Source organism: Podarcis erhardii, assembly GCF_964252035.2.
Source record: "Podarcis erhardii genome assembly, chromosome: 3".
Classification (NCBI taxonomy): domain Eukaryota; kingdom Metazoa; phylum Chordata; class Lepidosauria; order Squamata; family Lacertidae; genus Podarcis; species Podarcis erhardii.
In genome coordinates, this window is record NC_138507.1 from 8,129,603 (window position 1) to 8,243,148 (window position 113,546).

At 45.0% G+C, this 113,546-nt stretch overlaps 3 protein-coding genes and 1 long non-coding RNA gene across 8 annotated transcripts; 2 read left to right on the plus strand and 2 right to left on the minus strand.

Moving 5' to 3' along the window:
- Positions 1–8,472: 8,472 nt before the first annotated feature.
- SERPINE3 (serpin family E member 3) lies at positions 8,473–22,982 on the plus strand. 4 transcript variants are annotated; one of them, XM_081855649.1, is made up of 10 exons: positions 8,473–9,054; positions 10,710–10,791; positions 12,205–12,495; positions 14,329–14,565; positions 14,998–15,195; positions 16,773–16,971; positions 18,323–18,423; positions 20,382–20,468; positions 21,880–21,963; positions 22,814–22,982. In XM_081855649.1, exons 3-10 carry the CDS (start codon positions 12,237–12,239, stop codon positions 22,855–22,857), a joined length of 1,209 nt encoding a protein of 402 aa, XP_081711775.1. In that variant the 5' UTR covers positions 8,473–9,054; positions 10,710–10,791; positions 12,205–12,236; the 3' UTR covers positions 22,858–22,982. The 4 variants fall into 4 exon arrangements, with proteins under 4 accessions (XP_081711775.1, XP_081711776.1, XP_081711777.1 ...); XM_081855650.1 differs by having other exon boundaries at positions 10,713–10,791; XM_081855651.1 differs by lacking the exons at positions 8,473–9,054; positions 10,710–10,791 and adding an exon at positions 10,798–10,924.
- Positions 22,983–36,483: 13,501 nt separating this feature from the next.
- On the minus strand, positions 36,484–41,906 carry LOC309338464. Its single transcript, XR_014154896.1, has 2 exons — positions 38,697–41,906; positions 36,484–36,664 (listed from the first exon to the last, which is right to left on the minus strand). It is a non-coding gene; the product is annotated as an uncharacterized lncRNA (long non-coding RNA).
- Positions 41,907–46,524: 4,618 nt separating this feature from the next.
- On the plus strand, positions 46,525–87,855 carry WDFY2 (WD repeat and FYVE domain containing 2). The gene is made up of 12 exons (XM_081855647.1): positions 46,525–46,734; positions 63,496–63,563; positions 64,989–65,062; positions 72,542–72,596; positions 75,651–75,801; positions 76,824–76,936; positions 78,281–78,407; positions 79,853–79,958; positions 83,755–83,856; positions 85,005–85,135; positions 85,410–85,518; positions 86,877–87,855. The coding sequence occupies exons 1-12, from the start codon at positions 46,592–46,594 to the stop codon at positions 86,904–86,906; spliced, it is 1,209 nt and encodes a 402-aa protein (XP_081711773.1). The 5' UTR covers positions 46,525–46,591; the 3' UTR covers positions 86,907–87,855.
- A 576-nt stretch (positions 87,856–88,431) lies between these two features.
- DHRS12 (dehydrogenase/reductase 12) lies at positions 88,432–108,078 on the minus strand. Of its 2 annotated transcripts, none has more exons than XM_081855696.1 (11): positions 107,983–108,078; positions 101,719–101,852; positions 98,785–98,867; positions 97,501–97,593; positions 96,148–96,229; positions 94,610–94,671; positions 93,127–93,231; positions 91,541–91,631; positions 90,841–90,978; positions 90,300–90,504; positions 88,432–89,167 (listed from the first exon to the last, which is right to left on the minus strand). In XM_081855696.1, exons 1-10 carry the CDS (start codon positions 108,036–108,038, stop codon positions 90,389–90,391), a joined length of 960 nt encoding a protein of 319 aa, XP_081711822.1. In that variant the 5' UTR covers positions 108,039–108,078; the 3' UTR covers positions 88,432–89,167; positions 90,300–90,388. The 2 variants fall into 2 exon arrangements, with proteins under 2 accessions (XP_081711822.1, XP_081711823.1); XM_081855697.1 differs by lacking the exon at positions 107,983–108,078 and adding an exon at positions 106,760–106,842.
- Between the last annotated feature and the right edge of the window lie 5,468 nt (positions 108,079–113,546).

Sequence of the window (113,546 nt, forward strand, 5' to 3'; positions counted from 1 at the left end):
GGCAAGAAAAATAGACGGACTATGCAGAACTGGCAAAACTGACATATAAGCTACGGGACAAGGATAACTGTGACTTTAAGGATGAATGGGAACCCTTTACAAAGTATTTGAAGATGCAACAAAGTGAACTGGACTCCTTGGCAGGTTTTGAATAAACATTCACAAACTTTTTATTGATAATAATCAGCTAAATAGTTTGAGGATCTATACAACTTTGTAACATGCAGAAAACAGCATTTTTAGAGAAATAAAAGACTGGAACTGAGGGAAGTCGGGGGGGTTGTGTAGGAGAATGGGGGGAGGGAGGAAAAATGGGGGGGACAAGGATGATATGTTTCTGAATAATATGTCTTGTCTTAATTTTGAATATCTTTTTTAAAAAAATCCTGTTTGAGGGTTTTGCACAGGCATCTAGTTGGCCCCATGAGAAGAGGATGCTAGACCAGATCCAACCTGATCCAACAGGCTCTTCTTATGTTCTTAGACTCTTAGGGTGCTTTCACATGGCAGGTGATTGTGGGCTATGTACTACTCTTTTAAAAAAATTATGCAAGATTTTCTTGCTTTACAAAAGTACATGCATTGTCTCTTTTTTCCAGGTCGTAAAGTCTTGAGCATCCACACAACACCCTCCTCAAAGTGCCATCCCATATTCCAACCCTCACCCCATTTAATCTGGATTTACCAGTTTTACATGGGGGGGGGACCTAGGAGGATTTTCTTCAAAAACAGTAAGTGCTGATTAAAGGGGAAAAAATAACATGGAATGACACTTTATGGAGGACAACACTGTGTCGACCTTGTGCAAAAGCTGCATGTGTGAGCAGAACAGATTTCATGATAAATTGCCATGTGGAAGGGCTCTTACATAGGTCAGGCTCCGCTCCCAGGATCCAGCAGCAGACAAAACGTGTATGGTATCATAGAAACATCTTTCTCAGACAGCAGACATCATCCATTGGGACACTAGAAAGGTTACTGTGATTGTCCCCATCCTAGTGAGACTTGGTGCAATGAACACACACACCCATCCCTACACTGATCTTACTAGGCCAGACAAGTGACAGGAAGATTTAAATTAACTAATAGTGGCTCTTCCATTTTCCTGGCCCTTTTGACACTTGTCAGCATAGATGAAATCAGACATGCAAGATGAATTTGCTGAATTAATTTTTAAATGGAATACAAAAAAGGGAGGTGTGAGGAAGTCAGGAAAATAAGTTAATGTAAAGCGAGAAAGTAAAAAGAAGGATTTCTATCTCTTTCATGTTTTTTAAATTCTTTTTTCTATGTTAAATGTTTGCTTGTTTTTGTATTTTTGTATTTATGTGCTTGTGTGTTTTTCTGGTGTTTTTGTTATAACTTGTTTATTGTTAACATTTAACAAAATATTATTTTTTTAAAAAAAGAAGAAATCAGACATGCAAGAGGAAAACAAGTCCCACGGTGTGGTATGAAGGAAAAAGGTGTGAGATTGCATGAGAACTCCTCCGGATTTCCTTTTTTCCTTCCTTTATTTCCTTCCCCACCACCAACTTAATTTATAAAATAAAAGATTTTCAAAACTTGCCCAGTGGAGGAAGCCAAGCCCTGGTCCCTTTCTTAAAAAATGGTTTTCATTCATTCATTCATTCATTCATTCATTCATTCATTCATTCTATTCCCAGCCACCCTGGCTCTCAGCCAAGGCCCAAACAAACTCACAGGTCACCCCAAATTCTCTCACAATGAAAAGGGTTCCCTGAGCCTGCTGACCTCACCCTAGTCTGGCACTTTAGGACTTGTGGACAGGCGACAGCGTCTGCTGAAGGTTCCACTGGCTGCCCATGTCCATGTCCCATTCAACAAATAAATCGTCTGCACACACCCAGTTCCAGGCTGCAGCAGGATTGGTGCATTTGGGGAGCTGCGCCAATGGCATATAGGACTCCCAGCACTTGATTGTTCCTTCTCTGGCCCCATCGCACCTCTCCTTTCCTAGATGTAGCTACTCAGAAAGACATAACCAAGAGTTGAAGCCACTGACAAACTGTCTAGATTAATTTCCATGGTCAACTCCGGATATGAAAGACTCTGTTATTTGCAGCAGGAAGAAACTGGCGATCTCAATTTTTGCCTTTTATTCTAAACTAAAAGATATAGGTCAGCATCATGGGGTGGGTGGGGAGAAGCATTGCAGTTTCTGGTTTAGTTAAGGGGTGATATGATAGCCATGTTCAAGTATATAAAAGGATGTCACATAGAGGAGGGAGAAAGGTTGTTTTCTGCTGCTCCAGAGAACCGGACACGGAGCAATGGATCCAAACTACAAGAAATAAGATTCCACCTAAACATTAGGAAGAACTTCCTGACAGTAAGAGCTGTTCGACAGTGGAATTTGCTGCCAAGGAGTGTGGTGGAGTCTCCTTCTTTGGAGGTCTTTAAGCAGAGGCTTGACAACCATATGTCAGGAGTGCTCTGATGGTGTTTCCTGCTTGGCAGGGGGTTGGACTCGATGGCCCTTGTGGTCTCTTCCAACTCTAGGATTCTATGATTCTAGTGGTTTAATAACTTTCTACATGGTGGTAAGAACCCTTTTCAGCCTGAAAATCACAGGCTTTGGTGGGGAACCTTGCAGACCCCACCGGTACAATAGACGTATGCACATCTCTCCACCCAGGCAAGCAAGAGACATTATTACAGTTCAAGAACATCCTTATCAGGTAAAAGAGACAGAAGCAGGTGTTGAGCAGAACCAGTGAGGGGTGTGGCTTGAGGAAGCTCCTAAGGGCCAGATGGAAAACCCTGGAGGGCCACATCTGCCCCTGGTTCTGATGTTCCTCACCCCTGTTCTTCATTTGCCATTTTGTGCTTCCTGGATCCCCTTTCACAGGCCAATATTTGCTGCATTTCCCCCTGAGTTTATATCTTGGTTGGATAGCATACCCTCCAACATTTCTCCAGTGAAAAGAGGGACATCCCAGGGGAAAGCGGGACATTCCAGGATCAAATCAGAAACTGGGATAGCTTCTGTAAATCTGGGACTGGAAAATAGGGACACTTGGAGGGTCTGACATAGAATGCCAAACTTATTTTATGTGTTCATCTCTGTATGAGATACAGTTGAACTATGAAATGATTTGAAACGAGATGATTTCTGCACTGGATTAAAAATACCATCAAGTTAAAATTCTGGGGTGGGGGGTTGGAATTTTATACTAGAATTGTTAAGTTGTAGCAGCCTCTGATGCTCTGATACTGATAGACACTTCATCTTAACATTTCTTCAACAGCAGTTTTGACAGCTATCTTTCTTGCAGCTTTCCTTATATAATTTACTAGGCCTTTACATAATTACAAATGTTTGTCCTGTCAGCGTTCCTTGGAGTTTCACAGCTTATTTCCCAGTTAAGGTCCTAATCTTCTTTCTGTGACATCACTCTGGTCACTGCAGCTAACTCTGTGATGTCACCAATGCAGGATTATTAAACTGAGAGAGTCATAAGCTGCAGGAGCAGATCAACTCCGAAAAATAAAGAGCTTGCTTTGACGTAAATGTCTCTCGTAATGAAAGATGATGGAATGGAGGAGGCTTACTCACCCCTTTGCTTCCCACAAAGTATGATAGCGGAAGATTGGCCACCAATTAAACTTTCCCATGATGTATCAGTGCTTTTTTGTTGGTCTTCAGCACCTCCGGTTCTTTGCATTCAGGCTGCTTTCTTGTCCTCTGCTCTCCTGAACTTCAGCTCCCATCAGGCCCAGTGAGACCATGGCCAATGATCAGGGATGGTTATTGGCAAAACCTATTTGGTGTTTTGCAACTTTCTGACTAGTTGCAGGACCTTAGCCAGACCTAGCAGAGTACACGCAGAATCCACGGAAGCAATTGGCGACTTGGCTGCAGACAGGATAGACGAAGCAGGAACCAGGAACTTGTGGTTAGGTGTTTATTGTATACAGTGGACTATTTACAGGAACAGAACACAGATCTTTAGCTAGCTCTCTCTGACACCACTCACAACTCCTACACTGACACAGAACAACTGAACTACTGAACTAACACATTCCAGTTAGTAGGCCATTAATTATCACTCCCTTGAGAGAGCTTGACCAATCAGGGAGTGGACTCCATGTCTCTGTTATCACCAGGCAGACTTACTCCTTCAGATTGCCTTCTGGCTGTCTGCCAAACCTTAATTGACTCTGTGTAAGTAGCTGCACATACACAGTTTCCCAACAATGATGGGAGTTGTAGTCCATCAACATATGGAGGGCAACAGACTCTCCATCCCTGCTATATTGCCAGGAGCTACTTCTTAGACAGCCAAGATCTGTGGGCGCTATTTGTAGTATTTTGCCTTTCATTCACCCTCACCTGCCGAGATGGGTGGTGATGACAACCTGGGGTGCCAGATCTTGTGTGCCCATCAGCTGGACTGTGCAGTTTCTGCTACCGGTTACGGCTTCATTTATGTGTGGGTGAAGAAAAGAGGTGAGCATGGATTACGTTGGTGTAGACCCATTTCACCAAAAGGGAGGCCTCCCCCTCTTAAGAAATGTAATCCTTTCTGCAGCTATTATTAATTCCTAAACAGGACAGGGCTGAAAGCCCCCTTTTTTCCTTTGTGTCTTTAGGCATAATATGGAAGATCTGGGAATGTTCTAGGTCATGGGTAGGCAAACTAAGGCCCAGGGGCCGGATCTCGCCCAATCACCTTCTATATCCGGCCCTCGGACGGTCCGGGAATCAGCGTGTTTTTAAATGCGTAGAAAGTGTCATTTTATTTAAAATGCATTTCTGGGTTATTTGTGGGGCCTGCGTGGTGTATTTACATGAGCAGAATGTGTGCTTTTATTTAAAATGCATCTCTGGGTTATTTGTGGGACATAGGAATTCATTCATTCCCCCCCTCCAAATATAGTCCGGCCCCGCACAAGGTCTGAGGAACATTGAACCAGCCCCCTGCTGAAAAAGTTTGCTGAGCCCTGTTCAAGGTCAATAAACGGGTTAGTTGAGGAATGCCATTACTTTATATACAGATCTCTTTTTTCTTTTAAGAGTAATTGTTCTTTTAAAAAAGACATTCCTGACAGAAACTGTTCTGAATGTTTCCAGGGGGATTCTCTCCACACGCTTGTTTATTTATGTATACCCTTTGTTGACTGCCCAGTCCTCTCAGAGTTGAAATAATACACATTTTCAATACCTCCAATTGTCCCTATTTTCCAGGGATGTCCCTGATTGAGAGAAGCCGTCCTGGTTTCTGATTTGATCCCAGAAAGTTCCACCTTCCCCCAGGGTGTCCCTATTTTTATTGGAGAAATGTTGGAGGATATGGAGTTATCTGACCCCCAACCTGTCTGAAGGCAATCCTGTATAGAGAAGGTGTTTTTTAAAAATATTTAAGGTTCTATTATGTTTTTATATATGTTGGAAGCTGCCCAGAGTGGCTGGGGCAACCCAGTAAGATGTGTGGTGTATAAATAGTAAAATTATCATTATGGAATAGGACGTCCCTATTTTCATCGGAGAAATGTTTGAGGGTATGATTTTTTAAACAATTAACATATTAAAACGACAATTTTAAACCGTTATAATGTCAAAACAAAAACAAAAAAACCCCAGCCCATCCAATTTCCTGCCTAAAACTGTGATCTCAGAAAGCCACGAAGGAGCGGCTAGGGGGAGATGATACTCTCAAGGCAGAGATACTGAAATCACCTGACCAAATCCCAGATTTGGAATGAAGTATAAAAACGAATGGGACATGGGTGGCGCTGTGGGTTAAACCACAGAGCCTAAGACTTGCCGATCAGAAGGTTGGCGGTTCGAATCCCCGCGATGGGGTGAGCTCCCATTGCTCGGTCCCTGCTCCTGCCCACCTAGCAGTTCAAAAGCACGTCAAAGTGCAAGTAGATAAATAGGTACCACTCTGGCGGGAAGGTAAACAGCGTTTCCGTGCGCTGCTCTGGTTCGCCAGAAGTGGCTCAGTCATGCTGGCCACATGACCCGGAAGCTGTACGCCGGCTCCCTCGGCCAATAAAGCGAGATGAGCGCCGCAACCCCAGAGTCGGCTACGACTGGACCTAATGGTCAGGGGTCCCTTTACCTTTTACCTTATAAAAACGAATAATGTGCCAGGGTAACTTTTCTTGCTGAGGATTGTGTAGGCTGAATCCTGATGTTCTAAGTAGTACTTCTGTTGCAAAAATACAACCTTCTCTATGCCTGTGTTCACAGTCCCATTTGCTGTGTGCACTCACGGTTTCCAGTGCTGGGTTTTTAATCCTTGTTCAACGGATATCCAGAATGCCTGGTGGTTTCCAGAATCCTGGTGGTTTCCCGTCTGAGCACCTCAGCAGACCCTCCAAGTGTCCCTATTTTCCAGCGACAGTCCCAGATTAACTGAAGCCATCCTGGTTTCTGGTCTGACCCTGGAATGACCCGCTTTTCCTTAATACGTTCCAATTTTCATTGGAGAAATGTTAGAGCATATGGAGTTCTGTGACCCCCCTGAGCCAAGGAGATAAGTATCTATACAACCTTTAGAAGAAATCTGAAGGAGAGGGGGGGGGCGTTTTTGGTAATGTTTAATGATGTTTTTGTATAAACTGGAAACTGCCCAGAGTGGCTGGGGCAACCCAGTCAGAATCATCATCATAATAATGGAATAGGACATTCCTATTTTCACAGGAGAAATGTTGGAGGGTATAAGGCAGGTATAGGAGATAGCTAGTGCTCAGTAGGTGCAGGAACAACTTCAGCTGGAATCCAAAGGAATAGGCACATTTTGCATATTTATAAAAAGTGGAAAATGGAAGAAAAGTCATATGAGAAAACTTAGTAGTGTCACTTAATAGGAGCAGTGCTTGTGGCTGCTGGTTTTCTCAGGGCCCAGGGTTGTTGGGTCACAAGGTTCATTGTGACATCTCCCTCTGCTGGCTCATTGGTCACCAGAGTGTTAAAAGGCCTAGTGATCTCCCATGGTGGGGTCATGTTGTGCGGATGCCTGATGACCATCTTACAAAGCAACTACAGTGGTGCCTCGCAAGACGAAATTAATCCGTTCCGCGAGTCTCTTCGTCTTGCGGTTTTTTCGTCTTGCGAAGCACGGCTATTAGCGGCTTAGCGGCTTAGCGGCTATTAACGGCTTAGCGGCTTTAAGAAAAAGGAAACAAACTCGCAAGAACTCGCAAGACGTTTTGTCTTGCAAAGCAAGCCCATAGGGAAATTCGTCTTGCGGAACGACTCAAAAAACGGAAAACGCTTTCGTCTTGCGCGTTTTTCGTCTTGCGAGGCGTTCGTCTTGCGAGGTAACACTGTACTCTATTCTGAACTTAAAAATGGAAAGCGTAATGCTGGTGGTCAACAAAAGAGGTTTAAAGACTGTCTCAAGGCAAATCTGAAAAAATGTAGTATAAAAACTGACAACTGGGAAACACTGGCCTGTGAGTGCTCCAGTTAGAGAACAGCCTTTACCAAAGGCGTCATGGGCTTTGAAGACACTCGAACTCAGGACACAAGGGAGAAACGTGCTAAGAGGAAGGCACGCCTGGCAAATCCACACTGTGATCAACTCCCACCCGGAAACCAATGTCCCCACTATGGAAGGACGTGTGGATCCAGAATTGGCCTCCACAGTCACTTATGGACTCATTGTTAAAACTGTGTTTATGGAAGACAAATCTTACTCGGCTATGAGTGATCGCCAATGAAGAGACATGTAAGTAGGATTTCTCTCAGCATCTGCATTCTGTGATGATAGTGAATTCCTCTTGAGCTTAGGTGCATGTTTTTTCCCCTGCCAGCAAACAGTCAACTAGCAACAGCTCCTGATTGGCCAGAGTTCCAAGGGAGGCAGGTGGAGTGGAATGAGAGATGGTGTGAGAGATTCATGGGGTCTGGGAGTGGGATTGTGTCAGGAAAGTTTGTTCTGAAGGGGTAGAGCTGAGGAGAGCTGAGAACTCATAGTATATGCTCTAAGGTTCTGAACTGCAGAACACTGTTAAAAATAGAAAAGACACAGTCCCACATGATGTTTACAGGAAAAATGGTCCTCAGAGGGAATACACTGAGAGGAAAGGGCAGTAGTGATTCTGAAGCAAAGGAGGATTTGGGAGTCTATAAGGAAACAGTCAGGACGTGGGTGGCGCTGTGGGTTAAACCACAGAGCCTAGGACTTGCTGATCAGAAGGTCGGTGGTTCGAATCCCTGCGACGGGGTGAGCTCCCGTTGCTCGGTCCCAGCTCCTGCCAACCTAGCAGTTTGAAAGCACGTCAAAGTGCAAGTAGATGAATAGGTACCGCTCCGGCAGGAAGGTAAACGGTTCACCATACTGGCCACATGACCCAGAAGCGGTACGCTGGCTCCCTTGACCAACAAAGCGAGATGAGCAACGCAACCCCAGAGTTGGTCACGACTGGACCTAATGGTCAGGGGTCCCTTTACCTTTACCTTTGCCTTTACCTTTAAGGAAACAGTCCAAAATCCTAAATTCCTGAAGCGTAGGTAGAGAAGTCTGATCTATTGAAGATGTGTAAAAGAAAGTAACCTTAAGCCTGCAGCATACAGCCTATAACTTGAAACCGTATTCATTTTAGTAAATAGCAACAGCACTGTTTGTTACATTTCGGTGGAAGAAGAAGAACCAAAACTCCTTGTTTACATCTGTTATAATAAAGTTTGTTTGCAACCTGTTTTCACAAAGAAAAAACCCACTGTCGCTCGTGATTCATTCTCCATTTGGGGATTTCACCTGAGGGAAAGGGAAACAGAGGGCTGGCCCAGTGGCGCCAGGAAAAGAAAGTGCCATTGCGTATGTCAAAGGAGCCCAAGAAAACCCCAGGAAAACATGAAGGTAATGTCCATTTCCAAGGATGTGTTCAGTGTATATAAGAAAGTCTCTAAAACAGTTATAATTGCCAGCCTTCTCTTCTTTTTCACTGAGATGACATCATTCTAGAAGACCTGGAGGAAGAGCAGGGGCCTTGAAGTTGTCCATCATCTGTGAGCAGCAGGACAGCAGACTGAGAAGACAAACAAGTCACCTAGTCTAAGTCTTCCCTACTAGGGTGAGAGGTGCTGTGTTTCCATTATGCTGATTCTTTCTAAATTTGCATGTGTGCATTGAAACTAGCATATGCAAATATGTCCGTCCCCCCGATTTGGCCACCCTGATACCCTCTCTTCTTTCTCTTCCAATAAAAAATTCAGGAACAATCAGCCAGAGCCAAAGAATGTCAGTAGGGGTGATAATTTAGGTGAACCACTTTTCTCTCATGTGATACTTCCTGGTAAAGGTGGAACTCCTTGGAAATTACAGAAGGACTGTACCTTGGGGGTGGGCAGTCTGACTGATATACAGAAAGCCACAGGTGTGATTCCCAGCATCTCTGGATAAGACCAAAGGAAGCTGCCTTGTAGTTCCAGGATCAAATCAGAAACCGGGGTGGCTTCTGTAAATCTGGGACTGTCCCTGGAAAAGAGGAATACTTGGAGGGTCTGGAATTTCTCCTAGCTCTGCTTAGAGATGCTGGGGTTTTAAAACCTGCGATCTTTGCATGCCAAATGGGTGTGTGGACTGTCCCCTGACTGAAATGGTGGATAACCACTATCAGTCTCTGCAGAGCCAGGTGGGGCAAGGGCAGGATTTAGTGCAAGGCAGCTTCCTAAGTTAGAATCATAGAATCATAGAGTTGGAAGAGACCACAAGGGCCATCGAGTCCAACCCCCTGCCAAGCAGGAAACACCATCAGAGCACTCCTGACATATGGTTGTCAAGCCTCTGCTTAAAGACCTCCAAAGAAGGAGACTCCACCACACTCCTTGGCAGCAAATTCCACTGTCGAACAGCTCTTACTGTCAGGAAGTTCTTCCTAATGTTTAGGTGGAATCTTCTTTCTTGTAGTTTGGAACCATTGCTCCATGTCCGCTTCTCTGGAGCAGCAGAAAACAACCTTTCTCCCTCCTCTATGTGACATCCTTTTATGTATTTGAACATGGCTATCATATCACCCCTTAACCTCCTCTTCTCCAGGCTAAACATGCCCAGCTCCCTTAGCCGTTCCTCATAAGGCATCGTTTCCAGGCCTTTGACCATTTTGGTTGCCCTCCTCTGGACACGTTCCAGTTTGTCAGTGTCCTTCTTGAACTGTGGTGCCCAGAACTGGACACAGTACTCCAGGTGAGGTCTGACCAGAGCAGAATACAGTGGCACTATTACTTCCCTTGATCTAGATGCAATACTCCTATTGATGCAGCCCAGAATTGCATTGGCTTTTTTAGCTTTTTTTTAAGCTTTTTTAGCTAACTCATTTTGTCCAGAGTGGCTGTTTCCGCCAGCCGACCTCCGTTGAGATAAGCCTTGTGTCTGGCACACGGCAGGCATGGTTTCCCCTTCCATTAGGGAATGAGAAATCTATGGAATGCATGAAAAGAGAAGCGGGAGGGAGGTCAGTGATACTGGAAGGTGATCCTTTTCTCAGTTGAAGCAGGTCACACGCCTATGGAGGCTTGAATGGTGCTTGCTGGCTCTTTCTCCATCAGTACCTTTTTGTTCCTTGCCTGGGATTTGCTGGGCACTTACATGCCTCCTCGCCTGGTTCCATGCAGAGCCCATGGGAATTTGGACAGGGTGGTACAGACATCGCCGACAGAGACCACGATCGCTGACTATCCCTTTCAGGGAGGTCTTATGACTAACACCCCACTTCTTGATATATTAAAGAAGCGGGTAGACCCAACACATGACACCGGTCTCAGCTGAAACAAAGAGAAAGGCATTGCACTGCAATCCGAAGGAAACTGCAGTGAGTAAGTCTTCGAAGCTTATTTGCTCGAAAAGGGCCGCTGTGGTAGACGTCTGGGTGTAAAATTCTGGAACGAAACAAGACATTGTGTTTCTGAACAAAGAGAACCACTGAGGCTGTTTAAATCTAGCTGGTGAGTCCGTTTTGTTCATTTGCCTAGGAAGATTTAAAAGTAATATGCATTAGAAGTCCTTGTTCAGTCTATAGCTGAAAAATAGCTACCTTTGCATTTTCCCTGTTCTATAGCTTTGTCTAGCTTAAGGACTTTTAATAGACTTTTATCATGCTCATGCCAAAGTTCAGTAATAGTGAACATTTTTCCTGTTTTGTATCTCTTGTTTTCTAGGATCAATATAGGAAAAACAACTTTCTCTCTCACACACATGCAACTTTCTTTGTACCATTTTTTTTTTTAAATTCAAAGTTAATATCTTGCCACTGTGTACAACCTTTTTGACCAGACATTCTGGCCAACGTTCCTTATACCTGATACATGGAATGGAGCGAGAACCTTTTTGCCATTACAGATGTTACATTATATGTCCAGCATGGCATTTAATAATCAGCAGCCTGGTACTCACAGGTGACCAGAAATTCCATGCAGGTGAATGAGTGGACTGATGGAGAAGGGTGGACCGCCTGCCCCTTCTCAAGTGGGCTGCAAGAGGAAGGGTCTCCCTCCTTCCCTTTTTTAAAAAAATCAGTTTTTATGAGTTCTCATACATATATCATACATTATTCAACTTAACCAAACAATCGTTTTGTAAATTCCCCTCTCTCCCTTGGCTTCCCTCCATTTCCATTTCTGGTTTGTTAAACCACTTGTTGCATTCTGCTGCTTATGTATAGTAGTATATTATCACATTGTTATCTTTCTTGTTCTCTCTAATTACATTATGTATGTTTATTTAAACCCTGCCAAATAGTCCATACTTTTACATTGTTTCTGCAAACATGTTACAAAAGGTTCCCATTCTTATCCAAAGTGACTATTATCTTTTTCACGCAGTTTGTCTGTCAATTTTGCTAATTCTGCATATTCCATCAACTTTTCACGCCATTGTTTTTTGGATGGTATTTCTCCCATCTTCCAGTTTTGTGCCATTAAAATTCTTGCTGCTGTTGTCGCATACATAAATAGTGTCCTCAATTCTTTCTTCACATCTTGTCCTAAAATACCCAACAGGAATAGCTTCTGGTTTCTTTACAAATATTATTTTAAACGGTCCTCCCTCCTTTCCAACCGGCATAGAAACACAACTCTCCACCTTTCCACTGCCAGCCCCTGACAGGCTAGTAAGACTTTTTGCAGGCTAGTAACTTTAGTGAGTTATTCACAGTGCTGTGTTCGTATTTGGTTCGATTGTCATTTCTGTTGGTGACTGACTTTCCCCATCGCTGGTTGCTATGCAGACTTGAGACCATCTTTCGGCAGATCTGCCTTCATGCTGCCCTTTTCCATCACTACTCTCCTTCTGTCGCTTGGTTCCTCGAACGTTGGAGGCTGCGAGCACAACCATGAACCACAGAACCTGAACACGGAGTTTGCCCTCGCTCTCTACCAACGCTGGGCAGAGCGCAACCACGGAACCAACCTTGCCATTTCCCCAGTGAGCGTGGCTCTTTCTTTGGGGCTTCTGCAGTTTGGGGCGCAAGGGAGGACATTGGCCCAACTGCAGCATGCTCTGGGATACAGCACTCATGGTAAGGCAGCCTTCTGAGAAAGAGCTCTTTGGTGAGCAGTGCAGGCTGTTGTGAGCTTCGCCTTACAGCTTGGACTGTCCTGGTAGGCAGAGCATATAAAAACAAAAGCAAGTCATACAGGGGGACTTACTTCTGAGTTAACCCCCTTTCATGCCATGCTCTTCACTTCAATGGGCTTTACATGTGCATGCTACACCTTTAAAGTACATTATTTCCCCCAAAGAATTCTGGGCATGGTAGTTTACCCCTCTCAAGAGTTGCCAGTCCCAGCAACACTTCAAGAACTGCAGTGCCCAGAATTCTTTAAGGAAAGAATGTTCCTCGCGTTGGACTAGATGGCCCTTAGATCCCTTCTAACTCTACAATTCTATGAATGCCCATGGAGCCATGTATTGGTCTGTGCTGAAAATTAGCCACACTTTGGTTCTGTTGAAATCAGTAAATCTCATTGATTTATGAAAGTGTGGCTGGATTACAGCACAATCCTATGCATGTCTACTCAGAAGTAAGCCCTGTTGACTTCAATGGGTGGTTACTCCCAAATAAGTGGCTACAGGGTTGTGGATTTGTATCAACAGGGGAGGGGGCTTTTGATTTAACTGTCTCACCTGCAATGGACAAATTATTGGAAAAGTGACTTAACAGTATAAACTTAATGATGTCTACTCAGAACCAAGTCCTAGTTTATTCCATGGGGCTTGCTCCCAAGTAAATGGACAAAGAAGTAATTACATGGCATGAATGTAAAACGAATGTAAAACGAAGAGAATAATCTCAGAATAATGATTACCACTAATATTGCGGTAGCATCCAGCACAATCCTGTATATGTCTACTCAGAAGCAAGTCCTGTTGAATGCAGTGGCTCTTGCTCCCAGGTAAGTGCAGTTTGGATTTCACCCTTAGTAAACCAGTTTTCAGCCAATGGTCATTCATTCTATCCCAGCCTCTTATTGGGGTTCGTCCCACTTCTATTTTAGCCTTATGGTTATAAACTGGCCATCATAAATATGGATTGTATGAATCTACAAAAATATGCAATAGTAACTAATCATAGCCGGGAGAGCAGATAGCTTAGTTTTGCCCCCTCTAACATAAATCCTGGCTATGCTGATGAGCAGAAGGTCTGAAGGATGCAATAGATACCCTATTTTTTGCTCTATAAGACACACTTTTCCCCTCCTAAAACGTAAGGGGAAATGTGTGTGCGTCTTATGGAACGAATGCAGGCTGGAGGCTCTGCTCAGCGCTCCCTTTAATGAGCCACGTGGAGTGTGTGTGCGGCTCTTGGGGGCTTTTCCCTGAGGAGGGAGAAGGGCAGCCCATCAGTCCCTTCTCCCCCCTCGGGGAAAAGCCCCCAAGGGCTGCAAACACTGTTTTAAGGGAGCGATGAGCAGAGCCTATCCCAGAAGCCAGATCCCTCTTGCTGTTCTGGCTTCTAGGATTCAGAATATTTTTTTTCTTGTTTTCCTCCTCCAAAAACTAGGTGCGTCTTATGGTCTGGTGCGTCATATAGCGAAAATATGCAGTTAGGAGCAGTGCTTTTTTCTGGGGGGGGACACAAGGGGATGCATACCCCTAAACATTTTGTGAATCTTTGTACTCTGTATTTATTTTTCCCAATTCGAACTATAAAATGGTGATTTTCTTGAGTCAAAATGAGAGTACCCCTAAATATTCTTTTAGAAAGAATGCTCTGGTTAGGAGGAACACTGCCTCACTCCTTGAAATGGTCTTCTAAAGATCACGGGCGGACAGTTAAGGGCATTTTTCATCCCACTGTTTGTCCATTGTTTAAGAGATTGATAACCCCGATAAATTACTTTGTTCTTAGATCAAGATGTACAAGACTTCCTGCACACTGTGTACAGAGAAGTGACCAACTCAAGCCAAAGCCCTGTAGTAGCACAGCTGGCGTGTGCCCTCTTTGTTCAAGCCGGAACGCATCTTTTGCCACCATTTGTTCAGCATGCCACACTCTGGGCAAACAACACAGTACACCAGGCTAACTTCAGTGAGCCTAACAGGACCGCGGCTCAGATAAATGAATGGTTTGCCACAAGCACTGGAGGTAAAGTGACAACGCTCCCCTCCCCCAAAGTTGTGCCATGCAGTTTTTAAATGCAGAACTTTAGCACCAGGGCTTTGAAATGTCAGCTAAGCAGACTGCAGGACACCTTCGGTCTGGAACCCAGGTTGATAAGAAGCACACTGAGGAAAAAAGGGAACAGCTGCTATCATGGTAGAAATATGAGAAGCTGACTTGTACCGAATCAGACCACTGGTCCATCTAGCCTCAGTATTGTCTGCACTGGTAGGCAGCACCTTTGCATGGTTTTAGGCAGGATCCTCTCCCAGCTGTATGTCCCCAACTCTATTTGAATAGACTAAAACCAAACAGGAAATCACGTCTCTTTCTGAATATCCTTTTCAAATACAAGTGATCAGTGTGACCTTTGCTACAGGATTAGCCTGAATGACTATTCTCTTCTTTCCTCTGCAGATGGAGAAACAAGTTACCTATCCTCGGAAACTCTTGATTCCCCGCTTAACCAGATAGCTGTGGTGAGCGTGATGTCCTTCAAAAGCACTTGGCAGAGGAAATTCACCTTCACGGATACCCAGACCTTGTCCTTTACAACTACAGAGGGCCTCATCCTGAAAGTGCCTACTATGTATCTCAGCGCAGAAGTCAACTATGGTAATTATATTGGGGATGGATACAAACCACACAGAATGTCCACATGCAGTTTCATCTAGTCCAGTGTTTCCCAACCTTGGGCCTCCAGCTGTTTTTGAACTACAATTCCCATCATCCCTGACCACTGGTCTTGCTAGCTAGGGATGATGGGAGTTGTAGTCCAAAAACAGCTGGAGGCCCAAGGTTGGGAAACACTGATTCTAGTCCAACTCCCTGCAATGCAGGAATCTCAGCTAAAGCATCCATGACAGGTGGCCCTCCAGCCTCTGCTTAAAAACCTCCAAGGAAGGAGAAAACAATGGTGAAAGCTGTGCTCCTCTGACAGTTTCCTCTGCAGCAGCAGAGGCGTGTGTTTTTGCTTATTGAGATCTAATGGATCCAGAGCCTTAAAAGGCTTATTTGACAGCCAAAAGCTTTTATACTGACAGCCAAGGAGAGGTACAAACGGATATGTTGCATAGCTATTATCTTGCATGTGTCATTGTGAATATACCGTATTTTTTGCTCTATAAGACTCACTTTTTCCCTCCTAAAAAGTATGGGGAAATGTGTGTGCGTCTTATGGAGCGAATGCAGGCTGCGCAGCTATCCCAGAAGCCAGAACAGCAAGAGGGATTGCTTTTTCACTGCGCAGCGATCCCTCTTGCTGTTCTGGCTTCTGAGATTCAGAATATTTTTTTTCTTGTTTTCCTCCTCCAAAAACTACGTGCGTCTTGTGGTCTGGTGCATCTTATAGAGCGAAAAATAAGGTATATGTTGCTGCTTGATTGCAAACTTTGTAAGTTTGGTTTAACAGAGAGAGACAGAGAAAACCAGGCTCCACGTATTTCCCCTTCCTTGGTCTGGCTTGCAGTTGCAGCACTGAGCTTTTAGGGAAATAACTACGCCTCACTTACTCTGAGGGACGCGGGTGGCACTGTGGTCTAAACCACAGAGCCTAGGACTTGCCGATCAGAAGGTCAGAGGTTCGAATCCCCGCGACGGGGTGAGCTCCCATTGCTCGGTCCCTGCTCCTGCCAACCTAGCAGTTGGAAAGCACATCAAAGTGCAAGTAGATAAATAGGTACCACTCCGGTGGGAAGGTAAACGGTGTTTCCGTGCGCTGCTCTGGTTCACCAGGAGCGGCTTAGTTATGCTAGCCACATGACCCAGAAAAACTGTCTGCCTCCCTCGGCCAGTAACAGTCAGGGGTCCCTTTACCTTTACACTTACTCTGGGACAACCACTTCTACCTTTCGGGAAAGAGCTGTCACTCTCAGAGTAAACAAGAGCTGCCTGTTTCTCAAAAAATCTGCTATGCTTGCCACTCAACTGTATGAGCTGTGCATCAGCTTCACCCTGAATTGGTTTCATGACCTGTGGTGATGTCCTGAAACTCAGAATCCCATTACATTGCATTGCCAAATGAAAAAGCCAAAATGGCAGAGAAGCAGCTACAAAAGCAGAATGCAGGCACAGAAATGCCAATGTTATATTATTTTTGTTGCTGTCATTAGTACAAAATTGCTTACCGATTAATCTTAACCACTGAGTCACTTGAATAGTCCTAAACAAACATTTCCCCCCAAAAAACACAGGTGAATTCCTACTGGACTCTCTGGAACGGGTCAGTGTGGTTGAATTGCCCTACCTGGGGGAGGCAGTCAGTATGTTTGTGGTGCTTCCATCTGACAGGAGAACACCTCTAGCTGAGATAGAGAGATCCCTCTCAGCCCGAAACTTTCCACTGTGGTCCAACAGCCTGAGAAGAACAAAGATGGACCTATTTCTTCCCAGGTAAAGGTTAGATGTACACACATTTGCCTGGCCTTTTTGGAATTTGATCTTTGGTTGTGGAGAGGGGAGGTGTGGGTATGCATGAACACAACTGTAGCGGTAGACAACATTATTATGAACAGGAAATGTTGACTAAAGTTGGGGTGGTTGGAACTGTAAAAGAACAGAGAAGAAAACTAGCTTTTATGAGAGTCAGTTGGGGTGAGAGGAGAGGGGGAACGAGTAGAAGTGTAATGCACATAAACCAGAATCTCGTAAGGCTTTCCCAAGTGCTCCTTTAGTTTCAAACCATTTAGCAGACTTACAAGACGGGTTTTAGATTAGGAACAGTGAAATATACTCGGAGTCGAGTGTGGATTTCGTGCTCTTTATTCAGCTCATAGTAGCGAGGAATGAAAGTTCCCCAAAAATATCTGCTTTATATACCGTACATTATTTACACAATGGGCCGCACAGGACTGGCTAATTCCGGGATTCTCCTGTAGGCCAATCAGGTTGCAGATTCACTTCCACCTGGAACTGGATTGGGTGGCTTCTGCGGACCAATCAGACTGCTGCATTGTCCTAAGACCAATCAGACTGCTGCATTTTGGATCCTATTGTTCTAGGACCAATCAGACTGCTGCATTTTGGATCCTATTCAACTCAGTACATAACAAACAGGTTTAGAAAACTGGCACATGAAATGCTTTTGCATTCACAGAGTTGAGACAAAGAGCAATAAATAAGCTGTGCAGACGAAATGTCATGCACCCGTATTTTACCTCAGCAACATTGGTAGTAGTCATGTAATTTCCACATTATAGAAGCCAACTCAGAATACAAATGATCCATAGGAGCCTTGTCAGAAAGTAACTGGGAAGTAACTGGAATGTTTCTTGCATACATGATTAAATCCCATTCTGGATGGCACTTTGCTAGCACATCTTATGGTTCCATCATAATATTACATTGCTTTGTTTTTCTGTCATCATTTTGTTTCACTGAATAAAGAAATATTGTATTTCTCAACTGATGGCTAGGTAAACTGCTGGGGTGAAAATGGTCTTTTAAGTAAATACATACAAACTAAAGGAGTACAGCGTCAAAATCTGTGAGTGAGGATGGAAAAGAGATGCAGAAAACACCAATGTGGCTTAGTGTTGTGGGAGTGCTTCTGATTTTGTCCCTGGGTGCAATTCTCCTCCTGATTTTGAGTCCTCATGCCCTGAAGAACGGGAGTCTCAACCCAGGGCCACGTAAATTGCCATGGCTTTATTCCTGTAAACAGGTGGGTTATAATAAGGAGCAAAACAAAGATAGGAGCAGTTTGCAAGTGGCATGTCTAAATGTCCACCCATCAAAATTTCAGGTTCAGAATCGAAAACCACTTGGACCTGAAAATGCTTTTGCCTACATTAGGAATTACAGACATGTTTGATCCGACTATGGCTAATTTCAAAGGGATTTCAGGTAAGTCTCACACGCTTTGTTAGTGTGTTGGATCCCCTTGTCCATTTTGTGGCAGTGATTCAGGGCAACAGGTCTTTCCAACTGGCAAAGCCAAAGTCAAGGGTCCGCATGGTTGGGCAACTCCTGAGGACCCACATTCCAGCAGAGGACCTCCTAACCAGAGCCCTGTGGACCTCCTTTCCAGCTTGCTCCCTTTCACTTGAGTTCAGACAACCAGGGAAAACACCACTACCTGCTTGTTTCCTCTTGGCTTGGCCAGCAAGCGGAGGGAGCCTTGCTGAATCAGCCTGTGCTGGTCCCAGGGGGGAGGGGGTGTTACCATGAGGCGTGGTCAGAGTCTGGTCCTGGGTCAAGGGTCTGGAGTTTGTCCACCAAGGGCGAAGCAGAGTCCAAAGCAAGAAGCCGGGTGTGGTCGGGAACTCTGGAAGAACAGGTCTGGGTGCTGGCCGAAACAGGTTTCCAATGACATTGCTCCAGCAACCTGGGCTGACTGGCCTTTATCTCCTCTGAGACCTAGGGCGGCCCCGGCCCATCGGTGACCCACCTCTCCTGGCCTTAAGGCGAGCACTCCTCCTGAAAGAACCCAGTTCCCTCCGCCTCTCTGCCCTGAGCCTCTGCAGCTCAGGAGAGGCTGGAGGGTTACTGGACCCAGAGGCAACCTCACCTTCCCCTGACAGGGCTGGGAGAGGTGCACCTGCAGGCAATGGGTCCTCCATCACCTCAGGAGCCAGAGTGGATTCATCTGGTGTCTGCTCCTGAGGATCCAGCCCTTCAGATTCAAGGCCCTGCCCCGGCTCAGCCGGCCCTGGAGGCGGGGACTCCTGTGCAGGCTGGGATTCCTCTGGTTCAGCCTCTGAATCAGATTCCCAGGCCATAACACAGTCCCAAAGCCCATCTCATTCAACATTCTGTTCCCACCATGTCCTCCCAGATGCCTATGGGGAGCCCACAACCAGTCCTCTCCCTCTCAATATCCCCAGCAATTCAGAAGCATTTTGTTATTCCACCTGGAGGTAATAGAACCATGGAGATCATCTGCAGGAGGGCCTTTGGTCGTTCCCCGAGTTGGGATGTTCATTTAACAAGAAGAAGAAACCAAGCTTTTAGTGCCATTGGCCCAATCCTGTGGAACACGCTGCCAATAGAGATTCAGAGGGTGCTTTCTGTGACAGTTTTTAAACACATGCTAAAAACCTTTCTGCTCTACCAGGCGTATGCAGCCAATTAAGACTACATCTCTCACAATGCACTACTGATGTCTGTTTTTAATTTCTTTTTGCTTTTAACTTTTCATGACTTTATCATTGGGCTTCATGTTTTTATATTGCTGTGAACCACTGTGATATGTCTTTCTGAAACAGCAGTACATCAGTGGATCTATTTCCCATAAATTTGTCTAGTCCCTTTTAAAGCCATTCAGGTTGGCAGCCACCATTACATCCTGCAAATAAGGTCCATCTTTTCCTGTGTTCTGACTCTTGCACCATTCAGCTGTACTAGACAAATAAGATTTTCAATAAATCTGAAAGTAAGGTGTGGGTTGGGGCGTGGGTGGTGCTGTGGGTTAAACCACAGAGCCTAGGGCTTGCTGATCAGAAGGTCGGTGGTTCGAATCCCCGCAACAGGGTGAGCTCCCATTGCTCAGTCCCAGCTCCTGCCAACCTAGCAGTGCGAAAGCACCTCAAAGTGCAAGTAGATAAATAGGTACCGCTCCGGCGGGAAGGTAAATGGCGATTCCGTGCGCTGCTCTGGTTTGCCAGAAGCGGCTTAGTCCTGCTGGCCACATGACCCGGAAGCTGTAAGCTGGCTCTCTCGGCCAATAAAGCGAGATGAGTGCCACAACCCTAAAGTCGGTCACGACTAGACCAAGTGGTCAGGGGTCTCTTTGCCTTTACTTTTAAGGTTGTATTGGCTTTGCGTTGACAACTGGAATGACTAGTAATGGTTTTCTTTGCTAGAACAAGAACATCTTTATATCTCAGAAGCGACCCACAGAGCAAAGATTGAAGTGACAGAAGATGGAACAAAGGCCTCAGGCACTACAGGTAAACCAGGTGGAGATGGTTCTTGCATTAGCCTTGATAACCAGCACAGGCTGATTATTTACATTTATTCAATTCCTAAACCATTGCCCTTCAGTCCCACAGAACTAATTCCTCCAGTTTGCCATCTGGGGTGCTATGTCCATCATGCTTGCAAGCAATATAGGCAGGAACAATTCAAACTGCAGTCCAAATTCCACATCAGATGTGAAATATACTCAGAGTTGCAAAGTGATTTCATGCTCTTTATTCAGCTCATAGCGGTGAGGAGGAATGAATGAATGTCCCCTCAAAGTATCTGCTTTATATACATGATTTACACAATGGGCTGCACATGATTGGCTAATTCTGGAATTCTACTGTAAGCCAATCTGGTTGTGGATTCACTTATATCTGGAGCATGATTGGGTGGTTCTTGCCAACCAATCATACTGCTGCATTGTTCTAGGACCAATCAGACTGCTGCATTCTGAATCCTATTGTTCTAGGACCAATCAGACTGCTGCAATTTGGATCCTATTGTTCTAGGACCAGTCAGACTGCTGCAGTTTGGATCCTATTCAACTCAGTACATAACAAGATGATTAGTGGGTTCAGCATGAGTTCATTGCCAAAGAGTTATTTCTCAAGCAGAATAGTGCAAAGGTGGGATGAGCTTAGGGCAACTGCACAAAAGGGGCTAGCTTGACAAAAAAAGCCACCCTGTTACCTATGCCGATATTGGCAAACCATTTCTGTTGTAGTCCATTTCACAAGGGAGAAAGCGCTTCTCAAGCCTCCCTCCCTTCAGAGGATGAAATTGATTACATCAGAAAGCATAGCTACATAATTAAATTTAATCATTACAGACAACCAGTGATATGAGGAATAAAGCTCCACATGGAGTTAGTTGGAAGTCACTTTTTTATTTTCCATTTTATTTTTTCCGATTGTAGTTTATGTTATGTTTATATCCTTGTAATTTTGTTTTTGTTTTTCCTTCTGTTTTTGTATTATATGTTCGTTTTATTCAGTGTTTGTTTGTATGATGTATAAGCATAAATTTAATTTTTTTTAAAAAAAAAGAAAATAAAAGAAAGCATACCTCTGTGAGGTTTCCAACTTACAGTGGGAAAGAACAAGCAAGGGCCAATGGATCTACATAAGTGCAAGGGCCCAGCCAGTAGGGTATCCAACTTGTGAATATTCCCAGAGTTTGAGAACATGGGCTGCAAATATGGGAACCAGCCCAGGAAGGGGCTTGGTGTTCATCGGCCGTGACACCCACATTCCTGCAGTTCACCTGAACAGGTCAGGGGTGGTGGCACCAACCACGACTGATCAGGACAGACTTTTATTTCAATGCTAGCATGGTAATTTTGACTTCTTGTGAGACTTCTGGCACTCCCTGCTTGTTTTTTTTTTAACCACACAGCTATGGTGTTGCTAAAACGATCCCGTGCTCCTGTCTTCAAAGCTGATAGACCTTTTAATTTTCTCCTTAGGCAAGGCAGAACAGGTAAATATCAATTAAATTTATCCGTGGAAGTTATGATGATGATAGCAAAATGCTATTGCCTTCTTTAACACACTATATAGCTTGGAAGTCCATAAAAGTTCACAAAGCCAAAGAAAATAAACATTGGGGATTGCTTTCTTGAAAGCGTCACCAAACCAAAGACTGTGTGTTAGTCTCCTAACATGGGTGTAGCCAGGGAGGAGGGGAGGTAGCTGCTCCCTAAATCAAGTAAATCAATAAAAATACTTAATTAACTGACCAATTGTGTCACAGATAACTCGGCTCTGCCCTTACCCCCCAAATAAAGCCTGCCCCACAATAAATGCTGTTTACACCCATGGCACCTTGTATCAGTTTTCCAAATCCAGGGTGATACTGTACTTTCAAGGACGCAATTTCAGCCACATTTATTCTGAGCCTTATGAAGAACTGCACCCTTTCCCCCCCATACCCCTCCCAAATAAACTGATTGTATTTCCCTTTTCACAGCAGGTTAAGAGAATGCCCTATTCAAAATCATTTTCTTCCTTTTATTGTTGTTGTTGTTAATTAAATTTTTAGACCACCTTTAATCCGTAGATCTCAGGACAGTTCCTTGATTAGCTGTTCTTCCTTCTGTTAACCCAGTTATATAAAGATAAAGTTATATAATTTTTTGGCTAGAAGTGAAGGCTGCTAATGAACATCTTTCCCATCCCCAGTTTCCAAATGTGATTGACTTTCGTTAATCACCTCCACATCCCCTCCCCACCCTGTTCTATAAAAACAATTAAATTTAAGTTGCATCAGTATGAGCATTTATAAAATGAAGTTGAAGAAACTAATAATAATTTCTTTTCTTTTTTTACAGGTTCAATTCTGTTTATAGGAAGACTTACAAATCCTACTGAGTGAACTTGTCCTATCCATGCATTCCCATAAAATTAAAAAGCATTAATAGGACGTTTTAAGTGTTGTGACTATCAAGAGGAAGCTGTGTGAAACTTAGGGCTGTAAATAAAAAGATATGCTGATTGCCATTTCTGTGGTGGTTCTCTTCTGTTATAGCAGTTATAGACTTCTGGAAAATGCCTTAGGGCTCCTGCGTTCAAATCCTCTTGTGGGTTTCCCTCAGGCATTTGGTGAAGCTCTTCAACAGCTTAGACCAGTTGGTTAGAGCACGGTGCTGATAACGTCAAGGTGGCAGGTGTGATCCCCATATGGGCCAGCCATATATTTCTTCATTTCAAGGGGTTGGACTAGATGATCCTCAGGGTCCCTTCCAACTCTACAATTCTTTGATTCTGTGATTCTTATGTTCTCAAGCTCCCTTGGTGCCAGCCAGGTGTGGCCACTCAGTTTCCTCAAGTACCGTATTTTTCGCCCCATAGGACGCACCGGCCCATAGGACGCACCAAGGTTTTTTGGGGGGAAATAAAGAAAAAAAATTATTTCCCCCCCAGGCACTTGTGGGGCCGGCAGCGGGGAGAAGCGCTCTTCTCCCCGCCACCCGCTTGCAGACCAGGTCCGGGGACAGCGGGAGAACGTGCTGCGCCTCCCCGCTGTCCCCGGAGCTTGCGGGGCTGGCGGCCGGGAGAAGCACGCGTCTCCCTGCCGTCAGCCTCCAAACCACATCGGGAGACAGCGGGATGGCGGCGTTCCACCTCCCTGCTGTCCCCCGACCTTGTGGGACTGGCACTGCGGCTCTCCTGCAGCCTGCATTCGCCCCATAGGATGCACACACATTTCCCCATCATTTTTGGAGGGGGAAAAGTGCGTCCTATAGGGCAAAAAATACGGTACTTGAGGATTTGCTGCCTGTCATAAGAGGATGGCAGCTGATGGCAGCAACAAGCCTCTCCTATCTGCTGGGATTGCCAGGCGGCATATGCTGTGCCTACTCAAAGATGCCTGTTGCTTACAGATAAAGGTAAAGGGACCCCTGACCATTAGGTCCAGTCGTGGCCGACTCTGGGGTTGCGGCGCTCATCTCGCTTTATTGGCCGAGGGAGCTGGCATACAGCTTCCGGGTCATGTGGCCAGCATGACTAAGTCGCTTCTGGCGAACGAGAGCAGTTTACCTTTCCACTGGAGGGGTACCTATTTATCTACAATGCACTTTGACATGCTTTCGAACTGCTAGGTTGGCAGGAGCAGGGACCGAGCAACGGGAGCTCACCCCGTCGTGGGGATTCAAACCGCCGACCTTCTGATCAGCAAGTCCTAGGCTCTGTGGTTTAACCCACAGCACCACCCACATCCCTTACAGCTACAGCAATCTAATTCTAGTTTGCGTAAGGGAGTTTCTACCCCAAGTATCTGCCAGGGAAATAAAGGATCTGGAAAGGTTAACCTCGCTCAGAGCTGCCAAGGCTGCATCGCTTGGGAAGATAATACTCTTTAGTATTTCGTATCCATCTCTTAATAAACAACACAACAGGGTGTCCTTTCAGCCAACTTCAGATGATAGAGGGGAGCTAAGTTTCCACCATTTATTTAGACATCTTTGACTTTCACAAATTTAAGCAGGTGTGTTAAGTCTAAGGCCTCAATTCTGTGGTCATTCCACACTGAATTCAGCAGAATTTTATTCTGAGTAAAAGCTTGCGTCGTATTGGGCTGCCCACGATTAATCTTTCTTTCTGTAGCTTTGCATAACTAAAAAAGCTGACATGCTTTTTCAACAGCAGAGGTTTGGTTTTTTTTTGTTTTTTTTTAAATAATTTTTATTAAGGTTTTCCAAATTAAAACAAATTAAATCCAATTTATAACCTTTTTCCAATAACTAGGACTTCCCCTCCCCACCCCCTCATGTATTCCAAATCTTCCAAATAAACAATTAGGTTCAACAAATTCTTATCCCCAAATTGCAATCATCCTCCATTACCCAGTTTAGCGTAATTCCCATCCCCCTAAGATCGATCTATTCCCTTCCACGAGTTTCCCCCTTTCAAACATAATACAAAAAAAAACAACAACAACATAGAATTAAATAATAATTTTACAACCTTTGGATTCCAACTTTCCCTCCCCTTTTTCCCTGTTACGTTCCTCCTAGCCCTCCATCTCTAATATCTTCCTGGAGTTCCCACATTGCGTTAAACCCACATCCCTCTGATTCTTTGCCAGTCTTACTAATTGCGAATGTCCAATCATTAAATTACGAATGTCCAATCCTAAAAGAAGTCTAACGAGAAGAGGGTCCATTTCTTCTATCCAGATTTTTATATCCAGGAGTAGAAACTCCAATTTTAAATCCATAAGCTTGTCAAATCTGGATATCCCAAATATCCCCTTTCCCATTTCTGTCCAGTTCTTGTTATTTCCTTATTCTTGTCGGCCATTCTCCTCCTTTTTGTTTCTCTGTTCTCCCACAGAAATGTTCTTTCTCCAAAAGTTTCTAATATCCCTGCAGAGGCTTGTTGTTCAGGAACAAAACATTACATCATGATCCTTTCATTTTCCAACAGATAGTTCCATTGTTTCCTGTAGTGTGTAGACCTCTGTAGACAAAATAGTGTTCCATTTCTGCAGTTTCCCAGGAGATTAAAAGTTCTATTCAACTGCACAAGTTTCCTGTCAAAAACACATGCAATATCCCTCAGCTCCTCTAGATGGATTCCCGTAACAAAGTTCCCTTCCAAAGCCCATCCACCAGTCCAAATAGCTTGTTTATCCTTATTTGAACAATTTGAAACAATTTATACCCAACTTATATCAAATGTAACCGGCAAAGTCCATAACCAAGTCTCTGTTACATTCTTCCGTTTTGACAGCTCCTTGACAGCTGTCAAAACCTGTCAAAACCTCCTTTACTCTTCTCCAGGCATTTTCACGAATCGCTCCAGGGATTCCGGGGGGGGGGGGTGTTGCTTTTTAATACAAATTCCACTTTTCTCCTCCGGCTCAATCTTATAAATTTCCCGCGCGAAGTTGCTAATTCGGTGAAATAAGGTTACTCTCGATCTTAGTTATCCATTCCTTTGTTTTGGCTCTTCTACAATTTCGGGGGGGGCTGACTTCCTTTTTTCCACCTCCCCCGTTCGCTCCAAATTTTAAAAATTTGTCCCCTTTTTTTAGTCCATATTCCAATTACTCACGGGTTCTTCTTTTAGATCCAAATTTTCAATAGAAGAAGTCAGCGCTCTCCGCCGGATGGCATGCGGCTGCGCTCGGCAGGGATAGCAGAGAACTCAAGCACCACGCTTCTCCCCGGCACCCGATCCGGAGCCTTTAAAAAGGCTCCTTCACGAGTCGGGAGGGCGCTAACGGTGCCAGCCGAGTCTCCATGTCCACGGCCTCCTCTGGCCGTGGTTTTTAAGGGTCCCCGCATCGCCGGTGCGGTAGGACCCAGCCCCTGCCGAGCAGACTCCCTCCGGAGCTCGGAGGGAGTCCGCCATTCGGCGATGGCGCCAACCCGGAAGTCCCCCAACAGCAGAGGTTTGTTGGGTCAAAAGTGTCCAAGCCTCCCTTCCGTCGATTCTGCATCTTATTATAGGAGTCCTGAAAATGAATTGTGCCTCTGAGGGCACCACACATTCAGCAGTGCTTGGGGAAACAAACAGGGAAGGACAAGTCTCCCCCTTCCACCATTGAGATATATAAGAGAAAGAGAGCTCTATGTTGTTGTTGTTTAGTCGTGTCCGACTCTTCGTGACCCCATGGACCAGAGCATGCCAGGCACTCCTGTCTTCCACTGCCTCCCGCAGTTTGGTCAGACTCATGCTGGTAGCTTCAAGAACACTGTCCAACCATCTCGTCCTCTGTCGTCCCCTTCTCCTTGTGCCCTCCATCTTTCCCAACATCAGGGTCTTTTCCAGGGAGTCTTCTCTTCTCATGAGGTGGCCAAAGTCTTGGAGCCTCAGCTTCAGGATCTGTCCTTCCAGTGAGCACTCAGGGCTGATTTCCTTCAGAATGGAGAGGTTTGATCTTCTTGCAGTCCATGGGACTCTCAGGAGTCTCCTCCAGCACGGTAATTCAAAAGCATCAATTCTTTGGCGATCAGCCTTCCTTATGGTCCAGCTCTCACTCTATACAACTGCACAATTCCAGTTCTGATCAGAAACTTCCACATGCAGGTTAAGAATGGTGAGTAATAGAAAATGTGTGGAAGATAGAAAAATAATATGGTGTATTCATTGTTATTTTTCTTTTTAGGGTTGATGTTATTGTATAAATATGTTATTGGTAGTTTTTTTCTTTTAGGAGGTAGCAAAGTGGGTGAAAGGAGAATCAAACCAGAAGCGGAAGTTGGGGGAAGCCTAGGAGGGGAGGGAGGAAGGAATGCATAGTAGTTATGAAAATGAGATGTGTGTAATGAATGAAAAAGAAAAATGAGTAATTTTATTTTTTTAAAAGAATGGTGAGGAAACGTGGGGGGTAGGGATGTCAATAAATCAGGGCAGGTTGACAGTCGCTTTCTGCATGGCACTGTGATGATATACAGTGATGTTCACATCAAAAGCCTGCTTCGCTCTGATTGCTTGAATAGAATTAGGGTGACTTTTCTTTTCAAAAAATGCTTTTATATGTTTCCATCCCTGGTGCCCAAGGGTTTTAATCCGATTTTTCAGGCCAGAAGGATAAAAGTCTAGTTAGGGGGATAATTTTATTTTTTTAGGACAGTCAAGGAGGTGTGCGAGAAGGGAAATGTGTGAATACGCTGCATAAACACTGTATTCTTAAAGCACATTGGGAGCACCTTCTTTGCCTCAAAGAATTCTGGGAATTGTAGTTTACCTTCGGAGAACTACAATTCCCAGCAGCGCCCGGAATTCTTTCAGCGGGAGAAACGGCCTCCCGACGTGCTTCCGAGAGGCGCTCGGGAGCCACTGGTGGCGTTGGAAAGCAATTGGCCCCGCCCCCTCTGGCCCCGCCCTTCCTCGCTGAGCCCGGCCTCCTCAGTCTCCGCGCGCATGCGTGGTCGGGCCGGGCCGGCTGTGGGAGGACTCGGTCTCGGCTTTCTCCGCCTCTTGGTCCCCCCCCCCCCGGCGGCGGCGGCGGCGCTTCTTCCCCCTTCCCCGGAGGAAGGTGAGCCGGAGGGACGGGGCGCAGGCCGGGCGAGAGGCGGGGGGCCGAGGGCGACACCCTCCCGGGGAGGCCGGACAGGGACGGAGACAATGTCCGAGGCGGAGGCAGCGCGTCATGAGGCAGCCCGTTCCAGGGGCTCCTCCTCGCCTGGGGGAGGGGGAGAGAGCTCCCCTGGCCAGGACACCTGGGATCAGCATCGCCCCCCTTCCCGAAGAGATGTTTCCCCTTTGGCTCTCCCCCCCCCCCAGGGGTCGGGTCTGCTTCGGTGCCTCCCTTGCAACTGCAGATTTTGGGGTTCATGGGAACCGTAGCTGTCAACTTTCCCCTCTTCTTGCGAGGAATCCTATTCGGAATAAGGGAATAATAATAATAATAATAATAATAATAATAATAATAATAATAATAATTTATTATTTGTACCCCGCCCATCTGGCTGGGTTTCCCCAGCCACTCTGGGCGGCTTCCAACAGAGATAAAAAATACACTAAAATGTCACATATTAAAAACTTCCCTGAACAGGGCTGCCTTCAGATGTCTTCTGAATGTCAGGTAGTTGTCCATCGCCTTGACATCCGATGGGAGGGCATTCCACAGGGCGGGCGCCACCACCGAGAAGGCCCTCTGCCTGGTTCCCTGTAGCTCTGCTTCTCGTAATGAGGGAACCGCCAGAAGGCCCTCGGAGCTGGACCTCAGTGTCCGGGCAGAACGATGGGGGAGGAGACGCTCCTTCAGATATACTGGACCGAGGCCGTTTAGGGCTTTAAAGGTCAGCACCAACACTTTGAATTGTGCTCGGAAACGTACTGGGAGCCAATGTAGGTCTTTCAAGACCGGTGTTATATGGTCTCGGCGGCCGCTCCCAGTCACCAGTCTAGCTGCCGCATTCTGTATTAGTTGTAGTTTCCGGGTCACCTTCAAAGGTAGCCCCACGTAGAGCGCATTGCAGTAGTCCAAGCGGGAGATAACCAGAGCATGTACCACTCTGGCGAGACAGACCGCAGGCAGATAGGGTCTCAGCCTACGTACCAGATGGAGCTGGTAAACAGCTGCCCTGGACACAGATTTGACCTGTGCCTCCATGGACAGCTGTGAGGAATTTGCCTTTAAAAAGGGAAACGTTGACAGCTGTGATAGGAACTACTGGGGAAAGAAGCAGTAACTTTGCATGAGTCTACAGGTGAAACTCGAAAAATTAGAATACCATGGAAAAGTTCATTTATTTCAGTAATTCAACTTAAAAGGTGAAACTAATACAGTGGTACCTCGGGTTATATATGCTTCAGGTTACACACCCCGCTAACCCAAAAATAGTGCTTCAGGTTAAGAACTTTACTTCAAGATGAGAACAGAAATTGTGCTCCAGCAGCGCGGCAGCAGCAGGAGGCCCCATTGGCTAAAGTCGTGCTTCAGGTTAAGAACAGTTTCAGGTTAAGTACGGACCTCCAGAACGAATTAAGTACTTAACCCGAGGTACCACTGTAAGTAAGATAGACTCATGACATGAAAAGCGAGATATGCCAAGCCTTTATTTGTTATAATTGTGATGATTATGGCGTACAGCTGATGAAAACCCCAAATTAACAGTTTCAGAAAATTAGAATATTGTGAAAAGGTGCAGTAGCTATTCAATCCATAACACCTGCAACGGGTTCCTGAGCCTTTGAATGATCACTCAGTCTGGTTCAGTAGGAAGCACAATCATGGGGAAGGTCCTGTATTCTGGATACAACTCAAAGGTTCTTCTGATGTACAGTGGTACCTCGAGTTAAGTACTTAATTCGTTCTGGAGGTCCATTCTTAACCTGAAACTGTTCTTAACCTGAAGCACCACTTTAGCTAATGGGGCCTCCCGCTGCCACCGCGCCAACAGAGCACAGTTTCCTTTCTGAAACGTATGTAACCCAAGGTACCACTGTATGTCTTTTTAAGAACACAGTACGTACGTCTAACATGTTATACGTATAACATTCTGAAACCGGCAAAAGTGGATTCCCTAAAATGGAGAGGTAAGCCAATCCTGTAGTTGATAGGATAGCATCAAACAACCAGGACCAAACTAATTCACGCATGCTGTGAGATAAATGTATAAAAATTCAAAAAGTACTGTAAATAAATAAGACGACTAAAAATCAGCACAATATGAAGTTGATGCGTAGGCAGAGTGTTGTACGTAGCACAGTCAGACTTGAACTGGGGTTTGAATTTTAAAAAAAGAACTTGTTTGTTGGACTAAAGGATTCCCACCAGCCCCTTGGAGTTGCCATGCTTTGTGCTTTGTCTCTCGCCTCTCTCCCCTTAGGTTCTGCTGAATAAAAAGGATCACAATACAGTCACAATCTATTTTCCCTTCTGCTACAGAAAACATTGTTTGTGATCACATAGACCCTAGCCTAAGTAAAGGTAAAGGTACCCCTGCCCGTACGGGCCAGTCGTCTCCGATTCTAGGGTTGTGCGCCCATCTCACTTAAGAGGCTGGGGGCCAGCGCTGTCTGCAGACACTTCCGGGTCACGTGGCCAGCGTGACAAGCTGCATCTGGCGAGCCAGCACAGCACACAGAAACGGCGTTTACCTTCCCGCTAGTAAGCAGTCCCTATTTATCTACTTGCACCTGGGGGTGCTTTCGAACTGCTAGGTTGGCAGGCGCTGGGACCAAGCAACGGGAGCGCACCCCGCCACGGGGATTCGAACCGCCGACCTGACGATCGGCAAGTCCTAGGTGCTGGGTTTTACCCACAGCGCCACCCACGTCCCGAAGTACATTATGCAATTAAGTTGGTTGCACAGTTGTTTGAGAGTTTAGGGTCCCAGTACGCCTGAAGGAGCATCTCCATCCCCTGAGGTCCAGCTCCGAGGGCCTTCTGGCGGTTCCCTCCCTGTGAGTAGTGAGGTTACAGCAGGGGTCAGCAACCTGAGGCCCATGAGCCGCCTCCAAAGAGGTGCCCACTTGCGCGCTGTGCTAAAGTGGCACAGCATGGTGTGGGGACTCGTTTCCACAGTGCTGAAAATCGCAGGTGTGCATGCTCATGCACATGCGTAATCCAGCCCATGGAGGGATCTCCGTGGGACCGATCCGGCACAGGCAAGTTAAACCTTGCTGACCCCTGGGTTAGAGGGAACCAGGCAGAGGGTCTTCTGTGTAGTGGTGTCCACCCTGTGGAATGCCCTCCCATCTGATGTCAAGGAATAAAACAACTATCTTACGTTTAGAAGACATCTACAGTGGTGCCCTGCAAGACAAACGCCTCGCAAGACGGAAAACCCGCTAGACGAAAGGGTTTTCCGTTTTGAAGGCGCTTCGCAAAACGAATTTCCCTATGGGCTTGCTTCGCAAGACGAAATGTCTTGCGAGTTCCTGCGGGTTCCCCCCCCCTTTTCCCCCTTTTCCTAAGCCGCTAAGCCGCTTATCAGCTGATCCGCTGATAAGCCGCTTAACAGCTGATCGCAAAAAGCCGCTAAACTGCTAATAGCGCTAATCCACTAAGCTGTCAATGGGCTTGCTTCACAAGACAAAAAAACCGCAAGACGAAGAGCCTCACGGAACGGATTAATTTCGTCTTGCGAGGCACCACTGTAAAGGCAGTCCTGTTTAGGGAAGTTTTTAATGTTTGATGTTTCATTGTGTTTTTAATATTCTGGGGAGCCACCCAGAGTGGCTGGGGAATAAATGATAAATTATTATTATTATTATTATTATTATTATTATTATTATTATTGGGGTTCATTATTGAATCATATGGAGGAGAAGGGCAGCTTCCCAAAATAAATGAGAAGAATAAAAAAGGGAAGGTGCAGGGAGAGAGGAGTTGGAAACTATAGCTGATCAGACAGTGGAACAAATACGAAGGAGAACAAGCTCAGCTCACAGCTGACAATCCTGCGGGGGGGGGGGCTGTTCTGTGCATCTCCTGCCAAAGACTTTAATTCAGACTGAAAGTGGCTCTTGGGATTTCACTTCCCTGCGTACCAGAGAGATGCCCAGCAATGCTTCAGAAGTGACACTTGAAATGACAATCCTCCTAGAATGGCGTGGTGCTCCCAGGTATCTTGCCGTGTGCTAAATGAGCTGGAAGTGGGTGTTCACAAGAGGTGCCTTTTCTCTCTCTTGTGGCTGCTGCATGAAGAGAACAGGACCTTGCTTCTGGGTTCAGGAACGACAGAATTGTCATGATGAGGTCCTTTGGGGAAAGGGTAGCTGAGGGGCCACCACCATTGTGACTGTTCTTCTGTTTTCGCGCTGAACTCTTGGTTACTTTTCCTGGATAGTTAGGAAGGAAATTTTCATCTTTGGAAATCTTAATCATTTTTCATTTGGAGTATCTGTAGATTGAAATATATATTTAACATTCTGCCATTACAAACATATCAGCTTGCCAGATAGAAGTATCCCCTGCCATACACCCTAGACCAGGCGTCCTCAACCTCGGCCCTCCAGATGTTTTTTGAGACCACAATTCCCATCATCCCTGCCCACTGGACCTGCATGTTAGGGATCATGGGAGTTGTAGGCCAAAAACATCTGGAGGGCCGAGGTTGAGGAATCCTGCCCTAGACAATTTTGGGAGGCATGCAGGGGAAGGAAAAGGGTTTTGTTGATATGGTTTATTAGGTGAATGGTGCCCATTTTATTTTAAATACTATATACACACTGTCTATACATCTACATACATCTACATACACATACATACATACATACATATGTACATACAGATACGTGTAATCTGAGTCAAAGCAATGGGCATTGCACCTGAAAGTTCCTTGGCAACAACACCACAGATACCTCTATAGAACGATTCAGATTTCTTCCCTATAATCGCTTTTTAGTGTAAGCGAGAGATGCTTAGTAACAACAGCAAGAACTACAGATGACAGCAAAGTCACGGCCTCTGGGGAAAGTGATTTCCTAGAAGTATTCAACTTGGTACTTATTTGGCTGACAATATTTTTGAACTCCATAGGACAAACCAAAGCTGTATTTATGTTTTGCATCTACAACTGGTTGAGAACTCTTGTAAACACACAAAAGAGAAGTACTGACTCCTCCTAATGGTGCATCAATATGGAAATGTCCAGAAATGGTGCCAGTTGGATTCATATTCATATTTTCCATATTCGTTATAGGAAGACATGGGACCCATTTGAGCTCCTGGGGTTAATTCTTAATGGCTGGCAAGTCTTCCAGTTAGACACATCCTCAGTTAGCACTTGTGTCCATTTTTTGAATGAGATCTACCAATGATAAAAGGTAAAGGTACCCCTGCCCATTCGGGCCAGTCTTGCCAGACTCTAGGGTTGTGCGCTCATCTCACTCTAGAGGTCGGGAGCCAGCGCTGTCCAGAGACACTTCCGGTTCACGTGGCCAACGTGACAGGCTGCATCTGGCGAGCCAGCGCAGCACACGGAATGCCGTTTACCTTCCCGCTGGTAAGCGGTCCCTATTTATCTACTTGCACCCGGGGGTGCTTTCGAACTGCTAGGTTGGCAGGCACTGGGACCGAACGACGAGAGCGCACCCCGCCGTGGGGATTCAAAATACCAATGATGGGGAGATGCTAAAGATGCTTCCCCCCTTTCTTTTACAGAACTGCTCATGTGTGGCTGAAGAGAGACAGTGGTCAGTAATGGCCTGGCATATACAATCCACTGCCATGTAAGTATTTGGAATACTTAGTCCATTTTAATTCTCATTTTTCAGCACCACTCCTCACTTTTTCTTCATCACCACTCCTACCGGTACAGCGTGGATCTTCCGTAATTCTGATGGCATTTAAGTATGCTGAAGTTTTAAAAACACAGTATTCTGGTGTATGACAAATATAGCCAATGTGACACCATTGTTCTTGGACTCCACTTTATGTCTGAGTCCATTTATTGCTGGCTGAGGCTGATTGGGGCTGTTGTTCATTAACATCTGGAGGACATCCTATAGGCTACCCTGGCCTATGATGTTCCTATAGCATAGAATATTCTTTTTTTATATTAAAAAAAATTATTAAATTTTTCCATAGCAACTCCAATCGTACAAATTTCCACATCACATATTTTAGCTTATTGGACCTCCTTCAACTTCTCTGACAATCATTCGTAATTAAATTCCTGTCTTCACATTCCTTAATTTTAGTATTGCCTTTAAATACCATATTTCTATCCTCATTTACTTTCTTACAATATTCCTTATATTTTCACAAAGCTTCTTTAAAGCACACTAGCGTTGTATATTCCTCACAAACAGTTTCCAAATACTCAGTAAATTTTCCCCAGTCCGCAAGAAACTTATGGTCCTTTTGAAATCTAATTTTTCCAGTCAGTTTGTCCAGTTCTGCATAATCTGTTAATTTTGTTCTCCATTCTTCCAGAGTCGGTACTTCTTCTTGTTTCCATTTTTGAGCCATCAATATTCTTGCTGCTGTATAGCATAGAATATTCATCCCAAAGACATGAAAAAGAAAACATCAATAGGAAGAAAGTAAACTTAAATTTGTGTAGTACTTAAACCTTAACATAAGTGCCTTTTTCGGGTGGTGTGTAAACTTAAAATCAAAAGCTCAACTTACTGTTAGCAAGAGGCGTTTTTTGTTTCAATATTAAAATAAATGCAGCAGAACCAAAATTAGTTTAAAAACCAGAATCGATTCTCTCTCAGCTTCACCATTTGTCATCATTGATCAAAACCAGCTTCTTCCAGGCAACAAAGGCTTTAAAATGACTACATTAATCAGGCTTTGTTTAAAGTACTGTTCTCCAAAAGCGAGCTGAAGGAAATTTTGAACTTTATATAATTAGGGTATATTTATCTAGCATTCGAAAGAAGCAGGCTATCAAATTATAATGCAAGAGCCAGAGCTGATTCACAGGAGTATATTCATGTATCTACTGAAGCAAGAATAAAGATCGCAGACATAGAACCTTGTCAGAACATAACGTTGCTAGGATGCTGTTTGGAAGCCAAAGCAGCCCAGAACTAGGAAGTGTTTTGGTGGTTTGTAATCAAAGCTGTGCAGAAGAGCATGAAAAAGGCCAAGTTGTGAATTCAATGATATTTCCTATCCAGTGGGCAAGCGACCATGTGTACTTGTTCTTTTGAGCTGGAAGGGACTCCCAGGGTTCTCTAGTCCAAGCCCTTGCAATGCAGGGATCCTGCCCACAGCTGTCCCTGGGTGGACTTGAACCACCAGACTTCTGGTTAACAGACACACTGAACTATTGCACCACAGAGATTTAAAGGTGTATTCTGCCCTTCGTCAGAAGATCTCTGGACAGTTAACAGCATAAAAATACAATATTAAAACACAAAATGTATAAGAAAAACAAAAGCAGAACAATAACCCCCTGTTGTCGTCGTTTAGTCATTTAGTTGTGTCCGACTCTTCGTGACCCCCTGGACCAGAGTGTGGTTTCAGAACTCACAGGGTTAAAGAGTTCTGTGTGACGTCTCTCAATTCCTGAGGCGTGACTTGAGGGAGTGGTCTGATTCCACTGTCTGTTCTGTCTCTGCTTCCGAAGGAGACAGAACGCTAGCAGTCCAGGGAAAGTCTGTGAAGTGCTGTTTTGTTTTACTGCTTGAATAAACACTGTTAATTAAACACACTAATGCCTGGGTGTGTTTGAATCTTCTACACCGAGAAGCAACAGCTCCGCTGTGTTTACTCTGCAATTCGTGGCGGAACGCAGCAGGAGGCACAGCTAGAGGGAAACGTGCCGGACTGGAGATCGCTTAAAGCTGGGGCTAATTGGGGTCGTAAACCAATTAGCTACGCCACGACTAATACGCCAGGCACTCCTGTCTTCCACTGCCTCCCGCAGTTTGGTCAAACTCATGCTTGTAGCTTCGAGAACACTATCCAACCATCTCGTCCTCTGTCTTCCCCTTCTCCTTGTGCCCTCAATCTTTCCCAACATCAGGGTCTTTTCCAGGGAGTCTTCTCTTCTCATGAGGTGACCAAAGTATTGGAGCCTCACCTTCAGGATCTGTCCTTCCAGTGAGCATTCAGGGCTGATTTCCTTAAGAATGGATAGGTTTGATCTTCTTGCAGTCCATGGGACTCTCAAGAGTCTCCTCCAGCACCATAATTCAAAAGCATCATTTCTTTGGCGATCAGCCTTCTATAACCCCCTACCTCCCACCATACATTCCAAAGGATATAGGATGTTGGTCTGCCAAAGGCCTGGTTGAAGATGTTTTCTTTTTTTTCTGATATTTTATTTTTCAATTTTCTAAATAACATTTTTCCTTTTATATATACATATCTAATCAAATTTTCATTACTTAACTTTCTCCATTCTTGATTGAATTTTCCCTCATCTTGGTGCCTGATCTTCATGGTCAGTTTGGCCATTTCTATCATCTTAGTCATCCATTCTTCTTTCGTTGGGACAGTCTCTTCTTTCCACTTCTGGGCAAGTAGCATTGTGGCTGCTATTGTCGCATACAAAAACAGTCTCTTTTGCTTCTTTGATACTTCTACTACAGTGGTACCTCGGGTACCTATAACAGAAGAGAACTACCACAGAAATGGCAAAAAGCACCTTTTTATTTACAGCCATAAGTTTCACATAACTTCCCCTTGATAGTCACAAGACTTAAAACATCCTATTAATGCTTTTTAATTTTATGGGAATGCAGATATATGGAAGCATGGATAGGACAAGTTTACTCTGTAGGATTTGTAAGTCTCCCTATAAACAGAGTTGAACCTGTAAAAAAAATTTTATTATTGGTTTCTTCAACTTCATTTTATAAATGCTCATACTGATGTAACTTAAATTTAATTATTTGTATAGAACAGGGTGGGGAGGGGATGTAGAGATGATTAATGAAAGTCAGTCACATTTGGAAACTGGGGATGGGAAAGATGTTCATTAGCAGCTTTCACTTCTAGCCAAAAAATTATATAACTTTATATAACTGGGTTAACAGAAGGAAGAACAGCTAATCAAGAAACCGTCCTGAGATCTATGGATTAAGGGTGGCATAAAAATTTAATTAACAACAACAATAAAAGGAAGAAAATGATTTTGAATAGGGCATTCTCTTAACCTGCTGTGAAAAGGGGAATACGATCAATTTATTTGGTGATGGGGGAAAGGGTGTGTGTGTGTGTGTGTGTGTATATATATATCTGCTTCATTATATGTATTTTTTTCGTGTGTTTTTATCCTTGTAAATGGTCCAAGAACCTGGTTCTATAAATATTTCAAATAATAAAAAGGAAAGGTCAGTAGTATAGCATCTGCTTGCATTCGGAAGCTCATAGGTTCAGCCCCTGACGTTAGAATCTTGCCTAAAACCACGGAAAAGGGCTGCCGACCTGTGCAGACAATACTGAGCTACATGGACCAATGGTCTGACTCAGTAGAAGGCAGCTTCTCATGTTCCTACCATGACAGCAGCTGTTCCCTTTTCTTGCAATGTCTCCCCATGTGCTTCTTATCAACCTGGGTTCCAGAAAGAAGGTGCCCTGCAGTCTGTTTAGTTTACATCTCAAAGTCCTGGGGCTAAAGTTCTACATTGTCACTTTACCTCCAGTGCTTGTGGGAAACCATTCATTTATCTGAGCTGCAGTCCAGTTAGGCTCACTGAAGTTAGAAGACCATTTCGGCGAAATGATAATAGTTTGAACTGATGCAGTTTTCCTCCTAAATATCTATCGCACCCTTCGGACCTCCTGCTCATGGGGAAAGCCAAGATTTATGTTAGGGGGCAGGATCCGCAATCCTGTACCCATTTTATTTGGGAGTAACCCCCATTGAAGTTAACAGGGCTTACTTCTGAGTAGACATATATGGGTTTATGCTGTAAATTAGTCACACTTTCATAAATCAATGGGATTTAGCTAGCTGTGACTAACTGATTTCAACAGAGCCAAAGTGAACACACCAATATATGTGCATTCACAGAATCTTATAACTGAAGACTTGGAAGGGACCTCAAGGGTCATCTAGTCCAACTGCCAAGGCACATTCTTAAAGAATTCTGGGCACTGCAGGTTGTTAAGGGTTGCTAGGAATTGTGATTCTGTGAGGAGTAAACTACAGTGCCCAGAAACCTTTGCGGGAAAGAATGTACTTTCAAGGTGTAGCATGCGCATGCAGTGGCGTAGCGTGGGGGGTGCAGGGGGGGCCGGCCGCATCGAGCGCAACATCAGGGGGGGGCGCTCGCCACAGTCACCGAAGAGCCTCGGGCGCAGGCTCTAGCAGAGCCCCATGCCTCGCGTAACCGACGAGCTGTGCGCGCGTCCGGGCTGAAGGCGTCCGGCAGGCAGCGGCTCTCAGCGCTCACCGTGGTCCCCGCGCGTCAGAGCCATGGAGGGCGCGCCAGGCAGCCCCTCCTCACAGCCCTGCTGCTGCAGCTGCTGGGCCATATTGCATTTTCCTCGCTTCTCTGCCCTCCTCCTCCTCTGGGCAAGCGGCGTCGTTTGGGCGGCAGCGGCAGCTCGCCTCAGATCACCTGACACGGACCCGCCGCCGCCGCCGTGGCTACCTTACCGTAAATACCCCAGCCTAGGCAGCAGCAAGAAGAAGCTGGCAGCGGTGGCAGGTTAGGGGTTAGGGGCGCAAATTACTTGCCTTGCCCCGGGTTATGGGGCGCAAATTACTTGCCTTGCCCCCGGGTTAGGGGGCACAAATTACTTGCCTTGCCCCGGGTGCTGACAACCCACGCCACGCCGCTGTGCGCATGTAAAGCCCGCTGAAATAAAGAGCATGGAATGAAAGGGGGTTAACTCACAAGTAAGTCCCCCTGTATGACTTGTTTTGTTCTTATATGCTTTCCCCCCCAGGACGGGTCCACGCTGTAAGGCGAAGTTCACAACAGCCTGCACTGCTCACCGAAAAGCTGTTTCTCTGAAGGCTGCCTTACCATGCGTGCTGTATCCCAGAGAATGCTGCAGTTGGGCCAATGTGCTCCCTTTTGTCCAAAAGAAAGAAGAGAAGGCTAGCAATTATAACTGTTTTAGGGACTTTCTTATATACCCTGAACATATCCTTGGAAATAGACATACCTTCATATTGTCCTGAGTGTTCTGCCTCCCACCAGCTTCCTCCAGATCAGGTCTGCAGAGCCTACAGGGACACAAAGAGCCATATGGGATTTTTTTATTTTTCTGAACCTCAAAATAGGCCTCAGACAGTTACAGAGAGACTTTCCTAAGTAACCTTAGGGACGTATATTAGAACTCAGACCTTTTGCATATTCATACATTTTTTTAGATTCATACAATCCATATTTATGAATGGCCAGTTTATAACCATAAGGCTAAAATGGCGCAGAAGGGGGAAGTAAATAAGGCTGGGGTAGAATGAATGACCACTGGCTGGAAACTGATTTACTAAGGGTGAAATCCTAACTGCACTTACCTAGGAGTAAGAGCCACTGCTCACAGTCTTCTTCAAGGTCTTCTACAATTAGGTCTTCTGAATGGAAAAGAAGAGAAGGCTGGCAGTTAGAGAGACTTTCTTATATACACTGAAAATATTCTTGGAAATAGACATTCCTTTCATGTTGTCTTGGGCCTTTCTTGAGCTCCTCCAATGAAGGAGCTCTTCCGCCATCTTTCTCCACATGAAGAAGGGAGGAGGTATGCAGAGCCTACAGGAAAAACAAAGAGCCACATGTGATATGTTTATTTTTCTGATCCTCAAAATAGGCCTCAGACAGTTCAGAGACCTTAGGGACTAATATTATTCTGAAATCTGTAAGTCCAACGCCAAGTAAGTCTGATAAATGTCATTTGGAATACTGCGCACCTTTCCAGTTAGGAGTTTGATCTGGCCTTCCACAAATTGTCATGCAGATCTTTTTTGGTTGGAAGAAGAGTTTGTTTTAAGAACCTCTGCACGTTCTATGTCGAGCTTAGGGGTCTGCTCTTGTTGTTTCCAATTCACTTTGGTACTATGGTGTTCTGTTAATGCCTGCTTGTTATTAACTGATAGACTCTGGACCTCTTTGGATAATTGGGTTACTTGAGAGGCAATACCTCTAATTTGTTGGAAGATATGCTCAACCGTTCTTGCAATTAGAGTTAATTGGGTGCTCTCCCTACTTGTTACTCCTTCCTCTCTTAGCGGCACAGGATCAACTTGCCCCATTGCTGGATCCAGTTCTATGCTCTCACCTTGAATACTCTCCCCACACTCACAATCATTCTCAAGGGGAGAAACCCAGTTTTTTGTTGGAACTATAAAAGCAGATTTGTTTTAAAAAGTCCTCTATTTTAGATTGTTTGGGAACCGGTGAGAGAGCTCCATCCTCTGGGTCCCTGTAGCGTTTACTAGCAGGCATAGCGTCGCCGTGGGGAGTAAACAAGGAGAGGTTTTGTGATGGCTTGTGAATGCTCTCCGCAAGAAATACCTCTGCTCACTCAGAGTTCATATATACAGTCTTTATTTTACATATGTACAAGCGGCATGTTACAATCATGCATCCGAATCCTCCGGCTCAGATTCTGGGAGTGCCTTATGCCCGCCCCTTCTCCAACAGAAAAGGTGTGGAATTTTCATGTGATGTCTCTGTCCCCTCCAGTTTAACACTCTCCTTTCCTTGGCAGACATTGTTTCACTGTCTGTGCCAGGACTTTCTGTGCGGTGTTGAGGCTCTGGTCCAACATCTGTGAGCTGTCCCTCCTCCTGGCTTTCCCTTCTTTCCTCCACCGCCACTGCTCCCTTCCTCTGCCTGACTCTGCTCCTCCCCTTCATTCTTGGGGAATACCATGACAGGTTTCCCCACCCAACCAAAAAAGAGAGAAAAAATAGAAAGTGCTCGGTTTGTTCAATTTAAGAGCTTCTCCGTGTGGAGACTGCCAGGAGTTTCAGGAGCAAAGTATAGAACAGAGTTGGTGGTTAATAGCTAGCAGCTGGCGGCCTGCCCAGGATGCTTCACAGAACTTGCCCAAGATGTTTCTCATAGCATAGACAAGAAGGTGCTGTTAGAATCTCAGTAGGTTGGTAGGTTTAAAAGTAGAGAAGTAAAAAAAGGAAAAATTACTTCCCTTGGTAGCAATCAACGATAATTACAGTCCTGTTATCTGAGGAGCTCCGAAGCCTGCTTGCTAAGCCGTCGCCATCTTGGAACCTCGACCTATTCTGAAATCAACATCTATATGCTGAAGGGTCTTACCTTTTTTTGTCCTCTCAAAGAGGGGTCCAGAGGGGGAGGCCAAGCGGGAGGGGGTGGGCAAGGGGGAGGTCTCTGGGATAGGCGAAATTCTGTTCTTGCTTCCCAATCAGGAAAACACTTTTCTAATTCTGAAAAGCATAGAGAAAAAGAAAAATGGGGCTCACTGTTAGTGCTCTCTAACACCTCTGTGCTCAAGATGAATTCTCTATCATCGAAGAATTTTGATGTTGAAAGAAATCCTACTTACATGCTCTCTCTACTCTCACAAGCACAGAATGATCCAAGCATAGGAGATCCCAGGCCTTCTAGAGCTCTGGTGACCAATGAGCCAGCAGAGGGAGATGTCACAATGAACATTACGATGCAGCACCCCTGGGCCCTGAGAAAACTAGCAGCCACAAGCACTGCTCCTCTTAAGGGACGCGACTAAGTTTTCTCTCATGGTTTTCTTCCATGTTCCACTTTTTATAAATATGCAAAATGTGCCTATTCCTTTGGATTCCAGCTTAAGTTGTTCCTGCACCAACTGAGCACTAGCTGTCTCCTATACCTGTCTTATACCCTCCAACATTTCTTCCATGAAAATAGAAATGTCCTATTCCATTATTATGATGATGATTCTGAACTGGGTTGCCCCAGCCACTCTGGGAAGTTTCCAACATATACAAAAACATAATAAAGCATTAAACATTGAAAAAAACCCTTCCCTATACAGGGCTGTCTTCAGATGTCTTCTAAAGGTTGTATAGTTACTTATCTCCTGGGCTCGGGGGTCACATAACTGCATATGCTGCAACATTTCTCCCGTGAAAATAGGAATGTCCTAAGAGTGGTGCTGTGGGTTAAACCACAGAGCCTAGGACTTGCCGATCAGAAGGTCGGCGGTTCGAATCCCCGCAACGGGGTGAGCTCCCGTTGCTCGGTCCCTGCTCCTGCCAACCTAGCAGCTTGAAAGCACGTCAAAGTGCAAGTAGATAAAGAGGTACCGCTCCGGCGGGAAGGTAAACAGCGTTTCCATGTGCTGCTCTGGTTCGCCAGAAGCGGCTCAGTCATGCTGGCCACATGGAAGCTGTACACCGGCTCCCTCGGCCAGTAAAGCAAGATGAGCGCTGCAACCCCAGAGTCGGTCACAACTGGACCTAATGGTCAAGGGTCCCTTTACCTTTACTACACAAATTTAAGTTTTACTTTTTTCCTATCAATGTTTTCTTTTTCATGTCTTTGGGATGAATATTCTATAGGAACATCATAGGCCAGGGTAGCCTATAGGATGCCCTCCACATGTTGCTAAACAACAGCCCCCATCAGCCTCAGCTAGCACAGTCCATGGGGACAGATAAAAATGGAATCCAAGAACAGTGGTGTCACATTTGTCATACACCAGAATCCTTTGTTTTAAAAAGTTCAACGTATTTAAGTGCCATCAGAATTATGGAAGGTCCACACTGTGCTCCAAACAGCTAATTATTGCTGGGAGTGGTATGAAAAAATGACGAGTGGTGCTGAAAACTGAGAACTAAAATGGACTAAAGATTGCAAATACTTACAAGCAGGGGTTGGTATAGGCTAGGCCAATAATGACCACTGCCTCTCTTCAGCCACACCAACAGTTCTGTAAAAGAAAGGGGGGGGGGACATCTTTAGCCTTTCCCCATCATTGGTAGGGAGGAAATATGAAACATTCTATGGAGGTATCTGTCGTGGTGTTGCCAAGGAAGGAGCCAAAAATGTGAAAGGATGCAAGATTATCACCTTGTTTTCTCATACTCATAAAACTTGTACACGTTATGGTTTAAACAAATGACACACACCTTTTAGTTATACGTACCGTATTTTTCGCCCTATAGGACGCACTTTTTCCCCTCCAAAAATGAAGGGGAAATGTGTGTGCGTCCTATGGGGCGAATGCAGGCTTTCGCTGAAGCCTGGAGAGCGAAGGGGGTCAGTGCGCACCAACCCCTCTAACTCTCCAGGCTTCAGGAAGCTATCCGCTAGCCGTGGGAGAGCTTGCCTGCACCCAGAAGCTTGGGGTGCACTGAGCTCCACACGCCCCAAGCTTCGGGATTAGCGTAGCGCTCTGCTAGCCGTGGGAGAGCCGCGCGACTCTCCCACGACTAGCGGAGACCTTGCCGGCACCCAGAAGCTTGGGGCGCACTGAGCTCCGCACGCCCCAAGCTTCGGGATTAGTGCAGAGCACCTGGGGGGGGGGAAATAATTTTTTCCCTTTATTTCCCCCCAAAAAAACTAGGTGCATCCTATGAGCCGGTGCGTCCTATGGGGCGAAAAATACGGGTATCTATGGCCTTCCCAGCAGATTAGGTCATTGTTACTATTTCTTGTTTTTTGTTGTATACACTGCAAATCATCATTTAACACACAGTTAGGTATTACGTGTGTGAAAATGACTCGTGTTTTTCACCACCGGTAGATAAACACAGGAACACAGACATTGAAATGCTAGATATTTGCAAGCACATAGTCAATATTATCAGACCCTGTTTTGAAGCAAAAAAGCACAGTTATCTGGTTGCCTACTTGTAGATTTTTTTAGGTGTGCCCATGCAAAGTGTTTTACATGAGCATCTACAAAGCATAACACATGCATGCAACAAATGTGTATTTACAATCAGAGAACTGTAGAGTTGGAAGGCACTGTGTCAGGTAGATTTTGCCCTGTCACATGGCAGGGCAGAATCTTAAACAATGATAGCCTCTCCCAAGCCTCCATTCCCAGCACTTTCACACTCTTCTTTCAGCAAAGACTCATCTATTTGTATAGGCTGGATTACAATTTTAAAAAAAAAAACCTCTGCTGAGATTACTGGGTAAAACACAGTGTGAAAAAGTTAAGAGTGACACACCAAGAGATCATTTTTTTCAAAGCAATTTTTATTTAACTCATTAAGCATGTGAACACACACACTTTGAGTAACAGGTACATAGGAAAATAATGCGGCTCAATGTGGTGCCTTCCATAGTTCCAGTTACAGATAGGTAGCCGTGTTGGTCTGTCATGGTCAAAACAAAATAAAAAAATTCCTTCCAGTAGCACCTTAAAGACCAACTGAGTTAGAAGTGTGCATGCACACGAAAGCTCATACCTAGAACTAACTCAGTTGGTCTTTAAGGTGCTACTGGAAGGAATTTTTTTATATAGGAAAATAAATTAGAGCTAAGTCCAGTAGTTATAGTTACAGATAGGTAGCCGTGTTGGTCTGCCATAGTCAAAACAAAACAAATTCCTTCCAGTAGCACCTTAAAGACCAACTAAGTTAGTTCTTGGTATGAGCTTTCGTGTGCATGCATGAAATATCTGAAGAAGTGTGTATCTGAAGAAGTGTATCTGAAGAAGTGTGCATGCACACAAAAGCTCATACCAAGAACTAACTTAGTTGGTCTTTAAGGTGCTACTGGAAGGAATTTGTTTTGTTTCCAGTAGTTATGTGTGGGTTTAACCCACAGCGTCAGTGGTTTAGCCCACAGCGTCACCCACGTCCCACAGAAGGTCATACTGTGTTCTTAAAAAGACATATAGTGGTACCTCTGGTTATGTACTTAATTCGTTCCGGAGGTCCGTTCTTAACCTGAAACTGTTCTCAACCTGAAGCACCACTTTAGCTAATGGGGCCTCCTGCTGCCACCACGCGATTTCTGTTCTCATCCTGAAGCAAAGTTCTTAACCCGAGGTACTATTTCTGGGTTAGGGGAGTCTGTAACCTGAAGCGTATGTAACCCGAGGTACCACTGTACATCAGAAGAACCTGAAGAGTTGTACCCAGAACAGACTTCCCCTCGCGCAAAGTTACTGCTTCTTTCCCCAGTAGTCAGTGGTGTAGTGTGGGGGGTGCAGGGGGGGCCGGCCGTGCCGGGCGCAACATCTGGGGGGGTGCGCTCGCCGCCTCCAGAGTCGCCGAAGAGCCTCGGACGCAGGCTGTAGCAGAGCCCCATGTCTCGCGGACCGACGAGCTGTGCGCGCGTCCGGGCTGAAGGCATCCGGCAGGCAGCGGCTCTCAGCGCTCGCCGCGGTCCCCGCGCGTCAGGGCCACGAAGGGCATGCCAGGCAGCCCCTCCTCACAGCCCCGCCGCCGCTGCTGCAGCTGCTGGGCCATGTTGCATTTTCCTTGCCTCTCTGCCCTCCTCCTCCTCCGGGCAAGCGGCGTCGTTTGGGCGGCAGCGCCAGCGGCAACTCACCTCAGATCACCTGACATGGACCCGCCGCCGCCACAGTGGCTACCTTACCGTAAATACCCCAGCCCAGGCAGCAGCAAGAAGAAGCTGGCAGCGGCGGCAGGTTAGGGGTTAGGGGCGCAAATTACTTGCCTTGCCCCGGGTGCTCACAACCCACGCTACGCCGCTGCCAGTAGTTCTCATGAACAGTGGCGTAGCGTGGGGGGTGCAGGGGGGGCCGGCCGCACCGGGAGCAACATCTGGGGGTTAGGGTTAGGGTTAGGGGGCGCAAATCCAGGGGTTAGAGGGCGCAAATTACTTGCCTTGCCCCGGGTGCTGACAACCCACGCTACGCCACTGCCCATGAACCTCAAAATCTGCTGCTGCAAAGGAGGCACCGAAGCAGCGCTGAAGGATGGGGAAGAATCCAGCCGTTGGTGGGGGCCGTTACAACAGCCGGGGGGGGGCGCAGCAGAAGAGACCCGACCCCTCTGGCTGGGGGGGGGGGGAGAACCAAAGGGGGCCCAAAGCCAACATCTTGAGTGTTTTGCCCATGGTCTCTCGGGGGGGGGGGAGCGATGCTGATCCCAGCTGTCCTGGCGAAGGGAGCTCTCTCCCCCTCCCCCGGCCGAGGAGGCGCCCCTGGAACGGGCTGCCTCATGACGGCGTCTCCGTCCCCCTCGGGCTCCCTGGATAAGCGCGCCCCCCCGCCCCTCTTGCTTCGTCCCTCCGGCTCACCTTCCTCCGAGACGACGAGGAAGCCCCAGAGCCCCCCGGGTCTCTCACGGCGGGGTCCGGAGAGCCAGACTCCAGCTGGCCCAGCAGGAGCGGGGAAGAGGGAAGCGCCGGGGACGCCATAGGGACCTCCAGCTGTTTTGGGACTACAATTCCCATCATGCTTAACCATTGGTCCTGTTCGCTAGGGATGATGGGAGTTGTAGTCCCATAAAAACAGAGGACCAAGTTTGGCCATCACTGCCATAGGGGGAACCAAAGGGCGGACAGAGCCAAGCATCCCGCAGATGCTGCTGCTGCTTGGAGAGCCAGGAGCCACGCATGCGCGCTGCGACGGAGACCGCGAAGCGGGGCGGAGCTACAATTCCCAGCAGTAGCGCCAGAAGTTCTTTAAGCGGGAGCAACGGTCTCCGAACGTGCGCTGGGGAGCCGGTGGTGGCGTTGGAAAGCCCTTCGCCCCGCCCCCCTTGGGCGCCGCCCCTCCCCTCTGCGGCCGCCTGCTCCTCCGTGGCAGCGCGCATGCGCGGCGTGGTCGGGCAGGGCCGGCTGCTGGTTTCCCAAGCGGCTGCCGCTGAGGGAGGAATCCGGCCGGGCTCGGTCCCCCTATGGCGGCGCCGGCGCTTCCCTCGTCGCCGCTCCGTCGCCGGCCGCTGCTGCTCGGCCAGGTGGAGGGCTCTCCGGACCACGCCGTGACCATGGCGGCGCTGGTGCCCAAGGAGGACGGCTTCCTCAGCGTCTCGGAGGACAGGTCAGCGGGGCCGAGGGCGGCAGGCTCCCGGGCGGGGCCCCGGGGCGCGCTTCTCCCGCCGAGGCGGCAGCGCCTCATGAGGCAGCCCGTTCCAGAGGCGCCTCGGCCTGGGGGGGGGGCGGGATGGCTGCTGTCGGGGCCGCGCAGAGGCGCCCCGAGGCTCCCCTGGCAAGGAGAGGGGTCAGCATGGCCCCCCCCCCGAGACACCATGCAGAATAATAATAATAATAATAATAATAATGCCCCCCTGAGAGACCATGGACAATAATAATAATAATAATAATAATAATAATAACGATAATAATAATAATGCCCCCCGAGAGACCATGGATAATAATAATAATAATAATAATAATAATGCCCCCCTGAGAGACCATGGACAATAATAATAATAATAATAACGATAATAATAATAATGCCCCCCGAGACCATGGATAATAATAATAATAATAATAATAATGCCCCCCTGAGAGACCATGGATGATAATAATAATAATAATAATAATAACGATAATAATAATAATGCCCCCCCCGAGAGACCATGGGTAATAATAATAATAATAATAATAATAATGCCCCCCTGAGAGACCATGGATAATAATAATAATAATGTCCCCCGAGAGACCATGGACAATAATAAGAATAATAAGAATAAGAATAATTCCTCCCTCCAGAGACCATGGATAATAATAATAATAATAATAATAATAATAATGCCCCCCTGAGAGACCATGGATAATAATAATAATAATAACGATAATAATAATAATGTCCCCCCCCGAGAGACCATGGATAATAATAATAATAATAATAATAATAATAATAATAATGCCCCCCTGAGAGACCATGGACAATAATAATAATATCCCCCTGAGAAACCATGGACAATAATAAGAAGAATAAGAATAAGAATAATGCCTCCCTCCAGAGACCATGGATAATAATAATAATAATAATAATAATAATAATAATGCCTCCCTCCAGAGACCATGGATAGTAATAATAATAATGCCCCCGAGAGACCATGGATAATAATAATAATGCCCCCCCCGAGAGACCATGGACAATTATTATTATTTTTTATTATTTATACCCCGCTCATCTGCTGAGGGGTCAGCAACCTAAGGCCCATGGGCCACCTCTGAACTGAGGTGCCCACTTGCGCGCTGTGCTAAACTGGCACAGCGCGGTGCGGGAACTCGCTTCCATGGTGCTGAAAATCGCAGGTGCGCATGCTCACGCACGTGTGTGATCCGGCCCATTGAGGGATCGCCGTGGGACCGATCCGGCACAGGCAAGATAAACCTTGCTGACCCCTGGGTTACAGGGAAGCAGGCAGAGGGTCTTCTGTGTAGTAGTGTCCACCCTGTGGAATGCCCTCCCATCTGATGTCAAGGAATAATAATAATTTATTATTTATATCCCGCCCATCTGGCTGAGTTTCCCCAGCCACTCTGGGCGGCTCCCAATCGAGTGTTAAAAACAATACAGCATTAAATTTTAAAAACTTCCCTAAAGAGAGCTGCCTTCAGATGTTTTTTAAAAATAAGGTAGTTGCCTGTTTCCTTGACATCTGATGGGAGGGCGTTCCACAGGGCGGGCGCCACTACCGAGAAGGCCCTCTGTCTGGTTCCCTGTAGCTTTGCTTCTTCTAGGGTGGGAACCGCCAGAAGGCCCTCGGCACTGGATCTCAGTGTCCACGCAGAACAATGGGGGCGGAGATGCTCCTTCAGGTATACAGGACCTGATGTTTGGTTTGGGTCCCCTTTGGCTCTCTGCCAGTGACTCCCCCCCCCCCCGGCCATAAGGGTCGGGTCTGTTCTGCATCAATGGCCCCCACCAGTGGCTGAATTCTTCCCCCGAGGAGACACTACCTTTTGGGATGCCCCCTGCCTTTAGCACTCCGTTCTCAAGCGTTGCTCTGCTGCCCCCATTGCAACTGTGCTGGTCATGTGGGCAGGTGGGTTCTTAACTACTCTGAGCAAGAGGGGAGAGGCACAATTTTTGCACCCCCTGGTCCTGCGCTGTTGGTGGGGGCCAGCATAAACCAGGCTCTGTGGATGGAGTGCCTGCTTTCCATGCAGAGGACCTCAGGTTCAGCACCTGGCGTTGAGTGAGGCCAAGCTCCCGTCTCCATCCCTGGAGAGCCATTCCTGCTGGGGACTCCATAAAAGGTAGCTTGGTATGTGGTGGGCAGCTCCAGATTTAGGGTGGTTCAGGCTGTTGCCCTGCAAAGAGCGCCAAGCAAAGGGGGTGCAAAATTGAGAAGATCCATTTGTATCCTGTTCTTGACTGAGCTCTTCCTTTCTTGGGTATTTTTTTATATGGACTCCCAGGAAAGTTGAAAGGCTTGTAAGTTCTCCTCAGAGGTGCAACACAGAAGCAAAAAATGGTATTGGTTTACCTGCTTGCGTATCTTGTCTTCTAGCACAGCAATAATACTCCGCCTAGAAACCTGTAGCCAAGCAGATGGCTGGCTGGTTCAAACCAATACATTTAATCTCACCACCTTTGCACATTGTCTGATGGCCTGCATTGCTTTTCCTAGGTTGCTGAGTACTGCAGTCCCAGGAGAAGCCACAACAGGCAAACTGCCTTTCCTGCATAACTGTTTGTTGTTGTAATTTTGTCAGGATCAAGTTACCATTGCATGTGGATACATAACAAGGCCCCGATCGCCTTTAACATGAAAAAAAGAAAAGAAAGCTGCTTAAGATGGGCCAGTTTAGGAAAAAGCTGCAGTGTGAGGGCTGTTTTAGCCTTTCTCTGCCTGCCACTTCTCCATTCCTATCTAGCCCCAACTGCTTCTCCCTCTGGGCAGTGCTGAACCCATGTTTGTGAAAGTAGAGTGTGGAAACAAACTGGAAATAGCTTGAGAGGGAGGAATCTGTTAGTGCAGAAGAAGGGTATGAAGAGTGGGGGGCTTTTCCTCCTCATTCTCTACTTAAAACAGCCCTCTTCCAACAGTGTTCTTTTAAAATAAGTAGGAGATGACAAATTGTACTTTCATGCATCTGCTTGCAATGTTGATGAGACAGGCGCTTGCAAAGCCTGCTGTTCTGCGAGGTTTGGTCCCATTTGCACTTTCTCCTCCAGCTCCAGCAGTCATTGCTTCTTAAGAACTCTGTTATACATCCTATTTTTTTTGCTGATAGGATAAATGTATGTGTCAGCTAAGTGGAAACTTGGAGATTGCAACTTGAAATGTTGTCTGTGGTATGGTGCAATGCAGCTTGTCCTGTTCTCCAAAGTTCCTTGTCTCGCTGGAGCCTTCTTCCCCTGTTCTCTGTCCATTTTGTGCTTTTCCTCAAGTCTCACTTTCCAGCTCTTCTCACGGGTTCCTCTTTTTCCAGTCCATTGCCTTGCTGCATGCTTCCACCGGCCACCTTGCCTCTGGCCTCTCCACCCCTTCATTTTACTATCTCCTGTGATCTCTTTCTAGTCCCCAGCTTCCCCATAAAGCTCTGCTTCTCCCTAGGGCCTGTGTGGTGTTTTAATCTTAGACAAGATGATAAAGTTCTTTTTCAGACTAGAAGTTGAACGGAGGGTATTCTAGGAACTATGCTCACTCAGCTGTTAGATAATAATCTGTCTGGGGCTTTTCCATCAGAAGTGTAATATGGTATAGTTAGTACCCACCTTTAATTAAAAAAAATTATAGACATAGTTTCTATTTGCATATCACTGTCTTTTTTCATGGCATCAATGTGCTTGAGTTGTGTTATCATTAAATATTTGGGCAGCCCAGTGACTGGTGATGTGACACATTCTGGAGGTGCTATCATTATTGTGGTGTTAACATTGTTATCTTCTCAGGTATTTAATTACTTTCCAAAAAGCATCTATAAATTACCTCCCTAAGCATTCTGCTATTTGAGACATTAAAATATAACTTTTCACTTGGAAAGGTTGCTGAAAAATAATTCATTCTTGTGGTTGGCTTTCTTATTTTAGTCTGTCAAAAACCAACCTCATTTTATCTTTAATCTGTATTAGCCACAGAGGTCCTGTTTTGTGAATTGAAAAAAACGCACCACTTACTCAGGCTAATACATTTTGGATCTACGAGCACAATATTTCAAAAAAATGTGTAGGTAGTTTTCAGCAGTGGTTACAGATGTAAAAGCTCAGTTGCAAATGGCATATGCTAGGTTTTGTGTCATTGCATTAATGCTTTAATATTTCATGATGTCTGTAGTTAAGACAGGTTTTGTAGTGTAGAAGTTCACAAACTCCCTTGGGGTGTTTTTTCTTTGAGGTACAGGATCTCTTAGACCAGGGGTCAGCAAACTTTTTCAGCAGGGGGCCCGTCCACTGTCCCTCAGATCTTGTGGGGGGCTAGACTATATATTTTTGGGGGGAGGGGGAAGATGAACGAATTCCTATGCCTCACAAATAACCCAGAGATGCATTTTAAATAAAAGGACACATTCTTCTCATGTAAAAACACGCTGATTCCTGGACCGTCCACGGGCCAGATAGAGGAGGCGATTGGGCCAGATCCGGCCCCAGGGCCTCAGTTTGCCTACCCATGTCTTAGACGCTTCATAGTACCTTCCTAATGCATAAAGGTTGAAAATAATGCACCTTTCTCTGACAGATCAGGGGTTATTTTGGGTCTCAGCTTTGTAGTACAGCAGCTGTTCTGCCTTTTGGGCAGTCGGTTCTTAGATTTGCAGATTCAGGAAACCCCGTCCAGTGAGAGCATTCTGCTCTGTTTTCATAATGTTAATTCAAAGCCTTGCTTTCGGGTGGTTAAGTAACAAGATGCCATATCATGATGACTGCTTTTTGCACAGCTGAGCAGTCATGTTTGGATTTGTCGCTGGGTGTGTGTATTTTAATTACAAAGAATGTGGGCTTGATGAGTCTTTACTACTCAAGAATCACGTGATTCTAAAGCATCTTCCTTTTTTTTCTGGGCTAATAAGATACCGAAGGCCCAAATTTATACAAGGTTGAAACGATGAAAAGGAGACACTGTGTTGCCTGTCCTAACTCTGTCCTGAGGGGCAATAGTGCGTCACCTTTTCGATAAGCATGCCTCAATCTAGTCCATTTTGGTGCACATCCCAGCACATGTGAATTGTGCTCTGCCTTGGGCAGTGGCCTTGCCATGAGACTGCTGAATCAGGAATTGAGTAGCAACATAGCATGAGAGAAAGTCACTCAGATCCAGGTTTATTACATGGCTTTTCTGATGAGTTGAGGAGCAATATGGCCCCTCCTGCTTTTGTTCAAGGGTGCCTGTACACAGACCCACCCCCCCCACCCCCGCCTGTACAGTACATTGGCTGTCCTTGGCCTACATGAGAATGGAAACAGCTTGCTACATGCTTCATCCTAGTCTGGGTTACAGTTGCATTGAATACTGCTATTCAGCCTCTCTATTTGCAGAAATGTATTTTGCACTTTGGTGAAAGTTTGTGAAAATTTTAGGGCCATCTTTAATGACCTTAAGTAGCCCTGTTTGTATTGCGGAACTTTGCTAAACTTAGGGGTAATGAATGCCTTACTATTCTTCCTTCAGCATTACTTGCAGAATAAAACAACCAAGGCAGAGTCATAAAGTTTGTTTTGTCAGTTCTCTGGTGTGTGACATCTTGAACCACATGTCAATAAACCATGGTTAATGTTTAACTTAACTTGCTCAGAAGTCCCCACATCCACTGTCTCTGCAAGCAACAAACCAAAATACTTGGTTTGTCCTTTTGTCCAAACCTGGGTTCATCACATTTATTAGCATTACCCAAGTATGGCAGTTTGATTAGATAAAGCTATCGTAGACACACCCCAGTAAAGGAGATAATAGATATGGAATAGAACAAAGCTTATTTTGCGGGTTCAAGTTCTTTAGTTCTTTCATAGGTTTTCTGATAAAGCTTTTAAAAAAACGTTTGTGCAAATAAAGGACTGTAACTTCAACATCATCTGGTGATTTGGTTTTCTAAAACTGTCTTGATTCTCCACCTATGGAACAGATTTTGTAAAGGCATTATATTATTTCAATTTAGTTCCTGGTTTCTTTTTTTTAAAAAAATAGCAAGACTCTTCTTATTACCAGTAGTTTTTTCCCTTCTAGAATGTCTCAGTGAAAGAACAGATTTGTGTTCAACTGTTGACAGTATTATGCTGACGTAAACCAAAAATGCATAGAACAATCAGTGTTTTCAGTAACAAAATGATCTCCGTAATCACTCTTTCTCCAGAGCTGCGTGGAACTGAATAGGTCTATAGCTATGAGGCGATATTTCTGTGCCCAGTGTAGAATTAAATCCTTTTATGAGCCAAAATATGATCTAAGAAGCACAGGCAAGACAGGATGGGTGCCTCAGCCTGCGGTCTCCATTTTGTCTGACTTCATGGTTACAATATCTAGCCTAATTTTTCTACATTATTGTTATTGTTATTATTTTCTTTATTGTTTCATAACATTTATACAAAGTCTGGTTGTTAAATAAAAAGGCACCTCAAAGCGGTTTACAAAAAGTTAAAACAAGTAAATCAAGAAAAATTCACAGCCGTACTTCAGAACATACAAAAGTTAAAATACTAAAACATATTAAAATCACCTCAATTATCTAAGCTTTATTTTTCACCCCGTGGTTCCCTACTTAGTAACATCTTGCCAAACGAAGAGTTCTAAAAGCATTCAAAATGTTTGTGACTTGACTTTTAGGCCTAATGAAGATACTGTTAAACACTGGCATTTGACCCTCTCCAGCCTGGTGCCCTTTCAGGTGTTTTTGCCTACAAAGGTTGTTTGGGACTGAAGGGATTGTAGTCCAAAAAATCTGGAGGGCACCTGGTTTGGGCAGGTTGTTTCATAGGTACATAACCTACCAAAGCTACCCTGAGCTGGTTCTCAAGTATGGAATCAAAGAATCATAAAACTACTATCTTAAACACTTCCCACACTATCAAACTAACAAGATGTCGTAAACACTCTGAATTATGATAACATCCTTTAGTACAAAAATTACAACCAATCTGAATGAGAAGACTTGTTAAGCTGTATTTCCCTTCTTTAAAAGGGTTTTTCTGCCTGCTGTAGCAGGGGTACACTGTGCTAGGTGCTGTATGGTTTTTAATTGTATTTTTTTATAGAAATGCAAAAGACCACCTGAATGAATTTTGCAGACTGTGGTTTGGAAACCACAGCTATAGAAAAAAAAATTAGGTTCATTGGACTAACTCGCCTGTTTCCCATCTTTGTTGATAAGAATTCCCAAGTTGGCAATTATTTTATAACTAAGGGTTTTTTTGGCCTTGTTAGCAATGGTCATTTTAAAAAGCAAGTTGGTAATTTTATAAATCACATTCAAATTTCCCTTTGATTGATTGGTAGCTAGCTGAGATAAATATTTTAAAACTCATAATCTCTTAATGAAAGATGAAAGCATATTATAAAAGTGTCAGATTTGGTAATACTGATGAAATGTTGCCTGCTAATGGGCCATCTCATGCCCTGTTAAGATAAGATTTTGAATCCCTTCTTTGATGTGATTCTAATTTTGATCATAGCCAACATTCAAAATTTGCCATGCGCATTTTGCTGTTGGCCACTTGCGACCAGCTGAAGGTACCCAGGTGCCAGGATTGCGTTTGAAGTCTCATCATCAGCCTAGATCAGGCGCGTCCAGCTCCCAAGAGACTGCAATCTTGCAGTGATCATTGAGCTTTTTTGGACATGCCTGGCCTAGATGAACAAACTGTTCTGCACCTCCAACTTGTTCTGCAGGTTCTCCCAATCACCCATAGCAGATTTGGGGGTTCAGGGGAACTACAGGGTAAAGAAGTAGTAACTTTGCGTGAGAGGAAGTCTGTTACGGATACAAGTTCTTCTGATATATGCCTTTTTAAGAATACAGTATGACTTTCTGAAACTAACTTGGCAAAAGCGAGTCTGTTGGGAATCAGGAGCTTAGATCCTGTCTGGGAGCTCAGTCCTCCCTTACCAATATTGTTTGGTATCTTTTCTTTGCATCTTGAGTTTGTACTTAGCTCTCATTTGTTTTCCTACAGGCCAGTTATTCAAAGTACCGTATTTTTCCATATATAACACAACCCCTATTTTTGGGGACTCAAAATTGAGGAAATGAGGGGAGATTGCAGAGAGTTGTTAACCTTTTTCGAGGGGTGGGATTGCGCAGAGTTGTTGAGCTTTTTGGGGAGGGATTGCCAACAATCACTCACCCGCCTGACCACCAATGCCAATTGCACACATCCACGAAGCCACCAATCGTTTGACCGCCCGCCACCAGCAGCCAACAATTGCACACCTGATTGCCAGCAGCACACCATTCACCCCACTGAACGCCGATGACAATCTCCTGCTTGCGGCAGCCACCAATCACATGTCCCATCTCAGCACTATCCGTGTATAAGACGACCCCAAATTTTAAGCATTGTTATTTTTTTAAAAAAAACCTCGTCTTAAACACGGAAAAAACAGTATATGTGTTCTCATGCTTAATAAGTTAAATAAAAATTGCCCTGTTTTCTCTTGAAATTGATCTATTGGTGTATCATTCTTAAATTTCAGTAATCTCAGAGGATTTTTAAAATAGATTTGTAATCCAGCCTATGCAAATATCTCAAGGTGCATAACAAACTTTCTCCATTTATTAATAGGTCCCGTTGATGATTATCCCTGGGTATGTGAAAGACTAATGTGGCCAGGCCAAGGACAAATTCCAAACATTGGGTGATTTCACTCAGTGTAGACCCATTGAAATTAAAGGCTCTAACTTACTTACCGGTATGTTTATTTCGGTGGGTTTACTCTGAGTAGAATTTGATTACCTTCAGTTGTGTCTTAGCTTTTTTCCAAATCACAATTTGCTTCCTTTTCAGAGTTAACTGGTAGACAGCCTGGAAGATTGCTCCATGGTGGCATCTGTTTCCTGAATGCTTAGGTTGTAGAAAAGTCATTGTGCTGTGCTAAGCCGGAGGTCAGTGCCAACACGTGGGAGGCTTTGTGAGAAATCTGAAGAAGTTGTTAAACTAAATTTGATAATATAGCTGGCATAATCCACATAATGGGGTAGCCGGTGGGTCTCAAACCCTCTGTGCGTTAGGGACTTCCCTTGCACGCAAAGAAAGGCTCTGGCGGATTGAGTGGAGGAGACTAATAGTGCGTCCACTGTTCAAGAAGGCGAGGAAAGGTAGCCCATCTAGGAGAAGGAACACTCTGATCCTAAACCTCCACTGCCTTCTTTGCTTCCCCCCTTCTTGCTGCCTGTATGAAATGGGCCTGAGGGCTGGAGGCTTACCACCCATTATGTAGACACAGGGAGGAGCCAGGAAAGAGCAATGGTCCCTACTGTTGACTTGGCAAGACTGACTGAGCTCTCTTGGAACCAGATGGCAGTGTAGTGTCTATGGTTGTTGTTGGCATCCGTCTGTCTCGGGAGACAATGGAAGACTCTGCGTCTGGGGTTACAACACCTGCTGTGGCTTTGGAGACAGACATGTTTTGTTGCATCTGGGGCAGGTGAAAGTGTTCATTGTGCTGCGGCAGATGCCCCATGGCGTTTCTTCTCTCTGCGCTCCTCCCAGCAGTCATTCCTCTACTGGTCACTGCTGTGGATACACAACCGTGACTGTCTCCGAGCGCTGGGGTCATCTGCAAGGGATTCTCAAACGGCAATGGTGGTTATTGCCAGCCTTCTAGTCTTGTTTGCGGACACCTTTGTAACACAGAGTTGGTCTGCCAACAGGCTTGGTGGCTGAAGCCAGCTCCCTGGAGATCTCCCTTGGGGATCCTGCCATCTTCCATTCTGTAGACATGGGCAAGCCAGCGTAGACGTCACTGAGACAAGAGTGTGAATGTGCTGGGAATGTGGGTTTGGGAGAGGCCATCTTTGAGACTCTGTCCTGCCATGCGATGCCCAAAATCTTCTTGTCACAGCATATGTGGCTCCTGGAAATTGTAAACTGCCTGTGGCTCACTTCCATAAAGCAGCGTGCTCAACACATAAGCCTGGTAGACCTTCATCTTGGTATTGGATATTAGCATCACATTCTACCATGCCCTTCTGGAGTGGTAAGCCATTGCCGTAGCTGGTAGGATAGCATCAAACAACCAGAACAAATCTAATTCATGCACACTGTCAGATAGATGTATATAAATTCAGCAAATAAATAAATAAGACGACAGCAGAATATGAAGTTGATATGTATGCAGAATGTTGTACGTAGCAGTCTGACTTGAACTGGGGTTTGAATTTTAAAAAGAGAACTTGTTTGTTGGACTAAAGGATTCCCACCAGCCCCTTGGAGTTGCCATGCTTTGTGCCTCTCTCCCCCTGAGGTTCTGCTGAATAAAAAGGATCACAATACAGTCACAATCTATTTTCCCTTCTGCTACAGAAACCTTTGTTTGTGATCACATAGACCCTAGCCTAAGTATATTATGCAATTAAGTCAGTTGTACAGTTCTTTGAGAGTTTGGGGTTCATTTGTGAAGCAGATGGAATAAGAAGGGCAGCTTCCCAAAATAAAGGGGAAGAATAAAAAAGGGAAGAGGCAGGGAGAGAGGAGTTGGAAACTATAGCTGATCAGACAGTGGAACAAATATGAAGGAGAAAAAGCTCAGCTCACAGCTGACTTAATCCTGCGGGGGGGGGGGCAGTTCTGTGCATCTCCTGCTAAAGGCTTTAATTCAGACTGAAAGTGGCTCTTGGGATTTCACTTCACTGCGTACCAGAGAGATGCCCAGCAATGCTTCAAAAGTGACACTTGAAATGACAATCCTCCTAGAATGGCGTGGTGCTCCCAGGTATCTTGCCGTGTGCTAAATGAGCTGGAAGTGGGTGTTCACAAGAGGTGCCTTTTCTCTCTCTTGTGGCTGCTGCATGAAGAGAACAGGACCTTGCTTCTGGGTTCAGGAACGACAGAATCGTCATGATGAGGTCCTTCTTTGGGGAAAGGGTAGCTGAGGGGCCACCACCATTGTGACTGTTCTTCTGCTTTCGTGCTGAACTCTTGCTTACTTTTCCTGGATAGTTAGGAAGGAAATTTTCATCTTTGGAAATCTTAATCCTTTTTCATTTGGAATATCTGTAGATAGCAATATATATTTAACATTCTGCCATTACAAACCTATCAGCTTGCCAGATGGAAGTGTCTCCTGCCACTCCCTGCGTGCAGATCTGGGGGTTGTCTTGACACACACACCCACAAGACAATTTTGGGAGGCCTGCAGGAGAAGGGAGGAACCTCCATTATGCAAGCAGAAGCCCTTGGACAGGGCTTTTGTTGATAGGGTTTTTTAGGTGAATGGTGCCCTTCCATGCTCTGGAGGCTACGCGTTGCTTTCGCTGAAGCCTGGAGAGCGAGAGGGGTCGGTGCGCACCGACCCCTCTCGCTCTCCAGGCTTCAGGGATAGCCGTCTGAAGCCTTTGGAGCGCAGCGGAACCTCGCGCTGCGCTCCAAAGGCTTCGGATTCCTTTTGCTGAAGCCAGGAGAGTCTTGCTCTCCTGGCTTCAGCAGAGAGGGAGAGCTGTGCAGCGCCCCTTCAGCCAAGCGGGAGGAGAAATGGAAGGGGCTCCATTTCTCCTGCCGCTTCGCTGAAGGGGCGCTGAGCAGAGAGGGGGAGATTTTTTTTTTCTTGTTCTCCCCCTCTAAAACAAGGTGTGTCCTATGGTCGGATGCATCCTATAGAGTGAAAAATACGGTATATGGAGAGAGAGAGAGAGAGAGAGAGTCTGAAAGCTGAGCTAGATGTACTTGAGTATGCTGTTGATCCTGTTGCAGTCCCTTTGAATCTCAGGACCTTCCTCCTAGGCTCACCCAGATACGTACCCCTCATCATTCTCAAGTGTTTTCAGAATATTTTGGTTCTTGAGTCGTATTGTTAAATCTGCAATTTCCACCCGTAGACTAGCCTTTCAGGCACCCAACAACAGAATGCATGTCCTCTGTGTTGTACACAATGCAGCCATACAAGGGGCCATGTAAAGCTGTAGCATTTGAAAGGCCTTGCTTCAGATAATCATTGCCGATCTCTTTCCTTCCCCCACTTGCTTGGGTGTGGGGATTGTCTGAACTTCAAATGAATCATGTCATAATACGAATCATTTCGTAACATAAAATCACGTTTCATTGTGGCATCTCTGCAGTCGAGGGAGGTATTGCATTTTCCCCGGCTTCCTTGAAAAGGGGCACAAGACTTGAGTTTGCACTTGAAAATGCTACGCAGTTCTCTCTCTCTCTCTCTCTCTCTCTCTCTCTCTCTCTCTCTCTCTCCCCCTTTGGTTAAACAGACTGAACAAATGCAGAGGCATCTACAGCAGGATGCAGACAAATAGGGCACACTGTGCACAAATCTTTTCATACCTCTTCTTACCAGCATATTTATTTCGCTTAAAATACTTACACCCCACTCTTGACCACAAATATTCTTAAAGTGGCTAGCAATTACAGAAGTATAAAAGTATCTCTGAAATGCAGAATAGAAGCAAAAGCAGCACCGTCTCAGCGGGCCCAGCCTCCAATGGCTTGCACATTCATTGCATAGGATAGTAGTTCGGTTCCCAATTACCGTGGCTAATTACTGCAGACCCGCTGTTTTTCAAAAGCCAAGCCACGGACTCCCTACTTTTGAAAAATTTGGTAGCTCTATTGTAGTTACCTATGCAAAGCAATTTTTTGAACAAAATGTGGGGTAAGCAAAGGATTTTAGGTATACTAAAAAAAACCCGTCAGTGTGGCCTGGGAGAGGAGGGTCGGAGCCCTACATCCTCCTTTGTGTCAAGCATAGAAACCAAGGGGAATAGCAGTGGTTGGAAACTGCTGTCCTCTTCCAGGCCCAGCACAGAAGTGTAGCAGGCAGCTGCAAGAGGGATGGAATTCTTGATCTCGTCGGTGGGACTAGTAATTATTTGGAGGATTGGTAACTTTTGCTGGCTTATTTATTTGCCTACATAAAGGTATTACTCGTTATTCACTGATTAACGTGGGCCTAAGAACAGAGAAAGGGACGCAGGTGGTGCTCAGGGTTAAACCACAGAGCCTAGGACTTGCCGATCAGAAGGTCGGTGGTTCAAATCCCCGCAACGGGGTGAGCTCCCGTTGCTCGGTCCGTGCTCCTGCCAACCTAGCAGTTCGAAAGCATGTCAAAGTGCAAGTGGATAAATAGGTACCGCTCTGGCAGGAAGGTAAATGGCGTTTCCATGCGCTGCTCTGGTTTGCCAGAAGCGGCTTAGTCATGCTGGCCACATGACCCGGAAGCTGTACGCCGGCTCCCTCGGCCAGTAAAGCGAGATGAGCACCACAACCCCAGAGTTGGCCACGACTGGACCTAATGGTCAGGGGTCCCTTTACCTTTCCCTTTTAAGAACAGAGAAGGGAAGTGGGCAAACTGCAGGGCCCACTCTTCATCTTTCCAAATGTACAGGTAAGGAAGAGGGAGGAGCAACAAGAACACCGTTGCCTTTAAGTATCTTATCCTATCCGAACAATTCTATCAATGCAGGCAACAAACTCTATTTCAAAGGCTCCATTCCACTAAGTGGAATACAGTGGTATCTCTGGTTACAAACTTAATTCATTCCGGAGGTCTGTTCTTAAGCTGAAACAGTTCTTATCCTGAGGCACACTTTCACTAATGGGGCCTCCCGCTGTGTGTGCATACTTCTGGCGCGCGATTTCCGTTTGCATCGTAGGGCAAAGTTTGCAACCAGGAGCAGCTACTTCTGGGTTAGTGGAGCTCGTAACCTGAAGCAGTTGTAACAGGGGTACCAGTGTAAATGTGTGAGCACTTGCAAACCTATGATGAGGATTTTGTCCAGCCATGCCATATAGCATAGCATATCTATCGTAAGACTTCTGGGACAATCTGAATGAGTGAACTGGTAGCTCATGGACAGATTCTGTTGCTGTGGAGGGCTGAGAGGCTGAAAAGCTGCATTAACAAAGCAGTTCACAGTCTGGGCTAAAACTTTACCCATGCTGCGTTGTAGGTAAAAGAAAACCTTGACTAGAGTTGGGAGAGATACTGCCGTTTTCTGCAAGCTATTGGGAACAGAGCAGGATCTGAGAGTTCTTGATTGCTCAGTAGTATTGCGCCACGCTTTCTGTTTACTGATGGTCTAGCTGCTGTGAATTAAACATTAGCCCTGGGCTGAACTGTTGTGTTATAAAGGCTGAAAAGAATTCAAAGCTTGTGATTGTGTATGGTGATAAGAAGGAATAAGGAGGGATATTTAAGTTGTATCTGTCTACACACACACACAAACACAATTGCTAGTGCATGGATTGGCTTTTGCATTGCAATAATCTAAACTTTACCATAGGTACACATGTTATGTGAGAACATGTAACATGAGGGCAAAAGAGAAAGGAATAAAAGATGACAATTTCATCGGCGTGGAAGGCAGATGTACAAACAGATGACGGCTGGAGCTGATTCACCACACAAATAAGATATTTGGGGGTCAGTTGTGCTTATTTCAAACTAATTAGCTGGCATCTGCCGGGGATTACACTTTTGATTAAGTTTGTAAAGTCTTTCTGGTTTTATAGTCTTAGCTGTGGATGCTATCTTGTATATCTGAGAGAAGTATTTAAGAGATTAGCAACTGTCTGTTCCTCGTAAAACAGTGTGTCAGCGGTTAATGTTTTTATGGCAGATTTCTGTGCACATAATAGTTTGGTCATCTGGAGAAATAAGTTATTTAGATATTAGTATCATAGATAAGAGTGCAAAAACGACCGTAACAAATTCCAACAAAAATTTAAGCCATTTGCAACATTAGAGCAATCTGATGGATCAGAGCAGATTTGGGGAGGGGACTGCAGCGAGCAGCGTTCGAAATTCGCCAAGCACATTTTGCACCTGGCTATCAGTCACTTGCGACCAAGTGAAGATGCCCGGGTGCCAGGATGGTGCCTGATGTCTCCATTATCGGGAGGTGCATGCTTGGGTCTTGACTGTTTTCACACACTAGCAACACATTCTGTAGAATTATGTCTGTTATATTTTATCTGCACAACCAGAATGAATTTCAGGAACCAAAAAGTCATACTGAAAGATACAACTTTTCGAGCCGTCTGACCCAAAAATGGCAGCTAGGCATTCCCTTTTGGCGACTGCAACCCTGGTTTAAAGAGCCATTTGGCACCCAGCTTATATACCTGAGTTTGTGACGCTGGCAGAAAGGAAAGGAATAAGTCCTATCACTTCAGCTCACACAGCATTTGTTACTTGTCCCATTCACACTGCTCACATTTCTAGTAAAATATTGCACATGCATGCCTTGACCATTTTCTACCCAAATTATGGAAACATGTTCTGCGTGACGCTGCCCTTGAAGAGTGTTTGGAAACAGCAGCTGGTGCAAAATGCTGCAGCCAAATTTATGTTGGTCTTAGACCAACTGTTTTCCAGTTAGTTTTCTGGGCTCAATTCAAGGTGCTTCTTTCCTACCCTTAAGGCCTCTAAGTGTGTGTCAAATAATTATTTGTAGTGTATACAACAAAAAACAATAAACAGTAACAATGAGCTAATCTGCTGAGAAGGCCATAGATACGCATTACTCCAAAATGGGTGTGTGTCGTTTGTTTAAACCATAATGTGTACAAGTTGTATGAGTAAGTGAAAACAAGGTAATAATCTGTCATCCTTTCACATCTTGGGTTTCTTCCTTGGCAACAACACCACAGATACCTCCATAGAACGTTTCATATTTCCTCCCTATAGCTACTTTTTAGTGTAAGCGAGAGATGAGTAGTAACAACAGCAAGAACTACAGATGACAGCAAAGTCATGGCCTCTGGGAAAAGTGATTTGCTCGTAATATTCGGCTTGGTGCTCATTTGGCTGAGAATATTTTTGAACTTCATAGGACCAAACAAAATTTGCATTTTTGTTTTGCGTCTACAACTGGTTGAGAACTCTTGCAAACACACAAAAGAGAAGTACTGACTTTTCCTAATGGTGCATCAATATTGGAATGGCCAGAAATGGTGCCAGTTGGGTCCAGTGGTGGTTCTTTCTGCCCTCTGCTTCAGCTGCTCATAGAAGACCATTCCAGAAGGGGAGGCGCCAGTGGGTGGCATGCTAAGTGTGGGATTGAAGTGCTTTTGTGAGAGAATGTTGCAATATGTGAAATGGCCCTTAAATGCTGTAACTAAAACTCTATTGCTTTTCTTGTATGCTCCCCATGGGAAAATGAGTTAATATTAGGGGTATCCAGAATTTTCCAGAAAACCAGTACAGTCATACCTCAGGTTACAAATGCTTCAGGTTGCGTTTTTTGGGGTTGCAGACCGCCGAAACCCGGAAGTACCGGAATGGGTTACTTCCAGGTTTCAGCGGTCGCACATGCGCAGAAGCGCCAAATCGTGCTATGTGCAGATGCGCCAAATCACAACCCGCCCATGCACAGACGCACCGCTGTGAGTTGCAGACGCTGCGGGTTGTGAACATGCATCCTGCACAGATCACGTTTGCAACCCGAGCGTCCACTGTATAAGTTGCTTTTCAAAAAAAGATTCAGGAAATAAGTGGCAAGATAAGACTGTTTGATGCAGTTGCTTATGGCTTACCAAGCAATTTTTCCATATTCCTTATATGAAGGCATGGGACCCATTGGGATTAATGTTGGTATTCCATATTGGGGTTAATCCTTAATGGTTGGCAAGGCTTCCAAGTCGAGTTAGCCAAATCCTCCGCTAGCACTTGTGTCCATTTTTTGAATGAGAACCACTAATGATGGGGAAATGCTAAAGATGCTTCCTCCCTTTCTTTTACAGAACTGTTCGTGTGTGGCTGAAGAGAGACAGTGGTCAGTATTGGCCTAGCATATACCATCCACTGCCTTGTAAGTATTTGCAATCTTTAGTCCATTTTAATTCTCAATTTTCAACACCACTCCCACCAATAATTAGCTGTTGGGAACACAGTGTGGATCTTCCATAATTCTGATGGCAATTAAATATGTTGAACTTTCAAAATCAAAAGTATTCTGGTGTTTGGCAAATATAACCAATGTGACACCTGTGTTCTTGGGCTCCACTTTCTATCTGTGTCCATTGACTCTGCTAGCTGAGGCTGATGGGGGCTGTTGTTTAGCAACATCTGGAGGGCATCCTATAGACTACCCCGGGCTATGATGTTCCTGTAGCATTGAATATCCTTCCTGTTTGAGATTCCCAAAGACATGAAAAAGAAAACATTGATAGGAAGAAAGTAAACTTAAATTTGTGTAGTACTTCAGGTGGTGTGTTAACTTAAAATCAAAAGCTCAGCTTAATTGTTAGCAAGAGGCATTTTCTGTGTCATTATTAAATACAGCAGAACCAAAATTAGTTTAAAAACCAGAATTTATTATCTCTCAGCCTCACCATTTTTTACCATTGATCAAAATCAGCTTCTTCCAGGCAACATAGGCTTTAAAATTACTACATTAATCAGGCTTTTTAAAAAGTCCTGTTCTCCAAAAGTGAGCTGACAGAAATTTTGAACTTTATATAATTATGGTAAATTTCTCTAGCATTCGAAAGAAGCAGGCTATCAAATTATAATGCAAGAGCCAGAGCTGATATACAGGAGTATATTCATGTATTCACTGAAACAAGAATAAAGATCGCAAACATAGAACCTTGTCAGAACATAACGTTGCTAGGATGCCGTTTGGAAGCCAAGGCAGCACAGAACTAGGAAGTGTTTGGGGGATTTATAATCAGAGCTGTGTAGAAGAGCATGAAAAAGTTGTGAATTCAGTTATATTTCCTATCCAGTGGGCAAGCAACCATGTGTACTTATGGGAGGAGCCGTAGACTAATCCACACCTGGTTGCCTCATAGCTGATTTGAGGAGTTCAAATATAGCACAGCTTTGTCCTGGGCATTGAACAGCACATTCACCCCAAGCTTGCCATGTGCTTCCTGTTCCGAAACTTTAATCCCCAATTCATAACATAAATACACTGCATATCATAGAACTGTAGAGTTGGGAGGGACCACGAGAGTCACCTAGTTCAAACCCCTGCAATGCAGGAATCTGTAGCCCAGTGGGGCTTGAACCACAACCTCGTGCTCTGCCAACTGAGGTATCCCAGCTTGCCCCTTCTGAAATCCTTGCCTCCCCAAAAGAGCATTTAAACAGGTGACATCCACTAGATTCCTATCTTGCCATCCCATCTGCCCCTGTCTCCCACACTGTAATAACGCTGCCTTGATTGTCCCTTGACATTTGTGAGCAATAACACTAAAGGTCTTAAGTTCAACAATATGTTCATTTTCAGCTCCGTGTTCGTGCATGTGCATTAATCCAGAAACAAGGAGGCTGTCTGTCGGTCTAGATAACGGTACAATCTCAGTAAGTACACATGATAAGATTTCTAGTTAAGATGTGCCCCCATCCACTTCCAAAGCAGGCCTCTGTGTTCTGAGAATTCCTTTTTGAGCGTTTGATTAAATGGCAGATGAATGGAGCTGAAATCTACAGTACAGGAAATGGCATGTTGCAAGCAAATTTTATTCCTTCACTCAGTAGCACTCTCATTACTAGGGGGCTTGGATCTCATGGACAGCATTTTTATAATCATGAGTTAAACATTTAAATATTATTTTATTTATTAAATTTCTGTACTGTCCTGCATCTGAAGATCACAAGGCGCTTTACAGTATATCAAGGGTGGTGTTCTGAGAAAACTCCTGATTTTTTCCTACTTTGTTTACTAGGTACATGGATCTGTACGGTGCCAAGAGTTCAGAGATAGGTTTGTGCAAAGAATTAGAAGCCTGCCCCGTGGACGGAAATTCCTAGCTGTAGCAAGATTCAATAATGCTAGTTTTCAAAGGCGCTGTTAAGACTTGAAGAAAGTGCAAGCTCTTCAGCTTCCATTCTTCCAGCAAATTTATTGTGAGCTGCGTCTTCTTGCCAGGGTTAGGGATGCTCATCTGTTGCCATCCTTCCTGTTGCACAAATCTGAGGGCCAGTAATGTGGGATTTCTGGAAATTACTCCTATGCAAATTAGGGCAATCTGCATAGGATAATTTACACCATAACGCTTCCTGGTGCCCTAGAGTCAGGGTGGGAAGCCTTTGGCAATCCAGATGCTGCCAAAATACTTCCCCCATGAACCCCAGCCAGCTTGGCTAAATAGAAACATCTGGTGAGCCAGAGGTTCCCCACCTCTGCCCTAGAGAGTGATCTACTTTAGTGTGTCTATTTTACTAGCTTTTAATAAGCAAAACTGAATGGTGAAATGGCTAAGCTTGCCTAATGCAGTACAGTGGTGCCTCGCAAGACGAAATTAATTCGTTCCGTGAGTCTCTTCATCTTGCGGTTTTTTCGTCTTGCGAAGCACGCCTATTAGCGGTTTAGCTGATTAGCGCTATTTGCGGCTTAGCGGCTATTAGCGGCTAAGCGGTGCTTAGCGGCTTAGAAAAAGGGGGGGAAGGGAAAAAACTCGCAAGACGTTTTTGTCTTGCGAAGCAAGCCCATAGGGAAATTTGTCTTGCGAAGCACCTCAAAAGACGGAAAACTCTTTCGTCTAGCGAGTTTTTCGTCTTGCGAGGCATTCGTCTTGCGGGGCACCACTGTATTTGCAGTTTGCATCAATTCATTGTTACTAATGAACTTGTGAAACTGAAATCTTTCCATGGGAAAAAATTAAGCACTAGGCATCAGTGCTGAAGGGCACCTTTTTCTCCTCATCTTGAGGCTGGTAGTGCTAGCTGTCCTTTTGTTTATAGGCTACTTTCAGTTGGGAATCTCAAAATATATCCTGAAGGCACAGTGTAGCTTCTTCATTTTTTCTTTCCGTTCCTACTTCCCTAAGGCCCCTGTAGCTGCCTCTGGCCTTTTGCTGTGTGAGGCAGACTACACTGAGCTAGAGGAAAACAGAAATGACCTCCTGACCTATTTTGCCACAGTCCTCGCAAATAATGAGGCATTTAGCAATACTTGCAAACACCAGAGTAGGGAATAGTGAAGAAAGATCTGGGCAATGAAGGACCAGCTCCAAAAACATTGGATTGGTCTGAATTCAAATCAGCCAGATCTCTTGTATTAGAGGCTTTCACCCTGCCTTTAAAGTCACTGAATTTACAACATGGCTTTCAGCAAACCGATGGAACAGTTCCACAAACGCCACATTGATATTAAAACGTGAGATAAAATGGGAAAGAATGGGAGACAAGCATCTCAAAAAAAGGACATAAAACGTGGTATCACTTGAAACCTGATATAAAAAAAGCTCTTTTTAAAGTCCAGGAAAATGACTGTTTTAACTTGTCTGTTGTTGTGCATTCCGCTCAGTTCAGAGACTCATTCCTTGGAGTCATCTTCCTGATACTCTTGTCTTTTGGGGAGGGGTGTGGATTTACTATTAATCATCAAATTGCTTGAAGCATAACTCAACACTCAGCATTTATAAAAAAACAAGATATTCCGTACTGGCAGGTTTATACTCTAAAATGTTTAACAAAATAGGAGGGAAGGGAAAAACAAGGCAACTAGGCACCAGTTCCTGAAGTCCCTGCTATCCCATGTTTCCCATCCCTCGTTTTCTGCTGCAGGTAGATGATAGTTGATGACTTTCATACAGGAGTTAGATGGTCCACTTTCCAAAATGGAAACCTTTATACAGGGAATTACAGAGCAAACTTGCTTGGTACCTGGAAGAATTTGCACAGTATTTGATCATTGAAGCAGCAACTTGGTGTTGGACTTACTCATTTGACTTCCTTGACCTGAGAAGATATTAGAGCAGATATTAAACAGCAAACCCGTAAGCACCTAGAAGAAAGGAAGTGTTTATTAGCAGTCAGCATGGTTTTACGCCAGCACAGCTCTTTTGATTGCAATTGGCAAAGTAAACAGAAGGAAAATATTATTGGATTTCAGAAAGGCTTTTGAGGGAATTCAAATATTTTGAATGATACCTCATGGTATCTAGCTCATGGAAGATGAGCTAGAAGGAACTACTGTAAAATGGGTATTCAACATATGAAATGTAGCAGTAAAATATCATGGCGGGGAGACTGTCCAGTGACAATACAAAAACATTATCGTATAACCATAATCAAATCCTGAAATAAATATCAGTGCATGAATTTATTGCAGAATGATGTAAAACTTTCCAGTTCACCAATATTACAAAGGCAAATTCTCACATACCATTCGCATTGATTATTGTAATGAGGTTGTTACATTATAAAGATGGTTTACAGTTTACAGATGGCAAAAGTCCATTTCAGCTTTAACGATCTTGTATCTGTCAAAATATCAATGCAAGCAGCCCAAACACAACTGCTTAGATCAGGCTTCCTCAGCCTTGGCCCTCCAGATGTTTTTGGCCTACAACTGCCATGATCCCTAGCTAGCAGGACCAGTGGTCAGGGATGATGGGAATTGTAGTCTCAAAACATCTGGAGGGCCGAGGTTGAGGAAGCCTGGCTTAGATAGACCAAACCTTTCTACTTTCTACTTTGCAGATGTTCACATCTCTTTGTGAAAGAAAGTTGGCTATTATTAGTTAGTTCACAGGAAAGACAGGAGTTCATGGTTATTCGACTACAGTACAGGTAATTAAGTTTAGGTTAAACAAACAGAGCTATGTGTGGCCTGCCCTGCACCACTTAAGCTATCTCCCTCCCTTGGGTGAGGTGGAGGACACTCTCCTGTCACCAGCGTTGAAGTAAGATTCACCATGAGCCAGTCTAGCCAGCATCTGCATGAGTTGTTGAGGGCACCATCTTGCCTCAAGACAGCAAAATGGCTTGGAACTGGCTTTACCAATGAGAAGAGTGGCTTGTAAGAACTCTTATCATTTAGTGGGGAAGCCCCTAAACTTTGGAACTCCCTGCCTGTTGAGATCTAGCAAGCACCTACACCGTATCCTTTTAGGCACCTGCTAAAAACATTCCTGTTTAAGACAAGCCTACCCAGATGCTTTAGAAACTTCAGGTAACCTTAAATCTGTTTTAGTATTTTGACTGCTGTGTGTTTTAAAGCATGGGGGTGACTTTTTCTTGATTTTACTGTTTTATCTTTTGTAAACCACATTGAGGGTTTTTTGGTTCCAGAAGAAAAAAAGTTAACTCACTAGCTGATTAAGAGCATGTGTCTCAGGGATGGGGCTGAGTTGAATTCACTGGACTCTTTGGGGTACTTGCAGTTGTGCAGCATTCTAGTCACACAATTTCAGCCTCAATCGTTATTCTTGTAGCTTGCTCCCCTTTTTATTAGGCTAAAAAAGGGGGACACATCTTTCCCAGTAGTTATTTGTTCACACAACTTGTAGGTGTGATCACAGGGCCGCTCACCATACAACAAACGCTGTTGTTCTTCCATTGCAATTGTTTAATTTTGTGCAAGCCAATGACAGCATTTTAAAAGAGGTGCTGGGAAGAAATGAGAGCAAATAATATTGTTTTCTTCCCCCTTTCCCTTCCAGCTGTCTCCTCCAGTTCCATTCTTTTTCCAAATCTTGGATTTCTTTATCTTCTTTATCAGTTTATCCCAACAGACGTGCACTCTTTAAAATGCACTTTTAAAAAAGCATTTTATGCTTTTTATACCGCATTTTTCTGTCTATAAGACGCCCCCATGTATAAGACATTTTTGGGGACTCAGATTTAGGAAAATGGGGGGAAATGGCCCCGTGTATAAGACACCCCCTAATTTTTGACATTATTGTTAGGGGGAATAACCTACACGGGAAAATACGGTATATTTGAGTCGCTTTTTAATTTGAGCCAGGCTTTATCATATGTACTGATAATAGATCATTTTCTGTGAACCTTTTATTCTCTTCTAATCCTGAACAATTTGTGCACTCCCAAGAGAGGGTGGGATTTTCCTGTGATTTTTTTAAAGAATGTTTCCCGTCTCCCCTTAAGTCAGTGTGTTGCTGAACCTTCACAGCATTACAAAGCTGTGTTGTCTTTGGCATGTAAAAGTCCAAAAGTCAAGGCCATTAGAGTCTTGCCTTTCTTGAGGCCTGGCTGTTGTGCAACGAAGTCGCCTGAAGTGGAGGGAAGGAACCTCCATTTTCCTTCCTAAGCTGCAGAGAGGAAGTGGAATGGGTAACAGAAATGAAACTGCCAGCAGGGAATTGACCGTAGGATATCATAAGATCAATAAGCATATTTGAGTGAGGTCAAAGTTGGATATTGATCTGTACTGGTAGCATAGTCAGTAAAGTCTGGGTTCTGTTTTATTGACAAGTTTCCAGTGATTGCTATGAGTAGCTTTTTTTTTTTTTTGCTTTTTTTCACAAGGCTTACTGCTGTTAAACACTGGGATCATCTGGGTTACCATGCGGGGGTTTGTATGGCAATTGAAATTAATAAATATTTGCATACAAACAGAACACAAAGGGCAAAGCTGGATTTCTGATTTTTCTTCCATTCATGGATTATGAATAGAAAGTATGTGATCAAGTTGCCGGAGAACTGGGTTCTTTAGTATTGTCAAATTGCAGCAGTAATGCCTGACTGGGCAGAGGAAGATATGCATGTGAGAAAGATAGGCATTTAGCTTTGCTTGTTGTGTCAAGCAGCGACAACCTCAAGCAAAGCTCTGGGCAGGGGTGCAGTTCTACCCAGGCTGATCTCTCCTCAAGATGAGCGGGTCTGAGTCTCCCTTAGATTCCACGTAATAATGGTTGCTGTTATTTTGTCTTAAAGCCATTGGGTTAAAAAAAAAAAAAAAAAAACTTGGGTGAAATTTACAGATTTTCAGTTTCTCCTCATGACTTTGTGCTTCTTGTTGTTTAGTCGTTTAGTCATGTCCGACTCTTCGTGACCAGAGCACACCAGGCACTGCCTCCCGCAGTTTGGTCAAACTCATGCTGGTAGCTTCAAGAACACTATCTAACCATCTCTGTCCCCTTCTCCTTGTGCCCTCCATCTTTCCCAACATCAGGGTCTTTTCCAGGGAGTCTTCTCTTCTCACAAGGTGGCCAAAGTATTGGAGCCTCAGCTTCACGATCTATCCTTCCAGTGAGCATTCAGGGCTGATTTCCTTCAGAATGGAGAGGTTTGATCTTCTTGCAGTCCATGGGACTCTCAAGAGTCTCCTCCAGCACCATAATTCAAAAGCATCAATTCTTCAGCGATCAGCCTTCTTTATGGTCCAGCTCTCACTTCCGTACATCACTACTGGGGAAACCATAGCTTTAACTATACAGACCTTTGTTGGCAAGGTGATGTCTCTGCTTTTTAAGATGCTGTCTAGGTTTGCCATTGCTTTTCTCCCAAGAAGCAGGCACCTTTTAATTTTGTGACTGCTGTCACCATCTGCAGTGATCATGGAACCCAAGAAAGTAAAATCGATTTGCCAGGAGGTGATAGGACCTGGCAAATAGAAGGGGAAGAAATGGAGGCAGTGCTACCTTCATGTAAATTTGTCATCTTTTTGAGATCTGTGCTAAGCTGGGTTTCTGAGATACCCACATTTACCCTTCTTATTGAGTACTTTATAGAATAAAAAAATTGGGATAGGATTTTGGTGGTGGTAACGATGATTTTCCTGTCATTGCTGGCGTCCTCTCGTTTTGTCCTCGCTATTTAGTTCCTCGTTTGATTTCTTCCTCCAAACCACCTTGCGCAACTTTCCCTTCTGCTTCTTAATCTAAGTCACATGCCTGCCTAAGGACACAGATGCTTGGTCTGAACGAACAGTACTCATGAGTCTCATTGTCAGTATTGTGAAACGGTAACATCAGTGCGGCATAGAAGTCTCGCTTCCTTTGGCTCAAAGGAGCCAGTGCACTTTCACCCAAGTGTTAACGTCCTGTTCAGTTAGAATGAGACACAAGTAATGAGCACTATTTCCTTGGCAATAGTTCTTTGCACATGTATATGTTTGTCTTGCCAGTTGGGGGGGCTGTTATAATCAGACACAAGGTTCTGGATGTCTGATTGACTTACCGTCGGGGGAAAAGAACCAGTGCCTGCCAGTGCAAATTATTTCCCTGTTCACTTGTATATTTAACTGTTGTGTAAGCGATCTTTTAAAAGAGAATTTTACTTTTAAAAGACAACTGAAGGCAGCCCTGTTTAGTGAAGTTTGTAATGTTTGATGCTGTATTGTTTTTAATATTCGGTTGGAAGCCGCCCAGAGTGGCTGGCGAAACCCAGCCAGATTGGGAGGGTATAAATTATTATTACTATTATTATTATTATTATTATTATTATTATTATTATTATTATCATCATCATCATCATCATCATCATCATCATCTTGCATGAGTTCTATGAAGGCAGCCTATAAATATTTCCTGTAAGAAAATAAAATAAAATAAAATGATTCCATATACCTGACAAAAAGGAGGGCAGGGAGAAACAGAAACTGAATCTGAGGGTGACTCTCTTGATGTGTTCTCAGTGGAAATATGAATTTCCTTCCACTGCTAGTAAACATGCACACAGCTTCTAGCCCATTGCTGTAATGCATCTCTGCTGTTTTGGAGGATGGAGTAAGGAGGGAATACTGCATGCCCACAGTGTATTGAGGAAAGCAAAGATATGCAAGCCATACTGTGGACTTTCCACAGCTATCCCCAGAGTGTGAAGAGGCAGAGAAGACAGGCCAGGGATATAGGTTCCATGCATCCCTAACTGTGATACCCATACATCTCTTCTGTATTGCTAACTGGGCAGATGGAGTTGATGAGCTTAACTTTCCACACATGTTGATCTAAAAAGATGCGACTCCAATCCAGAGCAATGAACAAAGTGATAAATTCTTGGATTTTAACAAGAAACATTACATTGCAAACTACTCTGTAGATATCTACTTCATACTTCACATTCTAAAGCGGCTACTTTGTTATTTTCCAGGAATTTATTTTATCAGAAGATTACAACAAGATGACTCCAGTTAAAAGTTACCAGGGTAAGAGATACAATCTTACTTGTAGAGAAAAAAAAAGAGGTTTACTTTGATCTTATCCTGCCTCATAGGCCTTCAAAACGAGAAACCACATAGGCTTATGAATATTTAGATCAGCTCTTTTTAAAGTTCTGGCAGGCCTGAGACTGTTTTCTGGGAAAATTTAGAATGGTTTTGCAAACAAGCCAAAACATCTCCAAAACTTTTAATCTGTTCTGTCCTCTTCACTGTTAGATTATGGATTATGAAGTAATAGTTTGGCTGCTATTGTGCTTACTTTTTTGAAATGAATTCATTTTTTTAAAAAGAGAACTTGATCATTTTTCAAGTATGCACTTTGAAAATATCAAGTGAGTTTGAAATGAGTTGTATACTTCCCAGACCTATTGCTTTTGTGTGAAAACATAGTATAGTAACAAAAACGCCACATTCAGGTAGGTAGCCGTGTTGGTCTTGACGCAGTCGAAATAAACAAAAAAATTAAAAAATTGTCCAGTACCACATTAGAGACCAACTAAGTTTGTTCTGGGTATAAGCTTTCGTGTGCATGAACACTTCTTCATATACCACATGGTTGCAGAACATGAGATTCAGAGGCCAAACAAAGGGGCAGTTTGCTGTATGTGGATCAGAATGACCACCCACACCTCAAAACACTGTCAGGAGAATCACAGGGACAAAGTGAAAGGCATTTAAAGAATGACATTACATTTCTATGCATTTCATTTATTGTTCTGTTCCGTGTTTTGTCGCTTACAAAGCGAGATCAGCTCAGCCTCTTCCCTATGTGTGGCATCTTTCAGGCCTTAGGAATTGCTGAAATCTTTTTTTTTTTTTAATAGAGCAGGAAATAGTTCTGGACGCTTTGTGCACTTCAAAAAGGCAGCCTTGTGCATTGGACTCCACAAAGAACATGTAACCTCAATGATAGTTAAATCTGTAGTTCTCAAAGCTATAAGGTGATCGCTGATACTTAAGGTCTCTTAGAGCTGCTCAGCTCTGGCCTCTTTTAAAAAAACCACTGATTTCATCATAATTTTATACCTGTTTGGTCTGTACAGTGGTGCCTCGCAAGACGAAATTAATTCGTTCCACAAGTTTTTTCTTTTTGCGAGTTTTTCGTCTTGCGAAGCACGGTTTCCCATAGGAGTGCATTGAAAATCAATCAATGCGTTCCTATGGAGACCGTCCGGGGACAGAGGGGAAGGCGCGCGCCTTCCCCTCTGTCCCCGGACCCCTTTTGAACAAAGGGGCAACGGGGAGAAGCGATTCTCCCCGCTGCCCCTTCCCTTGCTTTAAAACAGGTCCGGGGACAGAGGGGAAGGCCTCTGTCCCTGGACCCCTTTTGAACCAAGGGGCGGCAACGGGGAGAAGCAATCTTGCGGGGCAAGCTTCGTTTTGCGAAGCAAGCCCATAGGGAGATGCGTCTTGCGAAGCGGCTAAGAAAACGAAAAACTCCTTCGTCTAGCGAGTTTTTCGTCTCCCGAGGCGTTCGTCTTGCGGGGCACCACTGTACACTGTGCTTGCAGTTTGCATTTGGTTTTTCAAAGCCTGCAGAGGTGTTTAATAAACCTCTTGTTACAACTGTAGGAAGCCAGTTTTCTCATCAAAGCCAATTTCTCACCACATCCTTTAGTTCCCTCCAGCCTTCTCTGTATCCTCCCCAGGGTACTTAAGCTGTGCTCTGGCTTCTGCATGCTGCAGCCGCCACAGTTCTCCCGCTTGCGCTCTCTTGTGCTCAGCGGTGCACACATTTCTAACATTTTGGTCCAAGCGCCAGCATTTGGGAATCCCAAAGCATGGTGTTTCAAAACAGTGGTTTCTTTAACAAAAGCTGTCTTGAATAGCATTGTGTGACATGGAGCTGATGAGAGGAAGAAGGCTAATAAGCACTCTAATTCATTTTTCAGTTGTTATTACCATATTGTGTACGTTGCCCTAAGGCATATTTGTAGAAGGTGGTTAATAAATAACAGCAATAATAAATAACATAATTGGATTGAACAGATGATTGTTTGTTTGAGTAACCCCCCCCCCCAAAACTTTTAATGGGGAGAATGCAAATAAAATGGCTAACTGCTGTGGTGGACCCAGAAAAAAAAAACAACCACAAAATTGATGATGTAACAATTATGGAATCTTAAATGTGGTGTGAATTAATTGCATGTGGTAGTGATTGCAGAGGCTTTTGTTCCCTTTGTTCTCTCCTATTGGTGTTGAACAGGGGTAGGGAACCTGTGGCCTTCCAGATGTTGCTGAGCTGCGGTCCATCATCCAACATCTGGAGAACCTCAGGTCTCTCCCCTGGTGAAAGAACTATGGTCACTGAAAACAGGAATAGATTACACTGGCATTTTGCTGCCTCGTCTTTTGGTCAGTTGTGTTTTTCTGACATCCAAAACACAGCATTTAATTGCAGCACATTTTTAGGGCCGTGTACTCTGTTCAGCCAACTATTATTTCTCCCCCCACCCCAAACATGCAGAACCAACACTTTGCTTCTCTCTAGCTGAATCAGGCTTACACCAGGCCTGATCCTCCCACCCCATTTTAATGGCATTAAAGAATACATGAAAATAGCACAGATTAGGGTAGCATGGAAGAAATGTGAATAGTGCAGGTGGCGCTGTGGTCCAAACCACAGAGCCTTGGGCTTGCCGATCAGAAGATCAGCGGTTCGAATCCCCGCGACGGGGTGAGCTCCCATTGCTCGGTCCCAGCTCCTGTCAACCTAGCAGGTCGAAAGCACACCAGTGCAAGTAGATAAATAGGTACCGCTCCGGCGGGAAGGTAAACAGTGTTTCTGTGTGCTGCTCTGGTTCGCCAGAAGCAGCTTAGTCATGCCGGCCACATGACCCGGAAGCTGTACGCCGGTTCCCTCAGCCAGTAAAGCGAGATGAGCGCCGCAACCCCAGAGTCGTCCGCAGCTGGACCTGACGGCCGGGGGTCCCTTTACCTTTAAGGATGGAATAGAAGATGGGAGGTGGAGATGGAGAAAAGAGATAGAGAAACTCCCACACAAGATGTTAATGCCTCTCTTCCTCTTTCCTTTTGCAGCTCACCAGAGCAGGGTTTTGATGGTTCTGTTTGTTCTGGAGATGGAATGGATCCTGAGCATAGGACAGGATAAGCATTTCACATGGCATTGCTCAGAAAGTGGGCAGCGACTTGGCAGTTACCGCATTAGTGCAGGTGCCTGTGGACTCCAGTATCCTTTACAGTAATTGTGGCATCTCTCATTCGCCTTTTTTTTTTTTTTTTTTTGGCTCTGTGTGTGTGTGTGTTGCTTTAATTCTTAAGGATTTAATTTAAAAGAGCTTTCAGAGTTTACGTTTTCATAACATTGTTGTGCTCCAAAAATGGTGAGCATAGAATTTGTACAAGTGACTTTGCTGCCAAAAAGAGCTGCCGAAAGTAAACTGAGCCTTGCAGCAGGTCACAACATATAAGCAGTATAAACAGCAAATAATTTAATCTTGTGCCATTAGGGGAATCCAAAAATTTTCTTAAATAACCTTTTTTCTCAAAAAGCAATCCCTTAACCACTTTCCAGGTTATTAATTTCAAGTCGCTTTAACATCTCAGGGAAACAAAAACCGTAGCATGAATTAGGGATGCAAATCTGGGCAGCAAGATTTCATGTTTGTGGTTGGTTGTGGTTAATTAACATTCTGAGGTTTAAGCGCTGACTTACACTAGCATTTGTGGTTTGTGTGTTGCTTGCTGCTGGGGTTAACTAGTGGAAATGTGTATACGTCTGCATTTGAATGAGTGAATGCCTCTGATAGTGTGTTCTGTAAAGACAAACGTTATTACCAAGGCAGAATTTTTTTGGTGCCACATAGAAAATGAATTTGCTGTCACTGAAAAACATGAATAGATCCATAGTATAGTAGTCCTTTCCTCTCGTGCATGAGACTTAAAGCTTCTATTGCCCAGGTATTTTCTGGCATGCACAGACACATAATGAAAAGCATCCCTTTCCAGGGACCATGATCTTGTTGAGGTTGAGCGATGGAAGCCAGACTGTGAGTTGTGAGCATGTGCTGTGTGTTGCTGTGCTCAAGTGCTTGCCAGATGAGTTGTACAGATGTTCCCTCTTGCCCAGCAGCCCTGAGGTGCAACCGTAGTCCTTCGGGGATTGCTGTGCAAAGTCATTCAAAAAAGTAGCACCACATACACGTTTAAAGAGTTGGAACTTTGTTAGATTCCTGAGTGCTTCCTCGCCAGATTTGATATGGAGACCCGGCATGTTTTTATCGGTGATCATTCGGGGCAAGTGACCATCCTGAAACTGGAGCAAGAAAACAGCAACCTGATCACAACTTTTAGGGGACATACAGGTATGACTTGGTGCATGTTTAGTCCCTTGGGATTACTAATGGGGAACGCCATGCAAGTGGCTAGGAAACTGCCTCTTAGCTGTGGGCAGCGGGGTAGCTAGCTGCTCTGGCACCTGAGGAGGCTTGTGTGCCCTGTGCCAGGGTGAGCCACCCATGGGGTCCGCTGCTGCCTCCCCCTCAGCTGTGCAAGACCAGTGCTGCCATTTTGGGCAGCTCGGAGCCTGCAGGTGGCTGAGCCACTGCGTCACTCCTAGGGGTGCCACCCCCACGGTAAGTGCCACCCCTGCACTTTGCTTCGGGCTGTGGGAGTTGCTTCAATCTTTGCAATATGTTTTTTCTAGCTGTTGCGGTTGCTTGAGATTTATTGAATGTTTACAGGGCCATGCAGCTTGAGCAGCATATTGTAAATGTCTTCTTCTTCTTTGGCAATCACTCATAGCCAAGTAAGATTGTCTTCCATAAACACGGTTTTAACAATGTCCATAAGTGACTGTGGATGCCAATTCTGGATCCACACATCCTTCCACAGTGGGGAAATTGGTTTCCGGGCGGGAGATGATCATGGTGTGGATTTGCCAAGCGTGCCTTCCTCTTAGCGCATTTCTCCCTTGCATCCTGAGTTTGAGTGTCTTCAAAGCCCATGACACCTTTGGTGAAGGCTGTTCTCCAACTGGAGCACTCACAGGCCAGTGTTTCCCAGTTGTCAGTGTTTATACTACATTTTTTTTCGGATTTGCCTTGAGACAGTCTTTAAACCTCTTTTGTTGACCACCAGCATTGCACTTTTTAAGTTCAGAAAAGGAATAGAGAGCTCCAACGAATAGAGAATAACGTCAGTGAAAGAAGTTTCAAAGTTCGCAAAGTACAAGTGGTGGTTCACAAAGCTGTACTGTCACAGAGGGATTGCACAGCAGCTTTCGCATGCAAAAGACGTCCATTGGTTTGATAGTTGTGCTACATAAAGAGCAGGTCTGCTCAAAGAGAGGATGTACACAAGCAGGCTGCCCCAGTTTGATGACAGTACAGATAGAGTAGTGCATTCTTCTAACTGATGCTGGAAGCTCAGGTTTGTCATAATTGGGTGAGAAAAGTGAAATTCAGGAGGAGGAGGAATTCTTTATCAGTACCCCAGTTTAGTGTAAGCCTGTGCATGTCTATCATCTGTAGGGTTAATGCTGCCAGCCCAATTCCCAGGCTCTTAAAAGATTTAAAGCAAATGCAGTCAAATCCTTAACTACTTGATGATGATCTGGCAGTTTACATAAGCTCCTGTATTTCAATAGTAAAAATCCTCCCTTTTCCCCCTTTTCCCCCTTTCCCTCTTCCCTGTCCTAATATTTCCAGGTGGAATCACTGCCCTCTGTTGGGATCCTGTGCAGCGTGTCTTGTTCTCTGGCAGTTCTGATCATTCCATTATTATGTGGGACATCGGAGGAAGAAAAGGAACAGCCATCGAACTGCAAGGACACAAGTACAATGCGCTGATCAAATGCTTTGCCCTTTCAGATATATCTCGCCCACAGAACGTGCCTGCTTTTATTCAGGCAGATATCTCTCACTGAGAATTGTGGATATAATGAAGTTTTCAGAATAAAATTCAGGAACCTTCAAATCAGCCCACACGCTCTAAAAAAACTGGTTTCTAGCAAGTAAAGTGTAAAGCAGGGGTGGCTAATCTGTGACCCTCCAGAAGGTGGTGGACCACAAGGCCTATTGTCCCTGAGTGCTGAGCATGCTCACTGGTGCTGATGGGAGTTGGAGCTACAGGTTTCCCATCAGCCAGTTAAAAACACTCCCAGCAACTACTACTGCTACTCTTTGCATCCTCTTGGCCATCTCACACTGTGGCTGATTTTGTTCTGATTGACAGGCAACCTGGCTATCCCAAAAACAACCCCCCCTCCCCCCCCCTCTCTCTCTCTCTCTCTCTCTCTCTCTCACACACACACACACACACATATATATATATATATGTTGAGTAGGGTTGGATGAATCTGTCAGTTTTGGCATCTCAGTTTCTCATTTCTTGTGGAGTTCGCACCATCTACACACCATTCTGCAATTCTTAAAAAGTTTGCAGGAAAACTTAACATGTATTTTTGTATGACATTTTGTCTAACGTACACAATTTTGCAAGCACTTTCCCTATATAATGACCCATTTTCTACTTTTTTGGGTGGAGAACTGCATTGCAAAAATTTGGAGTGAGAATTTTGAATTACAATGTGAACCCATCTAATTCACACTTCCAGAACTGACAAGTGCACCCAAGTGCAGATAGCTTCAGAATTCTTACTCCTCCAAATTTTAAACCAACCTGAGGTGCAATGGGTTGCAGCGCATTCCATTTAACTCTGAATAGAGGGCAGGGTTTAGATCAGTGCTGAAACTTGCTGGATGATTTAATTAGCAGCTGTTAGCCTGATTTATGCAGTTTTATCTTCACAACAATCCTTTGAGAACCCCACATGAGAGTCCTTGTAGATACCATTCTGAGCTTCCTCACAAAATACGTATTTGATGCTATGAAGACTAGGTCAGGCATCTCACTGAAGGAATTTATTTTTTAAATAAGGAGAGTAGGATTAGATGCAGGCTTGGAATCCAGGCCCTTAAATGTTTGCTTCTGAATGGCAGGGGGACCCCCAGAACAACACCTGGGGCAGGTGTGTGTACAGAAATATACAACTTAATGGATGGGTGTACAATTGCTTGGTGCCATAGTTTGTTCTTTTTGTTTAATTTTGCCATACTTTTGTTTCTTCTGCACAACTGGGCTTTCTGCTCTGCAGAATCTGACCCATTCCAAGCATATGAATGTGTTTCTTTGACACAGAGGGAAATTGACACGTACAAATTGCTGTTTCCTACTCATCAATTATCTTCTAACTTTTATTTTTTGTATATTTACTGTAGTGATAAAGTTCAGTCACTCTTCTATGCCCATCACACACGGCAGCTTATATCTTGTGGAGCAGATGGAGGAATCGTTGTCTGGAATATGGATGTTGAGAGGCAGGAGGTACATACTCAGTTCTTCTCCTTTATCTGGTCAGGGAAATGACAGCTTTTTCAGTATTGAATATTTTTGAGAGTACACTGAAGGCCAGTTTTCCCAAACGTCTCTCTTTGAATTTGATCACAACTTGGGTTCATATAGCACTTTCTTCTATTGGGTACATCTGTTTATCCACTAATATTTTTAGCATTAAATGGGCATTATTTAAGGATTGTAGGTGTGACACATTGTGCAGGGAGGGAGGGATGTTTTTGCAGACATCTTCTGAATATGGAGGGTTCATTTTAGTGATTATGGCTAATAGCTGCTGATACACCCATCCTCCCTGAATTTATCTAATCCCCTTATAAAGTCATCCAAGCCGGTGGCCCACATCACATCTTGGGGCATCAGCTTTCAAAAGTTAATTATCAACTCAGTGAAGAAGTGCTTACCCGTTTTACATCTACTGCCAATCACAGAATTTTTAGAGTTGGAAGGGACCATGGGGTCATCTAGTCCAGTCTCCTGCAGTGCAGGAATTTCACCCAACAAGGGACTTGAACTCACAACCATGAGTTTAAGAGTCTCACGCTCTACCAACAGCTCATTGGGTAATCCCAAAAATTAGTAGTATGAGAGGAAGAAAATTGTGTCTCAGGATCATGCCTAACTTTTATAAATCCCTCTGTTGCTGCACTCAAGTGGTTTTGAACAAAAGGCCTTGAGGGTCAGATAGTGTCTTAAACATAGGCAGTTCTAGGAATTTGTACATATTTCTTCCTAGGAATGAGTTTCTTTTTAGAATGCCTTGCCTATTACAGACATGAATTTCCAGTCTCAAAACATTAAGTGCAGTTACTCTTAAGAATTTCTCTGTTGTTATTATAGTATTGCCTGATACAGATTTGTAGCAGACCTTTCTGCTCAGCTATGTTTTGAACCTGGGGTGGGGCAAGTGGTAAGCAATATTTAACCAGGTTAAACAAGCTTGCTTTGAACAAAGACTAGAGCCAGTAATTGGAAAATGGCTCTTTCATCTAAAAAATGTCAGCTGTGTATTTATTTCCAAAATTTGTATCCTGCACTTTAGACAGATCCATGGTGGCATACACTAACAACAAGAGGCAATAAAACTAAAAAGAACTTACTATACAGTGGTGCCCCGCAAGACGAACGCCTCGCAAGATGGAAAACCCGCTAGATGAAAGGGTTTTCCATTTTGGAGGCGCTTCGCAAAACGAATTTCCCTATGGGCTTGCTTCGCAAGACGAAAATGTCTTGCGAGTTCCTGCGGGGTTTTTTTCCTTTTCCCCCCCTTTTCCTAAGCCCTAAGCCGCTTATCAGCTGATCCGCTAAAAGCCGCTAAACTGCTAATAGCGCTAATCCGCTAAGCTGTCAATGGGCTTGCTTCACAAGACGAAAAAACCGCTATACAAAGAGCCTCATGGAACGGATTAATTTCGTCTTGCGAGGCACCACTGTATTCAAAAAACAGATCACAGATGAATGCAAACTTCTTCAAAATTCCCAAACAGTCTTAACCTGGTGCTGGCTTGATCTGCAGATCCATTTCTGGGAATATTAAGTCCCCACTGGGTTTCTAACAATAGATCACATTCCTTGTTTTGAAAAAGCAGGTGGAAAAGGCTCTTAACTATCAGCTACAGGCTAGTTTCCAAGCTGTGGAAAGTTCTGCTGCTGTAGTTAGAAAAACAAAGGTTTTGTTTTGCCTCACACAAACTGCAAGTTTCTGTTTTGCCCTGAATGACTTTCCTGCCGAGTTGTCCATGTCATTCCAGTCTTGCACCATTAAGGATGGCAGAACTAGTTCCTGTTAGACAGAACAATGCTTTGCAGGGCATTGTAGTTACGGTCTATAATTCTTGACATAAACAGTCACTGGACTAGAATGACTACTTGTTAAATTTCAATTCAATCTGTATGAAATCTGGCTCTTGGTATAGAACTTGGATTTTTTTTAAAAAAATCTCTGTGCCTATTTTTCAAAGCCGTGTCTCACGATTACAGAGATGCACTTGGGAATGAACAGATGGTGCTTGAGTCCAGTGTCCAGGTGTAGATTTTCTGTCTCATGTGTCCCTGTATCTCAGGGGTGGGGAAAACCTTCATCTTGAAGGCTGTGTTCCCTTATGAGCAACCTCTGGAGGGCCAGAAGTAAAAATGGGTGCAACTAGAAGTAAATGTAGATGCAGTGTGCTACCTTCCAACCCCACATCAGAGGTTTCTGTCTCCATATATACGTACCTGTGTATACAGTCCCTGTATTCAATTTCCACCCAGGTGAGGAACAGACATTTCCGCAGTTAAAGTACACAGTCCATCCTGGCGCTTATGGAGGGCACAGAGCAGATTTGCTGAAGGATACAGCCAGGAGAGAGGGGATGTGGCCTGAGCAGTATTCCTGAGATATAAGGTCAGATAGTGAGTGGCCAGGATACCACATTCAGCCCCCAGGCCTGAAACTCCCCACCCCTGACAATGGGATTTTCTTAGCCTTCTACTTTATAAGACTGATAGTCAGCTTGAAATGGGCTTACAGGTGGGTCAGGCTGTCAGCAAGCAAAGATTCTGATCTAAAAGACCAGCTATTCTGCACAGATGTGTTGAACCAGGGCATGGGGAACTGGTCCAGTTTGTATCCAAATATAAGGTATTTTCTTTTTAGGCAGTAGACGGAGAAAAGCAGTATCTCTGTATACTCTTCTCTTGTTTCATGCATTGACTGACCAAATGGAGGAGGGAGTAGTATTGTGGCCAGTGGCCCCATCCCTGATCCCAAGCAGGTCATGCAAAAGGGCAGAGTGAGTCCTATAGGCATAACAGCTATATGCATGACCGGGAACTTTGACATGCACTGGTTTTCCAGTGTACACAAGTGAGACCCTGTATAGCTATACGTGTACACATGCGGCCCATTCTTATTGCCAGCTGAACATGCAGTCAGCAGGGACTGGGTCAGCTAATGAGGTGGTCCTCCCTCTTTGCATTCAATGTGAAAATGAATTGAAGGTGAGAATGGGGCTTAGGATTTCAAAGGGTGTTTTTGTTGGCACTCTGTCTGTGGTGAGATTTGATGCTCTTAACTAGGTTTGAGTTTATTAAAAGTGCCCTTTTGTGAAGCTGAAGAGTGTCTCATTCTGATGGGAACCCGCTTTTCAGGATCAGGGACTCTGTTTGAGAGTTGCTTATAATTAAATGCATTTAATTCAGCCACACCATTCTCAACTCAGGGTGAGACTATGTATTATCTTGGCAAAAGAGATGTTTGCTGGTTAAGAGTAGTGTGTGGGGTAAAAAGTCACTTGACAGAAGAGAAATTACAGGTTGGAAAGGAAATGCTTAATGCTTTCCCTGCTACCAGTCCTTCGCCAAGCCAGTTTTTGTCTTGTTAGCTTGTGTTCTGTTCTCAGAGCATGCTGGGGGAAGGTTTCATGGAGAAATGGACAAGGAATGCAAAGCATTAAGACACCCTTTGCTGCCCACTAGTGCTCCCCTGTCATTAGTAAACACAGTGTTGGGAAACCATGTTTGCCCTGTAACTTCTTGCCTAACAGGCCGTGCAGGTAAAATAAGAAAATATGTATAATATATGCAAAATAAGAAAATATGTATAAAATTTGCTAACTTGCATGAAGTACTTTAATGTGGAATTTATTGGCTGCTCGGTAGAAGCAGCCCCAGAGTGGAGTGTTAGCTTGGATGTCGTAAAAGGCCCTAATCCTGTTACAGTTTTGATCTGTATATAGAATCCTCTTGCAGCTGGACTTGATGCTTTTCCCCTTCATTCTTGCATTAGACGCCTGAATGGCTGGATAGCGACTCTTGTCAAAAGTGTGATCAGCCGTTCTTCTGGAACTTCAAACAAATGTGGGATTGCAAGAAAATAGGCCTTAGGCAGGTATGTGATATGCTGCTGTTTAAATAATTGAAGGCACACTCCTGTTTTCACTTGATCAGTGTCCTATCTACATTAAATAGTGAACTCATTCACCTAATGTGGATCCTTATATAGCCCAAACAGCCAAGATGAGAGTATCACTAGGCTTGAGTGAAATCCAAGGTTTACAAAAAAAGAAGCCTATGGAAATGAATCTGTACAAATTAGTTTAAATGGGACTGGTGTAGATAAGGACCTTTCCCACTGAAATAATGTAATATTTTCAAACCCACTCTAATACTTATAGGTGTTTGTGGTGGATTTCTCAGTTCATGTTAGGGCCAGCCCAAGACATATTGGCACCTGAGGTGAACCACAGAATAGTGCCCCTCTTTCCGCCAGGGAAGAAGGGGGCGGGGTTAAGATCTTCATTGGGATCTGCTGCCGCTGTGGATCCTGAGTTGGTTGCCTCGCTTTGCCTCATGGGTGGGGCTGCTCCCTGTACATAAAATATGGATGTCATCAAGAAGGGGGTATCAGGGGGATAATGGAATACTTTGCCCTTTGAAGAAAATAGTGTGGGCTTTGCTCAGCTGTGTGGAGAGCTGCTGGGGAAAGGTGAAATCATCCATTGTTCAAACTTAAACACACGTTTTATTTGCCTTCTGCTCATGTTACATGCCCGTAGGTAAACATACTATCAATGTATTATTACCACCAATAATGAATTGTTTGTTAGGGTTGAAGCATCAAATAAATGAGAAGGCTGCAGTCGTAAGTCAAATGCAGTTGTCATAATCGGAAGGTTTTGGGAACTGTTTTGCCATAGATTTTCATTTTGCTGGCTTTCGAGGGCACTTGATCCTATGTTGAGATAGGATTACAGTCTAGAAAAAAATAAGTGGTTTTTTTAAGGCAAGCAATGTCTCTTACAGAAATAGTGGCTTTATGTTATGAAATGCTAGTCTAGATAGAGTTAGAGCTATAAACAGTTTCACCTTTTTCCTCCTCTCCAGAATAGCTTGCTAATTCTTGATCCGGATTGACAAATCTTACAAAATACCCTTGTAACTCCCTTTTGTAGGATAAGCTACAACATGTAAACAAATATGTCTGGCCTTGTTCTTTCATCTCGTCCAAGTGGTGCTATGCTGTGTTTTTAATTTCAGCATCATTGCCGGAAGTGCGGGAAAGCAGTATGTGGCAAATGCAGTTCAAAGCGCTCTTCCATACCACTGATGGGGTTCGAATTTGATGTGAGAGTCTGTGATAGTTGTTACGAATCAATAACAGATGAGGAGTAAGTAGCCGTCCCTGGTCCTCTCCCCTCCTTCCTTGTTGTCTACCTATCCTACCTTCTACCCGTCCGTGACAAAACATTCCAGTTTCTGTGGGAAACTGATACTGCAACAGACTAAATGTTGGAAATTCTCTTCTCCAAGCCTTAAGAATTATGTGTCCACAGTGATGCTCCCTCAGAGCAATGCAGACATGAGAAATCAACTTACTAATAGATTCCACCACCCTTTCTAAAGCAGAGCTTCTGCTTCACTCATTGTTTGCTCTTCCCTCAGGCGTGCTCCCACAGCCACTTTCCATGACAGCAAACACAATGTCGTCCATGTACACTTTGATGCAACACGAGGGTGGCTCCTGACATCTGGGACAGACAAAGTTATTAAGGTAAGTACTGCCTGGTGGGATTTATAGGTATGCCCCCTATATCTCAAAGAGGGATGCGGGTGGCGCTGTGGGTTAAACCACAGAGCCTAGGACTTGCCGATCAGAAGGTCAGCAGTTCGAATCCCCGTGGCGGGGTGAGCTCCCGTTGCTCGGTCCCTGCTCCTGCCAACCTAACAGTTCGAAAGCACGTCAAAGTGCAAGTAGATAAATAGGTACCACTCTAGCGGGAAGGTAAACGGCATTTCCGTGTGCTGCTCTGGTTCGCCAGAAGCGGCTCAGTCATGCTGGCCACAGCCAATAAAGCGAGATGAGCCCAGAGTCAGTCACGACTGGACCTAATGATCAGGGGTCCCTTTACGTTTACTATATATCAAGGCAGAATTACCTTTTCTTGCTATTTATAATTTCAAGGGCCCTGTGACTGGTCAGAGCTCACCCACTGAACTTCAAGACTGAGTGGGGATTTTTCAACCCTGATCTCTTGGTTCCTAGTACAACACTAACCACTATACTACACTGGCTTCTTACAGTACTTCTGCTATGGGGCAGCTATCTAAATTAAGTAAAGGTAAAGGGACCTCTGACCGTTAAGTCCAGTCGCGGACGACCCTGGGGTTGCGGCGCTCATCTCGCTTTATTGGCTGAGTGAGCCGATGTTTGTCCACAGACAGTTTTTCCAGGTCATGTGGCCAGCATGACTAAGCCGCTTCTGGCGAACCACGGCAGCGCACAGAAACGCCATTTACCTTCCCGCCAGAGCGGTACCTATTTATCTACTTGCACTTTGACGTGCTTTCGAACTGCTAGGTTGGCAGGAGCTGGGACCGAGCAACGGGAGCTCACCCCGTCGCAGGGATTCAAACTGCCAACCTTCCGATCGGCAAGCCCCAGGCTCTGTGGTTTAGACCACAGTGCCACCCGCGTCCCTAAATTAAGTAGGTAAATACATATGGGGAAAGTAGAATGTCACTTAGAGAAGGATCTTATATTTTCCTTCAGATTTGAGTTTGTTTTATTCTGGATTGCTTTATTTGATGCTTTAATGTGAGATTTTTATTTAAAATATAAAATGGTATAAAAATGAAATGAATAATTCCATTGTGGGGGAAATCATGCCTAGACATTCTGTTGTGGTGACTACAGCCTAGGTTTAAGGTGGCATTTGGCAATTAGCTTATATATCAGATTTTCTAACACTTTTGTGAAGAGGCAGACCGCATGCCACCCTACTTTGGGTTTATCTGTCCCTCATTGGGTTCTACCCTGTCCGCTGTCGACTTGTTAGAACTATCCACAAATAAGTCAGTAAATCACACCTGAATCTCTTCTCACTGTCCATATTTGTATCTTTTTAACAGTTGTGGGATATGACACCTGTAGTATCTTGATGCATTGGTGAAACACAAAGCAGCATTACTGAAGAAGGGATTCTTAATGTACTGCAGAAGATGAAGCAAGCTGTGTGGCGACTGTTAACTTCTGGATGGTTTTTCAAGTGACGTACTAGATCCAGGGTGAACACTTGCACCAAACACTCTACTTCTTTGTTCTCAAAATGCAAGAAATATTTTTTTAAACTTAACAACTATACAATCTGGCTCTGCTCAGCCATTTGGAACTTGTCTGGGGAGTCTGTGTGCGGTGCGGTTTGTGTTTCATGTTCTCTGTCGACTTGTGCTGTTTGGCGTGGAGGAATTCTTGCAAATGTGAGTAGCATTCTGCAGTATGGAGAGGCTGAATCTGCTCTTAGGGGCTAAAAGAAAAGCAAAGGATTCCTCTTTCTATCTTTCCCAGCAGAGTCATTGAGCAAAGAACCTTAACAGTAAAGGTCGTCTTTGCAACGACATTCTAGCAAATGGTACTGTGGGTTGTGAGGGGGAGAAAAAGTTAGACAATGTCCAGTCTTTTGCATCACATAGCCAAGAGAAATGCTTGTTTAGCAACAAATTCTAAAGTGGCTAAAACTATTTTTCAGGCTTGACCCATGAGCATAGAAACCAGTTCAAACTGAGGGTTGCATAAAATAGTTTTATGCAATTGCCATACCTTGTCAGTGTGGAAATATTCTTGTTTAGCTGGACCAGTGATACCTGAACAATTTTTTTTAGAAGGCAGGGTGAGAATTATGCTAGTGTTACTGGGCATGGTTTGAAACTAACTATTCCATTCCTGCCACCTCTCTGGCAGGATGTGTTTTTAAAATTGCTGATAACTGTGATTTGTTTCTAATTCTCAATGTTGCCCCCCTCCCCAAATTAATGTGGTTTAATTTCGTATTTTGTTTTGCTGCCTTTTTCAAAAAGTAAATTGCTGAAATAAAAACTTCCTTTCATAGCATCTGGTATAGGAGACTCATCTATTTTATAAACTTCTGCCATTTATTTTAATTTTCTTCCAAACTGGGAAGATCCTCCTATAGGGAAACTTCCATTCAACTTTCTCTGCTGGGGTTTTCGATAGCAGTGTGCAATACCGTCATACCTCGGGTTACAGACGCTTTGGGTTGTGCGATTTCGGGTTGTGCACCGTGCCAAACCCATAAGTAGCGGAACGGGTTACTTCCTGGTTCTGGCGCTTGCGTAGAAGCTCTAAATCACGCTTTGCGCATACTTAGAAGCACCAAATTACGACCCGTGCGTGCGCAGACATGGTACTGCGGGTTGCGAACGTGCTTTCCGCACGGATCACATTCGCAACCCAAGCATCCATGGTATATGTTAACTTCATCCACATCAAGAAGAAAATGCTGACTGCCAAGTGATACCAAATATTTGAGCTTCATCTGCATCAGAAACTATGCAAAGTACTGCCAACTTAAATATGCCTTTTTAAAATATAATTCATACAGATGTCTATATGAACTTAAATGTAGCTGTCCGCCCTTCAAAAAAGCATGGCCTAGAACAAACAGAATGCTTTTTCAAACATTAGGTTTTAATTAGATTTTTCTTGCAGGAAAACTTCAGAAGTGCAAACCAAAATACAATTTCAAAAATGTTTAGACTCTAGCAAATTTATAATTCTACAGAGGTTTTTAAGCAGAGGTTGGATGGCCACCTGTCGTGTATAATCTTGTATTCCTGCATTGCAGGGGAGTTGGACTAGATTACCCTTGGGATCCCTTCCAACTCCACAATTCTGAGATTCCAGAAGGTGGGCTGTTTCATACTTGTGGCACAGTGGGCATTCTTGATGCATGATTATTACATAAAAAGGAATTAGCACCTTGCGAGATTTTTAGAAAATAGATACTGTGCTCCCACTAGAATGTTAATAATACAGGCACTAACCATCACAGCATCTCATCCCCAAGTATTTGTGATTTTTAAAAGAACAAATGGGTAATGGGTAATAAACAGAAGTTACAGCATGACAGGAAGGAAATGCACGTAGGCATACAAATAATACTCTGTGCTCCATAATCAAATCTTTTGCAAACTAAAGTATGCCTACAGTTGTCTTGATTGAAACCTAGCATCAATGAAATTACAGCCCAAATGCTTTCAGCTTTTTTTCTAGCATCATTCCAGAAACTATAGTTCTAGCTACAGGAAATTATCAAGATGCAAAGCATGTCAAAACATAATCACTGAATTTTTAACAGTGCCTTTCTTCCTGCCCTATAATAAAGCATGTTATTGGGAAAAAACTTAATATGGACCCTGACTGGCCAAAATATTCTGAAATTTTAGAACAAGAGGGTGAAAAGCTAAAAATTCAGAGTTATGATAAGCTAAAGCATAGAGTTCGAGATTGGTTGCACTACCATCAGATAAATGAGACATTTAAGCAAGACAGGAAATTAGGATTCCAGAAGGAGAGGTCAAAGTTAGAAACAGAACTGTTAGAACCCAATACTAAGAATTTGTCTAGAATGTATAACTTGCTGCTGAAATGGAATACACAAGAAGAAACGGTTAAATCAGCTATGATTAAATGGGCACAGGATATAGGTCATGACATCATGTTTGCTGACTGGGAACAGTTATGGACCACTGGTATTAAGTTTACGGCATGTAGTGCCTTAAAAGAGAACATAATGAAAATGATATATAGGTGGTACATGACCCCAGTCAAGCTTGCAAAGATTTACCATTTGCCCAATAACAATTGCTGGAAATGCAATGAGTCGGAAGGAACCTTCTACCACCTTTGGTGGACCTGCCCAAGGATTAAAGCCTACTGGGAAATGATCTATAATGAAATTAAGAAAGTCCTTAAGTGGACGTTTTTAAAGAAACCGGAGGCTTTTCTCTTGGGCATGGTGGGCCAATTGGTACCAAAGAAGGATAGGACATTCTTTATGTATGCAACTACAGCGGCAAGAATTCTTTTAGCAAAGTATTGGAAGACGCAAAAACTACCTACTCTGGAGGAATGGCAGACAAAGGTGACCGAATTTATGGGACTGGCAGAGATGACCGGCAGAATCCGTGACCAGAGGAAAGAGGCGGTGGAAGAGGACTGGAAAAAATTTAAAGTATTTCTTAAAAACTGCTGCAAAATTGAGGACTGTTAAGATGTTAAGGGGTGAGAAACAGAGAATTACAGCTGTAAATAATAATTTTATGGAAACTTAAAGAGAACCAATAGAAAAATTGATTAAAGGGTTGCTAAAAAATCTTTTGGAATAAGGATGCAGCGAAAGGGAGGTATGGGGAAGTCATGTTTTATGTTTATTTGTTTTTTCTGTGTTGTGTTTGTTTTCTTTTTTCTTGTTTATTGTTGTGAAAACTAATAAAAATTATTTAAAAAAAAAAAAGCATGTTATTGGCTTATACTCACTTGCACATATTATAGCTTTCCAATTGCAGATTGTCAAGAGGTCACTAGTTCAGTACACACTGTTAATGCTTCTAGACTCTAATCATTATCTGGGTTTAAACTTTTGTGAGAGCTCTTCCAGACACTGCATCAGTTTTGCTTCATCACCCGGTGAAGATTTGGTCTGTGCAAGTGGCAAGTGGGTTGGAACAGGCTGCCGGTCTGGAAACAAAAGGGCAAAATAAGTTATTTCAATGATCAAGAACCTGGGTTCTTGAACCTGCTTTTCTGACCTTCCCATCAGTGAGCTGAAGGGAGGACAGAGCTTGCAGGAATGTAAATGTTCATAAAGTTAGGTAAGCACGACAAAACCAGGTTTCCACAATATATATTCAGTAGGGAGCTGCAGCCAATTCCAGCCCTGTACAGTTTGTATACGAGTTCAAGGTGTTCATTTTTTCAGGTTTACCCTGTTTGGTTTATATATATTACTAGGGACAGCTTATTCTGTCCTTCTCTATTATTATACCGCATTCAATGATCCATTAACTCCCTTACCTTGGAAGAACTGCCCACTCGCTTGCTTGCCTGCTTCATGGGAGACTGCAAGCCATACCACCGTGTCTGCCCCCTGGTCCTCCGTCCGCAATCTATTCTTCATTTTCTCGTAGAAATCTGGCATAGATGACCTCACCGCTGCAAGGTGACAGTTGTGAAGAGCAGATGTAACAGCTTCCCGACAAACACATGCCTACCACTAATTATGCTCTTTGACTGCTACTAATCTTGGGCTTTGCTACGGCTTCGGTCTACAAAAGACCCTTGGACATTTCTTCCTACAAACCTTAACACTCCATATGATTTTACGCTACCAGATTCTATTCTTCCTCACACTACCTAAGCACTTGGATAGCACAGAGTCCTTTAAACACACTTAATGAAGTGTGCTTGAAGTTCTGTATGGGCACAAGTTACCTGCAAGGTGGCAGGAATTCTGCAAAGCAGCTAAACCAAGGATGAGGCGAAAGAAATGCAAAAGTTCAAAGAGAAACAGGAATAATAAGAGTGTGCCACTTTTCCTTCCTATTTCTCCCATCCCCCTCATATAATAGCAAAAGATAATCTCTGTTTAGCTCTGGGGTGAATGTTGGACTCTTAACTCCTATCAGTCCCAGGCAACAATTGGGAATGATGCCCACAGGTGCCCCACTCCCTATTTAGCCAAAGAGATTAAATATTTCTGCTCAGCAACAAGTACCTGGAGTATCTGCCCAGCCAGGATGCATAGAAGAAAAGTGAACACTGGGGTGTGCTTTAGCCCACTGTTCTGTCATGACCACTTGCTGTCTCTAGGATACGACAAAAGGCATAAAACTGAAAAAAGATCAATAGGCCATTAGTCTGGCATCTTCATATTCAGTACTGACTTACGCAGCACGGTTATTTCTTCCTTTGGAAGCTCAGCACTGCAGCTAGCCTGTGCCCTGCCTTCTTTGTGTGTGACAACAGGGCAGGTTTCTATTTCTATTCCAGTTTAAATGAGAGAGGGGGCAAAGCAGCCCTCATTGCACACTCACTACTCATGACACACACTAGGCCAGAAGAGCACCTCTGAAATCTGGTCTGCTTCAAGCAAAGCAGGAAAAATGAACTACCATTCCCTGAGGGTGATGCAAAGGTACAGTAATGACATTTTCTCCTGCCTTCAAGCAAGTGGAGAATGACCACCCACTTGGTACTGTCCAATAAAGTCATTGTCGTCCCCCCAAAATCTTACACCTGAAACCAGGGGTGGAAAAATGCTTTTCAAAAAGCAAGTTTCTCTTAAATAATAACTAGTTAACATTAAATATCGTATTTTTCGTCCTATAGGACGCACCGGCCCATAGGACGCACCTAGTTTTCAGGGGGGGAAATCAAGTAAAAAATATGATTTCCCCCCCGCAGCTCTGGGAGCAGTGGACAGGCTGCACGCAGCCTGTACGCTACTCCAAGACCTTCTCCCTGCTTTTGTGGAGGTGGCGGAATTCCCCCACCTCCCACAAAAGCCCACAGGAGCCCAGCGTGACTTCTGCGGGCTTTTCCTCAAGGAGGGAGAAGGGACTGAAACGGCCAGTCAGTCCCTTCTCCCTCCTTGAGGAAAAGCCCCCAAGAGCGGCATGCTCTTTAAAGGCTGCGCGGCTCCTGCGGGCTTTTCTGGGGGGGGGGGGGGAGCCAGCAGAAGCCACGGAGCCCCTTTAAAGAGTGCGCGGCTTTTCGGGAGGTGGGGGAATTCCCCCATCTGCCGCAAAAGCCCGCAGGAGGGTTGGAGAGTAGCGGGAAGGCGTCACGCGCCTTCCTGCTGCCCCCCATCCTCTGGGGCTGGCGATGGGGGAATAGCAGACTCTCCTGGCTTCAGCGGAAGCAACGCGAAGCCTCCGGAGCGCAGGCTTCGGAGGCTTCACATTGCTATCGCTGAAGCCAAGGAGCCTGCATTCGCCCTATATGACGCACACACATTTCCCCTTCATTTTTGGAGGGGAAAAAGTGCGTCTTATAGGGCGAAAAATACGGTAATATATGGACTTTAGAATCTCCAAACTGAACAATGCCTCTATGAGATACAGTGAGTTAAAGGAGTCTTTTCTATGTAAATAAAGACCCAACTTGACAAGTGTATAATAGTCCCAATAGCTCAACTGTTATGGGTGCTGGTTGCAAGACAAGACTTTACATAGAGTATTTTAAAGAATTATCTATAGAAAGAGCAAGCAAAGTACATAAAATGTATAGTATGACAAAAATACAGGACTGCAAAGCAGCTACGTAGTCTGTGGCTGTTTGTTCAAGAACTACAGATCTTACCTTATTCTGCGCATAGACCATTGTCCCATCAAATGCCACATTCTCTGATTGCAAGTTTGATACATCTAGTTTCTGAACTAACATTCCTCCTGAGGAGACAGTGATCTGCAAAATAAACAAACCAAAGGAACTATGAAATCCTTATCCACAAGTAGACTTGTCTTTACATGCAACTTGGATAGATAATCACAATGACAATGTAAGTTTAGCAGTTCACTTAAAACATGGGTGGGAAACCTGTGGTCCTCTGGATGCTGGATCCCAGCTGCATTCAGCCTCAGCCAGCATGGGATGATGAGACATATAGTCCAACAACATCTAGTGCCACAAGCCCCCCACCCAAGGAGCGGCAACTGAATGCTGAAATTCAGAGTCATCCACAATGCTGGCCGACTCCCTTGACAGCCCTGTTGGTTTCTATCTTGCCAACGGCCCTTTAAAAGTCACGCTGCAAGCATGGATTAACTACAGTGGTGCCTCGCAAGACGAAAAGAATCCGTTCCATGAGGCTCTTCATATAGCGGTTTTTTCGTCTTGCGAAGCAAGCCCATTGACAGCTTAGGGGATTAGCGCTATTAGCGGTTTAGCGGCTTTTAGCAGATCAGCTGATAAGCGGCTTATCAGCGGATCAGCTGATAAGCGGCTTAGGAAAAGGGGGGGGAAAGGGGGGGGAACCCGCAGGAAATCGCAAGACATTTCGTCTTGCGAAGCAAGCCCATAGGGAAATTCGTTTTGCGAAGCGCCTCCAAAACGGAAAACCCTTTCGTCTAGCGGGTTTTCCGTCTTGCGAGGCGTTCGTCTTCTGGGGCACCACTGTACTCAAATCAAACATTCCAAAGGTTCTTACACAAAATGCAACCACATCAATCAGAAGAGGCCAAATCTCTCTCTGTCTATGACACTCTTTCCCCTTGGAAATATATAACAGAACCGTTTATACACTGCTGTTGGAAATAATTCATTTGTAAACTGGAATGGTAATTCTTTTAAACACTCAGTGTCTTCTGACCCAACAGAAAACATTGCTTTCCCACTCAGGAGGACAAACACTAAAGGAGGCAATTAAACTGCTTCGCTTGCACCAAGCGTTTTGTATTGTGCAAATAAAACTGTTTCAGTGAAGCATGAAGGTACACATTAGCACCACGGCACCTCAACATTTGTGACAGCATATGTAATGGTTTGTCATGGTATTGAGTCAGATGTTAAATCAGTTTGTTCCCCAATTAAGATGCTATTGGCTGTAATGGGCATCACCGTCCTCCTGTCCTTGGGTGGGTGGCCAGAGACTACAGAACATTTCATATCTCTTCCTCTGAAGGCGGAGAGAGTGGTCCACTTGCAGTGAGGAAAATCACAACTGATAGGGCCCCTTTGCCCAACAGTAGAGCACCTACTTGCCCTAGGAGTTATGAATATTGAGAACAGGAATGACAATGAAAGGGACAGCCAAGTGCCCCCAAACTAAGACATACAAACTTACAACTCTAGGGTCATCTTCTCTTTCCAAGAGAGGTAGAAGGGCTGTTGTTAAAATATATGTACCTAGAAGATAAATAAAAAATGTTTAGCATGCATTACCTTCCACAAGTTGTTGGTTTGTTTTTTTTGTATATTTAATAAAACTTCACTCTCCTACCCTTCAGCTGGATGAATTGCTCCACATTTCACAAGGCTTTTAAAGAGAAGTAAAATGAAGAGCCCCGTTGCATCAGGACAAAGTCCATCTAGCTCAAGCACTCTATTCTCACTGCAGCAAACCATAGGCCCAAGGGAAGTGCAGTAGCACTCCTTCGGTTAGCAAAGGATACAGCATTAAAACTTTGTACTTGGACCATGAAGCACCCTCTTATTTGAGAGCACCATTCAAATAATGCACCAAGTTAAAAGCCTGACATATGATTACTTAAAGGGAAAGGGACCCCTGACCGTTAAGTCCAGTCGCAGACGACTCTGGGGTTGCGGCGCACATCTCGCCTTAGTGGCCGAGGGAGCTAGGTTGGCAGGAGCAGGGACCGAGCAACGGGAGCTCACTCCATCGCAGGGATTCGAACCGCTGACCTTCTGATCGGCAAGCCCTAGGCTCTGTGGTTTAGACCACAGCGCCATCCGCGTCCCAATATGATTACTTATTCAAGTACAATTCCATGCCCTAAAGCAGGATATTCTGTGTAAAACAGCAACATACACCTGTTTAACCTGTTAATGTAAATTCCAGAGGTACATTTCACAACCAAGAAACTGAACTGCTCTCACCTACAGAGTTAAACCCAAGACCACCTTCCTTTAGTCTAAACCCACTGCTTCTTGTCTGACCCTCACTGGACAAGGAAGAAAACAATTTGAAAGTTATTTATGGCAATCCAATTCAATAGTATGTTATTTCTGTATGCATGTTTCTTCCTCTGTATTGTTGCTTTTTAAAAGAGTGAACTGGATAATCAATCTACAGTGGTACCTCGGGTTAAGTACAGTGGTACCTTGGGTTAAGTACTTAATTCGTTCCGGAGTTCTGTTCTTAACCTGTTTAGCTAATGGGGCCTCTTGCTGCCGCTGCTGCGCGATTTCTGTTCTCATCCTGAAGCAAAGTTCTTAACCTGAAGCACTATTTCTGGGTTAGCGGAGTCTATAACCTGAAGCATATGTAACCCGAGGTACCACTGTACTTAATTCATTCCAGAGGTCCGTTCTTAACCTGAAACTGTTCTTAACCTGAACCACCACTTTAGCTAATGGGGTCTCCTGCTGCTGCTGCCGCGCTGCCAGAGCCCGATTTCTGTTCTTATCCTGAAGCAAAGTTCTTAACCTGAGGTACTATTTCTGGGTTAGCAGAATCTGTAACCTGAAGCGTATGTAACCTGAAGCGTATGTAACCCGAGGTCCACTGTATATGTGTTAGGAGGCCCTATTAGATAGTATAAACAATAGCCAAGCGTACTCAGGCATCAGAAGAACGCTTCAGAAATGCACAACCTCCACTTCCAGACAACAACAACTTCCCAGGAAAACTGCCCTACATACCCAAAGTATTTGTAGCAAAATTCTTTTCAAGCCCATCTTTCGTTAGTTCTCTTTGGTTTACCATGCAGCCTGCATTGTTGACCTACAAGAAGAAAATATAGTTAAAATATGTATCTGTGCTGTGCCATAGTGGCAGAGCATGCGCTTTGAATATGCAGAAAGTTCTAGGTTAAATTTGGTAGGACTGGAAACAACTCTCGCCTGGAACCCTGAAGAGCCACTACCAGTCAGTTTAGATAACAGAATACTGTATACTGAGCAAGGTGGACCAATGGTTTGAAAGGAATAAGGCAGCTTCCCATTTATGGGAGTCAAAGCACTATGCTGCATTCAATACTTTCAAGAATGATAAATCTCAACTGTGCAGCATTAAGCATGTGAAAATGACACACAGAAATTTAGAATTTCTGGCTACAGTGCTGGCCGTACAAAGAATATTACCAAACTGTTTCTTGTTCAAGCAAGTAACTGCTAGTTACTAGGTAGTGTCAATCAGTGTTAGAAACTGAGGTGTGAAAGCTAGGAGCTAAATGGCACCTTAAACCGAGGTTATGGGCACCACAACAGAATGTCTAGGCGCAATTTTTTTATAACAAGAATAAAGGTAAAGGTAAAGGGACCCCTGACCATCAGGTCGTCGTGACCGACTCTAGGGTTGTGGCGCTCATCTCGCTTTATTGGCCGAGGGAGCCGGCGTACAGCTTCCGAGTCATGTGGCCAGCATGACTAAGCTGCTTCTGGCGAACCAGAGCAGCGCACGGAAACGCCGTCTACCTTCCCGCCAGAGTGGTACCTATTTATCGACTTGCACTTTGATGTGCTTTGGAACTGCTAGGTTGGCAGGAGCAGGAACAGAGCAACGGGAGCTCACCCTGTCACAGGGATTCGAACCGCCGACCGTTTGATCGGCAAGTCCTAGGCTCTGTGGTTTAACCCACAGTGCCACCCGCGACCCTTATAACAAGAATACAAAGCTGAAAATGAATTAACTGCAGCTAAAATCTTAATATTCATTTTTCACATAGTCTAGTCCTCATCTGAAGACTGCAAAAAACAAAGCCATACCTCCCCTGCCCACCCCCTAATATTCTTATGAGGGTCCGTTCTCATGTTCTCAGAGAGTAGCTGGAAGTGGGGAGGCAAAAAAAGGTCCTCCTTTCGTTCCAGCAGTGGCAGTTTTAAACTGAAAACTTAGGCACAGTACAGCTCCCACAGCTCAGAAACTGCTTGCATTATTGAAATTCCCTGTTGCATAATGCACCCAGAACAATGGAAGTTTCAAACTCTGGTGTCAATGTTTGGCAGCCCACCAAATCCCTAGAGATGGGCTTCACTTTTAAGTTCCCAACTCACCAAGACGTTTAATCTGTGTTCATTCTTGAACTGTTCAGCAAATTCCCAAATTCCTTTGGGGTCAGACATGTCCAGAATATGGATAAAAACATTCTAGGAAAGGAGAAAGGAAGAGTTGTTAACCATACCAAAAAAAAATTCTACAACCAATTCAGTAGCTTTCTGCAGCATCGCCTGGCTCCAAATCTGACATCCCAAGCACAGCTCAGTCACCCCACCACAAGATTGAAAGGGTTCATTTAACATGCTTTAACAACACTACATCATCAGATAGCAGGAACACAATATATCCACTTAGCCAAGCTGTATCTGAATAGCACAGAGAATCTTTGAATATTTGTAGTTGACAGAAATCCAAGCAGCCAAAAATGCAGAACACAACATGGGGAGTGTTTCATGTGTTGCGTAAGAAGTAACCTGGCAACTTACAGATGCTGCCCACAATGAGATTCATAACTCCAGAAGCTATTTTTGACTCAAGATTCCATAGAAGGGAGAGGATAGAATGAAAGTCCATTTTTCTGATAATGTAGCTGCTGCTCACTGCTGTGACTACTTATTCCACAAATGCAAGTGCATACAAGGTAATCATGGTACCACTGTCTGAGACTCAGAGGTAAAGATTTTAATCTCAGCATCATGCAAAAATCATTGGGGGAAACATTGACTGTTTAAAGTACCATAACACTGCTTTAAATTACAGTATAGCACAGATGGATCCAAAGAGGGAGCACATTTTCTTAGTTTTAAGGCAGTCTTAATGCATAATTGACTGTTGTGCATTTGTGGCAATATGTGTCACTCCCTTAGATGCTGCAGCATCTATTTTTTAAAAAAGGATACTAATAATTTCTGGTGATTTTTTTTTTTAATCTTACTTTTAGCTATGCACTAGAAATATCATCTGAGTCAACACATGGAATGAAAAACCTCCATTTAGTTGATCCAGCTGTAACTGTGGTGGAACTTGAATACCAGGTTCCATATTCCAAAAAATGATAATTTTTTATTTCAAATTCCAGGAGTTGAAATACATCCAAACATCCACAGGGACAGGATTTGTAGCGCTATTCAACGGTGGCAAATGCAATCAAACAAAAGAAATGCAACTGGCGAATTGTCCACAAAAACCTGTAGGGTTGGAATTTACTGAAATAAATGGACCTTAGTTAGTCATTTCCATTAATTTGATGAATATACTACGAGTATGACTTAGCTGGATGCAACATGTAATCTTTCCAATGACAAAGGATAGAAGAAATAACACCCAAGGCCAACTCTTACCTGATTAGCAGTTTCTGTTGTTATTTCTTTCTTAGCTTCCTCAGCTCTGTCTTTGTTTCGGCAAACTAGATGAACGAGTCCCCCTGAAAGAATTCAGAAAAAATCAGTGAAAAGGACCTGCATGAAAGAAATATTCAAATCAAGTTTCCATATAGCTTCATATCTGACAGAATGTTTAATCTGCACAAATGCACAGAGAATGCCTTTTTATAATTGAGAAGTTTTTCACAAATGGCAAATCTTCAGGCAGCTAAGGGCTGGATTCATCAATAATAATAATAATAATAATTTTTATTTATACCCCACCCTCCCCAGCCAAGGCCAGGCTCAGAGCGGCTTACAAGCAATAATAAAAACAAGTTGAATGATTACAACTTAAAAACAAAATTAAAATACATTAAAATATTAAAATGTAGCGTCATCGCAGGAGGAGAAGGAAAAGAAAAAAGAGAGAGAGGGAGGGAATCAAATTGGCTCCAAGCCAAAGGCCAGGCGGAACAGGCCCTGCGGAAAGAAATCAGATCCTGCAGGGCCCTGGTCTCATGAGGCGGAGAGTTCCACCAGGCCGCAGCCAGAGTTGAAAAGGCCCTGGCTCTGGTTGAAGCCAATCTAACTTCCTTAGGGCCCGGGACCACTAGGGTGTTGCTATTTATGGACCTTGAGGCTCTCCGTGGGGCATACCAGGAGAGGCGGTCCCGTAGGTACGAGGGTCCTAGGCCGTGAAGGGCTTTAAAGGTCAAAAGCAGCACCTTAAATCTGATCCTGTGCTCCACCGGGAGCCAGGGCAGCTGGAAAAGCACTGGGTGAATATGCTCCCATGGCAGAGATCCCATGAGGAGCCTCGCTACAACATTCTGCACCCGCAGGAGTTTCTGGGACAGCTTCAAGGGCAGCCCCGCGTAGAGCGAATTACAGTAGTCAAGCCTGAAGATGACCGTCGCATGGATCACTGTGGCCAGGTCGGGGCGGGAAAGGTAAGGGACCAACTGCTTGATGCGGCGAAGGTGGAAAAATGTCGCCTTGCCTGTTGCTGTAACTTGCGCCTCCATCTAATGAGCCCTGCTAGTGGAAACCTGGCAAGGGCTTCTGCTAGCTCTATCAAGCTTTTCCTCCCCTCTTCTCCCACTCCCAATTGGTTCTTGAGGGCTCAGGATAATCCCCAGAACAGGAGGAGAGAGGAGGTGAGGGGGGTCATTCTGCAGGTTACCTGAAATGTTTGTACTGATGGAACAATTGTCACAGTGCTATGCTGAATTCCTCTAAGTCCCTTAGCTATTTAGATGACGAACTTGAACAGCACCAGGGGCATACCTAGGGGTTGTCCAGGTTGGCCCTCACCAAGGGCACAGGCCCGGGGGTGGGAGGCAAAAATCATGCCTCTCCACTCTGGTTCAGCTCCTCTGGCAAGGATGCAAGGGTTGCAGCGGCGCCAATGTCTCCTTACCAAGAGCGCCTAAGTACGCCTCCGAATAGCACACTCTTACAGGGTCGCTTGAAATATTACCAGGTCTATATTCTTACATTCACTGGAAGCAACTGCTAAAATACAGTGCTAGTGGAGCAAGACAAGAAGATAATCTCCTGTCTTTGAACACCTGAACTTGGGGAGACCTGGTTCATACTGGCTCCACCAACCCCTCACTTTTCCAACCCACCCTTTTTTTAGGGGGAAGACTCATGTGACTGGCCTCCAGACAACTTGACATGGGAACAGCAGAGAGAAAGAAAATGTGACACACTACTGCTCCATGCTATTTCAGCACTGGTGGCCATAGAAAAAATGAGAATATTTTGCACACACCACCACCAAGAATGCTTTAAGCAGCTCATTCAGGGTTACTTGGTACTGTGGAGAGCTCTATAGACTAGTGTTTCCCAACCTTGGATCTCCAGCTGTTTTTGGACTACAACTCCTATCATACGTAGCAAGCAAGACCAGTGGTTAGGGATGATGGGAAGTGTAGTCCAAAAACAGCTAGAGACCAAAGGTTAGGAAACACTGCTATAGACTATGTTGCTGTTTATGTAAGCAGCCTCCAGAATCCACACTGGGGCTAACTGGGGCTTTATCCGTATTATAATTCTCACGCTTGTAACAACTGCTATCTCCCTGAGCTTGGTGGCAGTCCTCTGCCACTGTGAAGCAGTTGGTTCACACTATATGTAAAGTAAGATGTAACAAGTAGGGTTGGTTTAGAGGTGCGCAGACCATGCTTATTTAAAGCATATTTTCAGAGCCCAGCTCTCAGCAAGCAAGCAGGCACACAGATAAAAACCAAGTTCTACATAATTACAGCAAAAGCCACCTGTTTAGCACTCATGACAATGTACTACTCCTTTCGATCCCCAGAGACTGCTACTGTTTTTAAAAGTCTTTCTTGAACAGAAGAACAGATAAACAAAGATGTGGCACTAAAAGGAAAAATGAAAGAAACTGCGGGAGCCAGTCTGCAACATGGGAGAAGAGCCTAGCCAGACTATTCAACTTGATAGATGTTGTTCAAAATTGTGAAGTCAGGTGAAAGTCAGGTTTCACACAACAGGTGAAGAACTAGCTGTAACCACTCTCTTTAAATATTATGCTTTTCTTCCGCCTCTTCCCTACCCAGGTTTCTGTAGGCAGTTGTCAATACAGTGGTACCTCTAGTTACGGACTCAATCTGTTCCGGGGTGCTGTTTGCACCCCAAAAAGTCTGCAACTAGAGCGCTGCTTCTGCGGACGCGCAAGGCGCACAGAGCACTTCTGCGCATGTGGTGAAACCCGGAAGTATAAACTTCCAGGTTTGCCGCGTTCGTATCCTGAAAAAACGCAACCGGAGACTGATGTAACAAGAGGTACGACTGTACAACTGAGGAGAGAAAACAAGACCTCTTGTTTTGTATAAACTCAGCCTCAGAAATAATCTCAATAGCAGCAGTATTGCTTCAACTTACCTCTTCGGGCTATCTCTTTTGCAGCCGCCTTGCCAATGCCACTATTTCCTCCAGTGACCATGAAATGCCTTCCAGTTACATCTACTTCCAAGTCTTCTGGAACAAAGTGTTTGCTTGCCGATTCATAGCCACTCCTGCAGAAGCCAATGAAAACTTAGGCTTGGGAAAGAATACTTGGGAAGAATTAAACGGGGGGGGGGGGGATTTTATTGAAAAGTTTTTGAATGTTTTATACGTTTATAATATTACTCAATTCCTCCCTCTAAAGCTAGACTTTTCACAATGATAAACTAGCAAAAAACAAAAGGTTTGGAATTTTAGCTTTACCAATACAGGTTAACTTTTATTTCTAAGTACCGTATTGGCCCAAATATAAGCCGCACCCTAAAAATTGGAGGGGGAAAAAGAAAAAATACCAGAATACAGTGGTGCCTCGCAAGACGAAATTAATCCGTTCCGTGAGGCTCTTCGTATAGCGGTTTTTTCGTCTTGCGAAGCAAGCCCATTGACAGCTTAGCGGATTAGCGCTATTAGTGGTTTAGCGGCTTATCAGCAAAGGGGGGGGGAGGGGAAAAAACCCGCAGGAACTCGCAAGACATTTCATCTTGCAAAGCAAGCCCATAGGGAAATTCGTTTTGCGAAGCGCCTCCAAAACAGAAAACCCTTTCGTCTAGCGGGTTTTCCGTCTTGCGAGGCGTTTGTCTTGCGGGGCACCACTGTATAAGCCGCTCCCTTCCTCGCTGCTCCTGTCTGCTTACTGGGCAGGGCGGGGGAAGCATGCTGCATTGCTGATGGCCTTTCACTGCGCCTTGGGGGAGAGGATGGGGGCCTACACAGCTTCAACTGCTGGGTGAGGACTGCAGGGCCTGCTCCCTCCCAGGGCCTTTTCCAACTGGCCCAGGGGGCGTGGCCCAGGCCCTCTCTCCTGGCTATAAAGGGACTCCTGCTGCGGGGAAGCCTCGGACCATCGGCTGGGTGAGGACTGCAGGGCCTGCTCCCTTCCAGGGCCTTTTCCAACTGGCCCAGGGGGCGTGGCCCAGGCCCTCTCTCCTGGCTATAAAGGGACTCCTGCTGCGGGGAAGCCTTGGACCATCGGCTGGGTGAGGACTGCAGGGCCTGCTCCCTTCCAGGGCCTTTTCCAACTGGCCCAGGGGGCGTGGCCCAGGCCCTCTCTCCTGGCTATAAAGGGACTCCTGCTGCGGGGAAGCCTTGGACCATCGGCTGGGTGAGGACTGCAGGGCCTGCTCCCTTCCAGGGCCTTTTCCAACTGGCCCAGGGGGCGTGGCCCAGGAACAAACTTTTGGAACAAACTCTTGGGAAGGGTGGGAAGTGTTCTGCCATTGCTTCCCTGTTCCAGGGGGTTAATGTGCTTTAAAATGTCCTCAAGCAGTCGGTGGCAATTTAAATTTTTATTTCTTTTTTTCCATTGCTGGGGGTGGGTGGGATGGATATTTGGTTGGGGATTAATTTTAGTATAATTGTTCTGTTCCTTTTTGTTGTTGTTGTTGTTTTATTGGTTCTGTATAGTTTATGTTTTGTTTTGAAGGGGCTAGATCAGGGCTGCCTGGGAGTGGGGCCCCAGCCATCACGATGGCTGGGACAAGTTCCACAGGGGGGGAAGCACTGGGACATCCGATCTCGGTGATCATGGGCAGGAGGCGGAGTTACGCTAAGACCAGACCATGTCATTACCGAGGAGGCAGGTTTAGTCGTTGTTTGAAGACTATCCCTGCCTCCGGGTCTGGCCTTGACCGGATGGATACTGGAATCAACAGGGGAAACCTACATGACCTGAAGGTGTTGCTGTGTAATGCCAGGTCAATGATGAATAAAACCACTGCCATCCACGACCTGATTGTGGATGGAGGACTTGACCTGGCATGTGTGACAGAGACCTGGTTGGAGGAAGCAGATGGGCCTGTCCTTGCCGCTGCTTGCCCACCAGGTTTCTCTTACGCACAGCAACCCAGGTCATGTGGGCGGGGAGGGGGGGTTGCAGTGATTTTTAGGAAGTCACTAGCTTGCACCAGGCGTCCTACTGGGAAGATCCAGTTTTCTGAGTGCATGTTCTGGAAGTTGGGCAATAGGGGCAGTACAGGATTCCTTTTGGTGTACCGACCTCCCCGCTGCACCAAGGATTCCCTGTCTGAGCTGCTTCAGGTCGTGGCGGATTTTCTCCTGGAGACACCTAGTTTGGTTGTCCTAGGGGATTTTAACATCCATGCCGACACGACCTTACAAGGGGCTGCTCGGGACTTCGTGGAAAGCATGGCCTCCATGGGGCTGTCCCTGAATAAGTTTGGCCCAACTCATAGTCATGGACATGTCTTAGACCTGGTGTTCACCTCTAGTGACGTGGGTGATCTGACACTAAGTAAAAGTGAAACAAAAGAAGTGCCATGGTCAGATCACTTCCTGGTGCAACTGGACTTCTCCGCGACCCTTCCCCTCTGCAGGGAGGTGGGACCAATTCGGATGGTCCACCCCCGCCACTTAATGGATCCAAATGGTTTCCAGAGAGTGGTAGGGGATGCCTTATCCCATGTTGATGGCCTTTCAGCTGATTCCCTGGTGGCCCGCTGGAATGCGGAGTTAACCAGGGCTATCGACTGTCTGGCTCCGAAGCGCCCTCTCCGATTGCATGGAGCCCGGACAGCTCCGTGGTTTTCTTCGGAGCTGAGGGCGATGAAACAATCGCTGAGACAGCTAGAGCGTCGGTGGCAAAAAACTCACTCCGAATCTGACCGGACACAGGTTAGAGCTCAACGTCGAGCCTACCAAGTGGCGATAGCGACGGCGAAGAAGACTTTCTTCACCGCCTCTATTGCATCTGCAGAAAATAGTAGCAGGAGACTTTTTCAAGTGGTTCGTAATTTAACGGAACCACCTTTACCACCGGGGCTTTGTAAAGACCCCAAGATCTCCTGCAACGATTTTGCAAAGTTTTTTGCAGATAAAATCACTCATATTCGGAAGGAGCTAGACACCACCGTGGGAGCAGGGCTGGGGCGGGAGAGTGCTAGAGCTCTGTCTGGTCAAGTTGCATGGAATCGATTTCAATCCATTACCCCCGAGGATGTGGACAGGCTGCTTGGACGCGTGAAACCAACCACCTGTCTCCTGGATCCTTGCCCATCCTGGCTAATAAAAGCAAGCCGGGAAGGGCTGGGCGATGGGCTCTGCGGGGTGGTGAATGCTTCCCTCTGTGAGGGAGCATTCCCAGATCCGCTGAAAGAGGCGGTCATCAAACCGCTTCTTAAAAAACCATCTTTAGACCCGGCCAGTATGGCCAACTATCGCCCAGTCTCAAATCTTCCATTCTTGGGCAAGGTGATTGAACGCGTGGTTGCTGAACAACTCCAGGCACGCCTGGAGGATGCGGACCATTTGGATCCCTTCCAATCGGGATTCAGGCCTCATCATGGGACTGAAACTGCCTTGGTCGCGCTGGTTGATGATCTCCGGCGAGCTAGGGACAAAGGTGAGAGCTGTTTCCTAGTTCTGCTGGATCTCTCAGCGGCCTTTGATACAATCAACCATAACATCCTTCTGGACCGTCTAGAGGGGCTGGGAGCTGGGGGCACTGTTATACAGTGGTTTCGCTCCTTCCTCCTGGGCTGTGTTCAGAAAGTGGTGGTGGGGGATGAGTGTTCAGACCCCTGGGCCCTCACTTGTGGGGTGCCTCAGGGTTCCGTCCTCTCCCCCATGCTTTTTAACATCTATATGAAGCCGCTGGGAGAGATCATCAGGGGGTTTGGACTGGGTGTCCATCAATATGCAGATGATACCCAGCTCTACCTCTCTTTCAAATCAGAACCAGTGAAGGCGGTGAAGGTCCTGTGTGAGTGCCTGGAGGCGGTTGGAGGATGGATGGTGGCTAATGGATTGAGGTTGAATCCTGACAAGACAGAAGTACTGTTTTGGGGGGACAGGGGGCGGGCTGGTGTGGAGGATTCCCTGGTCCTGAATGGGGTAACTGTGCCCCTGAAGGACCAGGTGCGCAGCCTGGGAGTCATTTTGGACTCACAGCTGTCCATGGAGGCGCAGGTCAATTCTGTATCCAGGGCAGCTGTCTACCAACTCCACCTGGTACGCAGGCTGAGACCCTACCTGCCCGCGGACTGTCTCGCCAGAGTGGTGCATGCTCTAGTTATCTCCCGCTTGGACTACTGCAATGCGCTCTACGTGGGGCTACCTTTGAAGGTGACTCGGAAACTACAACTAATCCAGAATGCGGCAGCTAGACTGGTGACTGGGGGCAGCCGCCGAGACCACATAACACCGGTCTTGAAAGACCTACATTGGCTCCCAGTACGTTTCCGAGCACAATTCAAAGTGCTGGTGTTGACCTTTAAAGCCCTAAACGGCCTCGGCCCAGTATACCTGAAGGAGCGTCTCCACCCCCATCGTTCTGCCCGGACGCTGAGGTCCAGCGCCGAGGGCCTTCTGGCGGTTCCCTCATTACGAGAAGCAAAGCTACAGGGAACCAGGCAGAGGGCCTTCTCGGTAGTGGCACCCGCCTTGTGGAACGCCCTCCCATCAGATGTCAAAGCGATAAATAACTACCTGACATTCAGAAGACATCTTAAGGCAGCCCTGTTCAGGGAAGTTTTTAATCTGTGATATTTTAATGTATTTCTGGTTTTTATGGAAGCCGCCCAGAGTGGCTGGGGAAACCCAGCCAGATGGGCGGGGTACAAATAATAAATTATTATTATTATTATTATTATTATTATTATTATTATTATTATCAACGGTGCTCTTGGTGCTGTTTGCCCTGCGCTCCTGGCTGCATACTCTAAGGTTGTGAATATAAGCCACACTTTCCAAGGTCAGAATTTGGGGGGAAAGTGAGGCTTATATTCAGGCCAATACGGTAAAACAAAAACAACCTTCCTCTGCTGAAGCTTCCTGCATTCAGGCATACAGTTCTCATGCAAAAATGGCCCTGCAAGTACCCACCCTGGTAGCAGAGCCTGCCCTTAACCTCTGCCCAGAGCCTGTTGCTGCCTGATCCTGCACCATCCCCAAGGAGACTCACCTAGCAGCTAAAGAAGGTGCAAGGCAAAAACATTTCTCTTCAACCAGGCCTTTGGCTCAGAAACATCCTATGGCCTTTTAATGTGTATGTGGGAGGCTGATAATTTGATTGCTTTGCTCTACTAATACTACTATTAAACTGATATACATACCACCGTTTATCAAGCAATCCCAGGGCGGTGTACAATATTAAAAGCACAGAACGCCAATGATAAAAACATAGTAACATCATAAAAAACATGCTGACGGACAGGCACAGCCTAATAATAAAATAAGTCATCATAACAGCTCTCTTCCCCACTTTCACAAACTACAGATTACTTAATAGCCATAGGCCTGGGTAAAGAGGAATGTTTTTGCTTGGCGCCTAAAGACATGTGATCTCTGGGGAGAGCATTCCACAATCACAGAAAACTATGCATTTTTGTGTTTTCATTTTGTATTTTTATGTTGTGAACTGTCCTGTGATCTGTGGATAAAGGACAGTATACAGAAGAAGAAGAAGAAGAAGAAGAAGAAGAAGAAGAAGAAGGAGGAGGAGGAGAGGAGGAGGAGGAGGAGGAGGAGGAGGAGGAGCTCAGTAGCCCCTGCTTGGTCGTGTGAATGCAGCTACACACGTGTCTTTCTAAAATCTTGCCCAGGGCAAGATTTTAACCGGGCAAGACTTGCTTCCTGGATGGCACCACGGCTTCCAGCTGAATGCAAAAAAGTTATACAACGCTGCAAAACTGAGGGGGGTGTTAAGAAACCACGGCTGGGGCCAGCCTTAGGAGTAGCCTAGAAGCGAAACCCGAAACCTCGGAACTGCAGGGACAACTTTTAGTTAGGACTATTATTAATAATAATTGCAAAGGTGCACCTCGTTCGCCTTTTAATGCACACACCCCTCCCTCCCTCCCTCTCTCTCTGCCTCCCTCCGCCTGCGCCTCGCGGCGAACTGGCCCCCTCGAACCGCGGCGAACCCAAAGGGGCTCGCGCGAACTCGGCGCCCAAGTCCCGCAAAAGGGGCTTTGGCGCCGTTTCGCGGGGCTCGCGCTCCCCTCCCTGACATAAAAGTCCCTAAGGCGTGGGGCGGAGGAGGGGGAATGGGCTCGAATACTGAGGGACGGGGTGGGGGTCCGTTTTCCCTCCATAAGCCAACGCCGTGGGGGGGGGGCGAGGGTCCTGGCAGCCCCCGCCTCTCTTTGGCCTTTCGGCTGGCATCCCGCCCGCCCGCTCCCTTACCGGCAGTAATGGCGCAGCCCCTTCACGAACCACACCGAGTTCCTGTAGAGGGACATGGCGGGGACGGGGCGACGAGGGCCGCTCCCTCGCCGTCGCCCGGCTGGCTCCTCCGTTGGCTGCGAGGGAGGGAGGGAGGGAGGGAGGGAGGCCGCCTCCCGGGCGGGTGTGTGAGAGGAATCCTTGTGTAACTCCCATCACACACACACAAAATGGCCGCCGTTGTGGTGGGAATTGTAGTTCCGCCACACCTGGGGTTTCCCCTCACTTCAAGCCACGCTCGGGTGTGTGTCTCTCTCTCTCTCTCTCTCTCTCTCTCTCTCTCTCACACACACACACACACACACACACACACAATGGCCGCCGTTGTGGTGGGAATTGTAGTTCCGCCACACCTGGGGTTTCCCCTCACTTCAAGCCACGCTCGGGTGTGTCACACACACACACACACACACACACACACACACACACACACACAAAAAAAAAATGGCCGCCGTTGTGGTGGGAATTGTAGTTCCGCCACACCTGGGGTTTCCCCTCACTTCAAGCCACGCTCAGGTGTGTGACACACACACACAAAATGGCCGCCGTTGTGGTGGGAATTGTAGTTCCGCCACACCTGGGGTTTCCCCTCCCTTCAAGCCACGCTCGGGTGTGTGACACACACACACACAAAATGGCCGCGGTTGTGGTGGGAATTGTAGTTCCGCCACACCTGGGGTTTCCCCTCCCTTCAAGCCACGCTCGGGTGTGTGACACACACACACACAAAATGGCCGCGGTTGTGGTGGGAATTGTAGTTCCGCCACACCTGGGGTTTCCCCTCCCTTCAAGCCACGCTCGGGTGTGTGACACACACACACACAAAATGGCCGCCGTTGTGGTGGGAATTGTAGTTCCGCCACACCTGGGGTTTCCCCTCCCTTCAAGCCACGCTCGGGTGTGTGACACACACACACACAAAATGGCCGCCGTTGTGGTGGGAATTGTAGTTCCGCCACACCTGGGGTTTCCCCTCCCTTCAAGCCACGCTCCCCCTGTCCTTGATTTGGGACTCCTCAGGCAAAAAGCCTTCTTGTGGAAGCAAAACACAAACTTCAGTAATTTCGCTGGGTTTCTTGCATTTTAGTGTTTTGTTGGAAGCCGCCCAGAGTAGCTGGGGAAATCCAGTCAGATGGGCGGGGTATAAATAATAAATTATTATTATTCTTGCCAACGGTATAACACAAAAATAACGTACGCAACACACCTGGGAGGAAGGTTTAAGTCCCATCGAAGCAATCAGTGCTTACTTCTGAGTAGGCCCGTTATATTGCACAGTCAGAGGTAGAATTTAAGAAGTAAAGAGAATAATAATAATAATAATAATAATAATAATAATAATAATAATAATAATAAATATAATAAATATAATAATAATAATAAAAAATATAACAATAACAATAATCATAATAATTTTTATTTATACCCCACCCTCCCCAGCCAAGACTGGGCTCAGGGCGGCTAACAACCAATAATAAAAACAAGTTGATTAAAATACAATTTAAAAGATTAAGATACAACATTAAAACATCAGGTTTCAATCTCTTCATAGGAGGAGAAAGGAAAAGGCACATAAATCACTGTAATGAATGACATCCTTTCCACAGTTATAAATGTTGTCTTTCTATCTACGCGCTGCAACAAAGACGACCATTTGCTTGTGGGACTTTTAAAGACTATTAACATGCAACTCCCTCAACCCCTTCTATTGCTTCAACAGTCCAGAAAAATGCTGTCTCTTAAATTCTAGGTCCAGCGGTGCATCCCTGTGTGATAGATAGGAATTTTATGGTCTTAGATATATGGTAATGTTCATAACTGCACATACATAGATCAACACAGGAAGACCAACCTGGAACCATTTGGATTCCTAAACTGACCAAATCCTTTCTCTGCAAGGTTAAACTGGAAAAGCCTCCCCATTGTCTCTTTCCTCACAAATCCTGTCTTAAGGACACATTTAAGATAAGAATAAGGTGTGAGCCTGTGACCTGGCCCAGGAAATAAGTATTTTACCACTACAAAAGAATGGCCAGGCTCCCCAGGAAATCCAGTCAAGTAACTTGCCAGACAGGAGATAAACAAGGACAAGAGAAAAACAACATTTAAATTTCTGTGATGTAGGTGGGATGTATCTGAGGGGTGGTCTTAGGTTACACCCCTTCTGTGATGTATGCATAATGTTTCTGGGGGTGGTCTTGATCTACAGGATGGGAATTTCAAAAGTCTTTATAAGCCCTTGCACAGCAATTTTGGGGGTCCTCCTCTCCTGCGTGTGAGGGGAGCACCCTGTTGCAACAGATCAATAAAGATCAAGATTACTAGCTGCTTTGCTTCTCAATATTCTCTGGTTGGCCTCTGTTATTTTCTCCTACCAATAGGGAACCTATGTAAGGACTCTATATGGGCTCTTGGATACCCCATAAGGGAAAAGGGCATACAGTGGTGCCCCGCAAGACAAATGCCTCGCAAGACGGAAAACCCGCTAGACGAAAGGGTTTTCCGTTTTGGAGGCGCTTCGCAAAACGAATTTCCTATGGGCTTGCTTCGCAAGACGAAAATGTCTTGCAAGTTCCTGCGGGTTTTTTTTCCTCCCCCCCTTTTTCTAAGCCGCTTATCCGCTAAGCCGCTAAAAGCCGCTAATAGCGCTAATCCGCTAAGCCGTCAATGGGCTTGCTTCGCAAGACGAAAAAACCGCTAGACGAAGAGACTCGTGGAACAGATTAATTTCGTCTATCGAGGCACCACTGTATTTTTACTTACAACACCTGTGAGACACAGAACTTAATCTGCAATCCTACATATTTAACCGTTCAATCCCACGAAGCTTTATTCTGAATAGACAAGTATGTGCAGGGATTGCATTTTGCCAGAATAGATTTCATGGGTTGCACTCCCAAGTGTGGTTAGCACTGCATTAAGTCTATATAAACTAATAAGTTTATGTTGACACAACTGCATATATGGACAGTAGTGGGTTTTGTTTTTTTAAAATGATATTTTATTAAAGTTTCAAGAAAATTACAAAAAGGAAAAAAGGAAGAAAAAAAACAAAAAATACAAAATACAAATAAAATAAAATAAAATAAAACAACAATTAAAAACATTTCAGTCTTTCCGTGTCTTATCTTTAATTTACTTATTTCCCTGACCTCCTCACACCTCCCTCTTTTGTATTCTAGTTCAATAGTTGTTTCAGCAAGTCCTTACCCTTTTTGCATTTATCTTAATGCTTTATCATAATGTATTATAACTTTACATTTTTTACATGTTAACAATCCGTTTTTACATATCTCTTAATAACATTATTGCTAAAACCACTTCGCTTCATTCCAACCTCCCTCTAACATTCCTTAATAGTAGTGGGTTTTATGCCACAGTGACTACACTGCAGCACATTTCTTGCTCAGAAGTAAGCCCCAGTGAATTTCATGGGGGAACAGTATTCCTCACTTCCCTCCCTGCTCCTCCTCAACTTCTACATCTTCTTTTCAAGAATGTGGAATAAGTTAGAAGAGTATTAAGTGGACTAAGGTCTGGGAGACGATGGATCAAATCCATACTTGCCCATAGAGTTTACTGGGTGAACTTGGATCAGGGCCATTCATGATTTCTCAGCCTAACTTACTTCACAGGGTTGTTGTGTGGATAAAATGGGGAAAGACGAGAATCACGAGTTTCATCTTGAGCTGGAAAAGCTGGAGTATAAATGTAATCATCATCATCATCATCATCATCATCATCATCATCATCTATATCCAGCCTACAGATAGGTAGCCGTGTTGGTCTGCCATAGTCAAAACAAAATAAAAAAAATCCTTCCAGTAGCACCTTAAAGACCAACTAAGTCAGTTCTTGGTATGAGCTTTCGTGTGCATGCACACTTCTTCAGATACACTGAAACAGAAGTCACCAGACCTTTCTATATATTGAGAAGGTGGGGAGGGGTATTACTCAGAAGGGTGGTGGGAATGGGTGATTGGCAGATACAGTGGTGCCTCGCAAGACGAAATTAATTCGTTCCGCAAGTTTTTTCTTCTTGCGAGTTTTTCGTCTTGCGAAGCACGGTTTCCCATAGGAATGCATTGAAAATCAATTAATGCGTTCCTAGGGAGACCGCCTTCAGACCAGGTCCGGGGACAGTCTTTCCCCGGACCTCTTCTGAAGGCTGGTGGGGGGGGGGAGGACTTTTCTCCCCACCGCCAGGCTTCAGAACAGCCTTCTGAAGGCTGGCGGTGGGAAGAAAAGCCCTTCTCCCGCCGCCAGCCTTCAGAAGAGTTCCTGCAGGGCTGCCTAGGCTGCGAATAGCAGCCTGCTGCCGGGTGCGAGGGACGCTCTGAAGCAGAGCGCCCCTCGCCCGGGGCAGACATCTGCAGCTTGGGGAGCCCTGCAGGACTTCCCCACAGGGCTCTCCAAGCTGCGGATAGCAGCCTGCTGCCCCGCTCGAGGGGCGCTCTTAAGCAGAGCGCCCCTTGGGTGGGGCAGACACCTGCAGCTTGGGGAGCCCTGCCGGACTTCCCCACAGGGCTCTCCAAGCTGCGGATAGCAGCCTGCTGCCCCGCACGAGGGGCGCTCTTAAACAGAGCGCCCCTCGCGTGCGGCAGACATTCACAGCTCGGGGAGCCCTGCGGGGAACTCTTCTGAAGGCTGGAGGCGGGAGAAGGGCTTTTCTTCCCACCGCCAGCCTTCAGAACAGCCTTCTGAATGTTGGCGGTGGGGAGGAAAAACCCTCCTCCCACTGCAAGCCCCGGGAAGAGAGGAGAAGCTGTGCGCCTTCTCCTCTGTTCCCGGACCTCCCGCCGCAAGCCTTCAGGACAGGTCCGGGAACAGAGGGGAAGGCGCGCAGCTTCTCCTCTCTTCCCGGGGCTTGCGGTGGGAGGAGGGTTCCCCGCTGTCCCCGGAGATTTCCCTATGGGCTTTCGTTTTGCGAAGCAAGCCCATAGGGAAATTCGTCTTGCGAAGCCGCTAAAAAATCGGAAAACCCTTTCGTCTTGCGGGTTTTTCGTTTAGCGAGGCATTCGTCTTGCGGGGCACCACTGTAGCTGTGATGAGCCTGTTGAGGTTTTCAAAGAATATCTGGAAAATAAATATAGTAGTTTAAATTCTGTTGCAGCATTCAAGGAACTTCAGTAATAGCTGCAAGGTAGATATAAGAAATTAGATATATTAAGAAAAAGTTTAATTATGATAAAAGTGTGTATTGGCAATAAGTAATATGAAATCGAAATATGGAATAGACGGGAGGTTGGGTCTTTAGTGTTAAGACCAATATATGTTTTATTGTTTGCTAAGAAAATTATGTGTCTATGGTTATTCCTGTGTGTAATTTGGTATTTGTGTGTTTTTTTTCTTTTTTCTTGATGTATCAATAAAAATCTTTTAAAAAAATAAAATCAAATGGGACAAATGTAGACCTCAGTGTTTAATGGAGGAAACCCTCACTCATAAATTGATTATCTCCCCATCACATGAGCCTGTCCTCACTGGTGCTGCTGCTAAGATCACTCCAGTCTTGCAGAGTACTG

Excerpts from the sequence above, each read along its gene's own strand:
- DHRS12 (XM_081855696.1), bottom strand. The coding sequence starts at position 108,038 with ATGTCCCTCTACAGGAACTCGGTGTGGTTCGTGAAGGGGCTGCGCCAT. Across the intron at positions 101,853-107,982 it reads GGGCTGCGCCATTACTGCCG|GAGTGGCTATGAATCGGCAA; the intron begins GTAAGGGAGCGG and ends TGGCTTCTGCAG. Across the intron at positions 96,230-97,500 it reads AACACAGATTAAACGTCTTG|GTCAACAATGCAGGCTGCAT; the intron begins GTGAGTTGGGAA and ends TTCTTCTTGTAG.
- WDFY2 (XM_081855647.1), top strand. The coding sequence starts at position 46,592 with ATGGCGGCGCCGGCGCTTCCCTCGTCGCCGCTCCGTCGCCGGCCGCTG. Across the intron at positions 76,937-78,280 it reads AACTTTTAGGGGACATACAG|GTGGAATCACTGCCCTCTGT; the intron begins GTATGACTTGGT and ends TAATATTTCCAG. Across the intron at positions 85,519-86,876 it reads GGACAGACAAAGTTATTAAG|TTGTGGGATATGACACCTGT; the intron begins GTAAGTACTGCC and ends TCTTTTTAACAG.
- SERPINE3 (XM_081855649.1), top strand. The coding sequence starts at position 12,237 with ATGCTGCCCTTTTCCATCACTACTCTCCTTCTGTCGCTTGGTTCCTCG. Across the intron at positions 14,566-14,997 it reads GTTTGCCACAAGCACTGGAG|ATGGAGAAACAAGTTACCTA; the intron begins GTAAAGTGACAA and ends TTTCCTCTGCAG. Across the intron at positions 20,469-21,879 it reads AAAGGCCTCAGGCACTACAG|CTATGGTGTTGCTAAAACGA; the intron begins GTAAACCAGGTG and ends TTAACCACACAG.